The sequence below is a fragment of the Vigna angularis genome, chromosome 4 (genome assembly GCF_016808095.1).
Source record: "Vigna angularis cultivar LongXiaoDou No.4 chromosome 4, ASM1680809v1, whole genome shotgun sequence".
Lineage (NCBI taxonomy): Eukaryota > Viridiplantae > Streptophyta > Magnoliopsida > Fabales > Fabaceae > Vigna > Vigna angularis.
The window spans coordinates 39,438,775-39,557,592 of NC_068973.1; the positions used below are offsets into that span (position 1 = coordinate 39,438,775).

General features: G+C 31.8%; 14 protein-coding genes and 1 pseudogene across 25 annotated transcripts; 8 read left to right on the forward strand and 7 right to left on the reverse strand.

The window, feature by feature from the left end:
- Positions 1–6,976: 6,976 nt before the first annotated feature.
- On the reverse strand, positions 6,977–14,784 carry LOC108342990 (phosphatidate phosphatase PAH2). 9 transcript variants are annotated; one of them, XR_008248285.1, is made up of 12 exons: positions 13,165–14,778; positions 11,774–12,590; positions 10,779–11,212; positions 10,596–10,669; positions 10,028–10,112; positions 9,595–9,681; positions 9,420–9,492; positions 8,567–8,610; positions 8,335–8,463; positions 8,139–8,237; positions 7,714–7,853; positions 6,977–7,428 (listed from the first exon to the last, which is right to left on the reverse strand). XR_008248285.1 is itself a non-coding variant. In XM_052876013.1 (11 exons), the coding sequence occupies exons 1-11, from the start codon at positions 14,137–14,139 to the stop codon at positions 7,797–7,799; spliced, it is 2,874 nt and encodes a 957-aa protein (XP_052731973.1). In that variant the 5' UTR covers positions 14,140–14,779; the 3' UTR covers positions 6,977–7,796. The 9 variants fall into 9 exon arrangements, 2 of the variants coding, with proteins under 2 accessions (XP_052731973.1, XP_052731974.1); XR_008248286.1 differs by lacking the exon at positions 9,595–9,681 and having other exon boundaries at positions 13,165–14,779; XM_052876013.1 differs by having other exon boundaries at positions 6,977–7,853; positions 13,165–14,779.
- A 3,119-nt stretch (positions 14,785–17,903) lies between these two features.
- Positions 17,904–19,214, reverse strand: LOC108342301 (BRI1 kinase inhibitor 1). The gene has a single exon (XM_017580060.2). It carries the CDS (start codon positions 18,896–18,898, stop codon positions 18,017–18,019), a length of 882 nt encoding a protein of 293 aa, XP_017435549.1. The 5' UTR covers positions 18,899–19,214; the 3' UTR covers positions 17,904–18,016.
- A 5,849-nt stretch (positions 19,215–25,063) lies between these two features.
- Positions 25,064–30,060, reverse strand: LOC108341140 (probable protein phosphatase 2C 12). 2 transcript variants are annotated; one of them, XM_017578793.2, is made up of 9 exons: positions 29,372–30,060; positions 28,416–28,587; positions 27,589–27,742; positions 27,430–27,493; positions 26,820–26,927; positions 26,371–26,496; positions 26,008–26,243; positions 25,720–25,919; positions 25,064–25,616 (listed from the first exon to the last, which is right to left on the reverse strand). In XM_017578793.2, the coding sequence occupies exons 1-9, from the start codon at positions 29,573–29,575 to the stop codon at positions 25,567–25,569; spliced, it is 1,314 nt and encodes a 437-aa protein (XP_017434282.1). In that variant the 5' UTR covers positions 29,576–30,060; the 3' UTR covers positions 25,064–25,566. The 2 variants fall into 2 exon arrangements, with proteins under 2 accessions (XP_017434282.1, XP_017434283.1); XM_017578794.2 differs by having other exon boundaries at positions 25,064–25,620; positions 29,372–30,058.
- A 3,617-nt stretch (positions 30,061–33,677) lies between these two features.
- LOC108343369 (B3 domain-containing protein At5g42700) lies at positions 33,678–38,186 on the reverse strand. The gene is made up of 7 exons (XM_052876016.1): positions 38,052–38,186; positions 37,841–37,939; positions 37,722–37,753; positions 37,467–37,635; positions 36,470–36,676; positions 34,893–34,980; positions 33,678–33,882 (listed from the first exon to the last, which is right to left on the reverse strand). Exons 1-6 carry the CDS (start codon positions 38,181–38,183, stop codon positions 34,930–34,932), a joined length of 690 nt encoding a protein of 229 aa, XP_052731976.1. The 5' UTR covers positions 38,184–38,186; the 3' UTR covers positions 33,678–33,882; positions 34,893–34,929.
- LOC108343368 (uncharacterized) lies at positions 38,166–42,083 on the reverse strand. 2 transcript variants are annotated; one of them, XM_017581612.2, is made up of 6 exons: positions 41,612–42,083; positions 41,412–41,540; positions 41,143–41,307; positions 40,706–41,011; positions 39,749–39,847; positions 38,166–38,303 (listed from the first exon to the last, which is right to left on the reverse strand). In XM_017581612.2, exons 1-6 carry the CDS (start codon positions 41,867–41,869, stop codon positions 38,232–38,234), a joined length of 1,029 nt encoding a protein of 342 aa, XP_017437101.1. In that variant the 5' UTR covers positions 41,870–42,083; the 3' UTR covers positions 38,166–38,231. The 2 variants fall into 2 exon arrangements, with proteins under 2 accessions (XP_017437101.1, XP_017437100.2); XM_017581611.2 differs by having other exon boundaries at positions 38,169–38,308.
- Positions 42,084–44,920: 2,837 nt separating this feature from the next.
- On the reverse strand, positions 44,921–50,591 carry LOC108343357 (uncharacterized). 2 transcript variants are annotated; one of them, XM_017581589.2, is made up of 8 exons: positions 50,307–50,591; positions 49,993–50,190; positions 48,628–48,685; positions 48,386–48,466; positions 48,260–48,292; positions 47,678–47,917; positions 47,448–47,589; positions 44,921–45,784 (listed from the first exon to the last, which is right to left on the reverse strand). In XM_017581589.2, the coding sequence occupies exons 2-8, from the start codon at positions 50,169–50,171 to the stop codon at positions 45,300–45,302; spliced, it is 1,218 nt and encodes a 405-aa protein (XP_017437078.1). In that variant the 5' UTR covers positions 50,172–50,190; positions 50,307–50,591; the 3' UTR covers positions 44,921–45,299. The 2 variants fall into 2 exon arrangements, with proteins under 2 accessions (XP_017437078.1, XP_052731977.1); XM_052876017.1 differs by lacking the exons at positions 49,993–50,190; positions 50,307–50,591 and adding an exon at positions 49,498–49,971.
- Positions 50,592–54,738: 4,147 nt separating this feature from the next.
- LOC108341831 (uncharacterized) lies at positions 54,739–59,572 on the forward strand. The gene is made up of 7 exons (XM_017579483.2): positions 54,739–55,230; positions 55,316–55,404; positions 55,482–55,623; positions 58,131–58,226; positions 58,368–58,490; positions 58,692–58,954; positions 59,101–59,572. The coding sequence occupies exons 1-7, from the start codon at positions 55,092–55,094 to the stop codon at positions 59,209–59,211; spliced, it is 963 nt and encodes a 320-aa protein (XP_017434972.1). The 5' UTR covers positions 54,739–55,091; the 3' UTR covers positions 59,212–59,572.
- A 1,686-nt stretch (positions 59,573–61,258) lies between these two features.
- On the forward strand, positions 61,259–63,771 carry LOC108342482 (uncharacterized). Its single transcript, XM_017580266.2, has 2 exons — positions 61,259–62,993; positions 63,193–63,771. Exons 1-2 carry the CDS (start codon positions 62,778–62,780, stop codon positions 63,646–63,648), a joined length of 672 nt encoding a protein of 223 aa, XP_017435755.1. The 5' UTR covers positions 61,259–62,777; the 3' UTR covers positions 63,649–63,771.
- A 3,426-nt stretch (positions 63,772–67,197) lies between these two features.
- Positions 67,198–68,341, forward strand: LOC108341277 (probable carboxylesterase 2). The gene has a single exon (XM_017578973.2). The coding sequence runs from the start codon at positions 67,325–67,327 to the stop codon at positions 68,273–68,275; it is 951 nt and encodes a 316-aa protein (XP_017434462.2). The 5' UTR covers positions 67,198–67,324; the 3' UTR covers positions 68,276–68,341.
- A 1,936-nt stretch (positions 68,342–70,277) lies between these two features.
- On the reverse strand, positions 70,278–72,383 carry LOC108342679 (patatin-like protein 2). Its single transcript, XM_017580473.2, has 6 exons — positions 72,086–72,383; positions 71,800–71,981; positions 71,292–71,640; positions 70,898–71,200; positions 70,612–70,787; positions 70,278–70,440 (listed from the first exon to the last, which is right to left on the reverse strand). The coding sequence occupies exons 1-6, from the start codon at positions 72,224–72,226 to the stop codon at positions 70,365–70,367; spliced, it is 1,227 nt and encodes a 408-aa protein (XP_017435962.2). The 5' UTR covers positions 72,227–72,383; the 3' UTR covers positions 70,278–70,364.
- Positions 72,384–76,351: 3,968 nt separating this feature from the next.
- On the forward strand, positions 76,352–78,088 carry LOC108341279 (uncharacterized). The gene is made up of 6 exons (XM_017578976.2): positions 76,352–76,363; positions 76,460–76,698; positions 76,853–77,111; positions 77,324–77,503; positions 77,585–77,740; positions 77,832–78,088. The coding sequence occupies exons 1-6, from the start codon at positions 76,352–76,354 to the stop codon at positions 78,006–78,008; spliced, it is 1,023 nt and encodes a 340-aa protein (XP_017434465.1). The 3' UTR covers positions 78,009–78,088.
- Positions 78,089–85,158: 7,070 nt separating this feature from the next.
- On the forward strand, positions 85,159–89,630 carry LOC108343375 (polyadenylate-binding protein RBP47C). Its single transcript, XM_017581621.2, has 6 exons — positions 85,159–85,925; positions 87,095–87,560; positions 88,266–88,321; positions 88,416–88,546; positions 88,643–88,739; positions 89,254–89,630. The coding sequence occupies exons 1-6, from the start codon at positions 85,572–85,574 to the stop codon at positions 89,413–89,415; spliced, it is 1,266 nt and encodes a 421-aa protein (XP_017437110.1). The 5' UTR covers positions 85,159–85,571; the 3' UTR covers positions 89,416–89,630.
- Positions 89,631–95,325: 5,695 nt separating this feature from the next.
- LOC108341123 (uroporphyrinogen-III synthase, chloroplastic) lies at positions 95,326–104,059 on the forward strand. Its single transcript, XM_017578767.2, has 9 exons — positions 95,326–95,607; positions 96,881–96,968; positions 97,710–97,776; positions 98,794–98,912; positions 100,429–100,521; positions 100,629–100,684; positions 101,433–101,518; positions 101,882–102,013; positions 103,722–104,059. The coding sequence occupies exons 1-9, from the start codon at positions 95,404–95,406 to the stop codon at positions 103,756–103,758; spliced, it is 882 nt and encodes a 293-aa protein (XP_017434256.1). The 5' UTR covers positions 95,326–95,403; the 3' UTR covers positions 103,759–104,059.
- Positions 104,060–109,972: 5,913 nt separating this feature from the next.
- LOC108341881 (uncharacterized) lies at positions 109,973–111,302 on the forward strand. Its single transcript, XM_017579544.2, has one exon. The coding sequence runs from the start codon at positions 110,283–110,285 to the stop codon at positions 111,198–111,200; it is 918 nt and encodes a 305-aa protein (XP_017435033.1). The 5' UTR covers positions 109,973–110,282; the 3' UTR covers positions 111,201–111,302.
- Positions 111,303–115,700: 4,398 nt separating this feature from the next.
- Positions 115,701–116,507, forward strand: LOC108341281 (serpin-ZXA-like; annotated as a pseudogene).
- Positions 116,508–118,818: the final 2,311 nt, after the last annotated feature.

Below are 118,818 nucleotides of genomic sequence, written 5' to 3' on the forward strand. Positions count from 1 at the left end.
CAAAGATCGAACAGTAGAACGTTCGGTCCATTGTCTAGTTATAGTAAGTTGGTCCTTCGACCACCTTCCCTTTATTTAAGTATGACCGTTCAGTATTTTCTTTTGTAAACCGTTCGGTCAGGTAACTTATCTTAAACGGCTTTAATTTGTAACTCCTTCTGTAAGATCGTTCGGCCATGAGCGTACGCTCGACTCTAATGTAAGACTGATCTGGATTATTGTTAATGTAATTATTCTATTATATAGTTTATTGCTGTATTTATGGGATGTTACAAATATAATTTTAGAAAATTGGATGAGTTGATAAATCAACTCGACTCAGTACCAATTTAATCCAAGTGAATCAAACTTAAAATTAATCTATATCAAAAATAAATTTTTTAAATTTAATTGTTTGAATCCGTAATAAATTAGATTAATTCATGAATTTGAACCCCTTATACAATATGTTAAAATAAAATAAAAAATGCTAATTTGAAAGATATAACTTTAGACCATGAACATATGTATTTATATTAAATGAACTAAATAAAAAAATGATGATTCCAACCCAACACGGGCCTATGCTTAATTTCTGACTCTTAAACTTAATTTCTATTCCTTGTTCATCTTGTTTTGGCTTCCATATTCTCAACTTCCTAACTACTAAAATACAAGTAGAATTTATTAAATTGGATTAAATATTTCATTTATTTCTTATGTTGACTATCTTAACTAGTCATTAATCCGTTAACCCCATCACTAAATAATGCTTTACTTTCGCCCAAAATCTGATTAACCAAAGGGATTACAGTTTTGCCGTTATTTTTCTTCGTGTTTATACATGGACCACGGATTAAGCAGACCAACTCTTTTTAACACCCTATTCTTGTTATGTTCACGCCTTGCTTCTCTATTCACTTTCAAACTTAATTTCTTTTCCTTGTTAATCTCTATTAACCATTAGAATTACGAGTCAAAACATTTATTAAATTTGATTAAATATCCCATTTCATTATTATCTTAACCACCTTTACGATGCATTAATCCATTAATTATTTCGGCCCATCACTAAATAATGTTCCACATTCATACAAAATCTGTTTAACCAAATGAATCACAGTTTTACCGGTACTTTTCTCTGTGTTTGAAGAAATATAAAGAAGGAAAAGTAATCATCCACGGGCAGGGATTATGCAGACCAACTCTCTTTAGCATCTTATTCTTTTTATGTTCACTATTTCACTTTTAGCTATTTAATAATTTTTTTTAAATATGTTCAAATAAAATAGAAAATGAGAAGTTGAGAGATATAACTTGAGATAGTGAATATATGTATTTATATTAAAAAAAAAATTAAAGGTTCCCAACCAACAAAACCTATGCTTCTCCGCTTACTCTTAAACTTAATTTCGTAACTATTGAAATTATGAGTAAAATTTATTAAATTTGATTTTTTTAAAAGTGATTTAATGTAAAAAATTTATCGGCTTATATATCATAAATTGATTTTTTTTTATTTACAATATACTATTTTTACTTTTTGTTATTTAAAAAAAAAGCTGTTGTATATGAAATGAATGTCTGAAGGAATACAAGAATTTATATCAGTGTGTTGATGGCGTATTTATATAACGACCATAATAGAATTAAAAAATTTTAACCGAAGTTTTAACAAACAATAAAAACGTTTAAGGCATGTTTAAGGTGTGATATATATGGTTAATACAAAATGTTGATGGTTGATTGGCGTGCATGGTATATGGACAGCTTTTAAACTCCAAGTCATTCATAGTGTCTATAATCTATTGGGAACAAAGTGTAATCTTCAACTATTGTATACGTATTTTTATACCAGTATTATTATTTTAGCGTTTGCATAAATAACACGTTCTTTCGCCTTTAATGTAACAAAGCTTTAAAGCCCACAAAATGCCCTTTTAAAATATTTCAAATCCTCTTCATCTAGAGAAAAGATGAGCATATGGATAACTTTGTGCTAATACTTTGTATTATGAATCCCAAGTTGCAATAAGAGAGAATAAACACGTCATTAATAATTAAACAAAGATAAAAGAATTATTTAATAGAATTAATCCAACCATGATTATCTGCACACAACGATGCTTTAGAAATTAATATATTGGATTATTCCTTATGTATTCGTATATAATATAAACACCGTGTACGTTAACACAATACCAAAGCAAATGCGTGGCACTATAACACTATAAAGCAAGTGGACATAACATTCAGATATTATGGCGTTCATTGAGCGTAATGTGTCCAGTGATGGAAAGCGCGTGATGACGGTGGAGCAGTTTAGACGGTGGTTGACGACGGCATTTGACACAAACGGAGATGGAAGAATCAGCAAAGCCGAACTCCGTCGTGCCGTGCGCCTCGCCGGAGGGCTCTTTGCGTCGTGGAGTAGTGGCCAGGTCTTCAGATCCGCAGACGCCAACCACGACGGTTTCATCGATGAAAAGGAGTTCAGAAACCTTGCGCAGTTTGCAGACAAGCATTTCAATGTTATGATCACACGCTAGTTTTTCCCTTGTCTTCTTCCATTTCTCTTCAATTACAATATAGCTTTATTCTTGTTATTATACTTTTATCAAACGAGGCAAAATAATATTAAGGAAATGATAAGGTGATGAAAGCAAATGATTTTGCATTTTGGTGAAATAAAAATGGTTAACATATTTTTTAATTTATTTGCAAATAAAGCCACATATACAAAAAAAAAATCTTGACATGGATTTTTTTTAACATTTTAACACAATTTTTTTTAATTTATTATTTATTTATTATTATGTTGATGTATTTTAAATTTAATTAAAAAATAATATATATATATATATATATATATATATATATATATATATATATATATATATATATATATATGGGTTTGCTAACGCGTGTATGCCTGTTTTTCAATTCGTACATTTTAGCAATGTGTACCAAGTTTTAGTAAACAAAAATACCCTTATATATTATGGATTCTAAGTTTTAAGGTTGAGGGTATTTTAATAATTTTCATTCTCAAAACTAAAAAAAAAAGAAACCCCCAAACCCTTACTCCTCTCTCATTCCTCTCAACCCTTTCTCTTTCATCTCTCTTACTTCAACCTTTTCTTTGTTATCCCTACTATAGCCAAAATTCAAAAAATCAGAAACACTTGCCGTTAAACTATGTTACAAAAAATGATTTTATAATAAGTTTTCATTTTATAATTTTTATCTTATTTAATTTTATCCAATTTTCACAAGTATAAAGGAATTGGTAATTGACCTGGAAAAAATCAGAAATACTTGCTGTTAAACAATTTCTTACAAAAAAATGATTTTATAATGAGTTTTCATTTTATAATTTTTGTCTTATCTAATTTTATCTAATTTTCACAAGCATAATGACATCAAAGAAATTGGTAATTGGCCTGAAAAAAATCAGAAACACTCGTTAAACAATTTCTTACAAAAAATGATTTTATAATGAGTTTTCATTTTATAATTTTTGTCGTATATAATTTTATCTAATTTTTCACAAGCATAATGACATCCGAAGGAATTGGTAATTGGCCTTGAGGGTTTTTTTAGAGATGATGATTCAACATATGTACATGATGAAATTAGAGAGGTTAGTGAAAACGGTGAAATGGAAGAGATCTTGAATGAACATTTGCCTGAAGGTAAATATGTCAATGACTCAACTCTTTACAAAAACAAGTTTCTGATTTTTTCAATTGGGGCTACAGTTTTTGATTTTTTCAATTGGGACTATTGGGACTACAGTAGGGATGACAGAGAAAAGGTTGGAGTGAGAGATGAAAGAGAAAGGGTTGAGAGGAATGAGAGAGGTGAGTAAGGGTTTGGGGTTTCTTTTTTTTTAGTTTTGAGAATGAAAATTATTAAAATACCCTTAACCTTAAAACTTAGAATCCATGATATATAAGAATATTTTTGTCTACTAAAACCCACTACACATTACTAAAATGTACCAACTGAAAAACAGGCGTACGCACGTTAGTAAACCCATATATATATATATATATATATATATATATATATATATATATATATATATATATATATATATATATATATATATATATATATATATATATATTACATTAAAATATTGTGAAAAAAAATTGTATTACAATAATATTGCTCGATATAATATACACGTAACCTTTTAATACCTCAAGATAATATAACAAATACAATATAACAAGATGTTTCTAGTATTGTTACTCTGCAATAAAAAATATTGGAAATTCACTAAAAATAGGGTCGATAAAAACGGACCATTATATTAGAGTATGTACCACTTGCAGGGGACAAACAAATATAATAAATACATAAATTAAGGAATAAAGGAAACATAGATAATGCAAATGACCAATGAAAGAAGCTTAATTTCAATATTAAGAGGAATAACTAACTTTTAGCAAGGGATTTCTGATTCTAAAAGAAAGACACCAATGTTTTAATTTAAAGGGACTCATAAACTACGTATTATTATTAGTTTGAATTATAATAATTATTCTTTTAACAACTTTTTTCCTCAAGATAGTGAAATGGTGATCAATATTAATCTGTACCCTTATTGTACGTACTTAAAATTTATAATAAATAAATAAATTTGAATACAAACTATATCAATATAAATGAATGTATTTAAGTGTATAAAACATATTTTAAATTTGTAATAAATAATAAAAAAATATCAAAGTACAAATAAAAATAAAAGATAATAGATAGAAAGAAAAAAAAATAAGTGTTTGAGAAAATAAATTTTACTTAGATAATTTAGAGAGTATTATGATTTATTAATTGAGATAACTTAGAGAGTATTATCATTTATTAATTGCAAGAATATTTTGCACATGAAATGCGTTAAGAAAAAGACTTTGAATTTATATATATATATATATATATATATATATATATATATATATATATATATATATATATATATATATATATAAATTATATATATATATATATAAGTCTGAATAAGACAAATTTTAAATTATTGTCATACTTATATTTTAAATTTAATTTATATTTATATTTTAAATTTAATTTAACCTGTAAAATTAATTTAAAAAATAAAATATAGTAAATATGTTTTATAATTTCTAAGAAAATATTTTCCAAAAGAACCAAGAACATGTCTATTTTTCTGGTATAGATGTGATGTGATGTAGATGTTAGGTATATAGCATGAAGTATTAACTGAAATGTTATATAATATTTGGAATGCTCTTCATTTCTCACCAGGTAGCTTTTTGAGAGGATCATAATACATCTACATACATGAAGGATGAACATGAATACTATTATGTTTATATATACCCAACTTGCGAATAAATTAACAGATCACCCTTTATGCCTATAAATATGCCAGTTAATAAAAGAGAAAAAGAAAGACTTAAAAAGCAATGTACAGCAACCAGATTCCTTATAAATATATATAATAATATCAACATTCACATACAAAAGTTGTGTTCATAGAGAATATATAACAAAAGAAGGACAATTTTATTTTAGAATTTAGATCATATAGATCCTTCCTTCTAATTTCTTAGAACATCATTCTTAATTTCTCATTCTTTCACAAAGAATGAAGAGAAATACTATATGTACAACTATTTAATTTTAACATCCTAAAATGGTTAGCTACGTTTTTTTTTTACAAAAAAATAATTATTAACAAAAGCTAATAAATATACACATATTTAGAAAATAGAATAAAATGGAAGTTTCCGTTGAAACAGCAAGTAATAAAACCATATGTAATAACTATAACTGGACTATTGATATTAGAAGGGAATAAAAAAACCTTTAATATATACATTGTATATTAGTTTAACTTTTTATTTACTTTCATAATTTTGAATTGTATATATACACTTTCATTTTAATGATTTATTTATGTTTTTTCTTACTTGTTTAATTACATACATATCATTATTTTTTTTTTCAATTTTACTTATTCATTCATGTTAATTATATTTATTATTCTTCATTAATATATTTCCCAAATTTTTTATATTATTTAAATTTTTGTAATAATACATTTTAATTTTAATTTTTTAATGTATTTTATATTTGGTTTTTAATAATAACATTAATGAATACAGTAATTAATCAATAAACTTTTGTTGTTTATCGAAAAAAATAATTTATTTTGGAAAAAAGTGAATCATCACTTTAGAAAACTAAAACGGAAATTAGATCTTAGTTTTGGTCTATTTATTTTGTTCATTGCTTTTTAATTATTTGTCTGCACTGCACGACTCCCGTTTATCTATTTTTCTTTAATTTTATAAACCCAAATCTTTAGTCATCCATGTCAATTCAAATCATTCTCATTAATTGTTTGCTAAATTATTTTCAAACACTAGATTTTTTTAAACTTCCTCTCATAGGAAGCCATCAACTTTACAATTTAGTTCAATAAAACTAACTAATGATCATTTTTAGAAATAAATATATTATTAAATAACTTGTAAAAACTTAAAAGCATTCAGTATTATTTATGTAATAAGCAGGATTTAAAATTATTTCTTTTAATAGACTTTTCAGTCCATCTTTAATCTTCTGGTAACATAAATACAAAAAAGTATCTGATATCTAATTTCTTGTCCCTGTGAGTTCATTTAATTTCAGGATACAGATGAATGAACATGTTAAGCACCTTGAGATAAAAAGATGAAGAAAGAAAGAAAAAAGTATAGATATGATAAATGACAGATGAAAAGAAGAGTGAAATGCAAAGAGTAATAGACTGTGATATATAAGTGTCTGTCTCAACATATTAAAAAATTTTATAAAGGAAATTGCACTAAATTCGGAAAACTTACACGAGTAGAAGACTGAAACATAAAAGTTAGGAATAAGTTTGGTGACCATCCAATGCTAAATCTACACCTTTTAGAGAAAAAGAAATACGAGAGAAATGCTAAATTTACACCAAGAGAAATGAGAGGTGTCAAATAAGTGTATCTAGTGTTAGTGTGCCAATATATTATCCCTTTGGGAAAGGAAAAACAACGACGAATGAAACAAGCATAAACTTTTTCTATATGTTGTTAGAATAATAAAACTGAAGAAGCATAACTCAATTACAGTTACATACATATGCAAGTTATGCAATCAAATGAAAAGGACTTTACTATGCACTAATCTATCTATAATCAATAAGTGATATCAGTTGTGGGATTCCATGACTTAAGTGGTCATGGGTTAATTTCATAACTAACCAATGACAAAAATGGATTTGATCTCGCAGCAACAAACAGGGAAGAAGTTCCATTCCGCTCTTTCATAAGAGTTCCATCCACCAAATTATGAGTTCCAATCAATCAATTCAGAGTACATGTCAACAACAGAATATGGTGGTTTTTGTTGGGCTCAGATACACATATATATAACCTGTATTAGCAAAAAAACTAAAACAATGAAGTAGCATGCTCGATTGAACACATGGAATGGTGAAAACATACATGCATACAATAAAATCAGTCAAATTAATATCTTCAATACTTCAGTTCCAGGGGAAATATTGAACGTATTATACCAGCACAAATATAAAGATATTCCTTTGAAGTTTCTGATCAAAGCAAACATTTGTGTTAAAACTATGCAAAAAATATATATAAATCTAATTACTAAAACCTAATCCTAGTCAGAGTAGTTACTTGGAGCTGATAAATTTACCTGTATAATTCTTGGAGCGGCACAGCCTGCGCCCATCCGGATCAGACCATCATAATTGAGCCAAAAAAATCCATGGGGAACTTTCAAATATCTATAGCAGGAGGTGGTAGTTTCCAAAAATTCCAAGAGTTAAAGTCCTCCTGCAAACAAGGTGCAGAAAAAAGATTGATTGGCAAAAAGCAATTTACAACATGCAGCTTTTCAAAGAAACCTTTAATAGAACGAAATTTACATTCAAGCAAAATAATGTAACAAAGATTTAAATCACACAGTAGGAAAATATAAAAAGGTCCATCCCAGCTCTCTCACACAACACTCGACATGATTTGCATTGAATTTTAAACGTTGGAAGACCACTGTACCAATCCTCAAGGCTGACATCATGAACAAGAAAATAAAAAGATAAAGCTTCTTCAAGATTAAACCTGTTCATTGGAGTTCGTAGGGGGGAATATCCCATTCACGAGAGCATGCAGAGAAGCATATGATTTTGAGTCAACGCGACGGTTTACAACAACCTCTCCCTGTGAAATTAAAAATAAGAATAGTTTGACAATCTAAGAACATTTTAGAAACTTCAAACAAATATTTAAAATTTTAAAAAATAGATGAATTATTTACCCTGGGATTAATTATGAAGATTTTTCCCAAGGGAATTCCAACCTTAAGGTAGCTGATTTCATCCGTATCCCTATTACCAAAACCAGCATAGAAAGGATTGCAATCAGAAGGAAAAAGATCCTTGATGACCTGATGACATAAAAATTCAAATTGACTTTTAATAACATTGTGAATGACGAGGTTGAAATATATTAGAGTATGTTAATTTAATTTGTGGTTGTGCGAAACTAACCTCTAAGCATGCAATTTTGAATTCGTGGGGAACCCTCCTAATAACTGGAAAAGAGAGAAAAAAAAGAAAAGAAAATGATTGTCTTAGACCAGAATTATATTGATGAGGCCCGGACATTTCACATACTGCAGCCTTGAACTTTGATGAATCCTTATACTCATTCATTCATCAAATTAATTGGCCAATAAGTTATAAGAAAACATCGAAAATCATAATAGTCCTAAATATATCGGTCACACCTCTACATGGTAGTTTCTTACACGATCTGGAATAAAAAAAAATCAGACTCAAGCCATAGAAAAATCCAAAACTTATTCATTTATGGCATGCAGAGTGCTTGTGTCTTCGTATTATCTAAGGGAATCTAAGTGGAATGTTGTCGTTTTATCCCATTTATACTATTCGAAGAGGTTCCTAGTTCAATACTATACAATAACCCTATCATTCAAAGGCCATCTATTATTTAAGGACAAAACAGCGCACAAGAGAGTCCAGCCTCCAGATTTCCATTTCCAGCTTTGCCGAATCCGCTAGTTCGCTAGCTAAATTACTTGAATTTCAACTTACAACTTCAAGAAGACATTAAACAAGAATTTTTTATTTATTTACACTAGATTCTCTACACTAGGTTTAATCAGTACGTTTAGATGGGAAATTTACAGAAGACCCAGTAAAGTGTTAGATTGTTCAAGAACGACTTTTTCAACAAGTTTAATTACCCTGTTTCTTAATACTAAGCCCGTGAAATCAAAGTTCAAGTATCGTCAAAGACAACCGACATTCATACAAAAAATTTGTACCACTTGGAAGAATGGGAACAACAAGAAGCAGCAGAGACGAAAGAGACGTTTACCTTCCCGATATAGAGAAGGAAAAAGTCCATCAGGAGAAATAACAACAGGACCATCGGGTAAAACTTTTCCATCCTGCAATTTATAAAATAAATACGAAAATGTAAATGAGTTTCTCTCCTTCCAAATTTTGTTGTCCAAATGGATTGGAAAATGATTACTATATTTATACATGACCTGTTTAAGATTAACTAGGAATTGTCGTGTAAGATAGGCCTGAGAAATTGAACGAGCACTAAGAAAAAGAAGTTGGTAACCATTCTCCTGTGTATGTGAAATTGACAAGGAAAAGACCATGAAAGACTCAAAACAAGGTGAAAAGAGATCAAAAGAGTTATTATGGGCAAGGCAATTTACAGTTCCCATTATTAAACTCCTCAGAAAATTAATCATATCAGAATTAATAAAACTTTTAAAATAAAAGTAAGCAATTTCGTGGATTTAACAGATAAAACAACCAATTGTTTGTTTTGAGCATACCTAATCCCTACCCAAAAACTGCCCATACGTAATTATGTATAATCACTATATTTAGAGGATATAACCACAATATATGACATTGTATCAGTCTCAAAACATCTAAATAACCACATGGCCAAGATAAACAAACCTTAATAGCGGAGTATAAATGTGCAACCCCTGTCTGTGACCAGTCAATACCAACCAAAGGCATGAACTGACCAAGAACATCCGACCTGAATGACATGAAACAAGACAGAAATTACAATTGACAAACTACAGGGTTAGATATTTCAAAAATAGACGAGAAGCAGAAGATGTGAAAAGCATATCAGGATGCTGAAAGTCCTAGCATTTCAAACATTTTCTATTTGTTTTCTGTTGTCCATCTTGTTTTACTTCCTTATGTTCTACTCATAATGTACTTGGCATTCCAATAACAACTAATTTTCTAAAATATACTAACCCATACTTATCATCTCAACTTGTGAAACTAATTCTAATCCGTAAACTTTGAAGGTGTAACCATAGTTGTGAAACTAATTATACCTTCCAACTTTAGAATAAATAATCATGACTAGACGGACCAAACAAGGATCTTTATCTACTGAAAAAATTTAGATCCAATCGGGGCAGTTTCAATGGCAACTGGCCAGCCTAGGTTTTCTGGCTCGATCAGCTGACTACCCCGAGTGAATGGCAAATATGTATACTCTCACCTTGTAATTGTACCATCCACATCAGAGATCACTATGCGAGTGTTCCATTTCCACAGATATATTCGAGCATCGACCTGCCGTTTAGACTTGAAATATAAGAAATTAACAGTAAACGATATATTTTAAACGTAAAGTAAGCGTCTTTTTCTTGAAATGAAATTATAGAAAACCGTGATTATTGACCTGCTGATTCCCCAGCACGGCTGTAGAGAAAGTGAAGGTTACAGTATTCATCCCATCCTTCAGATTCAAGGAGGCTACCTGTTCAGAAGTTGGAGTTGTTTCCCTAACCTTTATTTTTTTAAAATTGGGTTTGGTTTTATCTTTGTTCATAACGGTGCTAATCGTACTCTCTAGGGAATTACCATCAGTAGTGTTTTTGGCATCACTTAAAGAAGGCGGCAATATAGAATCTTTAGATCCTGCTTTGGGTTCGGGTTTATCTTTGTTCATAACTGTGCTAGTCGTATTCTCTAGAGAATTACCATCAGTAGTGTTTTTGGCATCACTTAGAAACGGCGGCAATATAGAATCTTTAGATTCTGCTCTCCTCAAGGAGAAAGGCCAAAGTCTCCAGTTTCCAGCAGGGGAAGGGTTCTGTGTTGATGGATCATCTCCTGTATGATTTTTCTCAACTTGGTCAGCTGGTATCATGCCTTTCAGTTCAAATACATATAAACATTCAAAATACACCATGCCTAGATCCCATGAAAAATAATGATAACCAATCTTAATACAAACCTATCATACCGCAGGGTACAGAGAAGTAAACTTATTTACCAACCAGGTATTCAGCATTAAATGCTTTAGAAATACAGTCAGATTCCATCTCTTCATACAACAAGTGTTTATAGAGACTGTTGTTTGCATAAATGATGAATCAGTATAGTACTACCTACAGGCTACACCTTAATGTTTATTTTCAAAGCTACAATAATGACAAAGCCCTCCATGTTGCTGTTATTAATACAAGTCTACTCAAACTAAACTATTTCTCAAAATACAGAGTCGCATCTGAATCTTTACCCAAATTATAACTTGTTGCTATAAAATGTTTAACAATTATTATTCCATAAAAACAGTATTTTCAGTACACTATCAGAAGAGGATGAAATATAACCTCAAGACATGGATTGTTTTCCATTTAGTTGAGAGTCAACTTATACAAGGTCTCTTACCAAGGGGAAGCTTCGGAGTTGTATCTTTGATTTCCCCAGAATGATGATAATCCTTGTTACCTGACTCCTCGTGTGTTAGGTTGTTTCCTTTGTCTTCATCAGGTTTTAGACATTCTAAACCATCTTTTGGAGGAAATGCACATGGCAAGGATTTTGATCTTGATTGCAGTGATTGACTTAAAGGGTAACGGACATCATGTTGATTCATAATGTCAATTCTAGAAGAAAAGTTTGGCAAGGATCCCGAATGATGCCCAACTTTCTCTCCAGCAGCTTCATTTCTAGGAATGACTATGGGACAGGATATTGCTGTTAACTTTCCAGTGTCATTCTCATAAGAAACATGATATTCTTTATCTAAATGTTCAGGGAAGGGTGTTCTCTCGGGTCGATCATTGATTTCACTTTCATCAAGGTCACTGAAAAGGAATCTTTCATCCTCTGAACTTAGTGATGGTGATCTCCTTGATGCTTTTCTAGGTAAACAATTATCAACAGGGTCCATAGGAGTCGATAATGTGCTGGAGAAGTCCTTGTCCTTCATATTCTCGCTTATGGCTTGGTAATCCAGAATGCTGTAGCTGGAAGGTTTGATAACATAATTGGGCTCAACTTTCTCACCTGAAAAATGTCCTAGGCTAATTTTGACAGTTTGAGGTGTTGTAGATATTGATTGCTCTTCAATATCCACATCATTATATATAATATCACCAGAATCCAAACAATCTATTTGCTGAACCCCAGAATGGAACTCAGAGATCCCCAGTACTGGCATCCCAAGATCGGCCTCCTCAATAACTTCCACAGCTTCTGTACCCTAAAGGACAACTTTAGTGTGAGTGTCAAAGAAAACAGATTAAATGTTTGCTCGATTTAATTATGCTATGCTACAGTGGTATATGCTTCAACAAAAACGTTCTAGTTCTTTGTAAGAAAGAAAGTATTAAATGAAAAAGTAAATGCATTTAATACAATAACAAAAAAATTTCAATACTTTCTATGTATGGTGAGTAGGGGGATTAGTAGAAGTATTTTGAGGATTTAGAATGACTCTTCAGTTATTCGAGTTGACATGTAAAAATTCCATAAAAGATTTAGTATCATTTATTATTGGACAAAACTTAAATATAGTATCATAAATACTAATGTTAATGTTCCCCAATCAAAATGGGCCACTGTTTTAATTTTATCCCAGTCATTCCTTCTAATCTTCAATGCAGCCAGCCATCTCATCTACAGTAACTAAAATCAGCCTCTCGGTGACCAGTGTTATATTTTCAATTGCTAGTTTTGATAGGAGAACTCAAATGCTAAGGTACTATTTATTTCTGTCTAATTCCGCTGGCAAAACGATAGGTGAAGACTACTTGTCCTTGAATTTACCAGATTACCTCAGATAGCAGTACAGTGGCACGATGCAAGACTTCATCATGGACATGGACGTGGACTTCTTCACATTCTGCTGCGCCATCAAGGTACATCACCTCTTCAGCTTGTTCACTAGAGCACGACACGCCCAACTTGGAGGTCTCTGGTGTTTCACGGCAAACCCCATCAGCCGAAACATCGTTTTTGGAAATATCATTACTATTATCACATGCATCAACAGCGCTCACCCCAGAAACTTCTTCTCCATTCAACTCCTTTTCCACAAGCTTCACCTTCACGCACGCAACCTGCACGTCAGACTCTGCAATATCATACACTACTTCCTTCCCATTCAAGTCACACTCACGACCAAAACAAGCTTCCTCTTTCAACTCAGCATCGTCCACGACCACATTAGCATCCCCAGACGAGTTAGCAAGAACCTTTTGCCCTTGTTCCCCGGAGAGATTAGTGGACCACTTGAGGTCTAACAAGTTAGCTGCAATCTCTGCACGCTCCAACGAACCCACCCTGTTCCCAATCGCTTCACCATTACCATCTCTTTGCTTCAAAGACCTTCTCCCAAAAACAAAGCCAAGTATTCTTGAACGGCGAGAATTACTCTTTACCGCACCCTCTCCATCATAATCGCAACTCTTGGACCTGCGAGAGTGTTCGTCTTTATCATCGCCAGAAGAAGGCGGAAACATCAAATTGTCTTCTTCTTGTGCAACGACTTCCCTGAGAAAGTAAGCTTCCCCCTTATTATCGAGATGCATTTGGAAACCAGCAAGCACCCCGTTGACAGAGATATCCACCACCTTTTCCCTCGACTTCAAAACCCCCTGGAATTTGCCGAATCGAACGTACCAGGGCGACGACTTGAAACTGCCATCTTTCTGTTCCACCACCACAATATCGACGGCGCCTCCGAACGGATGAAACGGCCCCGAAACCGTATACACGCCCTGACTCAGTATTCTCCCCACCGTTTGCATCCTCCTCGATTAATCCACCCCTTATCATAAATCCAATCTCTCTTTCGCAACACTCAAATCTCAGAAATAACAACACAACACACGGATTGGATTACATGATTGAATTACGATCATAATTAATCAACGAGGATGGATTTTAGGGGGATCGCAAAATTCTCTGTAAGCTTGAACTAAAGGATATTGGGTTTGTTTTCGGAGGAGAATAATGATTAAAACTGTGAACGGAGGGTGCAGTGTAACGCGTAAACTGGAGAAGAGAAGTGGTTGAATTTTGCGATGGGTGGAAGAGTGTGTCGCGGCGGGAGGAAGAGGTCGTTGGTGGGCAATGTGGGGCCCGCTGTCTGATTCGTGGGTTGTTTCTCACCGTTCGATCCATCAATCCATGCATCTTCTTTCACGCTTCTTCATCCTCGCCATCCTCACTCACAAATTATTATATCACAAACCTAAACTCATCTTTTCTATCATAACACTTTCGACAAACCCTCCGCGGACACGCCATTGTCTTCCTAGTGTAAGCAACCTAATTTAATCGCAAATCATTATAATGTCACTTTTAAGATAATTACCATTAATCATAACATAAAACTATTTTTAACTAATTTAGATTTCGACCAAATTATAGATCTGTTATATATATGTATCGAGATAAGATAAAGAATATTTAATAAATGACGAATTTAACAAACACTAATTTAATAAAGTATACTTGACTTGTCATTTTCATCAACAAACTTGATTCAGAGATAATTGTATCTTTGTGTTCGTTAGACGAGGAGAATGCTTTACGAGGGGGATATTATAAATGGTAAAAAAAATCCAAAATCCAAAAATGTTCTATAAAGATTAAGTTTTTATATATGAATATATTGAATTGAAGATTAATATCAATTTCCATTACAAAAAAAATAAATAAATAAAGGAATGTAGACACCGTCACTTTCCAATTATATGCCTAATATGGTTGTCTTGTCTGGAGGACCAGTGTGAAAGGCGGTATAAGACTGAACTCTGATAATGATTCTGACATGCGTCATGTCATGAGTAATGAACAATAATAACCCAGTAATGTTAGGTTGTTGTTTTGTTAGGAAAGGAAGGGACCACAAAGAACTCAAACTTTTCTGTGGATGGCTGCGCCGGTTATTCTTCTTGCAAATGGATACAACGATACAAACACATATATACACTCGGGACTTTCCACATCTACGTATATCTTCAATCTGTGGGACCATTTTGAATTACCTTCACATGTTCTTGGACTTACACCACGATTTTCAGTGTGTTTGTTTTCTCCGATTGAAACCCAGCTGAGCGTCAATCTGTGGATTTAGCACACCAGTTCATGGCTCCATACATCTAATAGTGTAGCTTAATTTGTGGTGGAGTATTCCATTACCACCTGCTATTCTAATACGTTTTCCTGAAATACTGATTGCTCCATCATTCTAATATGCAGTTAATGTCCTGAATTCTAATCTCGTCCAAAAACCTATTCTGCTTTTCCATTGGTGATAAAGCTCAGGAGTGGGAACTATACCACAAACACTTAATTATGTGTTGTGAAATTATTGGCGACTATAATCATTCTGGAATACAAATACTATAGTTTCTCTGTTTGCACAGGAAAATTGGTTCCTTCTTGGGCTTTTGGTCCATTTGTTTCTTGACCCAATCTCATGAACAAACTGTAATTTCAGTCCATCACAATTAAATACATACAGAACAAGATGGCATGATGCGTCATTTTCAAGGACAGATCGAGTGGTCCTGAATGTGTTGGTGGGCTTAGTGGGATTGGATCATTTAGAGACAATTTTCTTTTCTTATTTCCTTATGTTCATCCCTGAAACAAAGTTGCAGTTTTATTTGTAGTAAATTGTATGTATATCATTGAAAATTGAGTCAATTTAAACATGCGAATATGATGCATAAAGTTTATTTTATCGATAATGTGTGCGTTCTGATGTGCAACGCATAGAAAGGAAAGGAGTGGAAGTTATCAAGTTATCCTAAATATAATTACCAGATACACACGAAGAGGTACTCCATGCCCCTTTGTTGTGCATGCCTTAGTAAAGTGGAATGGTCAAACACAGCACATGCACTTTGCATATAGAATGGGATTTTGTTTCAATTCGACTCATAGTACAACAGCGATCGCAGATGGTGGTCCTCTTCATAAAGAGAACATTTTGTAAATTCTAACCCTACTTTCATAGTATATCAAAGCTCATCATTATGTTTATCATTAATTGTTCTCAAGACCTTGATGACTTTCATCACTACTGTCTCAACTTATAATTACATGTGGGGAATATATATATATATATATATATATAGATATATATTTTCCCTGCATTATATATAACCTTCATATAATTGTTGTACTTGAAACTTTTCTCCCCCTTGATGCTTCTGTGACCATGCCATCCCTATCCACATTCACCACCGTTCATTGATTTAATGCATTATTATGATATAATAATCCTACCTCCACTGCCTTTTTAATTTCATTCATTGCCTTCATGTGTAGGGGCTACAAAAAGGTGATTTGACCTTTTTGACTTTATGATTTGATGCCCAGAAAAGAAGAGTGTTTTTATAAGTAGTTAAATTTATAGTGTAATCGCATAATGATGTTGATTCTCCTTGTTCTGACTATAGGGCTTGGATGGTTTACGTTGCGCTTTCGTAACTGTTAAGCCTGTAAAGAACATGTCCCACCCTTTACGTACGTATAAGTCAGTGACAGTTGTTACTTCACCTTCGTGATTCCATGAATACAGTCTTTCTTAGTTCTTACAATGGGGACAGGATTGTGACAACGTAGAACGGATTGTTTGGCAGGGAATCTAGTACTTTCGCCTCTAAAAATACATTTCCATTCGCCTTGTTTTTAGAAAAGTTCAAACAAAATGAAAATAAACACCACATTAGGAAATGAAAAAAATACACATAAAAAATAACAGATAAACAAAACCTCTCGTCATTGCAGATCATCTACGAGGAGAATGTCAGAGAACATAGGCAGTTTAGACTTGAAGTTTTCTGACGCGTCTCTAGCTACTACATGCGTGCTCATCATTGATATGTCAGAACTGAGAATTCCCATCAGAGTCTTATTTTAAAAAATCGTAAACATTTTTGTTTTGTTATCTCTTTCTATGGATCAGTGTAGATCAATGCATTTTTCAATATCTCGAATTTTGACTAATTTAACAGTAATTGATGGAAAAAACAATGCAGTAGAGTAAAATTATCTGGAGTCAATTTTTTTTTCTTCTCATGATTACGACACTCCAACTTAAGATTTTACTTAGAAAAGTCCATCTCTTCACCATTTCCATAAGGAGGAGAGGCCCATGGTGAGCGACAATTGTTCAATCACCTCATCATGGAAAAAGACTCGGTTGCAGAGTTTTCTGAATTTTATGAGATACTATTCGCTACAAGACAGAAATCATCAATCTTCTCTGACTTGTATACTTTTTACACTTGCCCTTCTTGTCAAACTCCCATAATGGCGCATAATTTTTTCTGCAACCGCAATGCAGTGGTAAAATACTATTTTTTTGGTGTGTGTGAAAATAAAATACGAAAATATTATCCACATCTAAAAAACCACACCAGACTTGCATTTACCAGTTTGTTAATTATATTTCGATCGTCAATGTTTATCACTTAATCACATATATTGTTTTAAAAAATAAATTTCAACCCGACGAATGTTAGAAACCAAGAATTACGTATGGGCAGCAACCAAGTGTAACAATCTTCTGACGTAGATTTAACATTACTAAAATACTATAAAACACCAAAGCTACGACAATAATGAGCAAAACTAGTAACAAAAATATTTTCTACCACGTGCGTATCAGCAATTGAGCTTCTCTTCTTTTGCAATAGAATTTTTGCAGTGAGCAATAGCAGCTTGAATGGCTGCTTGCAACTCTTCCATGGTGCTGTCATTGGAAGGAGGAAGAGCAGCGGTTGCAAGGAGAAGACCGCTGTTTGATGGAGAAGTTCTCATGGATGCCGGTGCTGAAAACTCACCTCTTCTTCCTCTCAATTCAGGCTTGGTTTTCCGAATCAAATTCCCTGAATGAGAATAAGACTGTCCATGGAACTGTACCTTTTCTCTTTTCCCTCTGAAAAGCACTAGTGGCTGCACCATTCTCAAGTACTTCTTCAGTGCATGCATCACATCATACCCGAGTTTCTTCTTGTGCTTACTATTCTCTTTATCTTCCTTGTCTCTAACCGGACACCCTTTACGCCCTTTTGATGACCCAAACAATGAGAAACCAGGCTTGGACTTGGTTTCTTCCTTTGTGACTCTATTGTTGTGGTTTTCTTTGTTGTTGGAGTTGGTAATGCTGTCTATGGTGATGTTGCTCCTGGTGCTGGTGTTGCAGCTGGTACGTTTTTCGTCTTCTAAGAAGTCTCTGATGGGGAGAGTGAAACTGTCGACGGAGTTGGTGGAAAAGCGAGGAGAAGAAGAGAAGTGAGATAAGAGGTGTAAGGGAAGCAAGTGACCGTGGAAGAAAATGTCATCAGCAGGAGATAAATCAACAGCAAGAGAAGGTGGGGTTTTGGATTTGTCAAGGATTGTGGCGTTAGAAGAATGGAGAGAGATTGTAAAGGAGAACTCATGAGAAGGGGAAGAGGATGGTGAAGCTGCCTTGGGGACTCCTTCTTCAGTTTTCTTTTGCACATCGTTTTCTGTGTTCTTTTGGGGTTGATGATGTGTTTCCATTATTACAGTTGAGGTTGTCTTGAAGACTAACAAGTATGTGTGTGAAATTCTCGCTCTATGATCTTTTCTTTTTAGTAGAAATAGAGAGAGAGAGAGATAGAGAAAAAGGTGCTGTGATCTTTTCTTTGTTGTATGGATGTTAACAAAGCTTTATGAGGGATAAGGGAACCGAAAAACATGGAAAGAAAGAGAGAGTCATTGTCAAAGAACTGTTGGACTTGGTGTGTCTTGTTTTAAATTTTTTTTCATAAGACACCAACTGTGTGTGTATGCGTATTATTTACGTGTGATGATTAACAAGCATATTAATTATCAATAATGGATGCATATTTTTCTTCACACTTATTTGCGTTTTATGAGATGAGATGAGACGTGTTTTGTGGTGTGTCAAAATGGTTAGTGGTGCGTATTGTTGGGTCCCTATCAGTTCCAACAGCAATTGTTGTGCTGGTTTTGGGAATGAGATCACAAACATCCAAATTTGGCCACCAAAGGAAGATGGGATTGGCATGGCGGATTTCACTCGAGAAATTTTGGACCTTTTTTCCCATCAGTGCGAAGCTCCCTGCACAAAAATAAATCAATTCCAATTCCCTTGTACATTATTAAATCATAAGGATAATTGATTAGCCAACTCTAGCTAGTAGTCTAGTAGGCTAGAGCCAGACGGTGCACGGTTGAATCTTTAAACACCACCCAAAAAGAGTTTTGTACGACCAAGTCAAATTCCATGCTTTATCTTGTACCTTTTTCCGATACACTTTCCTAAACTTCGTAAAATTAACTCTTACCATGGACCTCTTTCAAGTATTTGTCAAAACGTATGTTACTTAGAAAGAAAAGAGAGACTACAGAAAAGCATAAGTAAAAGGGAATTCCTGAATTGAAAAAGAGATTTGGAGAGGGCCACGATCAGCGCCAGCTGTTGGGAATGATTCAGTTCACCCATTCATCCATTCATTGATTCATTGATGAACACGAAAGCTCAAAGAAACAGAAGCTCCAATGTCGTTTAGGGAAGAAAGTGTGGCCATCATCTACGTGTACATTGACTACTGCTCTATCCTATTCGTATACTCTTCTTTTTCTCTCGAGAAAAATACTAACAATTTTTTTATATACATAAAACTCGTATAGTATACTATACATATATATATAGTTAGGTGGTGGGGTGGTGACAGACCCACACACACGTGCATGCGGTGGTGGTCCATGCAGCAAGCATAAAGGAATTTTGTATTCATGGTTAAGGTCAACATCTTAATCATGGAGCCATTATTTGGTTCGACTGAACCATCCTCACCACTTTCACCCTTATATTTTACATTATATTCCACATTTCTCGTCTTTTTCTTTTTCAGATAATTAGAGAGAGAACCTACCATACCATAGCATAAAACAAATCCTTCACAATCCCACAACATAGAGATCCTTTTGCTTATTAGCCATTCAATATCCACCCTTTTTTCCCAGCCAACAACAAAACCTACCTTACTTTGGATCGCATTCAGGATCACTCATATGCATTTCTTTCGTTTCAACTTGTCAGAGAAAAAAAAAGTACTTCATCTTTTTCAGAAAATCCCCGAGAAAACGGATCACGTTTTCATCTTAGCATGCATCATTGCAATATTGAATGGATTTGCAGCAACTGCTTTATTCGATTTTGATGTTTTCATGCATATTCCTAAACAATTAATTAATGTACGTATCCCCAACATTCATATTTACTTAGTTTTTGCTGACTTTTGTTGTCAATTCGACGTGATTTAGCTCTTGTATTGACCTAATTAAGGATTTACTAAGCGATTTTTTTAAAGATCACATACTTTGCAACTGTAAGTTCTATGGCCTCCAATAAGAGTAAAATAACATACCTATTGTAGTTTAGCTAAACCTTATCTTTTTGCACTTCTCACTGGAATTTGACCTAACTCCAGAACTATGAGAAAATGGCAAAATATATGTGCTGTAAAGCAAAATGAGAATTCTTACCAGCTTTTTCGAGGAAACAAAGGACTTCTTAGACGTAATTGCATGAGGAAGCATAAATTCTCTAGAGACAGATATCTATCTTTTTTCTTGGCTTTTAATTAGATTTAGCACATGAAATGACTACTCAATTATCTTTATATATCAATCATTACGCATTCCATCCCAACCAAAGAATCATAAACAATTATCACACTGATTATTTGGTTTCCTCTTATATCATTCATTTTGCTTATTGAATTTCTACCTTCCTTTAGAAAATAAATAATACTATTATATTAATGTTTATATAATAGTAGTTGTTTTTTCAACTTCAAAATTCATTGGATAATCACCATGTTTTAGTCAAAAATTCTTTTACGATTTTCTCCTCTCTTAAAAGATATTTTAAAGGATTAAGAGAATAAAGTATATTTAAATTATCTTGAGTCTCAATCATTAAATAATGTAATATTATTAAACATATATGAAAATAAACAAAACACAAAAATGTTACATAAATACTTATTTACATAAGATCAATAATAAATAATATCTCGAAGACAGCATAATGAATAGGTAATAAATGTTTTTTTACACTAAATATAATCACTTGACAACTACTGTTAGGGCAATATAGTTATATTAAAAGGTAAATTTTTAATTTTAATATTTATAAAAAAAAGATAAAAGATAAAAAGACGAATGGGAGTGGATGTAAAAATTTATTGAGTATCAAAAAGTGAAACCTTTACTAATATTAATATTGTATTGTGCTCATACAAATGTCATTCATTTAATCTAGAATAAAATTACATATCAATTAATTCAGAAGTGAAAAAATTGGTTGGTGATTTTATTATATACAATCTAATTGTTTTTCAAACTTTTTTATTGTAGAATATGAAATAACTTTTTTTACAATATTGTTAAACAGTCATATGTAATCCAAATTGTATTTTTAAATTATTTATGCTGAGATATATAATTTAAAAGTCATTCCAAATTATGTGAAAGCGGTTTTGAAGAAAATTTATGCATCGATTGATTTAAATTTTCAAAGTACAAAGACAAATAAATTTTAAAAAGTTCCGTAATAAAAGATAGTAATATAATCAAAACCATTTCTACTAAACACATTGTGTCAGTAGAATTCATTTCTAAAATTATATCAAACAAAATTAAACTAACATATACAAGGTCCTTGTAGTCAGCGGCAAGAACATGAGCATGAACGAAGTTAGTATAAATTGCAAAATCTCAATGTTTGAAACCGTTTTTTCCTTCTTCTTTCCACTTTCGTTGTGCATCTTCTGTCCTTTCTCTGCTTCTCAGGTACGTTAGATTCTCATTTCACATCGCTTTTTCTTTTAATTCTCTTCCAATGGACATATTCCTCTTTTCGTAGTTTGCGCATAGAGAAGCACATTTAAGTTACATTTGTTGTGAGAACAGAAGATCTACCCAAGCAGATTCAAAGAATTAGGAAACAAATAATTGAATGATTGCAAGTTCTTGTTCGGGTCGTGATTTCCTGTGCATTACTCGTTGAATTGCTTAGTGAATTTTGTTCGGAATACTTATGATAACGGTTTGCTTTTATTTTGATGATATCGTTTGGCCTCTCGCTTGGATTCTGATGCTATGTTTCCATTCTGTTTTGTTACGTGAATCTTTGCTAGGCTTGACAGAGAGAGACTATAGATTGTTGCGGGGTGGTCCATTTGTGTTTCCATTGCACCGTTGCAAAGCCATTCACCTAGATCGTATTGGAATTCACTTTTAGGCGCGGAATACACTCTGAAATACATAATCTTAAGCCAAAATGGATTGTCAAATTCCAAATTCATTTTTTAGGATTTCAGATTAGGTAAGAGCTTACATGGTCAAATTTCAAATTCATTCTAGTCCCCTTAGATCTCAAGGGGCTGTTCCAAAAGATAAAAAAACTAGAGACCTTCGATGCAATCTTACTCAAGCATGTCACGATTAAACATGTCATCATCAAGCATACTGATATGATTTTGGTAGCGATCGACTTGCCTCTTCCCACATATATGGTTGAAGTGCTGACAAGACTTTAGTGGCAACTTAGTTTAGTGCCTCCTATAAAATAAAATGAAATGGAAATTTTACACTTATGTGGCACCTCTTGAACCAGACGTTCATTAAACTTGGATGATAACACACACTTTGGTATCTCCTAAAAACTAATAAAATAGGAAAATCTCAACATGCACAACGCTTTACACTACTACGCAAAAAACCAATATTCTGTTCTTCGACCTTTGTTTTTACATTATTTATCACTTATTTCTCTTTTTTTCCTCTTCTTGTCTCTTACTTGGCTTGGTGTCATTTTTAAAACAAAACCTTTACTCGAAGAGTAGAACTTGTCATCTTCCACAAACATTAGTATAAAAAACCTTTCATTTCTAATTAAGTCACTTTCTTCAAAGGTGATGTATCAATACCCAATTTGAAGGTGGGGAATGAGATAGTGTAAATGCCACATTTTTTCAGTAGGAATAAAAATCAATATATATATATATATATATATATATAGGTTTGTTAACGCGCGTACGCTTGTTTTTCAGTTGGTACATTTTAGCAATGTGTACCGGATTTTAGTAGACAAAAATATCCTTATATATCATGGATTCTAAGTTTTAAGATTAAGGGTATTTTAATAATTTTCATTCTCAAAACTAAAAAAAAAAGAAACCCCCCAAACCCTTACTCATCTCTCTCATTCCTCTCAACCATTTCTCTTTCATCTTTCTCACTTCAATCTTTTCTCCCTACTGTAGCCCCAATTGAAAAAATCAAAAATTTCTCTCAACCCTCTCTCTTTCATCTTTCTCACTCTAATCTTTTCTCTGTCATCCCTACTGTAGCCCCAATTGAAAAAATCAAAAACACTTGCCGTTAAATAATCTTACAAAAAAAATGATTTAATAATGAGTTTTCATCGTATAAATTTTGTCTTATCTAATTTTATCCAATTTTCACAAGCATAAAGGAATTAGTAATTGACCTGGAAAAAATCAGAAATACTCGTTGTTAAACAATTTCTTACAAAAAATGATTTTATAATGAGTTTTTATTTTATAATTTTTGTCGTATATAATTTTATCTAATTTTCACAAGCATAATGACATCTAAAAGAATTGGTAATTGGCCTGAAGGGTTTTTTTAGAGATGATGATTCAACATATGCAAATGATGAAATTAGAGAGGTTAGTGAATATAGTGAAATTGAAGAGATCTTGAATGAACCTTTGCCCTGAAGGTGAATATGTCAATGACTTAACTCTTTACAAAAGGCAAATTGTTTAAAGACAAATGTTTCTGATTTTTTTCAATTTGAACTACAGTAGGGATGAGAGAGAAAAGGTTGGAGTGAGAGAGATGAAAGAGAAAGGATTGAGAGGAATGAGAGAGGTGAGTAAGGGTTTGGGTTTTTTTTTTTTTTTTTTAAGTTTTGAGAATGAAAATTATTAAAATACCCTTAACCTTAAAACTTAGAATCCATGATATATAAGGGTATTTTTGTCTACTAAAATCCGGTACACATTGATAAAATATACCAACTGAAAAACAGGCGTAAGCGCGTTAGCAAACCCCATATATATATATATATATATATATATATATATATAATTCTTATCCAATTTTGATAGGAATATTTTATTTCTAATTCTTTATTATAAAAATTGTTTGATAATTTTACATTTAATTATTACTAAAAAAAACCCTATAAAAGCAAAAAGAAAGTTTGTAGAGTAAAAAAATTACTGCTTATTTACAAAATAATATTCTTGAGAATCATTTATATAAATGTTTACGAAAACTATTTTTATAAAAAATTTGCTACTATCACGTGTATGGATCAACTATCTGAAGTTGTACTAACTTATCCAATAATATCGAATTTGAATATTGAATATTCGAAAGACTTGTCATCCATAATTGTTCCATAAGGCTTAGACATGAATGTACGGAAGATACTTGTGGTTTTTCCCGAATAAAATATAGAAAACAGACTTCAAAAACAATGAAATGGGTTGAAAGAAACCCGTTAATCCGGAAAAATAAAGGGACGGGGAAGGCGGAAACATTTCTAATACAAAACAGATAATATAGGCATGGTAAAAGAAACAATAAAAATTGAATGCTACCAGAAAAAAATCGTTGAGAAACCTTAACGAGAATCGAATTTTTTCTTCTTTTTTGAAAAACATCTATTCTATAGTGGAACTGGTCTACATGAATTCCAAATAAACTCCCTTGTATTCCCAAGAAAAGAAACTGAATACCCTCTCTGAAGCACAATACAACAAAGGCCACTTCCATTAAAGGTCGATTTCGTGATTCCAAAAGACCTATATACAGATGAATGGATATGGGGAGAAAAAAGGAATAAAATAATGAATCACCTCGACGTCCTGTTGTACATTTCCACTTTTAACACTACACTTCGGTGGTTCAAACTCCTCTCTTAAGTCAGAATTCTTCCATCAAGCTGCAATTGTTTGTTGATCTACTGACTGGAATAACACAGAAAGCTCCACACTGTTCTTCATGAAAATTTCCAAAATAGACCCGTATTTAGAGAAGCCTCCCTTGTAATCTAATAAAGAAGTCACTGTTGCTTGGAAGTTTGAGCTTCCCGTTACTGTAACAATCTTTGTTTCTCAATATGCAAATTTACATGATAATTCATTAGTCACTTCCGCTGCTAAGTCTATCTGAAAGCAAAATGTCGAATTAGAAAATCATATTATGGACATGCATTACTTGAGGCATCGATGGTTATAAATGAGGGGATGCGTTAACGAAACAAATACCTGATGTTCGCTTCCCTTCCATGGCTTCTCTCTTCTCCTGGCAACTTGAACAAAGGAAAGGTCCATCCCAGGGACGCAACCTTCCTGGATTAGACGCACCCACGTGTATGGAAATACCCTCCCCAGGTTTAATCTCTACCTGACACACTGCGCAGACAAACAACTTGAACATGTTGCAGAGTGGATATTTTGTTTCCAACCTGCATATTTGACAAGGATGTCTCATGTTAAGAGGAATATAACTAGAGCAAGATGCCAACATTCACAAAACATGTTATGAAACCAGACCTCTCTGAAAGCATAGCAGATCCTTCCTCGTATAGTTCCCGTACCACATCTGGCTCGAGGTATTGTTTGTCAATGTAAGATGATGATTCAGAGGACTTTTTGCGAAAAATGGACTTAAGCCTTCCTTTTACCGGTTTCTTTTGTGTTGTCCCTGAAGTAGGTGGCTTCTCCTGCGGATATACATCAATAACAATGCAGGTTGTGTCATCTCTAAGTCCCTTTGCTTGCACGGCTTCCTGAAGGAAGAAAAGAAGCAGTAGGTACAAATAGAAATAAGTAATATTTCCCTCCAATTTTAGTACATATTTTAGTACAAATTGCTGATCATTTGACATTAATTTCTTATGTAAAATATGTGCATACTTTCACAATATGTGGTGCGGCAACCTCAGCTGACATGCCACGACAGCAATCAAAGGCCATTTCTGCTGTTAGAGCATCCCAGACACCATCACTGCTGATAATGATCCTGCCTCCAGCAGTAGAAAGCTGCACAAACAGACACGAGAGGAAAATGCAGAAATTAAGCACTGTAAGGGAATAAAAAATACGGAAGGATTGACAACAGGAAACAATCATTTCGAGTTTTAAAAGGAAATAGATAAACTTCAGAAAAAATATATTTAAATGCTCTTTATGAATTGGAAGAGAATCATGCCACTATTTCAGCCTACGAAGCAGAGATAGAGAACAAAGAAGAACTAAACTTAAGTAGACAAAAAAATTATATACAATACATTAAAGTAAAATTAAGAAGTGAAGCGTGAGAGAAACAACTAATGAACATAAAACACAAGAAAACAATGGCCAACCTTCACTTGCTTTACGTGTGGTACAGGGACAATAAATTCACCAACATCCTTATCACCAATGGATCGGGAGAGACACAAACCACCTGGCCAACATCTCAAAGGACCAACCTACAAATATCGTTAATCTAGTAAGGTATAGGACAACTTAAAAGCAAGTTTTTTATAAAGAGAATATTAGAAAATTGCAAAGGAAGATAATTTATAAATCATCACAAATGACCAGTATAACACCAATAATGTAAACAAAAGTTATCCTAAAAATATTAAGAAAATTGATGACATGTGATGAGTAATGTTAAGCGAAAGTCGTGATCCTACAACTAGCAAAAATTATCTCGCTTCTCGACAATCCACGGTATAATTGACCTAGTTTACTTCTTAATATCTGCTTATCTAGTTTAACTGTTCAAGCGTAGTGCACAGAAAGATAAATATTGCTGTTGCCAGAGGCATCAAACCCATTGGACAACCAGCCTCACTCCCTGCTTCAATTTTAGCAATGGCGACATTGTTTTCCTAAAAGGGGGTGGTGGTGAGAGGTATTGAAGTTTTTAGGGAATCAGTTCCATGAAAGATAAAAAAAGGAATCACAATTAAAAAAGAAAAATACCTCTGTGCCTCCCCCTGTATTTAGACGACCAACCTCACCTCCACTAGAAGTGATGCGGACCCTCCTGATTAAAAGAAAAAAAAAAGGTTGAGGCGGTGCTGCAATGTAATGTAGCAATTCCAACAGTTATTCAAACAAACCATTCCAGTAACAACTCACTCCTCTTCGTTGCTATCTAGTCTATGGTCTGCTGACAAGTAATAAATCCCACCCTCATGAGGTTCAAGTATGCAACGGGAATCACCAACTGATGCAACTGTCACAACACATCCATCTATAATCATGAAGGTTGCAGTTGTTCCTGATGTTTGTGCTGTACAAGTAAAGATAATAGTGTATATTAAATCAACATAAAAGTTATGAAAATACAACAAAAAGCTTCGTAACTCGTAAGTATAAAACCTATCAGTCACAGCTCAGCTAGTAATTTTCATTAGAAAATGTATGTCCTCCAAGAACTATGGCAATGTCTTATTTTTCATTTCGGGTGTTCAACTGCCCTTATGCCTAAACAAGATTAAACTGTTCTCGGTAAGCATTAGACAATTAAAGCTATAGCTGACGAAAATATAAGCACCTTTTTTATGGTTGGAAAAATATTATGAGAGCTTCATGATAGAGTCAACATATTCAGCATGAATTTTACCTTCTATTCTTTAATTTATTTTTATTTTTTTTTGCTTTTGACAATTGAGAACATTGACTAGTTGTTTACGTAAAGAGTAATACAAGTTATCCTATAATGTTTTCCCATCAATTCCCACAGCTTACTAGATGAAAAAAGTATTGAATACATTTAACTTTTTATCCAACACAGTTTACTTTTTCACTCAATAATTTCTTTAAAAAGTACGATGTTACATAGAAGATACAGCATTACTCTTTGGCAACATTACATCATTACTATGAAGATTTCAAATAGAAGACACGAATTTGCCTCATAAGCTAATAATTAATAGAAACAAGAACAAACACTACATTTATACCTTTTCTTTGAAAATCTTTATCAGTTTTTACAAAGCCTGCAACCAAAGCCCTAGGCAACGCTGAAACCCACTCATCTCTGTTAAGATCAGAAGGAATTGCACTTAAAACGTTGTTCAGAAGATTCTCCTTGGCATAAATAGCGGCAGCAGATCCATTATGTCCATCAAATAGCTGTAAAACATCGACATCAGAGAATGCAAGTACAAGAAGAAAAAAATAGTTTACTTTGTATTAACATCAGGATCATCGAAAAACCGCGAACAAAATCTTGTCATTCAACTAATGCAACTGAATTAGAAAAAAAACTTTTACTTGCTTTCACATACACAAACAAAAGCTAGCTATCAAGAAGTAGCCGGTGAACAATCATTTCAATTTGCTAGAAAAATCAATTCTGAGGGAAAACTCTTGGAAAATCGCTTCTGGGGTAAAACCTTGGCAAGTGAACAATAAAATCAGTAATGTGGGCTTCCATGTTGAAAGAGAAATCATACCATTGGCAATTTGCTAGAACTCTCTCCAGTTTTGACTATCTAAGAGGGTGTTTGAAAATCCTCAGAAAAATAACAAATCACAGTTTGAAACGTAAAAGATATGACTATCAGTTTCTTACTAAGGAGGAAAAACCACATCTGAGATACGGATCCAAACATCAAATTTAAGCAAAAATAAGAAGTAATTGACTTCAAATTGTATGCAACTCAACAAGAAGTAGGCAGTCAACAAGCTGAATTTGCATTGTACTCACTGAAAGCTCTTTCAATTTTATCTATCATAATGTCATGTCAGTGTATCATACATAAAATAAGACATCTCACACACATTGACTTCTGATGCATCATCACAATCACATTAAAACTCACACACGAATTGCAACATTCATTGAATCCACTTTGACAGAAAAAAAAAAAAAAAAAAGCAGGAAGCGACGGTATGAAAAAGGAACATAACATACCCCAAAAACAGAATACGTAGAAACCCCATCTCCCACCACCCTCTGGCATTCCGTCTTCAGCAGCGTGAAATCCTCTCCTTTCTTATTCTCACTGGCTTGACCGTGCACGAGGACAACATCCGGCTTCTCAGTTTTCTCGTTGGCCAACTCACGCTTCAGCAGCACCGAAAGGGGAACCGTTTGGCGTTCACCCAGACCAGACATTGTTCGCGCCGATGAACCTCAATTTCTCCGACACGACACACCGACACGCAGTGCTTTAATCCTCCATATGGTTGCAAGAAAATCGTAAAATAGGAGAGAATCGGACACAGCAACCAATTGTGGTAACGGAAATTACTAGAAGATGGCAATGCGGAGAAAGGGGGAGGTTAAGACAGCATGGAATGGAGCCGTCGAAAAACGCGGATCCCGGCGTTCTGCAAAGCTTGCATTCTTGTTTGTATGGTTGAATAATGCATTCAACAACGCAGAGACAACAAAGCACAAAACTAAACGAAACAGAGAGAGATTAATGAATGAACCGTTTTCTTTTTCTTTCTAAGCCCCCAAAGAACACGGTGAATGACGTGACATGGCAAAAACGCATCGTTTCATTCGTCCGCGCCAGCCAGGCACGTTCAATGTCAACGTTTCCTTCACTCTACCTCCCTGTCAAATTCACTTCCCAAACTCCACTTTTTTTCATCAAATCTACTCCACCCAAAACTAAAACACTCAACCTTCAAAAATATACCCAATCAAATTCATTCAAATTTTATTTTTATCATTTTCTTATACTAACTACCATAAAAAATTATTACTTTATCGTAATTTGTAACTAAATAATTGTATGAAAAAATCACCACTCCCAATACTATTACAAAATCGTATAGGCGATTGATTGATGTTCGATTCAATACATTACAGAAAACACTTACTGGAATAACAAAATAAATAATCGTACAAAACCATTTTGCAGTATGAGTTTATTAAAATATATTCTTTAATAATTGAGCTTTTTTTTTAATTTGGGAGAGTTATTCATAAAGTGTAAATTAAGATTTGTGAAAAAGCAATAATAGAAAGTGTATGGGTAACATCGGGATATCCAAATTCGCCAACAATTAGAAGGCCCTACCCTACATGTTTTCAGAGTGAGTCAGGACGGAAATTTCCAGGATAACTACTTTATTTTACAAAATTTTAAATATATATATATATATATTGTTTAAATAAAGAATTTTAAAAATTATAGGACTAATTTAATTATTAAAATTATATACAAGCGTGTGGATATATTGTTGCTGTAGTTTGCAAAAAAGTAAATATAAGAGTATATTATCCACGTAAAATTATTACTGAACTTTTAATAATGATGAATTTCTAGTCTAATAAAATGTATGTATTTTATGCGTGTTATGAACAGTATGTGAAGTAAGTAGATATCATTAGACCTAACTAAATAATTTAAAAACATGATATTTAAACTAATTGAATATTAATTATATTTGGGTTCTTTAGTGGATCTTCATTTAATTTGAAGAATCACCTTTCGTATCTTGTCTTAATATGTAAGATTAGATTCTTTGAACTTTTGTCATAATTCAAGCATTAAGGAAAGAATAAAAAGAACAAGTCAACATTTTTATATTTATCGTTAAAAAAATGAATATACTAAAGTGATTTTAATAAAACTCAATAGTAAAAAAAACACCGCTTAAATACTTTCTTATAATTTGAAACGAAGATGTATTACACATACAGATATCAATAATCTATTAGTTCACCAATGTTAAATAGAAAATAATACTAAAGTAATTATATAATTAACGAAGAAAAAATAATACACGTTGTTTTATTGCATGATAATGATATTTGACAATAATTTTTAATAATATTTTAACATTATTTATGTGTAATTTTGTTATTAGTCCATGTTAATGTTTATGATTATTATTATTTACTATGAATAATTTTAGACCAATTACAAAATAACGAGTAAATAGTATTAAAATATTATAAAAAAAAATATTTTGAAAATATCATTGTCTTTTATAACTAAAAAGCTACCTACTGCTTGAGTTTATCGGATCTACTCTCACTTGAGCAAAGTTTATAGCGTTTAAAGTGAAAAAATATTTGTTTGACTTTTCATTTTCTTTTCCTCCAATGAATCTGAGATTGAAGATAATGTTAAAAATAACCAAACTCGTTTTCACTCCTTGAATTCTGAATAATATATCTTCCAGTGATAACATTTTCTCCTCATTAGGTTTTCTAGTTGAGATGATGTTTTTCTAGTTCAGTATGTGTTGAGTAATTTTTTAGTTCAGAACTTATTTTAAAAAAATTTACTAAAATAAATAATTATTTAAGTTTATTTTTTATGAACTGTCAATATAGAAAGCTACACACTGCCAACAAGTTAAAAATTAGAAGCATGAATTTATTTTTAATATAATTATAAAAGTAAGAAAAAATTGATAGTTGTAGTGAGAATGCAAAAATGTGTTGTGTGCAAAGTGGTGTTTGATTTGAAGTAAGAAAAGGGGAAAAACCTGAACATCGGATGCGGAGAAGCCGCAATCATCGGCGCTTGTTATTTTAGTCTTATAGACAAAAACAATTGGCGCATCCACGTCACACCACGCCGAAAGGAACAGATCATCAAATCAAAATCAGAACAAAAATAATATGGTAAAGTGATGTATATTTATATTTATTTAATATATATTAAAAAAGTAAAATATTATAAAAAAAGTAATTTTTTATATTATTTCAAAAGTAATAATATTAAATAAATTTAAAAAATTTGTGTATGTGAAATTATTAATTTTTGAAATCGAAGGATCCTTTGTTTATGTTGTGTGAGGGAAGATTTTAGAAAATGCTCCAAAAGATAAAGAGAATTGTTGTGGGAGAAAGTTCCCGCTAATTATGGTGCATAATCTTTTATTTAACACTTCAATTACTAGTAACAGAATCAATATAAAATGGATTTGATATTTGTTTCATTAGAAAGTTGTTAAATTAAAAAATAATTTTGTTGATTTACTGGAAAATATGATAGATGTGATGTGATGATAATGTGAAAGAGTAACAAAGAATAATTATACTTTTACAATATTCTTTTAACAATATTTTAACATGATTTATCCAAAATTACTCCACAATCAATAATAATAATTATAAGCATCAACATAGACCAATCATAAAATGATATGCAGATGATATTAAAATATTATAAAAAAATGTTGTGAAAAATATCATTATTCTTGACGAAATTGTAAGTCAGTAGAATAGAAAGTATTAAGAGAAGTATATTAAGTTTTGAATTTGCAAGCTGTAAACACCCCCACCTGACTCAAACTTTCCGAGAAAGTATTGTGTTGTGATGAAACAGAAGATATTATATTCATGAAAATTCAAATACGCGTATTCCATTCCAGCCAAGCATCTCCGCCACATGCTCTATTTCCAAACTTCTCCAAATTCAATCAATTACTATGCATTGCACTCTTCTTTTCCTCTTACAATCAACTCTTCCATCAAAACACTTTTATAACTTCCTTATATAGGAGGTGGAGTTGCTTCCATTGGGTGGTAGTGAAATTGCCAAAGACATGTTAATTCATTATTCTCAATTTCATAATGATTAATATGGTTATTTTTTATTTTGTTTATTTTAAATATGTTTAACGAAATAGTGAGGATTTAAGTTTACTTCAATTGTTGTATAGGATGAAATGAAATACATAAAAATGACAAAAAAAATGTTTTTTTATTGAATTATTTGAATGATGAAATATTTTTGATAACATTTAATAAATAAATAGTCCCTGATGAATATAAAATTAAAGAGATCTTATTTATTTTAACAACATAATTACTTAAATAAATAAAAATTGAGGCACCATCTTACTTTTATCTTTCAATTATTTAAGACGTGTAACATAATTTACATTCTGCATTTAGAAATCTGAAAAAGATATCACATTTAACTTCTTCTGTGAATTGATTTTTTTTTATAATCAAATTAATGAAAACAAAATATAACTCAAACATTTAGTATTTTTATTTTATAATGCTGTCATAATTATAGAATTTTTATTAAATTTAAAAAGGTAAAATGAAATAAGAAAAATAATAGTGATTTGGTGTAAACACATGATGATGACATGTTTGCACAATGGCACATGTGCGACAAGACTATTTTCTGCCTTTGTGCTCTTCACTCGGCTAGGCCAAGGGATATCCAGCTATGTGCTGGAGTCAACAATTTCACACATAACATGTTTTTTAAATAGGAAAAAGAAAAAGAACGTTCGTCAATTACTTACTTATCAATTAGTAGCATCAGATTCAAGAAGTTCGTCATGGGGTCATTCAATTCAATTATATGCATATATAGATTACAGAAGTAGAATAGTTCCATGAACTTGCACTCCTCAAAGAGGATACATACAAACACAAGTTGGTCTTTCACACAAACTGAGCCCGAAGACGTTTCTTCCACTACATTAGAGCTCCTGCAAAAAGAAAAATTAAATAAACAACGGATTCATTAGACGGAAGACTAAGAGAAATGATGCACGACTAGAACAGAAAAGCAAACTTTCACTGCTTTAAGACTCACATGAACAATGTTGAATTAAGACAAAAATGAAACTGACTGTAACAGCACCCACCATGACACACACACAAGACCCACATGTATCTTTAAGACGACAAATACAAAATTTAGTATGAGTATGATTGCAACCACCGGACAGAATGTGATGGGAAAGTTGGAATTTATTGTGCCTAACCTAGCCATAACCCTCGGAAGCAACTAAGAAACTCAATACATATAATTAATAAATTAAGAAAAGGACAAAACTTAAGATGCATGATAACAGTGCCACAAGTATTATTTGTTATTCCCCAATCAGATTTCGAGATTGTCACGGTAATTTACACAATGTCGAGGTTTATTATCAGGATGAAACTCTGATTCTAATTGGTACTATATCTAAGTAACGTGTACCTATCCCATGCTGAGGTATGTCTTGAGTATCCCCGTGACACGTTCTCACCTGGTGTGTATTATCACTTTTCTCTTGATCTTGATTTAAGCAATTAATGTTTGTTTGTATTCTTCCCCTATGGATATTTTCTTATTCTGTCTGTTTCTGTAGGTGTACAAGTACTCCTTTCAAACATTACAGACTTGCTGTTTAATTTCTTATCGGGTTTTATCAAATCACCATTGTTAGTGTCCAAAAGCCTAGGACAAACGATATTGTTAAAGTATCAACCCCTAAAGGATAATTGTTTGTACTATACCGCTGAAGGCCTTTTCTAACTCAGCCTTTTAACATTACAACCGACTTGTTGCTTAATTTTTCATCTCAGAAGTATTCACCGTTATTGATGTCCAAACAAAAAACCCTAGGTGAAACAATATTATTTAAGTATCTCCTGATTCACATTTCATTGTTAGGTTATGCTTACTTTTCATATAAGTTATGAGTGGTAATGCTTATGGAATACATAATACCTAGATTAATTTACTGGCTGCAATCTCCAAATGCAATTCACTCGAGTTGTTTATCCTTTGAAGGACCATTCGCTCTAATAATGTACACCTGAAAAGAAAACATTAGCAACCACAATATGTGTCATGGTTAGAGAATTCAAAGAGAATTCCAGTAAATAGCAAATATTGCGATAGCTCAAAAGGGATCAAGTAACAACAGAAAAGAAAACTGAATTACGAAGGTGTATGGTGTAATAACCACAACAGATGTATGTACTCAAATATCACTAAGACAAAGTTGGCCTGCAGTGTATGGTCAGTCTTTTATAAAAAGTACAGTTTATTTATGCCAATGTGACCGTGGAGTAGAAAACACCCTTAACCATTAATTGGGTTTGAATTTTATTTTAACTGAAAGACTCCTTGAGTTTGAATTTTGTTTTAACTGAAACCTCCATCCATCAAGAGAGTGAACAAGTGTTCCGGCTCAAAAGAAAAAAAAAAGTGAATTTTAATTATATTATTTTTTAACTGAATGGTATCAGCACACGTAACACACATAACATGATGAATTTTTAATTGTATTAAGTCTCAATTATCTTTATGTTTTATTTAAACTAAATTCATTCACCCAAGAAGATGAAGGTAGTGGAGTGATCCCAATCCATACTATTTCACAATTTTGTTCAATTTTGTCGTACCTCATCCACGTGTGGATTTGAATAAAAATACTATACAAAATTGTAGGGCGTACAATTTTATTTGTAAAATCTAAAATCTCAATTTTAACTACAGTAGGCAGGATATTTAGGTATTTGACAACATTTATGTCAACACCTTATAAATTCACTTTTATTATTAACCTAGTTAAATAAATTGATCACCGACGCCAATATTTATACATCAAAACTTTTACATTTCCAATATTGAGATGGTTAGGAAGAAGATTTTATCTGTCATTAGATAGAGGAACTTCAACACTTTATAAACACAGGAGCATGTGTTCAAAAACTTTCAGGATGAAGTATCAGATGTACACTTCAATGTCAATGAGTTAGTCAGTTAGACTCCTTCTAGCAGATTAGTTATTGACAATTCTTATAATCACAAAAATTTGTACTTGTAATTTTTTGCTGTCTCACTTCTTATAAAACTTTTGTTGAAATGGTAGGTAGACCTATATTGTATGTATATGTGAATTGATATTTTTCTGAATTTCAGGATTTTGACTATCAAAATCAATCCTGATCAATTCAGTTTAAAAAAATCCAATGTTTATGTCGGATTTTTTACTAACATAAATTTTGAACTTTTTATCATTTTTTTAGTAATATTCGTGTTTGTAAAAAGTGAATTTTTACGTCCAACTTAAATTTATGCTTTCTGCATCCAACATTAGGTAGATTACTACCTAACATAAGTAAAAAAAAGTCTTTTTAGCTAATACTATAGATTATTTAAAGTTTTAAAGAGCTGTCATGGACTTAATTATTAGGCACATCACAATTTTTTTTTTTCTAACAATAGTAAATAGCGCTCACATAATTCAAAATTATAAAAAATGTAATAAACTAAAACACAAGGGTATGATGAGTCACCTTGAACGTAGTGCGCTTGATTAATTGGAAAATTAAAGCGTCCCCATCAGCTAGGTCATGAGCAACCGCAAAACCTTTCCATCCCCCACTAAGTCCTGTTTTGCGTTTCAAATATATTGTTGGATACTCGTTCCCATCTTCATCAATCAAAGTCATCACTTCGTCTCCTTTTGGAAGATTGCTCTTGCAAAAATGAACTGGAAGGCCCTGAAAAAGTATTTAACTGAGTAACTTCTTCAGTAAGGTTGTCTGGTGTTGTATGTACATGGGTATAAACTTTTCTTAGGAATCCTACATCCAATATCCTTGATTACTTTAAATTTTTATTATACTGAAAACAAAAAATATCAATACTTTTTATACTTAACTCGCTCTTTTAATATGAAAAAAAAATAAACATACGTGTTAAGTGAAGACTCAAAAGGATAACATGACACATGAATATTCGTTTGACAAAACTAACAAAAAATAAAATAATCTTAAAAAAATAATTTTTTATACTTTTTCAAGAAAAGAAAAAGTAAAAAATAAGAAAAAATAATATAAAATGAATGTAAAAAAATTATATATGTTAAAGTATATTTTTTAACTATAAAAGATAAAAATATCTTTCAAGAAAACATGAGGTTTGTATGCAATTTTCCTTGAAATTCATTAGCCAACTTAATATCTTCACATGGAAGACTTCAAATATTCAAATACAACATAAAAATGATGTGCTGTACCTTTTGAATGATCAAAAGGATATAAACCCCTTTTATGGTAACTTTTAACCCAATTTGACATCAGCAGCTATAGTAGAACATAAAATATTTTTTTATGTTATCTCCCTCTTTCTCTCTTTCTCTACTCTTCGAATAAATGTCAACAATTTTATTTACCCATCAAATTTGCACACAATTCAAAATAGAAAACTACTATTAAATAAGAAATCAACCATGATTTATGATCCTTTATGTAAATATGAAAAATAAAAACTCAGTATTATTTTACATACCAGCCAAAACCCTCCACTGACATGAGATTGGAGCATAGATTTTATGAAGTTTGGGATATCAGATTTTAAACCCGACATTAAATTTTCTGCTTGTTCTAATGCTTCCATCCTGGCTTCATCTGAGGCATATACTCTATTACTAAGATCTCTGTGCCTATTGCTAACACATCTACAAAAACAAATGAAAAAAAAAATTATGTTTGGTTAGTTTAAAAAAAAGTAAAATGAAAGTTAAGATGAGAAAGAGAGTCTAACCTTCGAGGTATAGAAATGCGATCAATAGGCATCTGTCAAAAGATGACACCGAGTAAGAAAAGAATGGAAGATGAAAGCACCAAAGTAATTAATGGAAGAAGGAAAAGACAGAAGCTGACTTCTTTGTAAACAGGGGAACACAATTTCGCCAGACGACCAGATCTTCTCACTACAACTAACTCTTTTTCGGTGGTCCTGCTTTTCTTGATCGATTTTAACTTCAATCAAACAAAGGTGATGAAATGCAATAAGATGAATGATGTAAATAAATTAAAAGTAATAAAAAAAGAATTACATTATTAAATTTAGAATGTAGAGTTTAGGGTTTACCGGAGAAGATTTGGGAGAAGGGCATTTGTGAAGAGCTCGAGAGAGGAGAGGGAGATTGAGAGCTTCCATTCTCTTTCTGTTTTCCTCTACTCTCTTGCGACGAGTCTCCTCGTATGCAGATGCTGCCACCATTTTTGCTTTGGAGAAGACAATGCAGGAGAAATTATGTTTAGGTTACTTTCATCTTATTTGTATATATCTCCTGTGGCATGGCAACTGCAGTGTGTTTGTAAATCGACCGTTGCATTCCCACTTTCCTATGTACAGTACATAGTCATTTACAGAATTTTATTTTCAAAATAAAGCGCTATTTTTTTAAAAATTCGTCCAAATATAGTATATTTTTTTAGTAATCAGAAATTTAAAATCTGAAACCTGTACAGTAAAATAATTTATTTGTGCCAATAAAGATTGAGAAAATTTGAATTTAAGTTTTGAACTAAAATCACTAATTTTAAATTATTATTCTTAGTAGAAAGTATTTTAGATTTTTATTTGACAGTTTACTCAGTCACTTTTTCTCTGGATCAACCTATTTAGATGTAAAAGAATGCATTGAGTTGCAACTTCTTTTTCCAATTTCAACCCATAACAAATAACACAGTTGTTGTTGAATCTATTTTCCAATGATTTTATGTTCAATTTCAACCACTATACTTCTGTTAATGCAATGACATTCTTTAACATTATGGTAGTCATGTTTTGAATAAGCGAGTGAAACCGTTTAGAATATGTTTGAAAACCTTTTATTTTTCTTTAATATAAGTTGTTTTCATGGGAAAAAAGTGTGATGATTGAGAATATCATCTGAAAAATATATCTTAGATGATATTTATGTAATCAATACAAAAATTTAATAAAGAAATTAGTTTAATTTCACTTTATTTATATTTTTAGAAAATATTATCAATGTGTCATATTTTTTCTTATTATTTATGACTTATTAAATTCTTTTATTATTATTATTCATTAATTAAAAAATACATATTAATAAATAAGAAAAGAAAATATAGTATTATATAAAAATTACAAATATTATTAAGTGTTTTATTATATCCAAACAAAAGTAACCGTCTTGTAATAATGAATTAAATATGTTTTTTTTTAATTATTATGAAAAAATATGTTTAATTTTTAAATTAAATTATAAAATATTACTTCGTGTATTTTATGAAAGTTAATATAAAATATTAATAAATGAAATGTAGACATTATATTTTAGTTTATTATATAACTTTGTTTGTTTACTTGAAAAATAAAATATTTTATATTGGCTTTCATGAAATACATCTAAATAGATTACATTATAAACTTTTATAAAGACAAAGTTATCATGAAACTCCAAATTTTAAAGTACAATTTTTTTCATAATAACATTTTTTTTTATTTGAAGAGACCTGAAATCGAAACAATACTCCTAGATTAACAAAACTTGTGTCCATTAATTTTTATAACACATCAGAATCCTAAAAAACAATGAAGTTAATTTACTAACTCATTGATGCAATATGGGTGAACCAAAAAAGGGATTACTAACATTGTAACATGGCATCGTGGCTTATTATTTTATTTTACTTTTTTGTCTTTTAGAGCAAGATGCAACCCCAAAAGTGTAGTAGCATATGTATATGTATAAAAAAGTGCAGAAATAGTAGCTAATATTTAATCAACTTGGAGTTCTTCAACCAGAGCAGTACCTCCGCAAGCCCTTCTTTCAAGCTTCTTGGCCTATAATCTAGCTCACTTTTAGCTTTCTCGCAACAATACTCCCACCGGTGTCTTAGAACATGGACAGTCTGCTCCAACATTTCCACAACAATAAGAACAAGGAATTTGGAATTATGTCTAAGGAATATTTTCGTTAGGATCAGATTTGGAGTTTTTTTTTTTTCAATCAACCCGACCAAACCAATTAAAATTAGATTAAAGTCATTATGTTCAAAATAAATAAATATATTTTTACAATTTTTATTTGAGTTTATTATTTCTTTTATATAAATATTCAATTTTAAATTAACACAAGGTAACCGCATTTTTTTTTAATTTTTAATAGCTAATTGTTTATTTTATTTAAAATATCTAATTTTTCTAAAGTTATCACTTTGCAAATATCATTAATTTCTTTACTTACAATATAATAAAAAGTTTACATAATAAACATGACAAAATTAAGATATTTGATAATTGTATATAAAATCAAAATAAAATTAAATTACAAGTTCTTATTGATCTAAAAATAATAATTGATTGAATTTGTTTAAATTGAAAAAATATAATCCTACAACTGAACCAGCTATAGAATTTGAAGTAAAAATAATCAATAATCGAACTACTTTGATTAGTTTGATTTCTGAGTGTTGGATTCATTGAGTAAATCCAACCTATTATTTGAACTAAAATATCTTTAGTCAATCTTTACCTCTTAAAAAATCATAAATTATATTAGAACCGTTCATGTATTTCTCCATTATCAAATTTTTCCAACTAAAAAGATAACCCCAACGCAACATCATTTTTTATCATTTATCTCGTTTCCTAAAATCCACTTATTTTCTACCTCTAATCCAAACAGAAGCTTATCTGAGAGTATGTAAAGAAAACAAAAAGCATTCAACCTTGAGAATTAATGTATGGAAAGAGAAGAGAGAACTGACCGGTGGACTGATGAAAGGGAGCTTTCCAGTGATTCTAGAGAATAAAACTGAGAGCCACCCGTATACTTCAATCACCCACAAAGGGATGCTAAACACTGGTTTTTTAGTATCAGTAATCACAGCGGCCATATCAAAAACATGCTTGAACGAAGCATTTTCCCCCGTTAGTAGATACCTACTCCCAACTTTTCCTTTCTTCATTGCTGAAATCTGCCCCTCCACCACATCGTCAACATGACTGAAAGAAAATTTATCGCTTCCATACCCTACGTAACCAGGTAATCGACCACTGAAGCGTTCTACTAGCTATCATCAAATGAATCAAATCCAAATATTAAACATTATGAATTTCATTTAAATGTATATAAAAATCCATGTACCATAGTTCAATCGTATATAGCCAGGATTCAACAAACCGTAGTAATTTAATCATTTACCATTCGTGCAACAACGTTTCCTGCAGTGACCTTGCCAGGCCCATAGATTACTCCAGGATACAGTAGGACTATTGGCACCCCCTCAGACGCAGCTTGCAGCGCAATTTTATCCGCAGCGGCCTTTGATTTCTCATATTCAGTACAGAAATATTTCTCGTGATGGACCTGCAATTGCAATTGGAATGAGAATCGGACTTCAGAGTATGAGAAAGCTATAAATAAATAAATAAATGTACAAAACACAGCATCTAGAAGATTCTGAATTGCACTTGATTCTCGTCCGCAACGCCTCCGTCAGTTGGTCCGAGGGCGAAAAACGACGACGTATACAGGAGTTTCTCCACCGTGCGAGTCTCCATCACCGCCGCCAACACGTTTTTCAATCCTCCAACGTTGACCTAACGAAAATGAGGAAAGCGATTGAGAATTGCGGTTCGGTGATAGACGAGCGAGAGTTGGGGGAGCTTACGGAGAAGAATTTGGAGGGGTCGGGAAGCCAGGGTTCGACGAGAGCGGCGAGGTGGAAGACGATGGTGCAGGAGGAGCAAGCGGCGAGGATAGAGGCGTAGTCGGTGATGTCGCCGTGGAAGATTTCGATATCTGGAGAAAGAGAAGAGATATCGCTGGTGGACCTAACCAGAACCCTCACGGAGTAACCTTGCAGGAGCAGCGCGTCGCAGAGTCTTCCCCCGAGAAAACCGGATGCACCGGTCACCAATATCTTCATTGTTCCGGATTCAACCCTGAAGAATTCCCTTTGGTTTTGAAACACTCTTTCTGTTTTCTTCGACTTGCCAAGAACTGAATTGGAAAAAATAAAATATGAACGGAAACTTATTTATTTCGTATCAGAAAATCAGAGGGAGAAATAATAGTTTGTTGTAGCTCCTGTCAGAAATTTGTTTCCCCCCACTGCTGCCTTGAAATGGAGTGGGTTTTTTTTATTCATAAATGGAATGAAAAATTAGCAAACAATTAGTGATACTATTAAGTTTATGTTCGTATAAATGATATAACAATAAACTAATATTGTCTTTCTATTTCTTAAATTTTAATTTTAATGAATTTATAATTTGCTTGGTGGAGATCAATAGAGAGCTGACACTTACCAGCAAAATTTAATAAAAAGGAAGGCAAATATGGAGTATAATACTCCTTGCTCCATACTCGCACGTATAAATATATAGTTATTTGTTTAAAATATCTGGTATATTATTATTGATTATTACTTTAATTAATATAATATAGTCTTGAATCCTAAGTGAAGCTTTTAATTTGGTTGAATTTCACGTGATTGGGTGATGCGGCAGACACTTCGGGTGAACGATTATAAGAAAAAGAAAGGACAATGGAATAAGTACCGAAACACATACCAAATTTATCAAAATAGAAATTTAATTTTGAATATAAGTTTTATATTGAATAAAAATTATAAAGTTGACGATGATTTAAAAAAAATTGAATTTCATCTTTGCATATGTGAAGGGATTAGAGAAGTAAGGCACTTGAGCATAAATTATTTCATATAAATATAATTCACTTTTAATTGAATTTTAACGGTGAAATGTTTTTAATAATAATTATTATCTATTAATAATATTAATATTTATCATAATAATAATAATTATTATTATTATAATGATAATAATAATATTCATAATAATAATTGTATTTTATTTTATATTAATTATAACTACAAGAACAAAATTATAATCTAGTAATTTTACCTATTAAAATATTTTTTATCTATCACATTCATCAAATCATTTACAAATTTTATCTACAAATTTCTTTACTTTCATCTTGCAATTTCTTAAAACAAATAACATCACAATCATCTCTCAATCTCTTCTATTTCATCCATTTATTCTTCTTCAATTCATTTTTGAAGCAAATTGGAGTTGATGTCAATTCTGTATACGTTGGTTGAACAAATATCTAATTGATGTTATTTTTTTTTTTATAAAAGTATCTTACCATGATGAATGATGGTACAAGAAGAACACACTCATGGTGTGCAAAATGTCAACAGAAAAATGTACACCTTATAGTGAACATAACATTAAAGAATAAAGAAGAAGAACTTACTTTAAAAAAACAATTATACAATAGAGTGAAACATGAATAATAACAAATAAAATCATGTTAAAATAATCACTTATATATATTTAGTTTCTTATGTAACGTAAGTATTATATATTTAGGTAATAAAAAAATTTTAAGAATACAATCGTGAAACAAAACTAAATTCTAAAGTAATTAATATTTTAAATGTGGTCATTGATTTTAATAATATCACTTCAATTGCCTTAAAAGTTAAAATATTAATATCATATAGGATAAAAACGAAGTTTCAAGGACAAATTCTCATTTTCCAGTGGAATAGAAAAGTGATCAAAAAATGATTTTTTTTTCTTTAGTCATTAATGGAAGAGTATTTTTGGTTTTTTAGACCATGATTGTTCATTATTAGTAATTATTAGAGTTTCCAATTAAATTATTACCATTTAAATTAACATTTCTATTATTATATTGTTATCATTTAAATTAACATTATTAGAGTTCATTTAAATTATTATCATTTAAATTTTTAATTATATATAAATTAACATTTTTATTATTACATTCAAATGAAAACTGTAATAATTACTAATTATATATAAATTAACTTTTTTTTATTACATTTAAATAAAAATTGTAACAATTACTAATTATATATAAATTAACATTTTTATTATTACATTTAAATTGAAATTGTAATAATTATTAATTATATACAAATTAACATTTTTATTATTATATTTAAATTAAAATTGTAATAATTACTAATTTAAATGGTATCCATATGAAACTCTAATAATTAACAAACATAACCAAAAAAAATTCTTTGTTATAAAAAAAACCCTTTGTTATAAAAATAAAAATAATAATTTTTATAATTTTTTTAAGATAATTTTCATTTATTTTATAAGTAATAATTTTATTATAAATAATTATTTTACTTTAAAAAATATTAAAATGGTTAAATTTAAAAAGTTGTGACTTAAAAATAAAACTCATAAAATAATTATTTTAATTTTAAAAAATAATTATTTTAGGAAAATTTAAAAAAAAATGTGTAATTAAATAATGTTAATTATTAGTAATTATTAGAGTTTCATTTAAATTATTACCATTTTAAATTATTAATTATTACCATTTCAATTTAATTGTAGTAATAAAAATGTTAATTTATAAATAATTAACATATTAAATGGTAACAAATTAAATGGAAACTCTAATAATATTAATTTAAATGGTAATAATGTAATAATAGGAATGTTAATTTAAATAGTAACAATTTAAATGAAAATTCTAATAATTACTAATAATTAACCAACATAATCCACAAAATAAAAAATACTCTTTGTTTTGACACTAAAACCATCTGATAATCGATTACCATAGGTCTGTAATTGATTACCAAAGATTTTGCCTATTACGCATGAGTTCAGCCTTCTGTAATTGATTACAAAGCCTAGTAATCAATTACCAAGGTCTGAAATCGTTTTAGGAGTGTACGATTTCATCTCTGACTCATGTGTAAAGGTGAAGTTGTGTAGGAAGGCACGACTTCTTCATTTGAAGTCGTCTGAACCCCTATGACTTGTTTAACATCAGTAATTTTTTGTTCAAATTTGCCTATATATACAAAAAAAACCCGAAGAAATAGAATGAGAATTGTGGAAGAAGAAATGATGGACATTAATACACAGCAATGCATGACAAAACTTACTGGTAGACAAAGAGATCGAGTAGCATTCCATTTATTCAACACGTCAAACAACCTTGATTCTTAACGAACTCACAAGCAGTGATTAGGACTACTTTCTTTATGAACAGAATTTAAGGTTACAATTACAGTTCCCACTATATTCTCTGTCAAACCACTTTTATCTCCGTTGAAGTAGCTGTACAACTTACGTTAAAAAAGACAAGCTGCTCAATCACATTACTTAAGTCCACACAGTGCTTAATGAACAGCTAAGGTGGTAACTATCAGTCCTTTTGGTTCTTATTTCAGGCAATACAGGATTACGTCTTTTGTGCCCATTACATCTCCCTAAAAATTTTGAACCTTGAAGAAAACATCACCTGAGGATTTGTCAGTCAACAACTTACAACCTTGAACGCCGCATGCATTTTATAGGATTAAATGGAACATGCTTCCCTGTACCTGCCGACAAAGCATTCTTCGAACTTGACCTGATATCCCAATCCTCAACATTCTTAGGCACACAAACATCAAACAATATTTGGCTAAGAAGCCCGTGTGCGTTGATGCTCGGACGGCTTGGAAGATGAATATACCCTCCCTTGCGTTCATCTGCTATGGTGCCAATATCTTTGCCCACTTCATACTCCGTTGAGCTAGAAGACAAACTATCACTTGGAGCAAGAGCAAAGCCCTGGAAACTAGTCGAGGTCATTGCTGCTTTCCGCGACTCTGAAAACGGATCTGTGATCTCATCTCTTGCTCCTTCTATACCCAGTTTCTCATCTTCAACTTTTCTACTGCTTTTGCAACAATAAGTTGCAACTGCCTTGCCAAGGATCTCAGTGATAGCAGCCTTGTAATCAATTGGATGATGCCGAAAGTGACCTGTGACAAATTCAATTCAAGTTCAATACTTTCACCCCTACTCTACAAAACCCACTTTAAATATTAACCAGCAACTGGCACTGCACTAAAATGAGTAGGTTACAGTCATCATTTCAATTTCACACAAATACCATGAATAATTATCAATTCTGTCCTTCTTTACACACATTTAGCAAAAATAATTGCATCTGTCAGCTTTAAAATGGGAAACAAATTCATAATTTTAGTTTGCAGACTCAAGTAATTGGAACTTCGGGTGAAACCTATCCTGCATACTCGTGCGGGAATGTAAATTGCAGAATTCATCTTAAGGTTAATGAATTTACCTACTTTTCAAAGACTACACATAAGTCGTTTCATTTAAATGAATAAAATACAGGAAAAAACTAAAAATAAATAACGGATCAGCTAACTGCATGCAGAGCAGCAGAAGGCGTGCAAAAATGTTTACACCAAATTACTTGATGTAGAAGGCCTGTACCTATGGAAGAGGAAGCAAGGTCACTATTTTGTGCAAAAATCTAAAGCCGCTAAACCAGACTTGAAGACATTTCTTCCACTCCCACTTCTATTCGGCTCTGCAACCTGTTCCATACTTTGAAGGCCATGCAATAATGTCTTGCCGCCAATTCTTAGACTGCAACTATAACTGCCAGTCTCATGATAAATTTTGGCCATTTCTGTTTCAATATCTCTAGCCAATTGCATGCCATTAAGGCAGGGCGAAAGGTTAAAAGTATGGATCGTGCCATACGGTACTCTTCCAAACTGTGGAGATTCAAAATCCGACCCTTAATCTATTGTTCCATCCTTATGATTGGAATTCTCAATTTTCCACTGCCCTCTTCCTAAACAGCCTCAACGTCCCAGAGAGAAGCCTCTCTCCCATATATCCTACCCTCTTATTCAGTTGCACGACTTCCTTTCACACTCCTGCCAATTGTTGCTATTCTACATTATCAGATACTCTAACCACTATCAGATCATCAACTCAATAGTCTAAACAGATCTTAGTTCCCACTAATATGGAAGGTAGGACTAAAATGATAAAGCACAAACTGATAAACCAATAAAATATAATGTATAACACAAATCACATTACAGCAACAAACTTTCCATCCTAGAGATAGAATCTCCAATAGAGGGAGTATCCTCTCTCTACAAAATGCAAATTACAACACCTGCTAATTTACATGCCCGCTACCAAATATACCCTAATAGATTACTACCATCAATTTTTATTTATGAATTATTGTTATTCAAGGAAATTTTCAATTCTTATACAGGACATCTAAATTAGGATAACTTATTTTCTATCACATATTAGAATAAAAAATTACTGCTCCTAACTTCAACACTTAACTGCCAAGATTGTTAACTACATGCGGTTCACATCAGATGCCATAGATTGATATAGAGGCCATCACAGCCTATAGGGCAATTAAGGCATCATATTGTTAATTCTAGTGATTTGAATGAGGAAACTTTTGTTAAGGAGAAACCCTCGGTTTGTTGATGTCTGTACTCAAGTTTGGCCAAAAGCTGAATTATTTTTATTACATAATTTAGAGTTTATTTCTTGAGTCACAGTATGTGTTTGTCGAGAATAAACTTATCAACTCATTCATGTATCAGTATGAAAAAAATTAGTCAAAATACTGACCTACATGAGGAGAGGCACTCCATTTTAACATTTTTACATCCCCACCAAGGTCCTTTAGTCTTTGGAAAAAATTTGAAATGACTTGAAAAGGAGCAAGATCATCATTTTCTGAACATAAAATGAGATAAGGGACCTTCATATTCTGCAAAATAACTATTTGATAAGCAGATAACTCGATAGACCTGAGTAAAGAAAAGAGTTAATTTGTTTACGGATTCTTAGCTACTTACAATGGTGGAGTAAAGTGTCTGCCAATATTCTGCACGCTGTGACTCGAATCTACTGAGGAAAAGAGAATCAAGACCAGATGCTATGCCATTTGCAAACCATGAAGCAAATCTTGGTGGATGAGAGACTTTTAAAACATTTGGGTGTAGAAGAAATCGAACACCCAAATTACTGGTAAAATCAATTGGACTGGAATCATAAATATAGCCAGATATACACTCTCTAACTAGCTGGTAGTCATCCTGTGCCATGAAAATAGTTTAGAAGCAGTGAAAAAAGAAAAAGATAAAAGAACTAATAGTGAACATACATTTATGTGAGGGTGGATGAACAGATAGAGAATTATAATGACAAAAACTACTGTCCACAATACATAAGTCCAAGTAACAAGAACATGACCAAAATACTTGGTAAAAGGGAATATATGATCAATTACATCATAGAGCATAGAATGCAGGGTTTGGATTCAATCACATTTCACAAATTAAAATGTTTTGAACAAATGTAGGACAATGATGAGTTTATCAATTATACAATCTGTGTAACTCAACCATCCTCTGAACTGCAAATGGAAGGAAACGTACCATATTATGAGCTTCAGAGCTGCCACTAATTATCTGGATGACAGAAAACCAGAGTTAGTAGACGTTAGAACTAAATGGTTGTATAGCATATGGTCAAAACATAAAAATCAGTCTAGAAAAGAATACCTGAAGAATCTTCTGCATACAAGCTTTTGAACCGCCTGAAAAGGATGCAAAAACAATGGGGCATTGCCTGATTTTCAGCACCTGTATATATATTGATCAAAATGCAGTATTCTCTCTGTTGCAAATCTTAATCAAGATCATGGAAATGTAAACCACTTTATAATAAATTAAAAAGGAAGCTTTCAGCTTACTTAAAGTCGTTCTGACTGACAAGAAAAATAGAGGACTGCAGTAAAACTTACCTCAACAAGTTCATTAAGAATATCAACAGCAAGAATTGTGGCTTTCTCAGGGAAGAACCTGCAAATAATAGCAATTTAATAATAATCTTTTAGTATACATTAAGACTGAGATGTGCAAAGAACCAAAGTATCAATGGCCCCATCACTCAGAAAGTAAATAAATTCGCAAGGCACCTGTAGAACATTTTACATAACAACGGAAGACTTTAAGTAAAATATTTTTTGCAAACTTAGCATTAGTTTATCACTCCCCTAGTAAACCCATCAGGGAAGAGATTTGAATGTTTGAATATTAACCACTATTTTAAATATTACAAGTAAAAAAATTGAAATAAAGTTTGCACACACCCAATAAAAAAGAAAACAACTAAAATGTAAATTAACAGGTACAACTTTGACCATGTGATACGTCAAACAAAAGCTTAGGTTTTAGCATGACAATCAGCTCGCTCAAACATTCAACAATTGGAATATAAAACCCTTCCATCCAAACTGCTCTAATTTATAAAATGTACATGGAAAATTGTATCTGCAAAATTGAGTGAAACTTCACCTAACTTGGTCAGGATAACCATATTGATCAAGCCCAGGCAAGGTTAGCTACAAAAGACAACATCCATATACAAAACCTAAATTATTGTGACATTTTAACATGTAGTTTTGTCTATTTGGGATCTCTAAAGACAAGGCATCACTCGAGCTCATTACATGTGATGGTCCCATCAGCAACCAAAAAGCAGGGACTGATAGTGCACACCAGTAATGCTTATCTGGGAATATCTCATTCCTCTTCTAATTTGAAGCCATTCGTCTTGAAATGTCCACTTAGCACCCCCACTATTGTATAATAAGGTTTTAGTGGTACGATACCTGCTTTATACTTTAGTTTTGGAGTAATTGCCACCTCACCGATACCCTTTGCACTATGCATCCTCGTGCTGTCGTTGGTCGTTAGTCCCTAATCCCATCTATACCAAGGCAGCAGGACTACAAGATCTTTGGTGGAAGAGGGTTATTAGTCATTCATGAGGGGTTTTCTTACTAAGTGGGGAAATATTTTAAAGGGTGGAATTCATATCCATTACTTCACACAATTGAACAAGAAATAGGTGAGTTTGATCGTGGCAAAACCTTCCTTCTTCGATTTGACTTCTCTAAAGTACATTTTAGAGGCTAAAATGAGGAGAAACAGTTGAAACTGTAACAAAACATTTACATGTGGATAGAAAAGTTATCACCACATACTTTTGGAATCAAATCCTGTCTTCTCACAACTCTGTGATCATCTATGAATGTTTGTGACCAGAAGGATGATTAGCAACATAATTCTGGAGCACCCAATAGCGAATTAAATTTAGAACTCACATGTTGAGAAATTGAGAATGACAAACGAGTGAATTCCATCCCACAGAGGAGTAGAGGTCCACGTATTTCATCAAGTGCTTCTCCTCGCTTGACATCCATGCAAACACCACAACTATCCCGTCGGCTTTCTCCGAAGCCACCTTTCTCCCCCAGTAATATCTACCACCAAACCCCCACATTCTTCTTCTTCTTCTTAACCTACCATGGCCAAAACAACAGAGCTCAGAACATTTACTTTCCAGAGAACTAACTAACAAGGAGAAACATAATTCAAAAATTTGCACAAGATCAAAGAAGAAACAGAAAAGGTTTACTTGAGAAGAAGACAGGCTGGCACAATTGAAGCTTTCTCTTAGTTTACGACAATCTGACGCGGGAAAAACAAAACCGTGCTTGGAACTTGGAAAGACCGAAGTTAAGGTTGTCTCAATTAGAGACAGATGGTGTTGTGTGTTTGAGCTCAAGCTCCTCCTTCGAAGATCGCAACACAGAAGAAGAACATTTTCTATTGGTAATTGCTTCACCCACTTTTCATATTAGGTCAGTAGCGTTGTCCACAACTCGTGGCATAGAAAATGGGATTTGGAATTCACCAAAAAAAGTCAGAAACTTTCACGAGAGATATTATCAATACAATTATTATTATCTAAATTTGTCTTTACTGACTAAGTTTAAAATTAATCTTATAATTTAAAAAATAATCTATTTTAATATCTCTATAGACACAAACAACTTTCAATCTCATCTAAATTCAATTAAAAAACTACTTTTTAATTATAAATACTTAGCAGAAGTAACTTTAATTACACATATATTTGTGTGAACACGTTTTGGAAGAATTCGGATTGCTTATCGCTTACACCTCACAACAGCGTTTAGAATCAATGATTCAATCCATTCAGCATGATAGAATCGGTAAAACAAGATTCAATCACAAGTATTTTATTTCGTAAGGTGTTTAAAATATATGTTTATGAATCGGCAATCTAATCTTCATCTAATGAAATTTATTCTCGTTTTTAAATTCATTTCAAAACCTAACTTCAAAATGTATTAACTTTCGCATTTATTATTTATTTAAATATATTGAATATCTTTAAATTATAATAAAATCCCTTGAATAAACTTCACATAGATTTATAGTTAGTGATAGATTTTATTGACAATATAAAAATGTTTTAAAATATGTGTTCCTCGTACTCTACACCTTCCTTGTCCTGTCTTGCCTCAACCCATAAAATAATTTTGAACACTTTTTTTTTATAACTTTGCTTTGAATTTGTTGAGAGCATTAGGTGTACGAGAGGAGGAAGCTTGAAGATAAATACAAGCAGAATTTGATGGTGGTTGTCCTTATCCTCTCCATCATTGCCTTTCTCATCCATTCCATTGGTACAAAGGTTTTAGCTTTTTTATTTATCACTAAATTAACAGCATTTTTCATGTTTTGCATAAATTTTCACATTCTCAATAACATATTTGTCATTGATGCATGATTAAAGTTACAACTTGAATTTTCTTTTGATAATCAAGCATGTGATTTTCTTATTTTATCGATTCTATTGTTTAGCGCATCCCATAGAATTTCAAAAGATTGAGCACAATATTAAAATTTAAAAGTTATGTAAAAAAAAGGGTTAAGTCAAATAATTTATTATTTATTATAATATAAAAATAATAATATACTAATAAATTTATTTTATTTTGTTCACAAGTGTTTCAAAAGTTAATTTTTTAATCATTAGACAAGGCTATTCATACATTAATTAGATTAATATAACAAAAAAGTTTAACAATCAAAATTAGACTAGTCTATCCATCTATTGATTAGATAAATATAATGAAAAAATATTATATCACTAATTTCATACAGTTATTAAATGAGTATAAAAATAATACATTAGACAAGTATGTTCATATGTTAATCAGACGAGTTTTGTAACATACAATAAATAGATTTTTGTCCATACAATAAAAATATAAGGTAGGTGAGTTTGTTCATATACATATTAGATGAATCTATTAATACATATTATACGACTCTATCTATTATACAATTATGCGAGTCTTGAAATATACACTATACAAGTTGATTTATATACTAATTAAATGAGTTTAACAACATACATTAGACGATTGTGTCTATATTATGATTAACAAAAGTATTTGTACTTGCAGATAGTAGCGGGTATTTTAATATCCTCTTATAAACAGGTTGAACGTGGTATCATACTACCCATACCCGCACATATCTATTACCCGTAAAAAGTTAGAATAAAAATTTAATTTATATTTTATTAAGTTAAATTTAATTAAAATTAAAATTAATTTATATTGTATTATGTTAAATTTATTTCATTAAATTCTAATTTACATTCTATTTTATTTATATTATAGTTTATATCTTTTGTATTTTTATTTTGAAATTTTATAAAATATATTTTTAAAATATTTATGGATATCTACGAGTATTCACGAGTTTTAAATATATTTGTTGATATTTTTTAAACTTGTATCAAACTGATAAGAAGTGAAATTATTTTGTTACGAGTCAGGTAGGTAGTATATGTATTTGTTGTCATCCATAGTTAGGGATGAAAACGGGTCGGGTCGAGTACGGATAATGTCTACCCGCAACCTGACCCAACAAAAAAAAATCCACCCGCTATGTGATCCGCTACTCGCACGAATACTCGCGGATACCCACAAATATTAATTTTTTTTATAAAATATTATAATAAAAAATAAATAAAATTACAAAAATATATAAAATATAATATATATTAAATTAAATATAAATTAAATTTTAATTTTAACTATATTTAACCTTATAAAATATAAATTAATGTTAATTTTAGGTTAAACTCCTTTACTTGTCCTTATTTTTGTCGGTTTTTCCCGGTTCGATCCCCGTTTTATTAGAATCCTCAATTTACTCCTAAAAAATGAAAATTTGAGTCAATTGTACCCCTGCCGTTAAATTGGCTTAATGAGATTAAGTTTTTGATGACCTGCGACGTTGACGTGGCCAAATTTTTAAACTAGGGACAACTAAAGGGTTTAACCTTAATTTTAATTAAATTTAACTTAATAAAATATAAATTAAATTTTTATTTTTATTTTTTGCGGGTAGCAGATATCCGTCGGTACGAATAATATAATACCTGCACCCGACCCGTTTATAAGCGGGTATTAAAAAATCCGCTACCCGCAATCCGCGGGTAGTAAATATCCGCAGGTACCAACTATCTGTCGCGAATTTTATCTGCGGATATTCGCGGGCGCGGACTTTTTTGTCATCCCTATCCATAGTCCATATACTAATTATACGATTTTAACAATACATATGAAATAAGTTTATCTACGCATTTATTAAATTAGTCTAACAATTTACATTACACTAATATATTCATACATTAATTTATATTTTTAGTGAATAAACTCTACATGTATCTTTATACTTTTGGAGAATTTACACCTGTTTTATCTTTTATATCTCTACAAAGTTTACTATTTATATTTTTATAAATATTCTGACTTTCTAAACCTGTAAATTATTTTTAAACTTGATTATATTAAAAACTTAATAATAAATTTAAAAATATTTATTAGTTTTTTATATGTATTTCTCTTTTAATAAACATGCAAAGTAATATTAACTTGTGCATATAACTAGTTCAAACGAAAACTGTATCTTAACCAGACAAATATAATTGTAAAAAAGTAAAATATTTTTCGGAATAAGATTAAAGTTTTAATCTTAAAAAATGTAATTAGAATAATAAAATTTTATAAAAGAATTCAAACTGGTTTAGTTTTTCAAAATTGAGTGAACATGCCTGAAAGATAATAAAAACTTAAACACTGTCTTAAATAAGCTATACAAACTTGTAAAAAAGTTTAAATGAATTGTTTTATTAATTTTAAAATTAAATATTTCATTTAGATCCTGTCATGATTTTTGAATAAATTTATAAAATGATAATAAACTCTGGGCTCTAGTTTAACTAAGGGCTTGAGACATCTACCTAAAGGCCAACCCAAGCTAAAAGAAGTTAATGCTTAAACGAAACGGCAAGTGAAATTTCGACACAGTTTTACAAATTTAATGCAATGGATAATGACAATGATTGGTAAGAAAAACAGATGATTAAATTTCTTTGTATTTATTGATCAAACTTGTAGGAAATATTCATTTTCTCTTTTAGTTTATTTTCTTTCATTCTTGTTATAAATATTTGTAAACTTGTACTTGATCTTTCGTTGAGATTTTTATGGATATTATTTATTCTTTTGTTTGTTTGTTTAATATTATTTATTATTTGATGATTCTATTAGATATGATTACTCATTCAATACTCATCTTATTCTTTTAAATTATTTTTGAAATATTTTTTTACATTTCAAGAACTTAAGTACAAACTCTCTCTTCCTATATAACAATATTTTTCACTCAAACTAATAAAAACATTTAAGTATTTTATTTTTAAAAAATTATTTATTAATTGTTTTCAATTTCCTTTTTCAAATTTTTTGAATACATAACAAAAATAGAAATAAAGGAAGTGAAAAAATTATATTATCTTGAAGTTTTAAAAAGATACATGATAAAAAAAAATCAATATTCCTTTAAAACAAAGTATTATACAGGATAAAATAAATTATTTTGAAAAGAAGGCGCAAGTTAGTAAAAAAATGTTGTGCGTAGTTTAGTAGAACCACCATCAATAATCGCGGAATCACCGAAATGATTAGGTGTTCCGTCTAATTCCCAACTCATCCAACCACCTCAGACAAAAAGCGAAGTATACATTTGCAACCAAACAGGGTTCTTCCCATGTCTCCACACACTTCACCTTAGGCATAAGAGAAATCGCAGCCGAAACTGACAGAACACAAAATCCTAAAATCTTTGTAATTAAATTCAACAAAGTCTCCGTCCAACAACTAAAGCAAATCGCTAATTGGTGGCGCTAGCTTGTCAATTGAGGTTTTCTTCGATTCTTTGATCTCAGATTAAAGTAGTTGGAGCAGGCTTTTTTCCCATTAAAAGGAGGAAGTTTGCAATGGTGGGATGAAGAAGAGAGGGAAAGAGGAACATGGCGAGAGGGAAGTGGGTCTTTTCTTACAAGAAAACCACTCTCTTAGTTTGCTTCTTCAATATTGCCGTTGCTCTTTACGTTCTTCGCTCTCTTTATGCTTCTCTTTATATCTACTCCGGTAACGTTTCCCGCAACGGTAAGTTACTTGCACCGATTTTCTTCCTTTTCGAAATAGTGGAAACGGTTGCTGCATGGATTTTGATTTTTGTGTCTTTCTGCAGTTGCTTTGTATAATCCAGATCAGATTCGGAAAATGGAAGAGTCAATGCAAATCCGCAGGGAATTTAAACCCGTGGAGTTAATTAAGTGGGTAAGAAGTGTGAACCCTTTATCTGCTTCCATTTGAGGCTAGTTGAAGTTAACGTTGTGAAATCGTTGTGCAAAAAGGTAAAGGCTCTAGAGGGGGAGCTTTCGAGTGAAACTAGGGCGGTTGAGTTGTCGCAGCATTTGAAACAGAACATAATTGATGAGATCTTGCAGAGACTAAGGGGGTTGAATTCTAGTGGCGCAGATATTGCCAAGGAACGAGGTGAGTGTATGCTTGTAAATTTTGTGGATAGGAATCCTATTTATTCCACGTCTATATGTATAAACACTGTTGGACATCAAGCATTTTCGTATTGAATTGGTAACATCTGTTCCTGCTAAGCTGACATGGGATATGATTTGCACTCTAATTTCTTGCTGCCTTGAGGCTGTGTCTTACTACAACTCTGGCATTTGGCCTTTCAGTTATGAAATTGCGTTTTCGATCTTCTTACTGAACTTCTTAGTTTTTTTGCAATCAATTGCTAGTCTCCTGTGCTCACTTCGTTATTACGACAAAATTGCATCAATTGCTGGTCTTATAACTGTATCTTTCTTTTTATTCTAACAGTTGGATGAAAAATAAGGAATTGCATTTAATTTCTTGTTTTTTCTCCTATTAACCTAGATCAGTCCATCTCATGCATCCCTCTTTTGCAATAAAAAGTGAATCCCTCGTTTGCAATAGAATGTCCTCTGACAAGTTATAATTGTGGTAATCTATGAGAATGAAGATTCTACTATAACTTTAGATACGAGAAGGAAGGAACATGAAAAAAAAATTATATTTAGTTTTAGCTGGGAGATCTCTCTACACTGATGTGAGACTTAACACTCATCATTTTATAATTGAAGTATGGGTTGAAATCTCATATGTAGAAATTTTCAAATCGGGTAACATATAAGTAAGAAAAACTAGCAAACTTATAACATTAAGGTTTTAGGTTGAAGGTGGTGTTTAGTTATTTTGTTTTGTTAGCACATGTTCTCTTTCAAATTGCTCAACAAGTGGTATTAAAGTGAATCGTTTGTCTTGATGACTAACTCAACTTAATTAGATATCACACTCGAGGGGTAAATTGTTGGAGTTTAAATGAGTTGAAGTCTCACATTGTGTAGAAATAGTCAAGTTGAGTAACAAATAAATAAGATTCACAAACTTATAGTCTCAAGGTTTTGAGTTGAACGTGGTGTCAAGTTCTCTTGTGTTATTGGATCGTAGCTCACTGGTGAAGATCTCTATGTTGTTTTCTCCCTTCAACTTGAATATGGTTTTTAGTAATCCAACTGAATAATAAATGTATACAGTGTTTGTGTCAATCTTTCTAAAACGTAAGCAGCAATAAGAATATAATTAAATGCTTCTTGTTTTATATATTTTGATAGTATTATTAATTTTGACACATTTTACTTAGGTATAAAATAATTTTTTAGTAAATCTAAGATTTTGTAAATAAGTCCAATATTCTAGAAACTTTCAATACAATAATAGTTTTTTTTTTTTTTTTTTTCGATTTGAGGGTAAATCTATCCTGTAGAAAGTTATAGAAGGGCATAAGAGGGATCTTAGGTGATCCCTCTCTTGTTTTTCTTCTTTCTCTCATTTTCTCTGTCTATGTATGAAGTGCTCACTTTGTATTGATTAATATGCACTCTCAGAATAATAACGTAGTTGCTTTAATATTGACTAAGTTTTCACTTTTCAGTCACTCTCAAGTTGAAACTCTGAAATTCTTATAATGTATTACTATATTAAACAACAAAATTAGTGAAGATAGTTTGAATAGTTTTATATATTTTGGGCACTAAATAATTTTGATAGATGATAACATTTGTTTCTATTTGGTTTGCAACATCTACTTAATTGGATTTTACATGTCATTTGTCATCCTGAATCATAGAGAGATAGAGATCACTGTTTTGTCTGTTATGGTCTTAAAATGAAAAGGCACATACAATGTTTGGGATGAAAATCAACAACTTAAGATGTTTTCATTGCGTTGGGTGTATAATGTTTGTTTTATAAAATTCCAATCTAGGCTCCTGGGCCCATTCTCCAATTTAATTGCCTTTTTAAGTAAAAATAAGGCTTTGTGAAGACAAAAGAGATTTGTGAAGAAACATAGCATGTAAATTTATGTTGTGAAGATTTATGTATAATCATTCATTTCATAATATGTGTCCAAAGGGATTGGGGGAGCTAAGAAAAAAGGTTCATTCTAAGAACGAGGAGTCTATTCCCCTTGTTTAACGAATTATAAGTGTATTGTCCCGGGACCTAACTCAATACTCAAAGATGGATAGAAAGCTTAAAGGCCGATCTAAAGTCTATAGGTCCAGGAATTGGGCCTAAAGAAGTTTTGATTCAATTAATAGATATTATAGTCTAGGAGAGGTTTTAGCAAAAGATAAAGGGGTTTATATTTGTTTATATTTTGTTATTATTTATTATAACTGAAATAAAATATTAGATCTCATGGCCAAGGGACGGAACTCTTTTGGCTTAAGGTAGTCATTAACTTTGAGTCAGAGAGTTCAATTTATTTTTATTCTTTGGTTAAAGGCACCCAACTTTTTACTTGAACAATAAGCTACTCTGTTTTGGACATTGAATTTGGTGGTGTTATTTAAATGAATAGTTTAAAAAATTTGGAAGTAATCTTGTTCCTAATTCATTTGTTACGCAACCGATATCGTCATTTTGCTGATATTACATTTTCATAAATACAGAAGTAGTTGAAAATTGGCGCAAGGGAAAACTGGAAGAGGTCAAGTCGGCTCTTGTGAAGGGGACTTCCAATTCATCCATCCCCCATGAAGAAGCTGGTATGAACATTGATTTTCTATTATGTCTGTAACTGAGGAGTTTTTTGTGTGGTACTTTTAAGATAATGTTCTTTGCAAACTGTTAATGAATACCTTACAAATCTTTGACACCTTGTGCATAATCTTATTTCAACTTCCTAGGTATACTAGCAAGAGCCTTGGAGTCTGATTGGGCTCTGCTTTGTGAAGAAATTGGCCTTTGGGTACCTGCTCAAGTTGCCAATGAAGAACATGATGACAAACCTGAGGGTGCAGAGGAGTTTGGTAATATCAGTTTCTTCAGTTATAATATCCATTTTTTTTTCTATTTCCTTTATATGCATTGCCTTCAATATTGTTTGTAGAAAATTCATCACTTGAGTGGTTTTTCGGAATCAATTAACGACGCATACATTCCATGATAGAATCTGGTGGTGTACATTTATATTTATTTCTTTGGACTTACCAAGTATACGTTTTCTCCAGATGAGGAGGTTCTTCCTGGCAGGCCCCTTTCACCCGAGTGCCATGCGGAACTTCATACAGATTATGATGGTTCTGCAGTAAGATGGGGTCTTACACATCACAAGGATAGCGCAGCTGATTGCTGTCAAGCTTGCTTGGATCATGCTAAACATGCCAAAGAAGGTGAAAAGAAATGCAATATCTGGGTTTATTGCCCATCTGAGTTTGGGTGTCATTCTCCAGATATTTACCAGCACAAACATCAGGAATGTTGGCTGAAATTTGTAAGTTCTACCCCATTCTATCTTTTGATACTTTTATTATCTGATTTAGGAAAATACTCGAGTTTTCAGGTCTGGTTTAAAATTTTTCCTTTTCATCGTTTATTTCCCCTCCTCACCTGGCTAATGTACTCCTAATTTTGATCCAGGCTGAGAAACCTCGACTAAATTTTAAGAATAAGTATCCAGAATGGTATCGAAATTCGCACCCTTCTGCACCAGTGATCGTTCCATGGGCCTCTGGTATTACTAGTTCATGAGTCCAATAACCAAACACCAAATGTAACTTAATCAACCAGAGCTACCGTCACACGAGCTCAAACATGATCGTGGATTATATACCACTGTTCTTGAACATGTTTTTTTGTGTAGGAAATGAACTGGGGAACAAAGAATTTTCCCAATGGTCATTTAGGACTTGGTTTTGGTCAAAATGCAGTTTTTGACAGACTCACCTCAGTGCCAAGGATTTTCCACCATGGTCGGGTCTAAAACACTTAGGAAAGGTGACTTATAAATGATGAGGAAGTTGTTTTTCTGTATGCTATCTGATAACATTATTCATTGTATCTGTGGGACTTAGAATCCTACTCATATTATCATTCTTGTTCCTCCCACGTTGATGATGATTCATCAAACTGTTCTGTCCGCTTCTCCCCTCCTTTCAATCCATCGTCATCATACTTACATTTAGACGTGTACAATAAAATGTATATATATGTCACATGTAGTCGTAGTCGTTATGTTATCCACTTTGTTTTGTCAGCTCAATCCTTTCTATTTTCCTCTTAAAGATTAAAGTACTATCAAGCACAATAGGTCATTAATAACTGATTACATGTTTTTGTTACATGCATACCACCGTGGCTATATCCGTCAAAAAGGGTTGGGTGGCAGTAAAAGTTTGTCATGTTACTTTAATTTAAATCTATATACTTTAAAAGTTCACTGGAAGGTGAATATGGTCCTTAAGTCTAGCATATTTATTTATATTTTCTAGAGCTGTCAAAATGGGTCATAATCCGCGAGCCAATCCGATCCACTACTGGTTTAACTCGCATGAGCCAGGTTGGGTTTGAAAAAATTGTATTTTTTTTATGCGGATCAAATTTCAACCCGGCTCATGCGGGTTGAACCTGTGGTGGGCCGGATTGGCCTACCTAATTTTATTTTATTAAAATTTAATTTTAATTTTATAAAAAAATATTTATTATTTTTTTTTGTTTGAAAAAATTATTTAAGTTTTTTATTTTCAAAATTAATTAAACACTCATGTTGGGACTGAAATTTGTTTAGATTTGAATTATAGAAAGTTTATAATTTTTTTTTATTTTAAAAAAATTGTAATTAAGTGAGCCAACCTGTTTACCCACCAACCCGTGATGGGTTAGGTCGAGTTCGAATTTTTCTGATTTGCTAATAAATGAGCCGAGTTGGGTTGACTCACTAAGTGACCAACCCGTGATGGACTGGACTAGGTGATCCGTTTTGAAAGCTCTAATATTTTCTTCTTGGATTTAGTTTGCAACTTACGCTGCTTAGGCATAACTGTTCTAACTTCGTGATTAACGTAGTGTTATACATGAAATTTTGCTGGTCCAGAACATAAATTCAACTTTTATAAAACAAATTATAAATGTAATTAAGTCTCATATTTGTCATATGTTAATATTCTATTAAAATCCTTTATATTTTCACTTGAATCGGAGTCGAATATGGTCTTGAAGTCTAACATTCATTATTGTTTTTTACTTCGGTTTAGTTTATGATTGATGTTATTTTGATTATGGAATTTACTATTTTAGAAGGTATTGCTTATATGCTTGTAATAGAATAGTCATTATCTCTCACGATGAATAATAACGACTTAGACTTAGTCATTATCTTAAGTTTTGTCAAACACTTTTTACTTATCTCAAATTTTTTAGTTTCATGTTTGTGAAACGTAACAGTGAAAAGAAGTACTTAAATGATAAGAAACTACCAATTACGCACTCTAAGCATAATTATCGGAAAGTGATTTATATAAATAAGGTAGAATCAAGTGAAACTTATGGACGAAGTAAAGAATTAATCCTATAACCAGATAAAGTAATTTTCTGATTTTAAAAATCAAACTTTTATTTTTTTTATTGACTAAATATTCTGACACACCTAAATATTTTACATTACACTATCCTTACTTATTTTTTACTCTTTTCTTTCTTGAAACAATACAAAAATATATTGTTTTAACCATTTTATCGTTGTAGTTTGTGTCAAATGAATGTAAAAGTGTTTTATGATATTATTATTTTATGTTATTTAGTCAATGTGAAACTATATTTAAAACTTAAAGTATACTCAAGTAAATATCTATTTTTTTTTCGTTAAAAAGTTAACTCCTTGCGGCAAGAACTCGTGGAAAAAAACCTTCTTTGGCCCATATTCATGCTTTAAAGTTCATCAACTGAGTTTCAAATTGCCCTATTATACTCTCATTTTTTTTATCAGCAAAATATTATGTATTGTATATATAATAAAACACTTGGAGTTTTTACTAGAGTGTATATAGTACCTATTTACTTCAAAACTAAACATCCCTACTTATACTTTTGATACATGATATTACTGGGCAGATTGATAAACCAGTCACATTTGGCTTGTTTGGGAAAATAAGAGTATCCCTGCATATTTTATAGCAATCTCAACACCTTTACAAAAGTCCCTTAGTAGTTCAGCATAATGAGTGATTGTACTTTGTATTTTCTTGATACTAGAAAGGGGGAGCTGCTCCTATCTATTACATTTACGTGTCTTCATGGTAACTTCCTCTGCACTTATGTTCTTCTTGTTTCTTCAAGTGCCATTGTGTTGTGTATTGTGTTGTTGCCTTCTCCCTTTCCGCCTTCCCTTCTCGTCTATATTTTTTATCTGCAAACGAAATCTGTATTCTTCCATACCAAAACATTTTATGAGGTTCTGCATATCCTATTAACCTGTTTCTGACTCCACCTTTTCATAATGTTTTTAGTCTGTGTACGGGATGAAAATGTCAGTCTAAATAAGACATTGTTACTTTACATAGTATACATTTCAACCATAATCATATATCTATGCATTTGTCATACCGAAGATATCTTGTGAGTCTATATACTTCTTTAAAGATAATCATATTTCTGTAAGTCCAAATTGCCCATATAATTGAAATCCACATACCGAATCTGATTTAAAAACATCACTTAAATTTCCTTTATTTTCCTTGAAGTCCTTTTCTGATAGATAAAAAAACCACATACCATGTGAGCAAATTTCAAGGCATATCATAAGGATAATTTAGTCTAACATGTCCCGGAGTTCTTGTCCCTTTCTGATTTTTTCCTGATATATAACTTCAATTGGAGGGTAACCAATCCAATTGGATTTATCTAATACCAGTATTTATTCGGTAGCACGTCCCATTAACGATGACTTTAACTTAAAGTGTAACACTCATTGAGCACTATCTCTAGGCTCATAAATAAACAAATCGTTGAAAGTTACCCGGTGGAGACATTTCTTATGTGTACCACAGGCATAGTACGCCCAAAAAGACGTCATATGTCATATACTGACTTCTTTACCTGATGCAAAATTCCCAACCAAATCACTTACCCATGTCAAATAAACATTTGAATCCTAAATTGAATACTATTGCCATTGGTTAAAATGTCTTTAGGCCATTTTATGTTTGTCTTTACCTTAAAGAACAGAGAACTTTTTAGGGCTCCCAGTACGCTGCTGGGCCACTATCAATGAAGCAGGTCAATTCCAACATTAAATCTAGAGAATTGATAGTGTCTTATATATGTCTTTGCGGTGCTCCTATCTAACACAACGATGCATAAATTTTCACATGGGTGTGTTCTACCATGAAGAGCCACCAAACCAACCCAAGATATGCAAATACATTGTTGCAACTCTTAAGGAAGTATTTTCCAGTTGCCAAACTTTGGGTGCACGGCTTTCAACTTCAAGTTTTGAGGATGAGTACCCAGTGAGCGATTTTGACGAAGAACAAGAAGTAAGTGTTTATTTGAGTTCAGAATCAATTTTGAACATTGATTTCTATTAGAATTGGTGTTGAAATAAAGTATTTGTGATTAAAGGCTTTTATTTAAAAAAAATGCCATGGTTTCATGATATAAATTGTTTCAGCATTCTGGAAAAATTTCAGGATATTCTCCTGCAACCATTGTCATTATTGTTTCCTTCGTTTGCAGGTGTTTATCTCAGCAGTGATAAGCCGCACAATGGAGAAACAGAAGCAGAAGGCAAGCGTGTTGAGACACAGCTTTTCCTGGGTATACTCTCCTGCAACGAAAGAACTATTCGTGACAGAGGCAGTGACACCGCAGAAAAAAGTGGAGGGTGGTGATAAAGAAAACGACGAAAGAGAAGAGTTTTTGTCTGTCAAAAGTTGTTTCTCACGCTGTTCGAGTTCTCCCAGTGGGTCAGTATTCTATTCTGTTAAGACAAACCTTTCACGATGTTCAAGCTTCAACGACCTTCACCAGCAGTCCAAGCATTGGAGACGTTCAGTGATTGAGGAGTTTTGTCACTGCGAGGGATGGCCCTTTGGTCTGTGCCGCAGAGCCGTGTTGCTTCCACCACTGCCCAAGTCACCTTCTGAGTCATGGTTATCGCGTAAGATGAAACCAAGTATTAAGAAACCATGAATTTCTTCACCTGTATCTCACGTTAACAATGTCGGAATGCCGAAGCAAAAGCTTCTTCTATGGTTTTTATTGTGTTTATTCACTTTTAAAAAAAAACACTTAATATATATTTTCTTTCCATAACTCATGTTAGTATCATCAGTTTTCTGAGCATGGCTGCAACTGAAATAGTCAACAACAATACGAGGAACATATTGCATTTGCAGTTCTCCTATAAAACTTGAGATTGTCCTCATAAATTTAGACACAAGATTGGTCGGTGGAGTTACTAAGAATTAAGCATAAGAGTACAAACTATCTCGACAGAATCTTTAAATTTTAAATTTGATAATCTTAAAGTTAGTTTATAAGAAGTTATTATTAATTGTATTCAGATAAAATGCATTTAATCTCTTTAAAAATAATCTTTTTATAAGTACATTTAAAAAAAAAATTAAACTTCGCGATATTGTTCCAACAAATGTTTAAATTTTATTTTTTAACTGTATAAATATTTTAATTTCAACTTAATATTAATTACTCTAAAATTTACCCCTTTACAAATAGTTTCTTATGTTAAATTGGAATTAAACTGTTAATAAGAAAAAATTACAACAATTTCATTATTTTTAATGTTAATCATTTATTTCTTTTATTTGTATTCATAACTTGTCAAACATTGAAACGTAATAAAATTTATAATTGAATTTTTCTAGAAAGAAACTTATAATAAAATATTAAATCAATATTTATCTGTTTGTTTGTTTTTCTAAAGTCATATTTTTATTATATTTCAAAACATGAAAAAATAAATTGTAACGAAAGACAAAAAAAACGCGTGATTGACATTTAACATAAAATTTTACAGCTGTCTATTTATAAGAACGTAAAGTACAAGATAAATCGAAATCATATTAAAGTTTATACTATATGAAAATGAAAAAGAAAACAAGGATGTATTTAGGATAAACAAAAAACTTGAAGTATTGTCTCATAAAAAAGATAAAAGAAATAATTTTTATTTCTTTGTATTATACTTTGTTTACATTAAAAATTACCGAGGATATTAATAATTATTTTTACCACGATCGATAATCTATATCAACAACATGATCAACTCACAAAAATATACACTATACTATTAATATGAATAATTTTTAACAAGTAGTGTTTATTGAAAGTTTTAGTTAATTATTTATAATAAATATTTTTCTCGTGATAATAAGCTACTTTATCATTTTTAAGTGAAGAAAGTAAATTGTAGCGTCAAATCGTGGTGGTACAATTATTGTGAGTTGTCTTTTATCTAACAAAGGAGTGAGAAGTTTAACTCATAATTATGTCCATAAACTACCATCTTATATACTTCACTTTTATTTTGTTTATAGGATTATTTTACCACAAAAAAGTTATACCTTTAATTATGACTTTCTATATAAACTGAAATTCAAATCTCAAATCTTAATTAAAAAAAATCCAAGTATCAAAGCACTTGTTTATATACTTCAGTTAATTATTTGTCTAATTTTTTCTTGCCATCCTTTAAATATTTTATAAAAAAATGTAAATTACTTATTATATCCTTAAAATAAATCAGCATTCACTTGAAAAAAAAAATTAACTTCTCTTCGGATGAAGTAGAAAACGTGTTTTCTAACTTTCCAATATGACGATGAAAAGTAGCGAAAATAGGACGTGAACCCTAATTATTAATTGTTGTCAATCTAAAATATTTTTTATTCAAATCATCTAAAAATTAATTAGAAACACAAACAAACAGAGTGTACGGGATGATTCATTACACATAGGCATTATTGATGGTATGTAGGTTAGCACGTACCTCTCGAATTTTAATAAACAAAATCATTTGATATCTTTTTTTCTTTTCGTTACTTTGACCTTGGAATTAAATTATGAAAAGAATATAAATATTATATCATCATAGAAAATTGCAAATGAAAATAATTTTTAAAGATTGGAATGATAGCAATCTCTTCTGTACTTTTCCTATTCGTTGGAAGGTGGGCCCATTTTTTATCCATGGGCCAATACGAATATGTGAGCCTTTTTTTTAGAAGAAGGAGGTTGAAGAAAATAATATTTATTATTTGAAATGAGAAAGATGGAAAGGAAAAAAAGTTGAGGGACTTATTTTATTATTTATTTTACTTTTTATTTGTTTTTATTTTTTTAATAAAATGATTAAATCACACAATCTTCAAAATGATTTTTTCGTTATTTTTTATTTATCAAATAATTATTGAATTTTGTTTCTTTTTTATATTCATGAATTATGAATTATTTAAAGGAAAATGGAAAACCGAAATCCTAAAGGGAGTATGTGCGCTGAAAACACCAAACATTTCACATCACATTTGTTAAAGAAAATCTAAATCAAATCTAAACCATCTTTAGTGGATTCCACTGAAAGGTGAGGAAACTAAAATATTTATATTTAATATTTTTTATTTACGTGGAATGAGGATTTTCTAAAATTAATTTTTTATATTTTTATACTTTTAGATTTCAAAAGATATATTTAAATTACTCTCCCGTTCAATTTTTTTTGTACATAAACTATATATAAAAAAATCTTGCAATCAAACAAAATTTTCATTACAATTAAAAATTAAGTTATTTTATTTTTATGATTAAATTAATAAAACATTTCTTTCTTATATATACAACATATATGGTACACATTAGTATATCGAATTCATTTCATTTAAGTATTCTTGTATTATTTATGTGACAACAATTTTAAACAATTTTTAAAAAGAAAAGTTTAGTTTCTTTCTTATTCGTTTTATTATTATTATTTTTTTCTTATCACTTAAATTGTACATTGAGTGAGAAGACTAATTGTATTATTAATTTTTTTTATTAACACTATTCATCACCTCTTCAAAGTGTAAACGGTCTTGTTATCACTTAAATAAAGATATTTTTTGCATGTTAAGTTTCATAAATATTATACATCACTATAAGACATCTACGTTTAAGTGCTCGTATTGTGATTTATGTATTGAGTATCTCGTAGTAAAAAAAAATTATTGTTTCGATATTTATTTTTCTTTTAAACTGAAAAAAATAATAGTATTTATATATAGATATAGATATGATCGACATGTCATCACATTATTAAATATTTAAGGTGCACAATTATATACTTGTAATAATTTTAGAAAGATTTTGTTCCTCCCATTGAAACTACAAAAGTAAAAATCACAGAACTACAGTATTTTAGAAAAAACGAAAACCATAATTGAGAAAAACTAGATTTCTTTTTTCAGAAAAACATAAAATTTGAAGCAAACCCCATAATTATGGATTGGGGCGACGCAAATGCTGACTTTCACAACTCATCCGTCACAGACAACCAAATATATAAATTAGAAAATGTTTTTCTAACAATTTATTTTAACAAATTTTTTAGAATAGTTAATTTGTAATTGATTTATTTTAAATATACGAAACAATAAAATAGATAATTCATTCTCAGAAAAAAAAAAATGGTTAAAACACCTCCTGTTACCAATAAAACACTAACAAATAAAGAATTACATTCTTCATTATCTTTGAACATAAAAGACACTCCTGTCTTGTGCCATTCGACTCTACAATACTTACAAAAACAGTACAGAGAGAGAAACGGAACCTTAATTTCCTTACACACTCTCTGTTTTGCAAGACCCACATGGAAATCTCAGTGGAAGTTCCTCCGTACCTTCGAGTGCACAAAGATGGCACCGTTGAGCGAATGGCCGGTATCCAAGTTGTTCCCGCGGGTTTCGATCCCAACACCAACGTTGTCTCCAAAGACATTATCGTCATCCCCGAAGCTGCCGTCACAGCCAGGCTCTACCGTCCCAATTTCACACCCCAAAACACCAAGCTCCCGTTAGTTATCTACTTCCACGGCGGCGCCTTCTGCATCTCTTCTCCCTCCGACCCTGTCTACCACAACTCACTCAACAAACTCGTTGCAGAGTCCAACGTTGTCGCTCTCTCCCTCAACTATCGCCTCGCTCCAGAACACCCTCTTCCAACGGCGTATCAAGACTCTTGGGCCGCGATCCAATGGGTCGCTTCTCAGGCTAAAGCCCCGGAAGATTGGTTCAGGGATAACGTTGACTTTGAGAGAGTATTCTTGGCAGGGGACAGCGCAGGTGCCAACATAGGACACTACATGGCCCTGAAGTTGAACAATGTTTCAAAAAATGATTTTGATTTGAAGATCAAGGGTCTTGTCATGGTGAATCCTTACTTCTGGGGAAAAGAAGCAATTGGGATAGAGATCACTGATCCAGAGAGGAAGAAGATGGTGGATGTATGGTGGGATTTTGTTTGTCCTTCGGATAAAGGGAACGATGATCCCCTGATTAACCCGTTTGTGGAGGAGGCTCCGAGTGTTGAAGGGGTGGCTTGCGAGAAGGTGCTTGTGATTGTTGCAGAGAAAGACATTCTGAGGGAAAGGGGGAAACTGTATCACAAAATGTTGACTAACAGTGGTTGGAAAGGAAAAGCTGAGTTCTATGAGACTCTTGGGGAGGATCACGTGTTTCACATCTTCAACCCCGATTGTGACAAAGCCCAGAGTTTGATTAAACGTATAGCTGATTTCATCAATGAACAAACAGTGAATTGAATGTTTAGTAACATGTTGTGTTTGTTGTGTGGAGACATAATAATAAAGTTGAACAAAGCTTAGGAATTGTTGTCTTGTGTCTGAATTTGAGCTTCTCATCTTTCACAGGTGGAAATCCGTAAAATTTGTTCTGCTTCACTGTTTATAATTAACTGTTATATGCTTTTTTAATTACCAAACTGTGTTGGACGCTATAAGAAGTTTGAAACAGAGAGACGGAAAAGCAGAAAGTAAAAAAAAAAACAGAGAGCCAATCTACATGAGAAAGTTATGCACATCTGAAACTGTAGCAGTTTCAAAATATGAAGCCATATTCAGAATAAAAAAGTAAAACGTGTGGGTAGGGTTGAAGGGCAATGTTTTGAGCATTTTTACTGTGCTTTTTAAGTAAATTAATGTTTTATTTTTCTGATTAAGGTTGATTTCCACAATTGTATTTTGTTGTAGATCATTTTATGTACTTATAGTTTGTCTAAACTTAAAAGGAAAAAAGAGAAAGCAATAAGACAATAATAAAAAGTCATCATGTCACTCAGGATTCTGGCATGTTCTATGCTCCTGATGGAAAGAAATCCCTCACAGGACGTAATAGTCAAACCTTCCAATTCTTGCCTCTGCTTTTACAAATCCCATCATAGGCCATTGAATTTAACTGTTATCCCGTATCCCCAAATGGCTAAAGCCTATTAAGTATCTCTTGGCTCACTAAAGATCATTTTATGTGAATGCTATAATAAAATTTAGGACTTAATGCTGTTGTTTTAGTCAAAGAAAATTGCAACAGAAACCTTGGGCCATCCAAATAGCAAGGTTTTTTTTATCAAGTGTTAAAGATTTGCGACATCAAGGTTGTGTAGTAAAGTGAGTTTGGAAAATCTCAAAAATTACCTTCCAAAAATCTTTTCACGTGTCAAAGAGCCTTTGAACATTGTTTGCTTAAGCTAAAATTGCTCCAACATTTTACAGTATTCATTTATACGCTGCTCCTTGAAAATAGAGTACCTTATCAGCTTTTAATTTATGAAGAACCACACTATCCAGATTTTTGGCACAAATTGAGTTCAAGCTATAATGAACAATGACACATACACTCTTGTACCTTATCAAGATCAAAAGAAAGTCATAGACTTATTGGTGTCCAAAATCAAATTTGAAGTTGATGACTCCATATTGTTATTATAATAACCCTGATTGCTGCCTTCGCTTCTAGATAATGATATCATTATCTGGAGAGTTGCGTATATGCTTGGTTTATATATATATATATATATATATGAACAATTCGCTGTGTTTTAAGTTTAATTCAGCTTCCTAATTTTTTTTTTCTTTAATGAAACGTACTTAAGTTGGATACTAATGCTGTAGAATTTTAAAAAAGTGAATTAGAACTAATAATTTTTCATATTTTATAGGATTTTTCATGTAAATTTATTATAAAATTTTGTAAGATCTTTTTTTTATTTAATTTTTTCTAAAAATTTCAATTGGCAGATAATTTCTTTACGCATAATTATTTTCTATAAAATTATAAATTTTATAAATATTTGCTGTAAATTTTTTATAAAAAATATTTATGTAGAATATTTTGAAAAAAAAATAGTAACAATTTCTTTCTTGTAAATCATTATTTATAACAAAATTTATAAGTATTTTCTAAGAAAGTTTTTTGAAAAGAAAATTGATAGAAAATATATATTGAGAGAATAAATGTAGTCAAAGGAAGGTAATGGTTTGTATTATGTAAGTTTAGCTTATAACATACTGCAAAATCCAATGCTAGACTATGAGAAAGAAAAAAACTCTGGCATTTCGTGGCATATTCCAACTCCTCTCCATTTTACATGGAGGGTGTTATTGGATAGAGAACCAACGATATATTTTATACCTTATTATCTGGTATATCCATATCTATGTAACTGTAACTTTATAAAAATAGAATCCAACACAAACAAGAATACAAAGAAAAAGAAGAACTTTGAAATTAACAATTAAGATACATGGATGAGCCGCACTAAATTATTATTTAGAAGAATGTCAAACTAAACTTTAGGAAAGAAAACTCGAGTACATGTGAACAACTAATGCCTAACTATTGTAGGGACTTGTTAGTGAGAGGGGATTTCAATTCTCGGAAACTTCTCTCTTCTGAAAGCATTTTCGCTAACCTGCAAAATTTAGCTCCAATATTAGTTTTACTCACTAAAAACTATGCATAGTCTGACAAAGGAAATGGATGATATAGCTAGCATTAATATTGCTGGGATATATTTTCAGACTGTTCCTGTGAACTGAATGACACATTAATCATAATATAAGTAATTTTCATTTGATGTTACCTTCTGAGAGCATCTTCGTTGGTCTCCCCATCTCCCAACGGTTCAAACAGACCAGTCTCCAAATTGATCTGAGATACTGGTTTCTTCAACAACCTCTCACCAATTTGGCTAAGTTTTTCCATATTTTTTTTCGTGGCAATATCAGTTGAAGCATCTGTACCAGTCAATGTATCATCCTGCATGTTGACGAATTTTCCAAAAGGAAAATAATCTTTCAGCTTTGAGTTGAATATTTGCAGGTATATGAAAATTAATCTCTTGTAATAAAGCATACACAAGAATGTACCTGTATACGAAGGTAATTTTTTTCTGAATTAAGAGCCTGGGTGACAGTAGCAAGATGGAAATCAACCATATCTCCACTGGAGTGAGTTAAAACATCGATCAAGGGAGATGAACCACTGTTAGTTAACCAATCGAGTAGACCCCATTTTGCTGCTATTTTAGCATTGAATTTGTGTTCATTCTTGGGAGTCCCGGTGCCCAGAGAGATTATCAGGAAACGACCATATTCCATTGGCTTGATGGAGAAGAAGTCAGGATTGTCATTAATGATCTGCTTGGTTAACTGGTTCATGGCTACTAAGCTCTGGATCACCAAGTCACGATCATTATTGTTGATACTAAATTTCGGAAGAATATTTTTACAAGTAAAGAAAGTTAAGTTATTTTGTAAGTACCGGATTATTAGCACAAACGCCACCATCAATAAGGTTGAATTCGTGCACGTTCCCTTCTGAACCTTTGTTCTTGAAGCTGTGGGCTGGAAGATAAGTTGGTGCGGCAGAAGTGCTGATGCATATGTCCGATAGTGGAGCATCCAAATAAGGAGACATCTTGATTTGGTACGAGGAGAAAATGATTGGCTGCAGTGACTTGATGTCGAAGGTGGGAATCACAATATTGGTCAGCGTTTCATGCAAACGTGTCTTCCCTAGCTTCTCTCTCACCACTTCTCGAAGGTATTTTCCATCGTATTTTGGTCCTCCTAATGATCTCACCATCTTTTCTATCCATCCCCATATGCCACTGTGCTCAATTCGTACAACTAAAGCTCGTAAATATAAACTTGATATATAACAATTATATATTATGTGAACTTTTGGTAGCTAGCTTCTCTATGTTTGTCTGGTTTTTAGTAAACTTCTTTAGTTCGATATATAGATAAGAACATAGAAATTAATATACCTGCGTTGTGGGAAAATCTTTGGAAGGTGATCCAAGTAAAAGGGCCTGATATCCTTGGCAGCAAATAAAGGACGCTGACGATCATTTGGAGCAGTTAACATGGCGGTTACAAGACCACCTGTGCTTGTTCCTGCAATCACATCAAAATAGTCTGCAAGCCTTGCATCCTCACCGTCCAATTCCTGCATGAAAACATCCTTGTTAATTAACAGACTACGTGAAATTATAGTAACTAACCAAATACAAGGTAGTTATTATTATTGATGTTTTGTTTTGACGAATATACCTGAAGTTGTGCTTCAAGGAAAGCAAGAATAGTTGCGGGGATAATGCCCCTAATGCCACCACCATCGATGCTGAGAATTGTGACTAAGTTTCCATAGGTTGGAGGCTGAATCTGTAGAAGGGATGACTTTGATCTCTCCATATATTTTACTCCCAAAGTTACTACTCACTTGGGAAAGTTGAACTTTGTCTCTGTATGTACGCTGTTTTTGTGTTCTTTTTTTCTGAAGGAAAGCCAATGAAAAGTTGAAAGCTTATGAATTGTTTGCACAATTGAAAACTTGCTATTATAAGAAATGGTGAAGAAGTTTAGATTAATCAAGTTTTTCGTAGGTTGTTTGATGTCTTTTCTTAAAGCTCTATTTATAGGGCAATGCGTGCAAAGGATAAATTAAAGTTAAAATTACACTACGATGCACCTGATTAATGTCTCCAATACGCAAACCATTTAAGGCCCCGCGTTGAACAATCCAAGTCCAAACATTGTCTTAAATATAATAGAATTAGACTTGTGAGACAAAACAAGAAGAAAAAAAATAGAGAAGTGAGGAACTTCTCTTAGACCATTTCACGCATAAATTTTTCAGCCAGTATAATTTCTACGAATGTGGTTTACAAAAATGAGTGGATAGTAGCATTTGGCTTTTCCTCACGAAAAGTTTAACAATTAATGATTGTTTGTACAAGTTTAATTTCTAAGACAAAAGAAAGGGTAGAACTAAACCACATTTTGAAAAAGTCTCGCTAAGTAGACACTTGTTAAAAAATAAAATAAAAAATTGTTGAAATCTTGAAAAAAAACATTAAAAAATGATAAAAACAAGTAATTTTCACTCAATTTTTTTTTCTTAATGACATTTGTCTTGATTTGTTTATTATGCTAAATGTAGAGAGCTAGATAACTTTTAAAATTGTTTTATTATATTGTAAAACGTTCTAATAATGTGGGAGTAACGCTTTTGGATGCAGTCTTTTGTTTAAATATTTTAACAAAGTATAATAAAAGATTGTTTTAGAATATATAGATTCAAGGTGCAGTCTTTTTAGACTCATTCCCAGTGAAGAATATATATATATATATATATATATATATATATATATATATATATATATATATATATATATATATATATATATATATATATATATATATATATATATATATATATGCATACTTTGGTATGTTGCCCTCTAATTTTAATTAAACATATGATTATGAAGGCTGAACCAAAGATTATGAAGGACGAACCACATATAATATACATTTCTTTTTTGATAATGATAAAGTTAGAACTTGTTAAAAGTTCAAAGTGAGATAGAAGTTTCACATTAATTAAAAGAAAATAAGATGAATACTATATAATAAAGAGTCATAAACATGTTAAAATTTTGAATTAAATGTGATTTTTAACTTTTCATTTATTCATGGTGCCTAATCTTTCAATGACACGAAAAAACTAATACTGATATTATAGTTAGATATGTCAAGATTGTGGCTGTTTTTGTCGCAAGTGATGTGTGTACGTCACTATTACATTTTTTCCACACCTTTGTGATTATATTACAGATTGCTTGTATTAAAGTTTGGTAATTAACTTTAAATCATTATAGATAACTAAGGAATACGTTTAAACTAAATTTAACCATAAACTTTGCATTAAAACATGAATCATAATGGATGTGTAAAATCCGAGTTAGATAACAATAAACAAGCACCATATCGTGTCTTTTAGACTTGTAGAAGTAGAAACTGATGTGCATTGCTTTATGTGCATGCTATGTATTAATGTTATCACACGTATGTTAGGTTGCCATATATATCAGATTTAATTAAAACTCGTAAGCCATACAGCCATATATATCAGGCTGAGGGAGTTCACGTATTTTTTTTCTGGAACATCACGTACTTAAATACGATATATATATATATATATATATATATATATATATATATATATATATATATATATATATATATATATATATATATATATATATAATATGTGTGTTTTTTGTGACGATAAAAACTAAGTTAATTTCTAGTGAAAATAATGTATTTTCGGAAAAAAAGAAGAAAACCTTGCATATATAATTTCATGTTGTAATGTTTCCGCTCTACAATACATAATTAAATTAATTAAAAAATAGATAAGGATAAATGTGAAGAATTTTGGAAAGAGTAAATACCTAATAACTTGTCTTGAATGATTGATGGCCATTAAAAATGGTGTAACTTACACACACGTAATCAATAATTTAGTAAACATGCAAATTAGGTTTGTGAGGGTTATGACTTATCTTAGCATACGTTGAATGGCATCACGCATTTGTGTGGGCAATAGTAAAGTAACTCGTCAACTTAATTCACGTTTACCTAAATTTTGTGAGAGCTTTCTTGAGGAGAAACTGATATTAATATTATATATATATATATATATATATATATAATGCCAATGAGTGGTTGAGTCTATCAATTTGAAGCTTTCGTGAGTGGCTGTGTTCACAGAAAAGAAGCGTGGTGATAACCTTCAACAAAGACTCACGTACAGCACCAATATTTATAATAAATCTTTCATCATTATTTTAAAGTATTGAATTGAAAGTAATATCAATGTAGGTTGGGCTCATGTCTTGTTAATGATACATATCATCAATAATTCTTTTTCAAAAGATCAATGTTTTCCTTTCAAGTAAGATATTCAATTGTCGAAAGAGATAAATCAAATTAACTAAAACTAATTACATGTGTATGAGTACTCAGCCAAGTTGTTAAAAGTATTTTGACAATATTCTTCTTATTATTTTAAGCCTTTGACGTTTAACTCATCGACTCTGATACCACTATTGAGAAAATTGAGGAAGAGGTTTGTCTTGGTGACCGGCTCAGACAAGTATAATGATTCATATACCGAAAGTCTTCCTCCTGACAAAGGGTATTCAGGTAAGCGAGTTCCGTTAAGATGAACGACGGTTGGAAATGGTTACTCATGGTTGTGATTGGTTGGCAATGTTTCCACTGGAAGGAACTTTGTGGAAGGGACTCACCCTTGAGGGGGAAATGTTGGAAATCCAAGTGTAAATCTAAGTCTCACATTGGATAGAAATGAGAAAGTAGAACAGTATATAAAGATGAAAGATCCATTAGCCTTTTGCCTTAAAGTTTTGGGTAGAGAGTGATGTCGATTTCTTATATAGTTGACTCAAATATTATTGGTGTTTGTGTAACCACAGGAAAATCCTTCTCGATAGACCAAACAAACATTTCTTACAATAGCTCATTACTATTTATATCATTGCAGTGTAAAGAATTGTTTATCAGGTTTCCTCTATTTTTATTTTTTAATTCATGGTTTGTTCTGAAATCTACATTCATGGATACATTTTATGATATACTGATACTTTAATTTAGATCATATATTTTTTAATATGTATAAGTATATGATATTTTAGAGTACTTGACCAATTTTTGTCTATAGAGTATCTAATTTATAAAATTGGTACTTTATGATAACAATGTATAATATTTTATTTTGACCATGTTTAATACATATGGATTTAATTTAGATTCACTATGGTATTTTTATTTTTATTATATTTTCAAATACATGTCCTATTATTGTATTCATATATCATAGGTTTTATCTATGTGTAATAGGTTTTTATTTTCTAATTTTGTTTTTCTAAATAACACATTAAAGAAATGAAAAAATAAATGTATTAAATATAATTAAAATTGTTTTAAGTTTTAAATATAGGATTCAATAGTTGTTATTTGGTAACAGTAGAATAACTCTTTAAAAAATATATTTATATAACTTGACAGTTATATTCATCCACCCTTACTTATAAAAAATATTTTTAATTAACTGTACTTTCATAAATACTTATGGTTATGTTATAATTTTATAAATATAAAAGAAATAAAAATTTAAATGTGTGTGATATCAAAGATTTATAAATAAAATTACACACATATGTTTTTAATTTAAATATCAAATTCAAAATTCGAGATTTAATTCAATAAAAAAAATTTACCTTTTTTTTCTTTAAGCTTATTAAATAAAATTCAATAAGATTTGATTGTTCAATTCAATAAAAAAAACGAGAATAATCTAATTTTTTTATATATATAATTTGCCAGTAAACCCTCTGACCTCTTCTCTCGCCATGTATCTCTCAAGCTTTCCAACAAAATTTATGAAACCATGCCTTTCACTACTCTGTTCTTCTTTATGGATCTTTTCTATTTTGTTCACCAAGATCTTAAATGGAATCCAAAGTAAGTTCTGGGTTTCTCTTTTCATCATCGTTTTTGTCAGTTACCTTTGCCTGCATGCCTCAGATTACACCTTAATTGCTAACTTTTCTTTAACAGGACCCTCCGGATATAAAATCTTTCAAGAAATTCCCATTAACATTGAGGTTTGTAGTTTTAGTAGTGACCGTCCTTTGTGGAATTTACATTTTCACAATATCTGTAGAGCAAAAAGGTGTAAGCACAAGTAACAAGTTGCTAGAAAACACTGTCTTCAAGCAGCCATGTCATCATCCTCCTGGTGTTGAAGAATGGGAAGTCTCATACTTGCACTATCCAGAACCCAAAACCTTTAGCAGGTAACATATACCTATATGTTGAAATGAGGGCATCTATTTCTCTTCAACAATTTCATTAATACTAAAAAACAATGAATGGTAATTTACTGACCGATAATTGTTTTTTCTTTACAATTTATATATAATTGTTGATGGTTGTGCATTAATTATGCAGAGAAGAGTGTGCCTGCAATCCTGTTCGATTTTTCTGCATTGTGTCAATGCAAAGATCTGGGAGCGGTTGGTTTGAGACATTTTTGAACAGTCATATTAATGTAAGCTCTAATGGAGAAATATTTTCAGTAGGCAGAAGAAGGACTAACGTTTCTTCCATTTTGGAGACAATGGATCAAGTTTACAATCTCGACTGGTTTTCCAGTGCCTCCAAGAATGAGTGTTCTGCAGCTGTTGGCTTCAAGTGGATGCTTAATCAGGTACAAAAGAAACCATTACACTAAATAAGAAAACTTAAAGTTATTACGTATTTCTATACGAAAATTATTTAATTGGATGGCCATGTATCTATAGCCAATTCAAATATCAGTTCTTGTTGTGTTTTGTATCACTTTTCTCCTCATTTAGCATCTTTGTTTTGAAAACATATTTTTTGAATTTCCTATAATATGTCACCAGTTGTCTGATACAGGGTTTGATGGAGCATCATGAGGAAATTGGAGAATACTTTGAACGAAGACGAGTTTCTATAATCTTCCTATTCAGAAAGAACTTGCTCCGTAGAATGATATCAGTGCTAGCGAATGCCTATGACAAAGATGCCAAGGCACTGAATGGAACTCATAAGTCTCACGTGCACTCTGCAACGGAGGTTTCTACTTTGGTTTCCTTCCTTCGCATAACTTGTGGTTGTTGACTTCAATTGAAAAGTGATTTAGTTGTGGTTGTGCAGGCTAAAATTCTTGCCAACTATAAACCACGGCTCAATATCACATTGCTGATACCAGAGCTAAAGATAATGAAGGAGACAGCAGCAAAAGCCATCACATACTTTAGGAACACTCGCCATATTGTTCTCTATTACGATGATCTTGTCCACAATCGCACTGTAAGACTCGCTAGTTAAACAAAAGACACATTATGTTCTTCTAATAACATTAATTATTTTAAGATTGTTTACTGAATGTTTTATGTTGCAGAAACTGAAGGACGTTCAAGAATTTCTAAGGGTGCCATACAGAGATCTGGAGAGTCGTCAGGTAAAGATACACACTGCCCCATTATCGGAGCAGATTGAAAACTGGGATGAGGTCCAGGAAGAGCTCACAGGGACGCCATTCCAATGGTTTCTCGGAAAAAATTCTCAAATACAGTAGTAGATTTTGTCACAACATTCCACCAACATTTATGCTTCTATATAGCTTGTACATATGATATGATATCAAAGGTTTAATGACAAGGGAGTAGCCATGAGATTATATTGCAAGCATCAGTACCACTTTTTGGAAAGTAATGACAGAAAAATTCAATCTAGTTATTACAAGATTAATGGTTTGTTTCAATATGATCAAAACTGAAGATCTAGCACTCGCTTCTCGACTAGAAATACTTTTTATAGATGATATAAGGGTCTGAAATTTTAAAAATACACATAGTATTTCATCATAAAAGATACTCTGAAAACTTATGCTTGTTATTCTATACTTAAGATTGAACTCTCTTACTTGAGCATACTTCTCCCATATCTCAACTTTTAGGTGCATATGTGAGAATCATCCAAGCATATTTTAGAGGATTTATATTCCTATTACATTCAATAATTTCACTTAGTAATTAAAGTAAAAAATGCATTTTAAATACATAAAACTCAAACAAACAAATATCGAACGATTGACCTTAAAAATATTATTCAAAAGATTATAATTGTTACTATTTGTTACTTACAACTCTACCTACTTACATCACCAGTAACCTGGCATGTTATTTATTATATGTCAAATATATACTTTTACTCCAAATCTACTATCATCCACGATTATACCAGCTATTTGGTGTTGCCAGAGTAAAATAAAAAATCAACTCAAACTTGTATTTGTATGCCTAATTTTTCACCCACAACCAAAATATAAGAATTATGATTCTGAACCAATTTCATTTATATAAAATTAAAATCCCGAAATTTCATTTTAGCTAAAAAATTCGCTGTCATAGAAATAGAATTGATAATGGAGAAATCCGCCAGTGCCAATAGATGAACCAAAATTAAACACATACAAAATGACATGATTGAACTAAAGTGTTAACAAATTTGAATATACATGTATGGAAGAATTCATCATTATTACAAAGATTAGTCCTTAACTCAGTAAATATTAAGATACCAGATGATCTACTAATAGAAGAGATAAGCAGTGCATTTTACATTGCGTATAGGCAACTATAGATGTATATATTTCTTATAGAATATGATGAGAAAGCGAGATAAATAAATATCCTTTTACTGTTCAGCGGTCACCGGTCACTGGTGACGAACTTCCCCAGCTCTAGGAGCCAACCCAGAATTTCAAGAAGCACTCAAAATTTCCCCTGAAGTTGATGCAAGTTGAGGATTAAATCATTACATTAATTTGACTAATAATTTTCATTCTTGGAAATTTTCTCAAGAGGGTGGATATGGATCTAAGTGGGGTTCAAAAGGTTATCAACCTTTCTTTTACTTCCAGTTTTAGTGCGCAGTTAAATATGGTGAAGATCTCCTACACTTTTTTAATAGCATATCAAAGCATCATGTCTCTCTCTCCCATTGCAACATTTTAGTGCGCTTTTCTTTTCTATTTTTCTAAAATTCTCTCACTAATTAAGTCTGCCTTTTAAGAAAACAACTGCATTTAATTTTTATTATTATTCACTTAATTTATTATTATTGAAATGTAATTTTTCTATTCAAAATAATCAAATCAATTGACACAGGATTTTTCTTTTGTTGGCAAATGAAGAGATTATAGGACATTCATGAAATAAACAGGCACGACTAGAGAGACAAGTTTATTTTTAAGGCTAAGATGTTGTGAACATTTTTTTTCCTCTATTTTAAGTTCATTTAAAATTACCAATTAATGTTTACCTATGCGTGTTTAAGTGATGTCTGCTAATATTGTGATGGCATATCGGCAAGAAATATTTACAAAAAAAATAATAGTACACATAAAAATAAACATATTATTTAATCCTAAAATAGATTCGAGGATCAAACTTAGTAATTTAAAATTTTAAAAGAAATTATTTAAAATTTTACAAAAACTGAAAAGTACAAAAGAAAAACTTTGTAAGACCAAAATCAAACCCCTTGATTAAGTTTATAGGACTAAAAATATATTTAAGTTTAACTTTAATGACAAAAAAAATATAATTGTGTCTAATTTTAATTACTCAAAAATGTATTCTCCTTTTCCCACTTTTTCACATATTTTTTTGCGCTTATTTATTTCTTCATAAATATTCACAATATAGTGTTCTGCAGACTCTTTTAATACATAAAGTCGTCTGAAACTTATTAACTATGGAATAGCCTTCCGCAATTTTACTAAGATTCAAGTAAATTTTAACTGATAGCAAAAGATATATATAAAAAAAAATACACTAAATGGTTATTTGTTAATATACCTGAAAAACATGATATCACACTCTCTTTTAATATATTTATACCTTCTTGAAATTCTATAAATTTATAAAGTTAAAATACTTTTGTTTAGAAAATAATTTTCTTAAAAATGATTATTGAATAATTTAAAGTTATTTAGATATATTTGTAAATTTTGATAAAATTCTAGTACCTATTGCAGTAAGGTCTACTGCAATAGTGGCACAGTAACTACTTCCAATAACCGGTGAGAGTATGGAATCTAGCCAAGGCCTAGGGCCCCCCAAAACACACTTGGCTTCAAACCAAAAACGTCTAATCAGGATACCCATAGTGGCTACACTATTTCTTTTGCACCATTTCTTCATTTTGAAATAACTAATTATACGTTACTTTTCCTATTTTACTAAAGATCTATTATATTTAATAAAATCAATGTTAAAATTGGCTCTTCATGAGTGTTATTAAATAAACTGAAGACTAAATTTTTAAATATATTATCTCTTCAAACAAAATTTTCAATATATTTCTTGATTTTCCTTCCACCCTTAATTTGTAGTGGAGTCTTCTTTGAGTGTAAATTAATAACACCATTACATTGAAGTGCACACCGAAATAATAGTTGCATGCAACGTGCAAAACACATAGTAGTAGGAAAATTCAAAGGGACACTAAATTGAAAGATACTCCCACATATTGGTTCCCAAAAGGGAATCTTGGAGGAGCATAATCATGAACAAGTTTACATTCACCATTAATACTTACCCACATTCTCATTGATATTATACATTCATTTCAGTTGAGTGGCCTATAAAAACTCACAAAACACAAATTATTTTCAGGCACAGCTTCATATACATCTCAGTTTTCCCAATCCACACACTAAAAATATCTCAAGGCCAAGCTTCATCATGGGCAATTCGAGAATTGAGTTCATGGTCAGTGCTATTTTTCTCTCCTTAATGATTTTTCATGGAACTTTTTTAGCTCAGGGAAGGCCACTGCAATTGGAGACCAAGCATGAAAACAGTATCACAGAAATGGCTAAAGTGGCAGAATATACTTCAACTGCAGCACTTAACACCAAGAATCCACAAAATGACAGTGTCAGAAACTGGACTGTGAACGATTTCCAACCGACAGATCCAGGGCACAGTCCTGGTGCTGGTCATTCCTCACCACGCGCCGACATTCCAAAGCCCTAGATACACTGCTATTACTACACTCTGCATTTCACAATATCATATATTATCACTATATTTGAAAAATGTTACTCCCAGATTTAAATCTAACATCTTTCTGTATGCTCATCACATTTGGAGAGAAGAAAAAAGATTGGGAATTGAAGCTGGTTCCAAAACCAAGTTCCAATATGCAGATTTAGGTGTACAGATAATAAAGGTATTTATATCTGTAGATGGGGATTAATTATGTGTATAAGTTATGGATATCCCATGCATACAGAAACCTGCACATAGTTTATGGCCCTTCATTAATTTGTGTGTAAGTTTTACACTATGTAAGTATTAAATATATGCATCTGTAATTTTAAAATTGTACTCAATTGCTTTGTAGCTTCATATCTCATAACTTGTTTCTTCTTTCATACTCTTTTCGGTCGTTTTAAATATTATTTTTCTTTTAATTAAAAATTGTTTTCTTTGTTTGATCTTTTTAACTTTCGAGGTTAATATTTGTTTCTTCTAATTATATATCTTTAATTTGATTAATATATATATATATAAAAAACGGATATTGTAACAAATAAAATAATAATAACATATAAATATGTGTGTATTTAAATAAAAATTGAAAAATAATAATAATTTACTCACTTAAAATCTATTAAAATTTTAAAAAAATAATTTCCTTCATTTAGATAAAAAAAAAACTATTTTTGACGGTGTATTGTTTGACAACGTTATTTTGTGTTAAGAAAACCACAGGAGGAAAAAATAATACTAAAATTGGAAAAAAAAAATTAGGCAAAGTGGCAAAGCGGTATGACGGTGTACTGTTTGACAACGTTATTTTGAAATACAACACTGTACTTCATTGATTTGAGCTGTTCAAAAATAAATATATTAACGTATTAAATTTATTAAGAATTACGTTATTCTTACAATTTATTATTTTTTTATGATGTCGAAATTTGATGCAAGGAAAGCTAATTCAAATAATATCGTCAATATTGAAGTAATAAAATTAATGCCACAAATTAAGTTATGCATTACTTAAATTAATGAATAGGTAACAAAAGGTCAACAAAGTGTGAGGGTTCGTATGTGAATCAAATTGTCATAAAATTGGAATTGTTATAGAATGAAATTGTGATATTTGGAGGAAGAAATGACTTGACATAAATTAACTTCACTTGTTAGAATGCATTTAGGAGTTGTTTGGCCGAAAATATCAACACCAAAAAATCTAAATCTTGTCTAATAGTCCAAAACAATTCATAAGACATTATGCAACTTTTCAAATAAGGTCACAAAGTAAGTACTACCCATAGTTGCAGGTTGAGTAGGTGTAGGCGCTGTTGCAGATTTTAAAGGCTAAACTACTACATATGATAGCTTGTTATGCCTTCTTTTGCTTTGACCGATGAATGTTGACGAATTTAATTATGAATTAAAATTTTATATTGAATAAAATTAATAAAGTTTAAGATAATATGAAAAATAAGATTTTAAAGTTTATCATCTAATGTTTTTGAGTTAAAAATAATTGTATTCTGTTTAAGTTTTACGCATATTTTATTAATGTTGAATCTTCTGTTTGATTATCTTAAAAGACCTTTTACTTTTGCTACTGCTGAAATTCATACATGTTTCTTTTATCAAGAAATAATACTATATATTTATACATACATAAGATTTTAGTCTTTATATACAAAGAAGAAAACAAAACTCACTCTCCTCCTTTAACTTCTAATTTCAGAAGAACCAAAATAAGCCAATTTTAGAAATGCCAAGTTCATAAAATCCAACTTTGAACATTTCAAACCGTCCTGGATTTACATATTGTAAAGGGATTCTGACATATCAAATATCATTACATGTTATTTTTTATCGATAAAAAAACTCATATATACAAGTAGAGTGTGGATTTTTTTTTATTATTATGAAATCAATCTCATTGATACTTAATCTAGACGATACAAAAAAAGTAACATATTTTGTCAAATAAATTAAGACTTTAAATTTAATTAATTAGATTGTCTTGTTAAACTAGTCAATGATGTTATGTAACATGTAGTTGAATTAACCAAGTGTAATTCCAATCACATGGTAATAACCAACTTCCATTACACCTGGGATTATGAAACAAAAAAATCTAATAATATTTAATTATAATTTATAATCATACCAATTTAAATAATTTTAATTATATCTTAATAAAGTTGGAAATTTATAGTTTTAAATTTCAAATATAATCTAACTAATTAGATTTAGATTGAATATGGATTGATTATGTTTTGTTGGATTTTAAAAATCAAACCTTCTCCGCCTGCCCTGGAGGGCATCTTGTGTTATCCTATAAAAGATAGAAATAATGAATATTAATTTCCATTAATGTGAAGTACTAGGTCAATTAAAAGGGAAATAACATTAGAAGTAAATGTAGTGACAATTTAGTAAATACTTAAATATATGCTATATTAATTAAATTTGAATCAATGTAAGAAAATAAATTACATTAAATAATGTATTCGATGTAAAGGCATAATTTTTAAATATTTATTTTTATTATACACATTATGTTGGTTGTTATTAACATGTGATGTGATGGAGTCTTTTCTTTATTAAAATGTGTATTAAAATGTGGTTCACTTTCTTTGTTATTCGTTGGTACTTTTGCTCACACGTTTTGAATTTCCATCATTGTGTGTTTCTACTTTTGTTGTTTGATGTCCTTTTTTTTGGTCTACTCTATGTTAATCCTGTATCAAGGTTTTGGAGGGTCGTGGCCACCGTGTTTTATCTTTCACAAAATAATGTTTACATCATTAATTTAAACAATATAAATACTTTCTAATAACCTATGTAAAATATCTAGTTGTTTACTTAATTTCAATGTCAAGGTTAAAACATCTCAATTTAATTTGTTATAATTCTCAATTTTAAATGATTCCTTTTTCATCTCTATCCATCTATCTAACGAATAGATACATTTTTTTTCTATATTTTTCATCTGAAAAATTTCTTTAGATTTAAAGTTGTCAGAATTGTATAAAACAAAATTTAAGTTAGTATAGTATATTTTTAAAAACTGTAACAGAATCATGTTCTTTATAAATTATCATGTTATTTTTGGAATAACAACTAAAAACAAACTGTCAATATTGGGTATGGATTTCTGCATTCTTTCTTCAAGTTCAGTGTAAAAGGCCTTTCACTTTCCCGTGGATGGAATGGGCTCTTTCTGAGGTTCGTTTAGAAACTACATTATTTTTATTTTTAAATTTAAAAATCATATTAAATTTAGAATTACAAAGTAAAATGAAAACAAAAATATTATTCTATGGTGTGATTAAAATTTGAAACTAATTGATTTTTAATATTTTATATAAACATTTATCACCTTAAAAAACGATTATTTTTTTCTAAAAACAAAAAAGGAACAAAATAGAGCAGAAGGATAGAGAAAGTGGTAGTACGGTGCGCAGATAGTATGGTAGCATAGCATAGTCCTGAACCATGTGATCTGATTCCAAGGCAATCTACCGTGCCGTTAAGTTTTCACTGCCATTAACTTCCCAACATCACTGACCACCGTAACATAAGTTGTGCGAGGTTAAAGTTAAACTGTCACACACAAACACACGAACGAACAAACTAAAATAATAATATATATATATATATAAATAAATAAATAAAAGAAGTGAAGAGTGAGGGAAAGAAAAGAAGAGGTGGCGGCGGATCCTGGAGAGAGAGGAAGCGAAGTTAGCGAAGCATAGTAGGAGAGTGTTATGCATATCCCTGATTAATAGATCCAACGATTGAGATCGCATCCCACCATTTGATCTAAGGGTGGAAAGGGGAACCGCGTTCACGAAGCCAACCCAAGAATCCGTCATCCTCATCATAAATCATAAATCATAAATCATCATCCTCCTCTTAGACCCTCACCGCGACCTTTCTCAAAATCCAGATTCAACCCTTCTCTCTCTCTCACTACACACATACTCGCGTAACGAACTCGCCTCGTTCCTATTTTTATTTATTTATTTAGGGTGAAAGAAGGAAGAAAGAACAGCCGAGAGAGGCGCTTGCCGTAACGGTAATTGAGAGAAAAGATGCAACCAACATCGAACGGCTCTGATTCGCAAGCCACGGAGCAGAACCAGCAGACGCCGCCCCCGCCGCCACCGCCGCAGCCTGTGCCCGTACCGCCGCAGTGGCTCCCGATGCAGTACCCAGCGGCTGCCATGGTAATGCAGCACCACATGATGCCGCCTCAACATTATGCCGCGCCGCCGCCGCCTCCGCAGCCCTATGTCGCCTATCACCAGTACCAGCAGCAGCTCTCGCACGTGTCGCACGCGCACCATCAGGGATCCAGCGTCGAGAACAAGACCGTATGGGTCGGCGATTTGCATCACTGGATGGATGAAAATTATCTCCACCGCTGTTTCGCTTCCACCGGCGAGGTCCTTCTCTTTCTGTATATATGTTTTCTCGTCCGACACGTTAACACACACTCGTACTAGTGTGTTTTTTCACTTATTGTTTTTTTTCAAACGTAAGACTGTTCCTGTTCGGTTTCTTTGTTTAAAGCGGTTGGGTTCTAATCAACATTATTGTGAGATGAGGAGTCTGACGTGGGTTTTTGACAATTGGATTGAGGCTTCTTTGTTATGATGTGATATGTGAAGTTTCTTGCATGGTTTCGTTTTGGTTTGGTGTCAACCTCGGCAATGTAAGAAGAAAGGGTAGTCCTCCTTTTTTTTTTCTTTTTGTAATCGTGTGATAAAAAAAAGGTGATATACTTTTAGTTTTTTATAACCATGCTAATTGAAGTTTAGAAATTGAAAAGAATTTTCAATTTGGTTGTGTTATTTGAAAAATTCCTTCTGTTTGCAAATCCTGTAGCCAACCTCAACCTGACCTGTTTAATTAAGGTTTTATTGTTTTTGTTGTGTTACTTGAAATTGTGTTTGGAACCTTATACATAACGACGATAACGAAGAAATGTTGTGTCACAGTGACTGGTGAACAGTTTGGTAGGAGGTTGCATTAGATTTTATAAGTTCAAAGATTAATGTTGCCTTTATATATAACCAAAATGTTGGAGAAACAGTTTTTTTTCATCTGCATTATGTTGCAATGAAGCACAGATAAAATCCCTTTTCAGTTTTGCTTTCTGTGTCTTACCTGTTCATTTAGCTTCTCTCTAATTTTATTTTCTGACATTTCAAGCTATGTATAAATTTAGGTGGTGCCATTTGATTGAATTTAATGAAATTTGAATCGGTTGGAAGTTCGAGGGTTAAGTGCCTGTGTGCAAAAATCTGAAATCTTCCGATGTGATAAATTTCTTTTGTGTCATTTGAAGTATGAAAAATTAGGATTTAAGTGAATTTGAAGGCTTTTGTCTTTGTTAGCTGGGTTGGGCTTAAGCATTGAAGGTTTTAGACACAAGTAGAGTTGTTGTAGGTAAGCTAGTTTTAACTAGAAAAAGGTGATTTCAGTGTCATTCATCTGCTAGTGCCATCTGAAGTATAAATAATCATTAACCTGATTATTCAAAGATTTGTTTGTTATGATGGAAACTGGTCCCTGAGCTTTTCTTATAATTTACTATTGTACATTTTTTCAGATTTCCTCCATTAAGGTTATTCGAAATAAGCAGACTGGTCTATCAGAGGGTTATGGATTTGTTGAATTCTATTCGCATGGCACAGCTGAGAAAGTTTTGCAGAATTATGCTGGGATATTGATGCCTAACACAGAGCAACCTTTCCGCCTGAACTGGGCATCATTTAGCACAGGAGACAAGCGTTCAGATAATGTCCCTGATCTTTCTATTTTTGTAGGAGATTTAGCTGCTGATGTTACAGATAGCATGTTGCATGAAACTTTTTCTAATAGATACCCATCTGTTAAAGCTGCAAAAGTTGTTTTTGATGCCAATACTGGCCGTTCAAAGGGTTATGGTTTCGTCAGGTTTGGAGATGATAATGAGAGGTCTCAGGCTATGACTGAAATGAATGGAGTTTACTGCTCTAGCAGGCCTATGCGTATTGGTGCTGCAACTCCAAGGAAAACGTCTGGCTATCAACAAGGTACGCCAAATCCCAGCCATTGCGTCTAGTATCTGAAATTAAATTATCTTCTTTAAAAGGAATACCACCAAAAGATATTATACATTCAATTTAAAGAAAAATATTTTTAGACGCTTGTTTCCTGTTTTACATGTTTTGCATCATGTTACTGCTGATAGACATTGGAAGCACATGTGAGCTATATGCATGGATTCATTGTTGGAGTGGTGATTTCAGCATGATGTTATTTGTTCCTTAGTAGGCAAGTAGCTGATTGATAAAAAATATTGAATCTTTGTTTTCCTAGTAACTTTTTTCTTTTAAAAGTTGTTTTCTAAAACAATTCTATACTCGGGTATTTTGCAATCAATTTCATACTTAGAATCTATACAATTTTAAAAATTGTTTCCTAGTGTTTTAAAAAGCAAAAATCATAAACAATTGGAACTTTTTTTCTCACTCTCTCTTCTGTCACCTTTACGGTTATATTCAAGTGACAAAGAGTAAACTTTTAGAGAACAGAAATGTGTACAGGAACAAACACTAGTAAATGTACTCAGAAACAAACAAAATTTAGAAAACATATATGTTTGCGAAAACAGTAAACAAACAAGGCCTATGTCACTCAAATTTAACTTTTACATTTGTTTGTCGTGTGCTTGCTGCTGCAAAAGTCTGAAATAATTGTACTAGTTGAGATTTGATTTTGTCCCTTTATTTGTATAGGAAGTCAGTCCAATGGCACATCCAACCAATCTGAAGCTGATTCTACGAACACAACTGTAAGCTTTTCAGCTTTTCATTATTAGGTTCTTTTTTCAGCCAAAAACAAAATTGATTTGTCACTATATTTTCTGTTGGTTGATTCAATTATAGATATTTGTCGGAGGTCTTGACCCCAATGTTACTGCTGAAGATCTTAGGCAGCCATTCTCCCAGTATGGTGAGATAGTCTCTGTTAAGATACCTGTTGGAAAAGGATGTGGTTTTGTACAATTTGCAAACAGGTAGGAGTCCTGACCCTGTCATTTAAATCTTAACATATTCTCAGATAACATGCTTTTTGATTAACATGTGTGTGTCCACTACCTCAACCATTCCAGAAATAATGCTGAAGAGGCATTGCAGAAGCTAAATGGGACAACTATAGGCAAGCAAATGGTTCGTCTTTCGTGGGGCCGCAATCCAGCAAATAAGCAGGTAATCTCTGTCAAACATGCAGGGAAATATGTTCTCAATGCCATTTTATCTACTCTATTAATCTACAGGAAGGAACTAGATTCATTAAGTTTTGACATGTCTGTTACTACCACGTTGTGCTGGTGTCATAGGAAGTTAAAAAAACAATTTTATAATACAATTTAAGTTTTTCCAACAGCCAATTTACTCTAAAAAAATGTTTGTTTGCTTCCCTCCTGATAAAATCACTGAACGGCATTTCTTTGAGTTGGAAATGAGAGAGAAAGGAAAGAAAATTATTAAAAAGTTAGATGTTTTCTAAGATAATTGGTATAAAAAAAGGAAAAGAAAATAAATTTCTTATTTCCTCTTTTTTATTTTTAATGAAGTGAGAAAGAATATTATATAGATACTGTTAACTTGTTAACTTGTGTTACTAATTGCTGCACGTGATTCATGAATATTATACATGAATTGTAGTATATTTGTTTTGGTGGTGTCTAACATTAAATTGCAATTATTGTGTGGGTAACAGTTTAGAGGAGATTTCGGCAGTCCTTGGAATGGGGCATATTACGGGGGAGCTGTTTATGATGGTTATGGGTATGCTTTACCAGCTCCTCATGATCCCAGTATCTATGCTGCTGCTTATGGGGCATACCCTATTTATGGAGGACACCAGCAGCAAGTAAGTTAAGTGCATTGCAGGAGTAGGACTTACCAACAGCATCTCGCCCTTGAACAACCACATTAACATTCTCCCTTCTAACTTTCTCAAGAATCCCTCCTAATTCTGGAGTGGAGTTGAATTTTGATAACCAAAGCTAGGAATTCAATTAATATTATCATTCGTTTAGATTCATGGGATTTAAACTTGTTTGTTTTAATAATTAAGTATGCTTAAGTTTGTCCTCTTCCTTGCATTTAAATTCTTTGTTTTCTTTTGGAAATATCGATATAAAAGCTTTTTATAAATTTGTTTAAAACCCAATTTTAGTTCATGTAGATTTTTTTTATTTCGTTTTCTTTTCCTATGTAGATCCTTACATAATTTTTAAGAATTGAATTCTTTGTAGCTTTTATAGCTTTCGAGTCTTGTCTTCAAGTGGATATTATGTTATTTTTATCTAAATCATTAATTTGGTATCGTATTTAATAGTTTAATAAAAGTAGAATCATTCATTAAGTTAGTTTTGCATGAGTGTGACAAAATTGCTTAAAGATTATTTTATCCTTTTTGTCTGAGAATTTTATTTTTTAATAAGTAAACCAAATATACAAAATTTTGTTTTGTTATATCTGTGATTATAAATTTTGTTTAGTAAATATTTCTTAAATTTTAAAAGATGTTTCTATTTTTGAATCGAATTTTTATGTAAAGTTTAAATGTAGTTCTTTTTATATACTACTCATGTTAGATTTTATTTTCTAAATATTTAATCTAAACTATTGATGATTTGGGATGAAACAGGATAATAAGAGTGTATTTAGATTTTAGTAAAATTGCTAAATTAACTGCTGTTTTATGTTTGACATTTTTGAACATAAAATTAAAAATTACATTTAACTTTAATTGGCTTAAAAGTTATTATAATTATACTTTATTAACTCTAATTAAATTTTAGATTCTTTTATCAAGGACTAACAAGTTTAGTTGAATGGAACGGAAAGAGAGAGCAAAATTTTACAAGAAAATTTATTATTATAAACTAGTATTATGATAAAAAAAAAAGTAATGAAATTATAATTATTAAAATAATCTAATCGGTTTAGTTTGGTTTGGTTCAGTTCAGTTCGGCTAAATTCAGTTCAGTTCGGCTAAATTCAGTTCAGTCCAGTTTGTTTTGGTTAGGTTCAGTTCGGTTCAACTTGGTTTTGTTCGATTCGACTAGGCTCTTCTAAGTTAGGCTCGGGTCAGCTAACCTTGACTCAATTTTGGCTTAGTCAACTAAACTTGGCTTACCTCACATTGCCTTTACTAACCTAGGCTCAGCTTGGTGGGCTTGGCTCGACTGGTTTGGCTCAGCTTTGCAGTTGAGCATGTTACTTAATTTGGTTCGATTTGGTTTGGTTCAGTTTAATTTGTTTTGATTCGGTTTGGTTTGATTTGATTCAATTCAATATGGTTCAGTTTGATTCAAACTGGTCCAATTCTATTTGGTTTGATGCGGTTCAATCCAGTTTAGTCTGGTCTAGTTTGACTTGGTTTGCTATTAAGAAGTAATGTGTAAATATTGTTTCTAAGAAATCAAATACATCATTTATTAATTAACATATTCACTAAAACTATAATAAAAAATACTTACTTAAATAGACATATTTTTACTCTTTTATTATTGTCTATTTTAAGCTTTTAATGAATTAGTGGTAAAGAGTTTTTCTAAGTGAACTTTTAGAAATTGTGACTAAAATTTATTTTCAAGAAGTCTAGAAATTCATTAAAAGGATTTCTTTTAACTAGTTTTACTTTCTAATAAAAACAATTGTCAATACATACGAAAAACCATTTTCACTAGTGCAGAATTGATCTATAACGTCACTCCATAGACGTCCGTCCACCAAAACCCCAACGTAAATAATTGACCGGTGGCATAAATGTAAATAATTGAGTGTGGAGACGTCCGTCCTAGAGGGGGTCGGACGTCTATAATATAGTAGACGTCCGACCCCTCTAACGGACGTTCAAAAGCCTGATATGAGAGTTGAAGATTCAGCCTTTTGAACGTCCATCCTAGAGGGGGCCGGACGTCTATATATAGTAAACGTCCGGCCCCCTCAAGGACGGACGTTCAAAAGACTGACGGGTTAAACTACCCTGTCAGCCTCTTGAACGTCCGTCCTGGAGGGGGACGGACGTCTACTATATATGGACGTCCGTCCCCCTCCAGGACGGACGTTCAAGAGGCTGACAGGGTAGTTTAACCCATCAGTCTCTTGAACGTCCGTCCTGGAAGGGGCCGGACGTCCATATATAGTAGATGTCCGTCCCCCTCAAGGACGGACGTTCAAGAGGCTGACAGGGTAGTTCAACCCGTCAGCCTCTTGAACGTCCGTCCTGGAGGGGGATGATCGTCTACTATATAGTAAACGTCCGTCCCCCTCCAGGACGGACGTTCAAGAGGATGACGGGTTGAACTACTCTGTCAGCCTCTTGAACGTCCGTCCTGGAGGGGGACGGACGTTTCCTATATATAGACGTCTGTCCCCCTCCAGGAAGGACGTTCAAGAGGCTGACAGGGTAGTTGAACCCATCAGTCTCTTGAACGTCCGTCCCCCTCCAGGACGGACGTTTCCTATATATAGACATCCGTCCCCCTCTTGGACGGACGTTCAAGAGGCTGACAGGGTAGTTGAACCCATCAGTCTCTTGAACGTCCGTCCTTGAGGGGGATGAACGTCTATATATAGTAAACGTCCGTCCTGGAGGGGGCCGGACGTCTACTATATTATAGACGTCCGGCCCCCGCCACAACTAACGTTCAAAAGACGTTTAAAATAAGGACACACACCAAAACGCGAACCCGCGAGGAGTTATGCGAACCCCTGAGAGTTCCCTCTGCGCCTTGCATTTCCAGGTTGGTTTTTATGTGTTTTGGACCATTTAATCTTATTTTTGTTCCGATTAAATTGTTCAGTGATGAAATATCTTTCATTTGGACCGATTAAAAATCGTTTTCGGTGCATTTTGGTGCAGTTTGTTGCGTGTTCTTGGGCGGCGTTTTTTGGCCTACGTTTTAGGTCGTTTACTCCTCCATCTTCCTCCATTTTCATTTCGAATCTGTTCTTCAGACGTGTTGCAGTGCACAAACAAACGTCCAAACCCTGTAATCCTAAATAACCCTAGATAAGCCGTCTAATAAAGCCCTTTCTGCAGTAGTGTATAGACGTCCGAGAGGTTCACAGCGGACGTCTATATAGACGTCCGGCCTGTCACAGCGGACGTCCATATAGACGTCCGGCCTGACACAACGGACGTCTACATAAACGTCACCCGCATAGACGTCCGTTGGAGGTCGGACGTTAAAAAACCTAAAGAACGGACGTCTATAGCCCTTTCTGCACTAGTGTTTCATAAAACCCAACAATTAAAATTATGAGTCATTTAAGATTAAAAAGATGAAAACATTTTCATTCAACTTGCTTGGAGTTTGGACAACATCAAGCTCAGGCCAACATCTAATATAATAACATAACAAGCTTAAAGGTTACAAAGAGACAAAGAAAATATATTCTAACTCCACACAAAAAATACTACTGCATTCAAAGAAAGTATGAAGAATTGGGAGTATATGGGTTAGGGAAACAATACTACACATAAATTGTTATAATTCAACTTTTAATAATTAAGATTTTATAAATCCAATACATTTTTGTTAATTCAGTAATTTTTTTTTACTCACTTACATGCTACTAGGACTTTTTTATGTGAAAAAAAACACACATTTGATTATTGTTTCAGTTCTGAGGACAAAATTATCGGTTCGCTAAATCTTACATGTCTGAATGTTTGTTTTTGTTATTGTTCATCCTTCAATTCAGTTGAGTCAAATTAAAAAATTACTCACAGCATATACTCCAATGACAATATCAGTCAAACTTTGACAATAATAACAATTAATACATATTAAATATTATCATCAATATCTTTACCTCAAAATTATATTTATAAATTTTGATCCGTGACAATCTAATCTTACTAGTCATATTCTGTCGTAAATTAATGAGAACAGTTTCCAATCTCCAAATATTCACTATGTTTATGTTTATAGGTGATTCATCGTTTAAATAATTCAATCCTATGTTGTCTGATAACCGGATGATCATAGAGTATACTTATTTATTTATTTAATAAAAAAATTAACTCAGGAAAAAAAACCACTTACCTTTGGAATATGGGTAAGTAAGTTTTTTATTTTTTCTTTTTATCTCAACTCAAATATAGGTTGTAAAAGGAAGTGGTGTGTTTGGGTAGACAATGAGAATCTGTAACAAGTACTGTGTCAAGACGTTAATCTGAGCATGATGCTATCATTTCAACGACAACAGAGAAAAAGCAAGTTGGTTCTTTCCACATTAAGCAATTTTTAATAAAGCCATGGACGACCCTATCATTTGTTTAATACAATGCAGGTTTAGCTTTCATGTACTATTAATATATATTTTATAATATCAATCAGTTACAATTTTTTCAACAATATAGTCATTTATTTTTAAATAAAACAATAAGTGGTGAAGTATATTTTAGGTCTCTGTAAATTTATACAATATTTAATTTAATACCTTTTGTGATTTTTTTATTTTATTTTCATCTCTTTAAAATTTAAATATATCTTTGGAAGACTTATTTAATTATATGAAATTTTATTCGACAGAAACTACAGTACAATACATGGTAATTAAAAATTAGATTTAAAATAGAAAACACTAATCAATTAAGAATTCAGTAATAACATAAAATGGAGAATACAATGCATCGCATTTTTAAATTTAAAGGCTTCATGTTGATGAATGATTGAATGGTGTACTTTAAAATGAATAAAAAAATAGCTTTTATTAAAAAAAATCAATACATTTAGAACTTTAAAAAAATTTCTTCTTTGCTTTTAATTCATCGATAAATGTTCAGAGATATTCCCTGATGTACTTTTGTTAAAATTAAAAATTCAGAAAAGTTATTCCTTTTCAAGTTGGAGAAATAAAAAATAATACGCCCAAGCCAGTATGATTTATTTAGTATCCAAAATTGTCGATCTCTTGTATTGATGTCAAATAAAAAAAATACAAAATTTAACTGAAATTAAACTAATTAGTGAATCTCACTCGTCAAACTAAATTATAAACTTATTAAAATAATTTATAAATTACTAAAATTTTTACTAAATACATTCTGGATTTGTTTTTGTCATAAATTTGTGGCAACTAAAAGGATACCATTTTTTTCCTGACCTATCATTAATAATCTAAAACTTCAAATGCTTTAATAACAAATAATGTATGCAACGAAGGTAATACTAAATTTGTCAATTTTATAACTTTCTTGGAATTCAAATGACTAAACTTTTGAAGTAGTATATGCCTGTTCAATTTATGTTACTACTATTAGACAAAAACTAGAAAATGGAAAAATGCTTTTTTATGCTTGCAGATAAAAAAGGACAAATGGAAAAATGAAATTAAATTAAAAAAGTAAAAAAATAAATAAAAGAAATGCATAATAATATAATAATTCCACACCTTCAAATTTCTCCACTCTCTTTACCAAAAATTTATTTATTTTAGTTTTTATATATTTATATATTCATTTCCTCTTCGTTTGATGGTACTGTTGCTGGGAGGTAGGGCACAGAGCAACGTAGTACTCGGAAGAAGCAGATTTGGGTCGGGTTGGGAGATTAGGACGCAAATCCCCACCGTTAATCTCATCATTGCAATTCAAGCACCAACACGCCAAACGGCTATCGATATCTCCCAACCACCGCATGCCACGTGGCATCAACTCCTCTTAATCTTAATCTTAATTTAATCGGTCTCTAATTTAATAGGGTTATGTCGGCAGATATTTTGAGCAGTTCATGAATTTATTAATTATTAATAAATAAAATAAAGCAAAGCGCAGAGAAACGGGTCGAGTTTTTGATAGCACAGCTGGACCCAAGCTACTTCCTTTGCTCAACACGTTACAATAATGGCACAGTTTTCTCTCTCCCCTCCCTCCTTTCCAACTTCTTCTCTCCCACTGCGACGGCGAATCTTTCTCGCTCCTCCACCAAGAACCGCCGCCTCTTCCGCCACCGACGCCGTTTCCACTTCCTCTTCCGCTTCGAATTACGCGCCCAAAGTCATCGTCACTAGAGAGCGCGGCAAGAACTCCAAGCTCATCGCCGCTCTGGTACTCGCTTCTGTTCATTCACTTAACCTTTCGCTGCTACGATTTTTTTTTTGGGACCGCATTGCAATGTGCTTAATCTTAGAGGCTTAAACTTGAACGAGTTGGCTGTGCCATGTTTTCCGTGTCTATTCTCATTCCCATGCTTGCGTTTCCTGCAATCTGAACAAGTTTTTGCTGTCTCTCACCTATTTCCAGTATTTAAGTTACGTGTTTTTAGGACCTGAATACCATTCCGTCCTCTAGGTGTTTGATTAAAGGTTGAAATGAATGATGACAATATGTACTGCTTTCTATGATTTTTCCTTCCCTATATTTACTGTCAGAATTTTCTATGACTTTATTGTATTATATGTTAAAACTCCGTTCTCTTAAAACTATAAAGTTTAACTATGTAAACGTCCGGATTATGATCTAATATATTTTTACGTAGCATTACAAGTCATGCTTACACTAGGTTGTTAGTTTAACCTTCGGTTCAAGACCCAGATCGATGTTTGTGACCGATCAGCTACAATTTCTTCACCCGTTCATAAATATTAAAGTTGCACGTTATATGTAATGGTTTGAGATTTCCTTTATCCTATAAAACCATTCTCAAACAGTTACAGAGCTTCAGTTTGGTGATGAACGCCAACTGTTGTTCTTCACACTCTTTCTTTCTTTATTGAATCTCAAAGCAGCTTTGCCATGCTTATTTTTTCTTAACCATGTCACTGAGGTGTGTTTATCATAAGTTGAAAAGAAATAATACAACTTTCGTCTTTTGTTGTTTCATCATTACCTTGTGCTTCCAATGTTTATCTTTCCCTAAATATACAAGTGAATTGGCAATCTATTCATATTAAATGTTTTTATTCTAAACCCATTATATAGAAGTTTCATCTATGTTTTTGCATTTCTCTCTACTCTGAACAAATTGTTGCATAATCCAAATTGATGTTGCACGCACTGTATTTATTTTGTTTAATTTTTTATCTTTTACCATTGGGGACATCACACATATACTTCATGATTGGGATTAGTTTATTTCGTTTAAAACAGCTTATAATGAAATTCTGAATTAGAAATCTTAGAAAGAATTTCCCAAAATAATTGGAACCAAACATGCTCTTAGATGTTCAGCTAGGTTTGGAGCCAAGGCCATGTCAATAAAATAGGATCCTCAAATTATAACAACACTTTTTACCTTGCCCATTTAAGTTTTGTAGTGGTCATCAGGTCTGACTAATCATATACACTGAAGCTATTTAGGTAATTCCGATGTTGAGTGCAGGCTAAACATGAAATCAATTGTTTGGAGCTTCCACTCATTGAGCACACGCAGGGACCTGATTTAGACAGGCTTCCTTCTGTATTAGGTGGTAAGTTCTAGGAAAAATCACGCCAAGAAATTTGAATGTTTTATAAGATTTGACTTATGCCATTTTTATCTCGTAAAGATAATTATATATTTATCTTTTATTGGGCCAATTTTTAGAATAAATTTATGCATGCTTAATAGGAAGTAGTGGCCAAGGAAGCACAAACACATGTAGATATTAGTCATATTTTTGTTGTGCACATGTTACTTTTAGCTGCATTTTACAATATTTTTTTCTTCCTTTTTTAAACTACTATATTAATTCAAAAGATAATATTTTGTCATATATTTGTGCATGTTATATGCATGCATTCTTAGTGGTGACATTTATAATGTGAAATTGCTTACTTCGCATTACCAATATTCTCCTTGAAAATGAGGGTTAATAGCTACAAATGCGTACAATATGCCTTTATTATCTCCTACTCAGTTTACATTTGAATTCTTTGATTGTACTTCTTTCCTTGTATATTATTTTTATTTTTATATATAATCTTTCTTGCTCTTATTTATGAGTTGTGGGACCTCTAGAGTTCCGTACCACATTTGTGATATATAATGTTAAATGTGGTTCTTTGATATTTATGAATGTATGATTATTTTGTCAACAAAAGTATCGTTTGCAAATTGCATGTTATATTTCAGCCATCTTTTTTGATACAATGACAAGATCAGTTATGCATGTTAGTGCCTTATAATTTTTCACGGATATGTTACTTCCCCTCATACTTGATACATGCAGACAATGCATTTGACTGGGTTGTCATAACTTCTCCTGAGGCAGGTTCAGTCTTTCTAGAGGCATGGAGGTAAACAATCAGTGCTTGGGTAGTTTGTGCAAAATTTCTTGAGTATAGTATATTTTAAACAAATATTTATTTTAAATTGAAGTAAAACATTTTTTTCAGAAGTAACCTTTAGTCCAATCCAAATGACTTTGAAAATTAATCTGAGCATTCTTTTGCCCTCCAAGATCAATTTTAGGGTTATTGTGGAGTGCAAGCCAAATATGCACTAGGGCGTCTCGTACACAAGTGTTATGGCCAGAGTCATAAGCTTTAAATTTGGTTCGTATAAGACACCCCCATCAGAGGAACGTTGATGTGGCGTGAAGTTTAGGACTTTAAGTCTTAAATAAGACCTTGGTTATAAGAGTAAAAATTGTTTTTTGAAGTTTTGAAAAATTAAGTGTAAATGAAAAATTATTAAAGTGTGGGTTTTGTAAGACCCTTGCATTGGAGCAAAAATTGCATAACGGTATCCAAATAGAGTAAAATAAGACAGTATAGTATGACCCTTCCATTTGAGATGTAATTATTAGTTAGTAAGTGAAAAAAGTCACAATATTGATCGGAGTGAACTAAATTTTGTAAAGTGTCTTGATATTTCTGCTAATTTTTTCATCGTTTATTTTCTTCAGTGACATCACCCACTTGATATATTTTCTCTGATTACTTTGAATAAATTTTGTACCATTTTAATAATTTGCATTTCTTCCCTTTAACCATGGTCTTCATATGGGAAGAATACTTGAAATATCCTGTTTTGCAACATGTTATCCTATTATCAAAGATTGTGCATTAGTTGTCAAAGATGCAAATGTAAATTATTAAAGATAGTTGTTTATTGTTTTGGTCTATTTTGTTGATAAAATTTATAGTTGGTTAGATGCAATGATACAAAGAATAACATAAATAACTAAGCATTTGTGTTGTATTCTTTAAAATGCTTTTTTTTTGTTTGTGCACCCTGCAGTTTTGTATGGTTTTGGTGAACACATTAATTTTTTAGCAAATGATTATCTTTCTCTTGATTGTTGTACCTAGAGCTTCTGGGATGCCTCATGTCAAAATTGGTGTTGTTGGGACTGGCACTGCAAGCATTTTCGAGGAAACTTTGCAGTCTTCAAACCGATCCCTTGATATTGCCTTTGTGCCATCAAGAGGTATCTGTGTGATTGGGTGTATGCTGAGCTGAATTTAAATATCTCATGCATTTTACTACCCGTAGTCTCACTTCTTTTACTTTGATTGACTAAAGAAATATATAGTCATCTCCTCAATCTCAAATTCTTTAGGCTATTAAAGGAGACTATGGAATAACATGAATAGTTGGTTTAAATATTCATTTAGATTGCTCAGTTCATGCCACTTTAAGTACTATTCCTTGGATGAGAAAAACGAAAGTTTTAGTCTCTACTCCTGCATTTGTGCTGAAGACTGGTCTCTACCATTACATCTTTGTTTAAATGTCACATGTAGTTGACATGATTAACAAGTGACAATGATGTGAATAAAAATCATTTGGTCCCTATAGGTTATATTACTTTAGGAGTACCTCTATGGAACAGAAAACATCAAGATTTAGTTATTAATTCGTGATGGTTTCCGTCCTAACATTCTTCCTTAACTTGTTCAAGAAGCATTGCTAATAATGGTTGAATATGGGTTGGAAGGGTCATCACCAACCACAGATGGGAACGTTGCCTTTGTTGGGGACTATGATGAGCATCTCTTAGATTTTATGCTTGAATATACTTCCCTATATTTCTCTTCCACAAACACCCTTATTGCTTCAATCACCAAGTCCATCCCTGGGTCATGTAATAGCATACACACACCGTATGACTGCCAACAACACTCCATTCAACCTTCAACGAAAATTTAAGAGTACTAGGGGCCACTGCTTCCCATCTTCAAAAATTGATGTCCCATCTTCAAAAATTGATGCACTAACAGTTGCAGTTTTAAATCTTTATCAGTCATTGACAAAAGGGGATGATGTATTGAATACTCATTTGAAGATTTTAGAAGACAATGAGCATTTCCAGCTATGGTTGAAGGTTTCCTCCATCCATCCTTGTTCTCTAAACAATTTTCTTCAGTTACCTTCTGATGAACTTAGGTAACTATTTCGAACCACTGTTGGGAGACAAGTGCATGGCTGTTGTTTTGATGACAAGAGTCTTATATTGACAGAGTTAAGGAAGAAAATAATGGCTCACTATATAAAGGACTTACATTTTTCTTTTATACTGGAACTAACTCTTAAGGTAGTATCCCTATAAGTACCCAATGATTAATTTTTAGCCACGGCAGTGCTATGTATCATCCATGCCTTGATGCCGTTAATAAAGATTTAATTACAAGGACCATTCTTCAACAAAAATGCAGGTATTGGAACTAAACTTATATTTGTTTTCGTCTAGAGACTCAAATTAAAGCAGTGCCAACTGTATGGACCAAATAAATAGTTTAACCTTAATAGTTTCAAGATATGCTCTAGATAGGGGAGATCACGACTTTGACCAGTCCTTTACATTGAAGAAAATTAACCGATTCTAACCATGATTATAGCATTTCATCGGTAGGTTTTGTCTCATAGTATTGCTTTTGCCAAACTGCAATTTTGAAGCTTCAACTTCTGAAACTGAAACTTATTATGGTTTTGATAATTTCCAGCAACAGGAAAGGTTTTGGCTACTGAGCTTCCTAAGCTTGGAAATAAATGCACCGTTCTCTATCCTGCTTCTGCAAAGGCTAGCAATGAGATTGGTACATATGTCTTATTGCCTTTTAAAAATATACTCTGAAGTTCAATACTTGGATTAATAAATGTGAGGGCAATCATACGCTAATTACTGTGACATTTACATAAGCAGAGGATGGACTTTCAAAGCGTGGATTTGAGGTTACTAGAATGAATACATATACAACGGTACATTGTTTTAGCCATACTTCTTCCTTACAATCCCTACATATTCTTTTGGTGTTTCATATGATTAGTTGGGTTAAGCTATTTAAGTTTAATGTTTATTAATGTTAAATTACCAATATACTTCATGGCTGTCGAGAAACAATTTACCTGTATGCATGTATGTTGTGCATGTGTCCTGTTATGCAGTTTAAAGGAAAAGGTTACACAAGCGGAGGATTGTGTCCTTGCAATATTTTTATTGTTGAGTATGACTCTCAATGGCTCTAATTGGTTGTGTATTTTTACTGCATAAATTATGTGGTTATTATTTTAGTTTTAATATTAGCCAATAATTAGTTTGTGGTTTAGTTTCTTCCCCATAGCCTATAAAACTTTTGTTGTGGTATATTTACAATTCTCATTGTCTGTTCTAGTCTTCTATATTTTCTCTTCTCTTTATTAGAGGTAATATATTTTTCTTCTTATAATTCTTTAATTGTTTTTGCTCTTATGCCGCGTAATGCACATACCATAACATTTATTGTGATGTTTATAAGTTACAACCTAAGAACACGGGGCGTCTGTAAACTATCTGTTCAATGGCTTTTATTTTATTGTCATTTTTGTTCATAAAAATTGGTTTTACGTAGCTTTGATCATAACGGACCATTTCTTGCATGTGAAACAACTTCTACACTAGAGTGGGCTATTTATGGTCTCTATCTCTGAGAGATTCACTGCTTCCCCTATTTTTGAACTTCTTTGTCAGGTTCCAGTTCAACATGTTGACCATATGGTTCTAAAGCTAGCATTTGATGCCCCTATTCTTACAGTAGCTTCACCATCTGCTATTCGGTAAGTTTCTTTTTACACTATCTTTTTTCCCTGTTAAGTTTTTATAATGTCACATTCAATTCAATCCTTCGGATAGTTTAGTATATTTGAAGTCAATATTCAATTTTTTGTAAGAGCGGCATCTATTAAGCTTTCTTAAAGCATCCAATGACTGTTTTCATACCAATTAAGTGGGATACTGTTTTTTACCCTTAATCAACATCAGAATGATTCCTGGTACTGTATGAATCACGGAAATCTTGCTTTATCTTATTTGTGCAGTAGAAATAAGTAGGGACGTTTCTTAAGAGATTGTACTTTTTTCGGTTTACCCAGTTTCCACGTTGAGATAATTTACCTAGTTCAGATAATCTGCTGTAACAGGGCCTGGAAGAATCTTCTTTCAGATTTAGAGTGGAACAATTCTGTGGCATGCATTGGTGAGACAACTGCCGCAATGGCAAGAAGTTTAGGCTTCACTAATGTGTTCTACCCAACACAACCAGGCCTCGAAGGGTAATCACAACCTCTTTTTAGAAATTCTTTTTCCGGATCTTTCTTGTGATATTTCTTTGACTAATTATTTCGTACCTGTTTTGTTTTAGTTTTCACTGTGTGGTCATATGGAGAAGATTTTCTTCCTCTTAAAATAATTTTGCGCAATGTTTTAAGAAGCTTTTATAATTTTGGAATTGAGTAGAGGCTTTTGGACTATTTAAGAATAACTCTAGTTTTAATAATTTATCTTTATTCTAAATTTATTAGTTAATGCATTTTAGAAAAGAAAACACTATAAGCTGTATCTGCCATTTTGAAGTAACCTAAACTTTAAAATCTTCACGAGAGACTCGCAAACTTTCAAAATCCAGCAATCAAATCTTTCCGTCCACTTAGCTGCATGTTACTTTCATTACTTGGTACATGTTTATTATTAAGTACACATGATAGTCTCCATTTGTCATCGTCTTTTAAAAAATGAGAGAAGCTTTTTTTTTTCTATTGATTTCATTTTCTTTCGTTGTTGTACTCTTATTTTCTATAAGGTCTAATTAAGTTCTGGATACTTCTTAAATTTGAGTATTTTTAATTGGGTCTCTATTAACATTTTTTGTTTTATTGAATGTTCAAAATATTTTTTATTTTCATATAACCGTTACTTATATCTTCTCATCTCTAATTGATCGACCAACTTGCTCATTCCCTATCAAATTATCTCCAACTAACTATTCCACTCGTTTACCTCTCTAAAGGCAAGATGATTAGCGAGTTATAGAGATTAAAGAAGGAAGATGCGAGTTGGAGACAGCAAGATGGAAGTACCGACTGCTTCATCTTGTTGAACGCAAAATCAAATATTTGATAGGGAGGCGAAAAATATTTTTTACTCAGTAAAACAAATATTTTTAATAGAGACTAAATTGAAAATACCTAAATTTATGAAGTATTTAAAACTTAAGCCTTTATGTAATATAATATAAATTAATATAACGGACCATTTTATGCAAGTTAATAAAAATGTGCAAAATGCGTGATGAATGACTCACTTTGTTAACGGACAGAAGGGTTTGTTTGCAAAATTTTATAACCTCTGAAGTCATCCCAAGAGTTCATAGTGGCTATACTAAGCTTAGGATCTATTTGTTCAATTTCCCCTTTCTAAAAACTATGTTTTTCTGTTACTGTTGCCTATATTCGACTGGTACTATGTCTTATTTCGTGTCATGTTTCCTTCTATGCTATTATGTTGTTGCGATTGAATTTTTTGGAGACAACATAAAACCTTTGGGAAATTATAGAAATCACTACAAAAATATAGACAATGCCAAACAGGGGAAATTTCTTTATTCCTTGCTAAAAAGATTGTAGTGAATATGATTATTTTATTTTTCCTTTATAGTAAATGAGTTTTTATAATTTCCTTCCGGTGCTTTACCCTCTTTTCACCTCCTGGTCTACGGGATCCTAAGATGGTATAGTACGTAAAGAGACCCTTTGCTAGTATAGACTATGAATACTAAATTAAATCCTAAATTTTTTTACATTATAGAAATTCAAATGATTATTGTTCGGTAATGTGGACTTAACTACTTACTCGATAAATTTTAGGACTAAAACACATTTTTGTTATATATAGACGTGAATTGACCTATGATAAGTTAGTTTGTTAGACTGGTTTGAAAACCTGTTAATAACATTTGTTTTCTTGTAACCTTCTTCTTGACAGCTGGGTAGAAAGCATTCTGGAAGCATTACGTTCCTAAAGAATTAATGTAGGTCTCAGCCCTTCGTTGCAACCTGGAGATGTTTACAACCGTTTTTCATGCTGCAAGATTAATATAATGATTTGGCATAGTGGATGGATAAAATTTATTTTCTTTTCAGTAGTAATTTTTTAGGCTAGATTGATTTAGCTTTAATAAAGTCAGTAGTGTATATTAGGCAATAAAGTGCACTTATAGTCATTGATTAAAATACCAGTAGTTGAGACTGTAATTTGTTTAAAGTTTTGTTACATATATGCATTTGTTTTTTAATAACAAATTCTAACCATTAATTTTTTTATTTAATGACTATAAATGTACCTTATCTAGTGCACTCCACTTGAAAACTGGACCCTTTTAGGACTAATGGAGAGGCTACCATCATGAGATAGGCAAATAGTTTCCATGTAAATAGCAATGCTTATATTTCTTCTATAACTACATTGAGCACTCAATTTGTCCTTAAACTATACTGATGTCCTTGATTTTAGGAAGATTTTTTTTTTTTTTTTGCATTAAATTATGATTTCTCATGTTGTGGTAGTTTAGAGCAAGAAAATCTAACCAGAACATTTGTATCCTTTCATCCAAACACGACTTGCATTCAGTAATTGCATTCAGTAATGAGATGACCGTTGTGTATTTGTCCCTTAGTTTGCGTGTGGTGTGTGTTTTTGTTCTGCAATAGTTTTTGTTCCAATGAAGTTTTATTTTTTAATTAGGTAACTTATTATATTTTGAAAATACTTTCTTTAACATGATTTACATTTCTGTATAGGTCTAAATACCTTGTTGCTTCTCGGAAATGCCTTTTTATAATTTGTGTATGCGTATTGGATGAGTCTTTTGATAATCAATTTTAGGAAAAATAATAAGAAAAATTAAAATAAACTTTTTATAAATCAAAATTATATGTAAGTTAGTAAAAGTTCTTATGTATTTTTTCTAATTTTTTAATTTTAATTATATATAAAACAATTTTACTTTATGGAAATTTACTTATTTTCTCTTCGTGTTTCCTTAGAACTTTTATTGAAGAAATTTGATCAAACAGATCTTTAGTACATTCAAGAGCTTTGTTAGCTTTGATATTTTTGTTTTATTTTTTGTAATGTATCATCTAAATTCCTTTATTAAATTGAATACGTTGATTTAGTTGGCATGGAAAATTGATAGGTTGGAAAACCCAAATGATTCACATTGTAAGAACTAAAACTAAAAAATAAATTGCGTATATTACAAAGAATAACAAGGGTTTTTGAAGGATTTAAATGAACAAAAACTCACAAGAACCAATAATATTATTTTATGGGAATTAATATAAATGTATGTTGATTATATTTTCAGGGATTGATATTGACTGTGTTACTTGCGGTAAAAGAATTATCCACCATGTTAGCTTACAAATAAAACCGTGATCGAATTTTGAAATCAAGTATCCATAAAAATAAAAATAACCTGATTACAACATCCAGTGACCACATACACATATAGAATTGCATTTCAAAACACATGCTTCTCCCCTTTCATCAGTATCCAGTTTACTATGTCCCGGATACTGTAATCTTTGGACTCCTGAAATTGTACCTAGATTTTGTTTTCCGGTGAACACTCGATTCAGGTCTCAGCCCCTCCTCTTCATCTCCCTCTTGTGGAAGGCTGAGAAGGCATGGAACGCAGGATCATGATAGAGGTTGTCATGGAGGCGTAGGCTGAGAAGATTGAGGAGGGAGAAGGCATGTCTCTTGGGAAAAACATGGTGGTCTGCGGTGGCTATAGCTAATACTATAGAGAAACCAAACACACACTACACAGAGTTAGGAGTGCAGAGAGAGAAGAGGGACTTATATGGACTGTGTTGAATTACGTAAAAAAATTTCATTACATTTCGAAATTGGTTATAAATGATTTTTTTTTGTTGGTTTTTAAAATCTGGTTAAATGTTATTTTCTTTTAACTAGGTTTAGAAATCTAGTCAAATTTAAATTCTGTGTTTATCAAATTTTAAAATTTGATTAAGTATTATTTTTTTTATCAAAATTTAAAATTTGATTAAATATTACTTTTTTTATCAAATTTTAAAATTTGATTAAGTATTAATTTTTTTATTTATCGAATTTTAAAATCTGATTAAATGTTTTATTTTTCAGATTTTGAAATTCAAGTGTTCTTTTTTTTTTATCAAATTATGAAATTCTATTAGTAATGGAAATTCACATCACCGAATCAGTCCTAGGTTTTAAACTTCGATATATGTCCTGAATCACCTTATATTACACGTATAATAATAATTTATTTATTTAATATATATTTTGTAGGAAACTGTACCCAAAAAGTTAGAGTTGCACGAAGAAATCCTACTCGATCATCTAATACGATTTATAATGATTAGGTAATTTAATAAAAGAAATCATTCGGAATTGTGTTACATTTAATAATATAAAGAGTGAATGTCTATTTAAATAGTATAGGGTAGGAACATTATTTCATTAAAAATGTAAGAGAGATGATTGTTTATTTTACAAGTAGAGAGTGCATGTTATTTTTATATTGTATTAGGAGAGGTAAGTGTTATTTTCCTAAATCAAATATAAATAAGAAGCATTTCAATTCACATAAAACTTTTTTTTCAAAATTGAAGCCAATTATTTTTTATACTAATTAATCAATCATCGATTCAACGGTGGACGAAGTAGTTTTTGTTTAAATAATGAGTTTTATTTAAGATGCCTGTACTTGATATTTCAAAGGCTAGGAGACTCTGTACTCTCCAAACAATTGATTGACTTGACATATGATTCACCAACCTGTGCAATCATATTTTTAAACTTTGCCTCATCTTTTGACCTACCATTATCATAATAATGGAACGTTAAACACTTATCAATGAGCAAGGATTATGCTGTGGAAAATGTTATTTTAACAATTTTTTTTATAATTTTTTAACAATAACTTATATAATATCACGTGATTAATCCGTTTCAAATATACGTACCAATAAAATAATAACATTCGTCTGTTGTGAAAAAATTGTTAAAATATTATGATTTTTATATTATTGTTAAGATAACTTAAAAATATATCAACATTAATATTTTTTTTATGTTTATTGTCCAATTTTAAGAAGAAAATGGAAAAATCACATTAAATATCTTTAAAAAGTATAAACTTATATTGAACAAAGAATAAATAAAAAAATATTAAATCATTATTATAGCATAAATTCTATTGAGCTAACATATTACACACTTAAATACTCAGAAGGTTATTTCAAAATAGAAAATAAAAAATGGTCTCCTCATGGTTTTAGCAACAGCGGTTTCATACGGGTCGCTGGTGCGCGATGCTTCACTTTAGGTGGCACCGTCGTAGTGCAGCGCATTTTTTGGAAGATTGGTTTTAAAAGTTTTGGGTTTATTAAAACAAAATTTTAAAATAAAATAAAATTAATAATTAATTTGAGTTTGGAATAAATAAAATTCAATTTTTATTTTGTTTCGTTATTGATAATTAAGAAATCATCAAAGTAAAATATTTGATCGAATTGTAATAACGTGTAATAATTTTAAGGTTTTACGTCTCAATAATAAATTAATCTAAATATAAATTTGTTATTATACATGTTTTTATTATTTGTATTGATTATTACATTAATTATTAATATTATTCTCCAAATACAAATTGAAAATTCTTTCCCAATTTAGGATTCTAGAAACTATTAAAGTTTTGAACATTCAGATTTTTTAAATGTTAAATCAAATTCTGACTAATCAAAATGAATTTTATGTGACTGATAATCAAATGAAAGAAACAGATGCACTAGAAACAAAAAACAAATTGCGGATTTTCTAATTTTAAGTTTTCCAAATTTCAAATTTGGGTTCTTTTTAACCCGATGAACATGATAGAAGAATTTGAGTGAATTGTAACTCATAATCCATTAAAACTCTCAAATTTCATAAATATTTTTTTTCATAAAATTAGAAAATATAAATTAGGATTCATATTAACTAATCATAAATTAACATTTTAATGATTAGATTCATGAATCACTTATCAAAACATAATAAACAATAAACTTTTAAAGAAATAAAGTAATTATCAATTTTCTTTAAAAGAAAACATATCTCAATAATTTGTCATTAAACAATATAGATTGATCTTTAAACTTTTCTATATAGAACATTTTAGGTTTTTTTATTGATTTTCTCCTTCAATGGAATAAAAAGAAAAAAATAAAAATGATGATCATATTCACATGTGAGAATTATAAATTTTTTATATAACCTTCTAAATTTCAATATTTTAATATTATCCCTCAATAAATTAAATTATTATTTATAAATTTTATAAAATAATTCTTTTATAACATATATATATATATATACACACTTAGTCACGTTTATTTAATTATATTTATAATAAATTTATAAATAATTAATACAATATTATATTTTTAATATATTTAATGATCTTTTATACATACATTATTCATTGCTTACCTTAACCCGCATTTAAGTTTGAGTGACGGATGCGGAGGTTTAAAAGTCACACATTTATAAAGAAACTTTCAGATTTTCCTACAAATAAAAATCACATGTGCTTCTTTATTGTGGCTAAATTATTAATAAGTTGTGTTTCGTCCTTTACCCTTATTTCAGTTTGATCTTTATATTTTAAAATGTTTGTTCAGTCATTTATACTTTTAAAATAATTAAAAATAGTTCTTCCAAATTAATAATTTAAAAATATTAATGTTGAAACACCACAAAAGCACACACTTTTAAAAATATATTCTTCACAGGTAATGATAATTTTAACCACCACCACAACTAAGAAGAAAAAGTCACTCGCTTTCTCTTCCTTTCACGAGGCTTCAAACGACACCGTTGCTGTGCTTTTTCCAAAATCCTTTTCGTCACCAAAGAAATTTCAATGCATTTGAATGATATCTCACTGTAAATCACTGCTACGTGGGGGTTTGCATTCAAGGGATTTAATCTCTCGCACGTCTAATATTTGACCCTAACGCATGCAATATTTTAGCATTATTTGTGTCCACGAGTGCAGCAAGCAAATTTATGGCAATTTTAAAGCATATGTACCAAATTAATCGCCTTATAATATAATAATTTAATGCTACATTTTTGGTTCGTTTATATCATTCCATTAGTTTTATTGTTTCTCAAATCCATCGTTATCGCTTCTAAAATAACAAATATCTTATCACATATGTAACGTCAGAGTGCTAGTTTTTTTTTTTTAATTGTGCGATCATTAAATATGACAATTTTGTTGTGTTAGGACAAAAGAAATGACTCATTACGACTTTTATTGCCACGGAGGTAATCAGGTTGGTTTAGACATATAACAAATCAAACTTGATTTAATCGTTACCTAACAAATGAAGAAATTAAATCTATTTCTATATAATAGTAAGTTAAAGTGCATAAATTTCAATTCTTTTAATACCTAAACTACAACCTTATAAAAAAAAACTAAGATGTACCTGAAATATTATAGTTATTATAATATAATAAGAATTTTACAACACAGTTGCGTCGTCCAGATGCATGTTTTCATTAAAAGAAACGTGATGTGGTGAGTGTAGATTAATTTGTATATATATTATTATAAAGAAAATGTCACTCTCTTCTAGAATTCAAGTTCATCCTTTTCTTACCGCCACCGAAATGGAGGACTATCAAGGGTTGCTTATTTTAATAGCAGCTTCTATTTGACTATTACGAAGCTAAACGCAAGGCATCATGCATAATTTAATGGAGTTTATGCGGTCATGCTTCATTGTTTGCCATTACACATACACACTGCACAGAGAAACGGAAATGGATAATTTAATGCTAAACTTTTCTTCAACCCAAAAAATACTTTATATATTGACCATAATACATTAAAATTGATGTAATTACATTTTGAAATAAACATAAATAACCAAGGCAATATACATACAGTTTCTTGATTTAATCAATAGACAACACTTTAAGTAAATTTGTAAATAACATAAAATGGAGTGACATATAAAGTAAAAACTTATTATATTATACTAATTTTGGTTAGGAAATGAAAATTGAAAAAGGAAATAAAGGTGTGGGATTGAGACATTAAATACGGATACGCGTAAAAAGAGAGATAATTGTAAGTAATTAAGAAGGTGTGGGACGTTAAATGCAAACGTGGGTGGGTGGTCTGAGCTACAACCTTAAAGCTATAAATTATTACGTAGCCGGTCACCAAACAACACGTTCAAAATGATCCATAGCATGTGGTCCAGTAAGAAAGGGACTCCTATTACTGTTACATCATTCTATTCCCACCTAAGTCACACATAATTTAAACCACCGGTATTAAAAGGCGGCTAGGTTAGGACCCAAACGTGCCCTTGTCTGTCACTGGTCAACAAAACAATCTAATCCCTTTTCTCATCCTCATCGTCATCTCCATCTCTGCATATATAACCAACACATATCTCTTCCTACCAGTATTCCCAACCCAATTGCTTCACCATGGAAGTGGTCACGCATAGTCCCAGCGCAAGTCCCTCCAGGGATCCTTTCGATTTCAACCGTGCAAGGATTTCGCCCTATCTCAGCGCTCCTTCTTCGCCCAAGCGCTTCGGGGAATATTTTTGCCTAAGCGCCCCCTCTAGCCCCTCCAGGTTTTTCGCCCAATTCGATTCTCTTTATCATTTGGAACACCGACATGGACACGGTGCTGATCATAATGATAAGACCGAGGCCGAGGATGACGATGGGTTTGCCTTTTTTGTTGATGGGGAATCCAAGAGCCCTCGATCTGCGGAAGAACTTTTCGACGGCGGCAAAATCAAGCCGCTCATCGAGGACGATTTGTTGGACTCCGTTAAAAGCCCGCTTCTTCCTCCGGCCCAGCCCAGAAGATCTTCCAAAGCCCAAGGGAAGAAGAAAGAGGGAGAAGAGGAGGAGGAGGAAGATAGAAGAGGGAGGGATAGGAGTGTTTGTTCGAGTTCAAATCGCAGCAGAGTCACGCGCTCGCTCTCTCCTTGTAACAGAGTATCTCACTATATTTGGGACGAGGAATCCAACCAAGCGCAGGAGAACAAAGAGGGTTCGGTTTCCGACGCAGTTTCGCTTTCGTCGACTTCTAAGAGTTCAAGGAAATGGAGACTCAGAGACTTTTTGCTTTTCCGCAGTGCCTCTGAAGGGAGAGGTTCCAGCAAGGACCCCTTGAGAAAGTTTCCCGCTTTCTACAAAAAGCCTCAAGACCCCAAGACTTCCATCCCAAGCCCGAGCCCAGGCCCAAGACCCAGAAGAAAGGAACCCCTTTCCGCCCATGAATTGCACTATGCGAGAAAGAAAGCGGAAACTGAGGATTTGAAAAAGAGAACGTATTTGCCGTACAAACAGGGAATCTTGGGCAGGTTGGCTGGCTTCGGATCAAGATGATTACACAGCTACCAAACGATTCCTTTTGGTTTTTTTTTTTGGTTGCGTGAACAAATTGTATTCTTTTGTTTAATTTTAATATAGCTTTTTTGTTTTCTTTCAGTTGCAGATACAATCACTTTTTGCTTTTACTTTCCTTTGTTTGCTCAAATCACGGGGAACATTTTCACTGCTTAGCACAATTTTTCACTGCTAGCATTGTGTGTAACATTTTCTCTGATTATCATGGATTTGTTTGTGATTTGCGGGCCCTCGAGAGTTGCGTATCACGATCGCATTATTCAATGTCAAATTGGTTTCAACTGGTCCAACTAATGGGAAAATTATTTACGTAAACAGACCAGGTAATTCGGCCTAATGTACTGATGTGGCTCGTTTATGTTTATGAATGTGTGATAACTTAAAAATCGTTTGTAATATCTCAGTTATCTTTTCTGATACACATGACAAGATCTGTCATGTTGTCAAGTCATTCCATCATCCTTGATACACGCAGACAGTGCATTTGATTGGTTTCTCATAACATATCCTAAGGCAGGTTCTGTCTTTCTAGAGGCATGGAGGTCAGGAAATAGAGCTTTCTTCTGGGTAATTTGTGAAAATTTGCTCTTAAATAGGTTCTATTTTATACAACTTATTTTGAACAAAAGAAAAACATTTCGGCAGAAGTAATCTTCAGTCACTTCCAAATGATTTTGAAAATTTATCAGCACATCCTTCTGTCCTCCAAGATCAATTTTGGGTTGATGTGGGGTGCAAGCCAAATATACACTTAGTAGCTGTTGACTATTGACAGACACAATGTAGATTATGGGGTATACTAATGTTTCTGCTAAATTTCACAATTTATTTTCTAAATTGACCTGATTTATTTGCCCTGTTTTATAATTAAAATTGTATTCCATTTCAATAATTTTTTAATACTTCTCTTGGTTGACCTATGGGAAGAGTACTTGATATATCTTTTATTATGCAGAATGTTATCCTGTTACTATCTAGATTATACATGAGCTGTCAAAGAAGAAAATGCAAATTATTCAAAGATAGTTGTTTATATTTTTGGTCTATTGTGTGTTGATAAATTTTATTCTTGGTTAGATGCAATGATACAAAGCATAACGTAAATAAAAAACTAAGCATTTGTGTTCTGTTCTTCTCGGTACTTTTTTTGCTTGTGTGCGCTGCAATTTTTTATGATTTGGGTGAACATTTAATATCGACTAGATGAATAGTTTAACCTTAATAGTTCCAAGATTATCTAGATGCTGGAGAAGATGAACCGAGCTAACCATGTTTAGCATTTCATCCGTAGGATTTAGCTAAATAGTGTAGAGATTGAATTGAAGCCTGCCTTTTGCTAAACAGCGAGTCAAAGCATGTGTTCTTAGAATGAAACTTATTATGGTTTTTGATTATTTATAGCAACATGAAAGGTTATGGCTATTGAGCTTCCTAATACTGGAAAATGAATGCATCGTTCTCTATTCTGCTTCTGCGAAACATGAGAAATCTTATTGCTTTGTAAAAACGATACTACTTAGAAGCTTATACTTAGAAGATCATACTTTAAACCTTAGCTTGTTATATTATTGATAAAAATACATGTGGGGATGACGTTGGTTATTTAGTGGATAATGATCATGGTCTTATTCTTGGTCTATGTATTGTACACATATGATTCGTTAGGTTAAACGGTTTAAGTATGATGCTTATTGATGGTAAATTACCTATTTCATGATTGTTTGGGGAATGACTTTACTTTAACGTATTTTGTGCATGTGCCCCATTATGCAGTTTGGAGAAAAAGGTTACAAAAGCACAGAATTGCAACCTACAATGTATTTCTTATATTTACTAATTTATTTTGTATGTATGCTGATAAACAAGTTAGATAACGTAGGAACTTGGGGAGTCTATCACAGATCTAGCTTGAAAGAGACACCCGGGTTCCATACTAGACAGAATTGGGACAAACTCATAGAATCAGAATAAACTTACGTAATTTGATTGTGATCAATTCAGACCAAGTTGACTACATTTTCAATCTCTCTGCATTTTCCAACACTTTGATGAATAAGCTTATACGACTCTAGCATAAAATAACTAAAAAATTGTTGTATTAACTCGTGTCATGTTTGTGAAACCCTCAATCACCGATCTTAAGCAATGACTGCCTTTTGCCTTCATTGGTTGATAAAACCACTAGACCTCACCTAGTCACAAAATTATAGGGTGCTTTTCCATGCACCTCTAAGCCTTCTCCTTGCATTTCCAAAATTTTCATTAATCACAAAAATACCTTTCTTCTTTTTACATTTTCAAAATTTTCATTAATCACAAAAGTACCCTTCTAATAGGGGTAATTTTTTTATCCTATAAAACCTATAAAAACTCATACCGTTGATCGGGAGTCAATTACCAAAAATTTTCTTAGTTATTCCAATCGATCATAGCTTTCTACTAGTATTGAGTATCCATAATGTGAAATTCTTTAAACAGGTCTTGTCGAATAAATGGTTATGACTCTTCACTCATCCCCAACAAATCAACAATGCATCTACAACCATAATAACCATTATTGACAATGTAAGGGTAACAAATAGGATGAAACTGATCTAACATGAATATTTTTCCACCTTACAAACTGAAAGGAGATAAATATGACACGAAGCTCGAATTTATTTATGAATCCATTAAATTAAAAGGATAATTTTCCATCTTACAATATATCCACTTATAACATAACATTACCACTATGGAATACCTCACTCATTCAATAATAATATCAATAATAATAATAATAATACTTCAAAAAATTATTAAAAAAATAAGATAAACAAATTAAAATTAAAAAATTATAATATTTTTAGAAATTCGTCGGATTTTGAAATTTGAAAAGGTATCATTAGGTATCCAAATCCTGTTAATGGCTTAATCAGATTTTAAAATTCGGTGACCACTTTGACCGAATTCTGAAATTTGGTAACTTTTTTAATCGGATTTCGAAATCCAACAGTATCTTTACTCGGATTTCAAAATTCGACGACTCCTTGACCGAATTCGAATTTCGAAATTCGATGATTACAATAATTAGATTTTGAAATCAAATGATTACTATAATTAAATTTCGATGGTATCTTAAATTAGATTTTAAAATTTGATTAATACTTTAACTAGATTTTAAAATTTGGTGACTTTTTAAACTAGATTTTAGAATTGGATTAACTTCAAAATCTTGTGAATTTATTAATTGAATTTGAAAATCCAATGATTTCCTAAACCATATTTTGAAAGTTAGTAACTTATTAGATCGAATTTTAAAATCCGATTTGTTTCCTATCCAATTTAAAATCGAGTGAATGGCAGAAATAACTATATCAAAGGAAAGAAATATAAAATTAAAAAAAAATCTTATACCTGGATGAGAAGAAAGGAAGAAGAAGATGAAAGTCAACAGAGCAAAACTCATGAAAAAGCAAAGCTAACAAAAACTCATCACGTAGCAATGAAACCCATTACCACACAGAGTCGTTAGTGAGAGAAGAAGAGTAATTACTACTTACCTAATTTTCTTTTAACATTTTTATTGAAGAGCAGAAATGTCAACTTGGAGATGTAAGGAGAAGTACCCAAATTATATCGGTAATGGGCCATTCTTCACAATTCGGTTTGTTGAACATCGGCCTGATCTTATTACTGACAACAAGTCCATTCATTTTTTTCACACCTTATTCATCCCCTCCCATTCTCTCTGCAACACTCCTTTGAGTCCCACTCCTTTCTTTTCGTAAACATTTACTCTTTTACAAAAATTGTTTTTTATGTTCTATTGTCTTTTCGTGTTTTTATTTTCTCCTAAGCTTAATTAATGATTTAGTTTTCTAATTTATTGGTTTGGTTCATTTTGTTCTCTTATTATTTTTTTTCAATTTAATCTTCTAATTTTTTAAAAAGTTTTAATTTAGTCTTTTGTTTTAAATTGACCTTATTTTTGTGTAATACATGTCACGTGTTCTAACATCCCAAAAATACAGTATAAAATTATATAATAGAATAATCACATGTTAATAATACTACAGATCAGTCTTACAAAAAATAGGACGTACGCTTACGGCCGAACGGCCTTACAGAATAACGAGAAAGTTAAAACTGTACAAATAAGCAATCTAGACTGAACGGTTTACAAAAGACCTATACCGAACGATCATACAAAAGAAAAAGGTAAAAGATGATCGAACGGTCATCGTACGAATAAACTAGCTACTGACCGAAAGGTTCTACTTTTCGATCTTAACTTCTACCTCGAACAAACTTTCTTCTTAAATAGATTATTTAATTTAATTTTTAAAAAATAACACTTACCAAATCTCCAATCATACACATAGCCACGCAGAGAGACATCATAATGTTAGAACGAGGCACATTTTTTCTTAAGTTTGGATGCAACCAACGTCGCAAATAACAATTAACAAAGAATGATAAAACTTGTTATCCGTTAACATGGTCCACCTGTATGTTATTTTTGACTTCTCTGAGTTGGGACTTACATATTTCCAAGGAGCATGGCATCAGAAGTTTGATGCTTCAATTACAAAAAGACCATGATTTCCACCTTCTTGATGGAAATCAGTCAAGGTTCCCTTCATGACTAGCAAGAAGAAGCAGTTCATAAGGCCTTTTGAGGGTTTTAAAGTCCTTGGTCTTCCCTACAAGCAAGGCGAAGATAAACGCCAATTCACCATGTACTTTTTCCTTCCAGATGCAAAAGATGGGCTGCCAGCTTTGGTTGAGAAGTTGGCTTCTGAATCTGAGTTCTTGGAACGCAAGCTTCCTAATCACCAATTGGAAGTAGGGGATTTTAGGATCCCAAGATTCAAAGTTTCTTTTGGGTTTGAAGCCTCTGATGTGCTGAAGGAACTTGGAATGGTTTTACCTTTCACTGTTGGAGGTTTGACAGAAATGGTGGAGTCTCCTGTGGGTCAAAAGCTGTGTGTTTCTGATATATTTCACAAGTTTTTTATTGAAGTAAACGAAGAAGGTACTGAAGCTGCAGCGGCTACTGCTGCAACTATACTGTTGAGGAGTGCTCTCTCTTCGTCTAAAATAGACTTCGTAGCTGACCACCCTTTCTTGTTCCTCATCAGAGAAGATTTAACTGGAACAGTACGATGCCATGTAAATTTAGTGTTCGGTAATCCTAAATTTGGCAAGTTTATTTGTGCAGTGATTGCTCTTTATACATATATGAGAAATATGGAAGTTCATATTATGTGTTATATACGTCATATTTTGTCATCTCATTCTTAGTCACCAAGGAACAATGCTTTAATTATGAAACACAGAGATGGAATCACTCTCAATCCACAACCTCTATCACCCTTTTCAGAAGCAAATTCCGCAACGTATATAGCACCTAAAAAAGATAAATGCATATGAAGAAATATATATGAAAAAAACAGCTAATAAAAGCAACAATGAAATTTCTAGAGATACCTCCACAAACTGCAAGACCCAGTTGACCTCTTGCAATACCAGCCAAATTGCATTTAATCCATAGTGAAAGATGAGGCAACAAAGTTAGGAAGATAGAAAGTGTTAAAGATTTGGAAATTTTACACGTCTGAGTCCATTTGGTACTTGCACAGGCTACCCAACTGGACAAACACCAATAAAAATATGATTTTTAAACTTCTTGTACGAAATCCTGGTGTTGTTAAAGCATATAAATATGCTGTTGAAACAAAATAATTTATATAATAAGTAAATAACTCCTTGTATAGCAGTTTTAAAAGGTTGACTTCAACTACTATCCATGATCTTTATAAGTAAAGTAATTTCTTCATGATCAATATGAAAACTCAAGCGGAGATTAGAACCTGTTTCAATATTATTTTCTCCATGATCACAAGGAGAAACCACATAATAACTTGTTTTAAAATGATTACCCACACTGACAAAGAGATTATGCACAAGTCCCCAAATAATGAAGATTTAGAAGATGGTATAAACTGATTCCACATCCTTTTTTTCCTAAAAAAATTTAGATCAAATCATTTCTGAAAGTAAGAATACCATCAATAGAACTTCCCTATAGTATCACTCATCTTTAATATAATCAATTAAAAGCTAAACATAAAAGGCTTCAAAGTTGAAACCCAATAAGAACACAGAAATCTTGGAATGGGCTTCTTGGTCCAACTCCCCACCACCACCTAGTCCATAGATGTAGACAGAAGTTTGAAAAAACAAATCCCGGAATTAGCATTTAAGAAAATAAATTATATCAAACTTGTGACTTTTTGTTTTATTTTGTCCTCCTTTCCCCAAAGCAAAGGCAAAATGGAACGTACAGACATACAGACTAACATACATAATGCTGACAAACAATGCTACCAAGTTGCTTCCCGTTTAATCTGTGACCATGTCTCATTAACAGTATTCACCTCAACCATTTTTGACTATCACTCAACACCATTATTATTGATCTATGGTGGATGCAACTTCCGTGTTATGGGGTTTGTTGGGTTGTTTTTTTAATTAGAACTCATGCAAGGTCCACTATTTTTGGTTCTACCTTTTCTCAACCCCTATCCTACATTTCTTCTGTTTCTGTAGCAAATGTAAGGTAACCTGTCTCTGTCTCTTACGTTATCTTCAACTACATTCAAGCCATGTCATGCCTTGTAATTACAAGACATTGGAGACAAATTTGATGACCAAATTTGTGTGCTGAGAAAGCCAGAAGAGTGCCCATTCAATGCCCATTACCAATACTCAAGAAACCAAAACGAAAACTTATTCTCATTGCTTGCTGCTATTGCTATTCGCTTGCCTAATCACCAAAAGGATCACAATAGTAGTCAGGGAAATTTCATATTTGATTTGTTTTGTTAGTGGGCAAGACAAAGCTTATTGCATATCCACAAAGTAAAAAAGTAAGAAAGGAAAAAAGATAGTGTTTCTAGTAAATGACTGCTTTTTCACCTTTTATCAGTGGTTGCAGAAAATTTCCAACGTTTTTCTATTTTCCTTATCAGACTGACATAAAAATCTAAAGTGAGACTCCAGAAACTTATGACATTTGACACGTACAAAAGGTACGACAAGTTGGACCCCTCTCCACCCTTTTGGTCTTCTATCTAATTGGGAAGTAAGGCAAAAGCAAATTTTATGGATTTCTTGGGGGCTAGGACCATCCATCACTTATATTTACAGTGATAATCCCCACCACCATGTGATCAAGTGAGGATCATTTCTCAATGGATGTGTGCATGTGCTATTCAGCTAAACAAACTGCTACACAAAGACTTCTGATTTCGTTATAAAACGGAAAAGGCGTATAACTTAAGACTGCAATAATTAATAATAATACAAAAGCTGTGAGAAGGTGACATGACAACCGTGGATAAGAGTGATCATAACAACACATTCGAATCCAGCACAGTCCAATTCCATTGCATCATCAAACATGTCTTCATACTCAAAAGCTTCAAACGTAAAAGGTGAAATGATTCACTCCATTTGTGGATGAAAAACCATTCGGACTCTTGCTAAATATATCTATATATTTAGACACATCGGGTTACATCTCAAGGGCATCTTTAACGGCTTTCCTTAT

Excerpts from the sequence above, each read along its gene's own strand:
- LOC108342990 (XM_052876013.1), bottom strand. The coding sequence starts at position 14,139 with ATGCAAACGGTGGGGAGAATACTGAGTCAGGGCGTGTATACGGTTTCG. Across the intron at positions 11,213-11,773 it reads AACTCCGAAGCTTCCCCTTG|GAGATGATCCATCAACACAG; the intron begins GTAAGAGACCTT and ends AAAATCATACAG. Across the intron at positions 7,854-8,138 it reads CTACGAACTCCAATGAACAG|GAGGACTTTAACTCTTGGAA; the intron begins GTTTAATCTTGA and ends CCTTGTTTGCAG.
- LOC108342301 (XM_017580060.2), bottom strand. The coding sequence starts at position 18,898 with ATGGAAACACATCATCAACCCCAAAAGAACACAGAAAACGATGTGCAA.
- LOC108341140 (XM_017578793.2), bottom strand. The coding sequence starts at position 29,575 with ATGTCTGGTCTGGGTGAACGCCAAACGGTTCCCCTTTCGGTGCTGCTG. Across the intron at positions 28,588-29,371 it reads CTACGTATTCTGTTTTTGGG|CTATTTGATGGACATAATGG; the intron begins GTATGTTATGTT and ends GATGTTTTACAG. Across the intron at positions 27,494-27,588 it reads CTAGATAGCAACGAAGAGGA|GAGGGTCCGCATCACTTCTA; the intron begins GTGAGTTGTTAC and ends TCTTTTAATCAG.
- LOC108343369 (XM_052876016.1), bottom strand. The coding sequence starts at position 38,183 with ATGGTGGCAGCATCTGCATACGAGGAGACTCGTCGCAAGAGAGTAGAG. Across the intron at positions 37,754-37,840 it reads GTTCCCCTGTTTACAAAGAA|ATGCCTATTGATCGCATTTC; the intron begins GTCAGCTTCTGT and ends ATCTTTTGACAG. Across the intron at positions 37,636-37,721 it reads CGCATTTCTATACCTCGAAG|ATGTGTTAGCAATAGGCACA; the intron begins GTTAGACTCTCT and ends TTGTTTTTGTAG.
- LOC108343368 (XM_017581612.2), bottom strand. The coding sequence starts at position 41,869 with ATGAAGATATTGGTGACCGGTGCATCCGGTTTTCTCGGGGGAAGACTC. Across the intron at positions 39,848-40,705 it reads TCCCTTTCATCAGTCCACCG|ACTGTCCATGTTCTAAGACA; the intron begins GTCAGTTCTCTC and ends ATGTTGGAGCAG. Across the intron at positions 38,304-39,748 it reads TGAAAGAAGGGCTTGCGGAG|TGGGAATGCAACGGTCGATT; the intron begins GTACTGCTCTGG and ends TACATAGGAAAG.
- LOC108343357 (XM_017581589.2), bottom strand. The coding sequence starts at position 50,171 with ATGTGGGGGTTTGGTGGTAGATATTACTGGGGGAGAAAGGTGGCTTCG. Across the intron at positions 48,293-48,385 it reads GTATGCAGAAGATTCTTCAG|ATAATTAGTGGCAGCTCTGA; the intron begins GTATTCTTTTCT and ends TCTGTCATCCAG. Across the intron at positions 47,590-47,677 it reads AGACACTTTACTCCACCATT|AATATGAAGGTCCCTTATCT; the intron begins GTAAGTAGCTAA and ends GTTATTTTGCAG.
- LOC108341831 (XM_017579483.2), top strand. The coding sequence starts at position 55,092 with ATGGCGAGAGGGAAGTGGGTCTTTTCTTACAAGAAAACCACTCTCTTA. Across the intron at positions 55,405-55,481 it reads CCGTGGAGTTAATTAAGTGG|GTAAAGGCTCTAGAGGGGGA; the intron begins GTAAGAAGTGTG and ends TTGTGCAAAAAG. Across the intron at positions 58,491-58,691 it reads TGAGGGTGCAGAGGAGTTTG|ATGAGGAGGTTCTTCCTGGC; the intron begins GTAATATCAGTT and ends CGTTTTCTCCAG.
- LOC108342482 (XM_017580266.2), top strand. The coding sequence starts at position 62,778 with ATGTCTTTGCGGTGCTCCTATCTAACACAACGATGCATAAATTTTCAC. Across the intron at positions 62,994-63,192 it reads ATTTTGACGAAGAACAAGAA|GTGTTTATCTCAGCAGTGAT; the intron begins GTAAGTGTTTAT and ends CTTCGTTTGCAG.
- LOC108341277 (XM_017578973.2), top strand. The coding sequence starts at position 67,325 with ATGGAAATCTCAGTGGAAGTTCCTCCGTACCTTCGAGTGCACAAAGAT.
- LOC108342679 (XM_017580473.2), bottom strand. The coding sequence starts at position 72,226 with ATGGAGAGATCAAAGTCATCCCTTCTACAGATTCAGCCTCCAACCTAT. Across the intron at positions 71,982-72,085 it reads TCCTTGAAGCACAACTTCAG|GAATTGGACGGTGAGGATGC; the intron begins GTATATTCGTCA and ends GTTTTCATGCAG. Across the intron at positions 70,441-70,611 it reads AACGAAGATGCTCTCAGAAG|GTTAGCGAAAATGCTTTCAG; the intron begins GTAACATCAAAT and ends TAAATTTTGCAG.
- LOC108341279 (XM_017578976.2), top strand. Across the intron at positions 77,112-77,323 it reads TCAAGTGGATGCTTAATCAG|GGTTTGATGGAGCATCATGA; the intron begins GTACAAAAGAAA and ends TGTCTGATACAG. Across the intron at positions 77,741-77,831 it reads ATCTTGTCCACAATCGCACT|AAACTGAAGGACGTTCAAGA; the intron begins GTAAGACTCGCT and ends TTTATGTTGCAG.
- LOC108343375 (XM_017581621.2), top strand. The coding sequence starts at position 85,572 with ATGCAACCAACATCGAACGGCTCTGATTCGCAAGCCACGGAGCAGAAC. Across the intron at positions 88,322-88,415 it reads CTGATTCTACGAACACAACT|ATATTTGTCGGAGGTCTTGA; the intron begins GTAAGCTTTTCA and ends ATTCAATTATAG. Across the intron at positions 88,740-89,253 it reads GCAATCCAGCAAATAAGCAG|TTTAGAGGAGATTTCGGCAG; the intron begins GTAATCTCTGTC and ends TGTGGGTAACAG.
- LOC108341123 (XM_017578767.2), top strand. The coding sequence starts at position 95,404 with ATGGCACAGTTTTCTCTCTCCCCTCCCTCCTTTCCAACTTCTTCTCTC. Across the intron at positions 96,969-97,709 it reads GCTTCCTTCTGTATTAGGTG|ACAATGCATTTGACTGGGTT; the intron begins GTAAGTTCTAGG and ends TGATACATGCAG. Across the intron at positions 101,519-101,881 it reads GCTTCACCATCTGCTATTCG|GGCCTGGAAGAATCTTCTTT; the intron begins GTAAGTTTCTTT and ends CTGCTGTAACAG.
- LOC108341881 (XM_017579544.2), top strand. The coding sequence starts at position 110,283 with ATGGAAGTGGTCACGCATAGTCCCAGCGCAAGTCCCTCCAGGGATCCT.